The sequence below is a fragment of the Barbus barbus genome, assembly GCF_936440315.1.
Source record: "Barbus barbus genome assembly, chromosome: 42".
Taxonomy (NCBI): domain Eukaryota; kingdom Metazoa; phylum Chordata; class Actinopteri; order Cypriniformes; family Cyprinidae; genus Barbus; species Barbus barbus.
Window position 1 is genome coordinate 20,793,365 of NC_136720.1, and position 144,179 is coordinate 20,937,543.

General features: G+C 37.8%; 2 protein-coding genes across 5 annotated transcripts; both read left to right on the top strand.

Annotated features, from left to right (window-relative positions):
• Nucleotides 1-746: 746 nt before the first annotated feature.
• LOC306861546 (signal peptide, CUB and EGF-like domain-containing protein 1) lies at nucleotides 747-73,723 on the top strand. 4 transcript variants are annotated; one of them, XM_079403870.1, is made up of 23 exons: nucleotides 747-878; nucleotides 2,455-2,577; nucleotides 10,065-10,190; nucleotides 18,254-18,388; nucleotides 36,266-36,391; nucleotides 37,909-38,025; nucleotides 43,982-44,071; nucleotides 48,231-48,347; nucleotides 59,307-59,429; nucleotides 61,745-61,861; nucleotides 61,957-62,079; nucleotides 62,163-62,282; nucleotides 64,181-64,291; nucleotides 66,370-66,486; nucleotides 67,412-67,573; nucleotides 67,685-67,888; nucleotides 67,994-68,155; nucleotides 69,435-69,602; nucleotides 69,696-69,857; nucleotides 69,940-70,137; nucleotides 70,221-70,373; nucleotides 71,157-71,236; nucleotides 71,324-73,723. In XM_079403870.1, exons 1-23 carry the CDS (start codon nucleotides 791-793, stop codon nucleotides 71,474-71,476), a joined length of 3,075 nt encoding a protein of 1,024 aa, XP_079259996.1. In that variant the 5' UTR covers nucleotides 747-790; the 3' UTR covers nucleotides 71,477-73,723. The 4 variants fall into 4 exon arrangements, with proteins under 4 accessions (XP_079259996.1, XP_079259997.1, XP_079259998.1 ...); XM_079403871.1 differs by having other exon boundaries at nucleotides 67,415-67,573; XM_079403872.1 differs by lacking the exon at nucleotides 43,982-44,071.
• Nucleotides 73,724-74,319: 596 nt separating this feature from the next.
• LOC306861192 (metallophosphoesterase domain-containing protein 1) lies at nucleotides 74,320-116,801 on the top strand. Its single transcript, XM_079403332.1, has 7 exons — nucleotides 74,320-74,840; nucleotides 75,863-76,217; nucleotides 77,174-77,355; nucleotides 88,899-89,124; nucleotides 112,203-112,318; nucleotides 113,520-113,633; nucleotides 114,999-116,801. Exons 2-7 carry the CDS (start codon nucleotides 76,051-76,053, stop codon nucleotides 115,115-115,117), a joined length of 924 nt encoding a protein of 307 aa, XP_079259458.1. The 5' UTR covers nucleotides 74,320-74,840; nucleotides 75,863-76,050; the 3' UTR covers nucleotides 115,118-116,801.
• The last annotated feature ends 27,378 nt before the right edge of the window (nucleotides 116,802-144,179 follow it).

A 144,179-nucleotide genomic window follows, 5' to 3' on the forward strand; every position in this document is an offset into this window, starting at 1 on the left:
TTTTGGAACGTTGTCCCTCCATATCTCCGGGAGAGGGCAGTATAACCTCTCTAGTGTTTGGTATTTTATTGATTAACATGACTTTTAACAAGTCGCTGCTTTTAGAGAAGCAAAGTTGGAAGAATCCAAAATTGGGAGGGCTAAAAACTACAACTTTTGTCATGCTGTGATGATTAGATTAATCCAAACTGAAAAGCACTTCCAGTTTTTTAAAATGCCAATTTAACATTTTATTGCAAACGATTACTGATGAATGCTATAGATATCAGGAACGTTTGTATTTACTGTTACACATTATTGGTTCACTCAGTTTTACAGCAAGCTGTCAGTCACAGATGCGCAATTTAATAATTTTTGTGAATTATTGCAAAATCTAGATTTTATATAATGACATAATGTGTGTATAAAGTAATGCATTTCCTTAATATAGACTACTCATTTATGTTTTTAACCCTTTTTATTGCTTAATGTTTATTGTTCTTTTTTCGATACTCTCTATCTATCTATCTATCTATCTATCTATCTATCTATCTATCTATCTATCTATCTATCTATCTATCTATCTATCTATCTATCTATCTATCTATCTATCTAGGCACTCTCTCTCTCTCTCTCTCTCTCTCTCTGCCCCCTTCCTTCCACCTCCCATCTCCTTCTCAAATGTGCGCAAACCAATCAGCAGGCGTCTAGAGGCTCGAGCTCTCGTGCTCTTTCTGCCAGCAGCAGCAGAAACGCTTCTTATCAAAGAAACGCACAACTGGAGAAGTCCATTCACTCACAGCCTCTAACCATGGGTCCTGCCTGCTTCTCCTGGGACGTCTGTTTGTTTTTCCTTCTCATAAATACTTTAGATGTCATGGGAAATGTTGGAGTCGCAGGTAAGTGTTCCTCTGTTTTTTTCCCCCCCTGTAACTTTCACATAATTTATTTGGTGAAACATTTAACACCTGATATTGGCTATAAGTCAGTGGTTGCATGATTTTGCACATGATTTCCATGTAATTGCATTACATTCTGTAGCCTATTATTAAACCTGAAATTGCATTAATCTAGAATATTAATTTAGTCATACTTTGTTTAAAATTTTGCCCTCTCATTACTGACAGGTATATGCGTATTTGAACGCGTCCGTCTTGTTTTACGCGTGATATTCCTTAAGGCGAGCGTTTGCCGGGGTCTCTTCGGTCTCCCTTGGGGTCTATAGGAACATGAGCCGCCCTGATGGGGTCGGTTCGGGGGGCTTATCGACCCCTCACTCCTCCACTATACGCATTGTGTCTCTCCATAATGAATGCATGGAAAAGTCAATAATGAGACAAACAACAAAAACAGATTGTCGGTTGTTTTTAACCACGACGACACTACTGGCGATTTAATGGTGTTTTATATTTTCATCTGTGGGTTTTAGGTCGAAATCGTGCTTTTTCTAAAAAACAGAGAGATTAATAGCCTAACTCATCTCCAAATGAGTTTGACGATTGCGCATAGTCGACTTGTGGCTTTTATTGTTTTGAAGATTTTCAAATAGATAAAACAGTACTCTGATTTTCTTTCTCCATGTGTATTTATGGTTTGGATGTTAGATGAAAAGAGCGCACCGTTGCGCAAAAGTTCTCCGTTTTCATAAAGTTTAAAGAAACACTCGATTTAGATCTTACAAATGATAAAAAGCCAGAGGAGAGGTTAAGGGGCCAGTGGAGTGGCACTGGTGAGGCTACACATCAATATCCAACCAAACCACCTCATTTACCTCTCAAAAGGACACCATTTCTCCTATATGAGCTTTCCAGGAGTCTGCTTATTCATTCATTTATTTATTTATTTATTTATTCACTTCTGTATTTGGAGCATGAATGAGCATCATTTCTGCTTTTTAGGTGAATCAATATATCACTTTATTGGACACTCTATTGGTTTTTCTTGGCTGAAAATGAAAAGCTAAACGTCTTCTTTCCAGACTGCTTTGTCTGAGTAGATTTGGTCATTTTTGTTCTGTACTGTTTCGTTCAGTTCAGCTTCACCTGTCTAAACCAGCAATACTATCCTTATAAGAAAAAGCAAAAGCAAACTGCTCTCAGCTCAGTGACAAAGAGTAAAGTACCACACCCAAACCCCCCTGTCAGAGACACGTAAAAACATAGATTTTTTGTGAAAGACAATGTTTATTTAATTAAATTTGAATAGTTTGTCTTTAGGTACATTGATGTGCAACACTTGGATGGATTTAGGTGTTTCTAGAACTCATTCTTGCTCTTCTGCTTAAATGTATTCGGTTTGTAAAAGATAGCAATGAACAAAAAATTTTAAAAGCTTATTGCATTTAAATTGAAAGGTTGTAATGATTTTAGAAACGGACATTTAGCTCAAATCTTTCTTACTCACTCAGCTGGCTGGAAATTTATGGATGTGTAACAAGCATTTAACTGCATCTTTGTCCATGTGATTACTCCACAGATGCCGACGAGTGCTCCGAATCCACAGACGATTGTCACATCGATGCTCTCTGCCAAAACAGTCCAAAGTCCTTCAAGTGCATCTGCAAGACTGGTTATAAGGGAGATGGCAAGCACTGTGAAGGTGAGGCAGACAGATCTCTCTCCCTCTGTTTTGTTTATTCTGTCCCTGTCCGCCCGTCTCTCACACACACACTCCCAGTCAGGTCATCCAGCTGTTCTCTTGCTCCTGCTGTGGGTCCTAATTAGTGAGGAGGAAGTGCAATGTGAGGGTGAGAGGTGCTGGGAGGGCAAAACCTGCTCCAGTCTTTACACTTCCCTCTCCCGTTCTGCTTGAGAGCACAGCACAGCTGGAGCCAACATACACACGATCAGAGCGGATCACACTCACACACTCGCTGAAACACGCACAGGCAAATGATTCACATCACATCACTTCTTTATACACTCACATAGATCTATTAAGCAGGTAGTGAACATGCATACTCTGATAAATGTTGGAAGAAGGTGCTGAAAAGATCACCTGTGCTCATATTTGCCAAGATGCCGATCTCAGCTATGTTTTCTTTATGTATGACCATAGTCTCAGATACTAAAACACCTTAATTGCAGAACTATATTGACTATAAATTAGAAATGAAAATCACAAATAAAATCTCCTTAACACAATTGTTCATGCAAACATAAAAAATTGCTGAGAATGTACTTACAAAGAATGATGTACAGTATGTATATTTCTAATAAAAAAAATTTCATTAGAAATTGTAGATTGCATTATGTTACAAAAATCGATACACAATATGCATTTTTCTAATTTAATATTTTTCTTTAAAAATTATAGATTGGTGTTATTGAATAAAAAGTTGACATGCAATATGTGGTTTCTCTAAATTAATATTTTTGTCATTGTATTACTACAATTGAAACAATATTCATTCAGTTATGTATTGGTGGTATGTTACATGTCTTTTTCATTACATATGATATATTGTCATTATATTAAAAGTTATATAAATATGCATTTTTCTAAAATAATATTTTTCATTTCGAAATGTATTATCAGCATAAATTTAATGAAAATGATATTTAACCATTATTTAAAAAATTATTTTAAACTCAATTATACAAAATATTATTCAATGTAAATAATTATATTTTATACTTTATTGCATAATTTAGTACTCATAAGTTTCCTTACTGAGCAGGTGCATGAATAATAATTATTGATAATTGCTAGAAAAATTGCATAAGTGATGTAATTTTTCTATTTCAATAATATTTCATTACCCAAATCAGAAGTTGTTTATAGACCCAGGTTAAGTGAACCCAGGAAGAATTTGTATTCATCCAGTTGTCCAAACATACACACACTTCCCTGACTTACAGCTGGTGTGATTGATGATACGACCTACATGGGCGTAAACGAGTTTGAGTATCAGAGAGGTGGACTGAACCTGATGGACACTTTTACAGCAGACACACATTCATGTTGCTCTCTCTCTCTGCTGTTTCCTATTGTACTCTGCATTCTTCATCTGTGGATTCTAGATTGTTCATTTTGCATCTCTCTCCCTGTTTCACCCACATGTGTGGAGCTTGTGTTTCAGGAAAAGCATGAAATGAGCTCTCTACCTATTATGACACCCGACACCCATTCTCAATTGCATTAATGAATTAGGTGGATGTAAAATGGCATTACACCAGACTGCTGCTCAGTTAGCGCTTAAAACTCCTGTGTGAGGCCAGACAGTGTGGGCTAGAACAACATCTTTTTATTTCTCTAAGGAAACATGGGGAATGTTCTGGACTTTACAGAAGCCTTTTCCTCCCACCTTTAAACTGCAGTCTACGGTCGCAGGGCAATAAGGCTGTCAGTTACGCTGAATCCAGCCGGGCCGCTTTGCTCTTAGCATGTTAACTATGCGTGCATGTGTGCGTCTCCTCTCTTTTTTGGCTCTTATGCTGTCTGAGCAGACATTCCGTCCACAGTGTAATGTGGTGTATTGTGGGAAGTGGGGGGGGCTGTTTTTTCTGAAGCAAAAAGCCCATTAACACCCCCCATGCTCACCCTTTAATTAAAGCCCTGCATGTTTGGCTTTGAAGAAAATTAAGAAAACACTTGCTAACACTCTAATGTAGTCATGTTGTCTGTCTACACATCAGTGCGTTTGTAGCTAGTAAAGTCTGTTGAGCACGAGGAGGTTCATCCATTAAAAAAAATGTGTAATTAAATTATGAAAATATTAATGATCACATCTGAATATTTTCCTTAAAAAGCTTGAATATGTTTAATAATATTAATATATTTTTATTAATATTAATAATTTGTTGCTTTGCCTGTTTTTTATGTGCATGATGCCTCCTAAAGGCCTTTTAGTAAAGCTGTGCTATTCTGATGCTTTTGATTGGTTCTCGTTTGGATTTGCAATGCACCACGTCTGTCAATTACATCAATCCACATTGCTGCTGAAAGCTTTAGGCTACAACCTGCCTGAGAGTTGAGTAACTGATTAACAGTTGAAAACATCCATTAGAAATGTAGAAAAGTAATCAAATGTAATCAGTTGCATTACTTTAATAAAGTAATTGAAATAGTTACACTACTTATTACATTTTCAATAGGGTAACTTGTGATATGTAACCTATTACATTTCCAAAGTAACCTTCCCAACACTGTTCATGACCCATCATTTTAATATCTTGTAAGTTTCTTGTATACAACAAAGAGGCTAAATGGAGACTTTTAGCTGAAGTCTCCTGCTTTTTAGATGTTTCTCCTAAGAAATGATCATAGCAGTCCATCATGTCAAGGAAAATATCTCAGCCTGTGCTCATATTTACCAAGATGCAACCCAGAGTAAATTTGTATTGCTTAGAGGCTGCTCTTTCAAAGCTGATCTCAGCTACATTTAATTTATGTATGACTATTGTCTCGGATGTTTCTCCTAAAACACCTTAATTGCAGACAGTTCGTCAGAAAAAAGAAAAATCACAATTAATATATCCTTAAAGGAATTGTTTACCTAAAGTTTGCTGAAAATTTACGCACTCAAAACGGTTTAAATATGGATTTGTTTCTTAAAGCTTTTGACTTAATCTGTTAATTGATGGACTGGAGTCATATGGATTATTTGTGGATTAATGTGATGTTTTTATCAGATGTTTGGACTCTCATTCTGACGGCACCCATTCACTGCAGAGGATCCATTGGTGAGCAAGTGGTGTAATGCTAAATTTCTCCAAATCTGTTCCGATGGACAAACAAATTGTGTAAATTTTTGGATGAACTAATGCAGGGCTGTCCAAACACAGTCCTGGAGGGCCGGTGTCCTGCAGAGTTTAGCTCCAACTTGCCTCAACACACCTGCATGGAAGTTTCTAGTATGCCTAGTAAGAGCTTGATTCGCTGCTTCAGGTGTGTTTGATTAGGGTTGGAGCTAAACTCTGCAGGACATTGGCCCTCCAGGACCGAGTTTGGACAACCCTGAACTAATGATTAGCATCTCAGTTGTTTCTTCTCTACACCAATGTGAATCAGATGTAGTCTCCTGATTGACAATAAGATTAATCTTTATCACTGTTTTTAGTAATTCCAAATAAATATGGCTTTAGATGGCGAGAAGTTATGCGTGGACAACAAAACAGGTTTTTGAGTTGTTTCGAGGTGCATCTGCTTGTAATTGAGAATTTGTAACTGCAACTTCTCTGTATTAACATGAATGATGCCATGGCTGTCACTGCTGAAAGATTTGCATTCGAATTGTGCCAGAAACAAAGCCGATGAAACAGAAAAATGTGTGAGCCGATGAAACGGGAACAGAGGAATGTGTATTTGCTTGTTTCTGTCAGTGTAAAGTCAAGCGATATGTGAGATGTGATTTGTAAACCTGCTTTACATTATGTAGCTGATGTTTTTTGAGGGCTGGTGGACATAATTTAAACGCAGATGCCATAATGCAATTAAAATGCTCTTACAGCAGAAGTATGTCTTTTTAAGTGTATCTGTCCATCTGAATATGTAGCTATGAAACTATAAGTAAGCCATTGGTAGGTTGATTCCCCTGAAAAATGTAAACACTGTGGCTCTGTGGTGCTATCGAAACATTGCTCTGTTTGTTTGAGCATCCTAACCGGCATGACACAGCAACATTGGCTCAACCAATGGCACAAGTTGGGGGCGGGACTATCAGAAATGAAATGCATTACATGCTTTAAAGCCAAAAGGGAGAATTATATAACATGCAATGACGTAGTTGTGAGATAGCGCTTCATTCCTTACCCTTTTGGGTTTTATTGATTATGCAAATTGATTAATTGATGAGATTCATCAGTGGGGGAGCTCATAAGGGGATCCACACAGATCACAAATCCCCCATGATGCAAGGGTTTATTTGCAGGGGTGGAGAGATTAAACAAAGCCTTAACATGACTCAGCATCAGGTCAGTGAGTTTACCTGGGAGAGAATTGTCTTGTCTGCCTTGTTCTTTTTTCTTGTTCCCTCTATTCCTTTTTTTATCTCTGTCTGTGAAAGAGGTCAGGTAATTTTTGCCACTGAAGAAGTGCCCTAGTCTCTGAGTCGGAGTGTGTGTGTAGTTGTGTCTCTAAGTGTGTGTTCATATGTTTCAATGAGAAAACGTTAGAAAAGGGAATGGGGGGTGGAGAGGAGGAGACAGATAAATGGAATGAGAGATGGAGGTGTCGACCCATTACTAGGCCATTGTCTGCCTGGTGTCTGCGGACTCGTCACAGAGCTGTCGATGCTCTGATTGGCTGTCTTGAGTGTGCCCACCTTCATCCCTGACCCTCCCCTCACAGGACACTTCAGTCTCTTTCTGCTTAATGTGCCACCACACACTAAAACTCTTAAAATCATCATGTAGTTGACGTGAAATTTCAAGCATTTAAAGCTTTTTTTGAACAGCATTTTAAATTCTTTTGTAAGTATTATTATACTCTACAGTTTGGTCAGTATCATATTTTAAAGAAATTCATACTTTTTTTCAGCAAGGATTCATTAAACTAACAGTAAAGACAATTATAATGTTACAAAACATTTCTGTTCTTTTGTTCAAAATGCTGTTCTTTTGAACTTTATAAAATAATCCTGAAAAAACTAATTGTATCATAGTTTCCACAAAAATATTAAGCAGCACAGCTGTTTTCAACATTAATAATTATAAGAGATGTTTCTTGAGCAGCAAATCAGCATATTAAAATGATTTCTGAAGGATCATGTGACACTGAAGACTGGAGTAATGATGCTGAAAATTCAGCTTTGCCAACAGGAATAAAATACATATTAAAATATATTAAAATAGAAAACAGTTGGAATAATTTGACAATATTACTGTTTTTACTATATTTTTGAGCAAGACTCATTTCAAAAACATTAAATATATTAACAAACACAAATGCTTGGTCAGTGGTGAACATGCACTTTTTATGGTTTTGTACAGTTACAGGACCTGAGAGAAACACTTCCTCTTATGCAGTACATATGAAGAGTTAAACCTAATATGAGTTAAATCTAAATGTTGAAAAAAGTAGATGCAACTCTTTTCTTCTCTTGAATGGATTGACTGAGTGTTTGATAACTCTGTTAAGACCAGCACTTTTTTTATTTATTTATAATAAGGTGCAAATTCATTATGAATCAATGCAATGTGGTTCCAAAAATCTAAGAGGGCACATGCTTCAGTTTGTATAAGTTTTAAGGTCATTGAGTCCAAAATTTGTGTCCGAAATTTTTGCACAATAAAAAATAAATACGACCTCATGTTGTATCAATCACCTTTACACACTGCCTCCAAAACTTTCGTTTGTCATAAAAAATTTGGATCAGGTTCAACAAAAAAAAAAACGAAAAAACGCATACGAAAATTTCGGACTCAGTGTAATGACCTTTACACTTCATTACTGATTTCTGCTCGCTTACCTGTACTAAACACTAGAAGTGGTAACTTTACAGAAACACACATTAGCAAGGCGTCATCGTTTGTCCTAGTCAATCAAAAAGTGCTTTTTTGCAGAACCCCCTCTTTCTTTGCCCTCTGCATGGCAAGTTTTTCAGTAGTTAGGATTTGGACATGTGTTGGACCATAGGGGTGTTGAGGTGTTGCCTTCCACGGGCGGGCTCCACCCCTGCTGATGTGTTAGCGGAGGTGCTTAATCTGCTTGATGGGATGTTGAGCGTAAACACTTCTCCTTTGATTAGAGACATGTGCGTGTTGACAGCAGAAACCGGCCCAAACTGTCGGCTCACTGCCGGGTCATATCAACAACAGCTCCGAGGCAGGAAGTATGTCAGCTTGAAGCTAACTAGCCGTCCACCTCTTTAACAAGCCCGTCCCCCTCACACCTTCACTGGCACTATACACTTTGTTAGCCTTGCAAACGGCCGCAACTCACACACACAGACACCTAAAAACATTATCACCTCAAATCACACTCGGTTTCTTACTGTTCTGGATGTTTTGCCTTTATAATGCTACTGACAGACACAGTGAGTCTCAATCACTTATAATTGTGTGGATTATTAAAAAAACATGTATGAGACTCCCTGTGTGGCTTTCAAATAGTGAGATCTAAACTTTAACCTTTGAATCTGTCATTTTTTCATCTCGTTTACCTTCAGGGGTCTCCCTCCATCCATCTTTTTTTCGCTTTTCTCTCATTTTTCCCTCTTCCTGTAGATGCAATGCTCTTCGGGAGCATGTTCACTAGATAAAACGGTAGTGAAACATGAACTTTTTGTTTGCTCCAGAGTGTTTATAGATGTTTTCATGATGAGTTGGCTCCATGGTTGTCTACTGTGATGGTCCTGTTCTTCACAATAAGCCAAAACTGACACTCTTTGAAAGAAAAAAGAAACAAACAACGAATAAAATACTAGTGAAGTATTTATGGCTCTATAATTCTGGTGTATATCTGCATGTGTGTGTGATTTGTGTTTGTGGCATGAGTATGTGTTACTGTACACTCAATATTTTACTGTCGGGATAGATTTTCGGTTTTGAGTAGAAAAAGAAAAAGAAAACATTCTTAAACACAGTTGTCAATGTCCTCATAGCCTTAGTTGCACAATGTGGGTTGTGAGTGTTTTTTTTTGTTTGTAGGAAATAACGTGGATATTTTTAGTTTGTGCTGTATGTCTCCATGAGCACAAGCCAGGTTTATTAAATCACACACTCCTATGTAGCGCAAAACACAAAGCAGATACCCGCGATCATCATCTGGCAGTGAACAGACACTTGCTGTCTATCTGATTTCAATGCATTCAAGTGTGTGTGAGTGAAAGAGAGAAATATTGTGTTTATTTTAGTGTCCCTACTTACGTCTGTCTCCTGTACAAACTCATAGCAGCAATGAAAGCTTGTTTCATAAGCTAGCTCTTCTTAAACCTCCTTATTTAACCTCTGCTTAGTATCAATAACAGGATTCGAATTTTTGGTAGTCTTTTGGTATTAGAACAACCCTTAACTTGTGTATTAAACTTCAATGTGTAACTCATCCATACCGTTTGTGCAAAAAAAAAGATTGCTGGATTTTATATTTGGGTGTATTTGTCTGATCTGTACAGACTCAATGGTTCATTATGTTGTCTTTTTCAGATATGGACGAGTGTGAAAACGACTACAATGGTGGATGTGTTCACGACTGCATCAATATCCCGGGGAACTACAGGTGCACATGCTACGACGGATTCATGCTGGCAGATGATGGGCACAACTGTCTTGGTAAGATGCTAGAAAGAAATATACGCACTCAGTTGCCTCTCCTGACGGACTTACAGATGAGCTAGTCCGTCGTCATCTCTTTGCCCGGTTAATGACCTCTGTAATGACCCCCCTTCGCAAACGTAAACAAATCTGCCTCAGCGATCTCCACACAGTGCCTCGGAAAAGGCCAGCCGAGCCACGTCTAGCACCAGTATTCCATCCCCGTTGTGACAGGAGCGCGCCAACAGGAACCTCGCGATTATTTTCATGTCTTTAAAATGTCACCCAAATGTCACCAGTGGCGCAATCGTGTCCAATTCCCAGAAATCGGCAGTCAGGTCCTATGTTTATGTTAGCGGTTAAAAATGGAAGTAGGGGAAGAAAAGGCTGAGAGAAAATTAATAACTTTTCCATCTCGTATTTATTGAAATAGTTCAAAGATGAAATTCCATGACCCAGAGAGTTAGGGCCGGGTCTCATGGTTTTGCTGGATTGCTGTGGGGATTCAGGAATTCGTTAAAAAGTGTGTTTTTTTGTAGCGAGTCTGTCTGTGTTACCCCTCTAATTGAGTGCAGATGTGTCCTTGGTCGAAAGCGACTTATCAACCTGAAGTGTGGTGGCTTTATGGTGTCATGGTGACTACGTATTACAGTCCAAACATCAATGTCGCAAGAGATAAAGAGAGAGAGGACAGCACTGGTGTGCGTCTGAGCAGCTGGATGAAGAACTTGAGCTGCTCTCATCTCATCTCCTCTCTGCTCTCATAATCCAAAGCAAATATGTACGCCGAGCCGAGATTCAGGATGCTGAGGTCATCATTTTTCATTAGCCACTGTAATGATGATGGATCCCAGAGCAGGACATCAGGGCTCAGACCTTTAGAGACTTTTAGCACCTCCTCCATCTTGCTACATCAACTTGCACAATTCCTTTATATAGTTTTTCCTAATTTGTGTCTCTTTCAAAACAACTGAGGCGGTACAATGGTGACATCAGATAATAGTAATACCATGGTAATTACTTACTACTTAGATATCACAAAGTACTTAAAGGTGAAGTGTGTCATTTCCAATCCAATCTTGGGAAAATTTGTAAACACTGCACTAGTTGGAAATTCCAAAGAATTTGTACGATCTGACTGGTCACCCCTAGTTGGCGATTTTGTGTGAATTTGTGCGATCTGACTGTACGATTTGTAGGTAAACCAAGACCCCATTCCTATAGCAGGCAATTTACTATGGATTTGTACAATCCAAGTGGTATAAAAACATAAGATTTGTAAATAAATTTGATGGTCCACTCATAACCCTACCCATAGTTGGAGTTAATTTGTATGAATTTGCACGATCTGACTGGTATGAAAACGTACAATTTGCTGGTAAATTTTCACAGTGAAGATCCCCCCAAACGCCACCCCTAACTGACGATTTCATCTAATTTTATATGGTCTGATTGGCACAAAAACATACAATTTGCAGGTAAAACATCACCATAAAGGTCCACCCCTAACCCCACCTCTAATTGGCAATATCATATGAATCTGTACGATCTGACTGGTATGAAAACATTAAATTTGTAGGTAAAATGTCACCATAAAGGTCCAACCCTAACCCCACTTGTAGTTGCCAATATCAAATCAACTTTTATGATCTGACTGGTACGAAAGTGTACAATTTGTAATTGAATGAATGTCCACCCCTAACCCCACCTAGTGTAGCTTGTGAAATCAGTGAAATGTCAAATGAAGGTCCACCCCAAGACATAGCCCTTTAGAGGGATGAGAGCAGATCATATATAACATATGAATGAGATACAAATTAATAACAATAATCACAACCAATTTACTGAAATACTTACAAATAATCATGAGACTGTTGGTCATTTCTGTACCACTGGAAGCACCAAACAACTGAGAAAGTAATGAATGTTTGCACTACCTCCATTGCTGGACCAAACAAACAGTCCTGCCCCTAAATCGCGCCATTGGTTGAGACAATGTTGCGAACATTTGCTCTTAATTTTATCGCAGTAGCGCTAATAAAATCAGTCTTTGTTAAGCAATTTAATGCATCCATGTTATTCTGATTAAAACCACTTGTTGAACTAAATGCTTTCATAGATAGAAACTTCCCTCTATTGAACTATTGGGCCTAAAACAAGCAAGGTGCTCTTAAGTTATTTCTTTGAATACTATGGCACAACCATGTAATGGAACCATGCCTATAAAACCAAGGTATTACTACAATACAGTGTCTAAAAACTGATAATACTGAATGGTAATCTATCGCTATATTTCTTTCTTTCGAAATCAGCCCTTCCATTTTTCACTTTCTCGAACTTTTCTTTTTCTCCCTCTCCTTAAAATCTCTCTCTTTCTCCCGTCCTGTCTTTGCACTCTCCCTCTCTCTGTATTTTCTTGGTTATCTTGGCTGTGGGTCTCTTTGGAGGAACTCCAGGCTGTTTCCCTAGAGGCGATAGACTTGCCTTCTATTTGACATCTTTATTGTGGAATGTCTCAAATACAAGTCTAAATGATGGCTCTGGGAACTAAGACAAGGCCGTAGAGGGCCATCAGCAGCACTGAGGGGGCTCTCCTGTTCGAAACCCCCTCCCTCTGCTGCTCTTGTTATGTCTTTCCCTCCGCTTCAAGTTTTCTGTGCCTGACTCACTAAATTTCTTTTCATTTCTTTCCGTTGTCTTCTCTCCTGGATTTAATCTGGTTCTGCCTGTCTTTGTCTCAGCCCTCTCCACCATCTCTACCTAGAAATAGATTGACACAGAAAAAGCCAATCATTTTAGAGATTTTTCTCTCCCTGTCCTCTTCTTTGCCTTGCATGCTGTCTTTTTTTTTTGAGTCACTTTAATCTTCATTCGAGAGGTTCAATATAGCATTTGTGGCATAAAGTTTATTACCACATAAAATGATTCCAGTAAGTCTCTGTTTTTATACAAGGACTAAAATTGTCTTTCGGTAGATGAAACACTTCCTTGGTAAAAGAAATGTCGTCATATGGCGCTTCGTCATGTTTCCTGTTACTCTCTCCTGTCTGCTTAATGCTGATGCTTCTCATTCACACACCATCTGAGTGTGTGTTTGTTTGCTCTTTCGAAACCTTATTCATTCTCATTGACGCTTTAACATCATATGATGTGTTCTCATAGCACCCTCATTGGCATCTGTGCACATTATGGCAAGTTCAATAGGAAGTGAACTATTGACTTTCTTGAAAGGTTAAATGAATCATGTTTATGATGACCTTTTCCTGTAATCTCTTATTTGTGCTTTTGACATTCTCTTTCTATTTCATTTTCTCCTTGTATGTATTGCTTAACCTTTTCCAAGATAGTTAATGACTTCTTTTAACTAGATTTTTTACATTTTCTGATGGAAATGTGATTGGTTCATGCAAAAATCTTCATCACATGGTTGTTTTGGGTGATTGCAAAAATATTGCTTGTTAGCATGTTGCAAGCATGAAACATAAGTTTAAATATATTAAATTATTTATAATAAAGTCATAATTACGTAAGCTGCATTTGAGAAGTTTATTTTTTTTTCATGTTGATATGTAAATGGTCTTCCATAAATCATATCCATTTAAAATGTCATTGTTTATAGGGCTAAGCATCATATTTAAGCAACAAATTATCAGAAATTGTCTGGCTTGTATTCACTGTACTTAGGCTTTGTTTTATGTTCTCGGCTACCAATAAAAGTAGTATTCAGCTCAGATTTAAATCCATTCCACCGATACCCAACCCACCCAAGCAAGAGTAACGGGATGAGCAATAGCAATAGTGATGCTTGCCTTAGTGTGGCTTGTTCTGATTATGTTCTGCATAAACACACACACGCACACACTCACAGAGTGTGTTCAAACAAACCTACTGAGCGCTAACCAAACCGCGAGCTCTTTGAAACGGTACGGAAATCAGTGCTGTGGCTTGTTTGCCCGGCTGTTCTTGTGTAGGAAGTCGTTTTAGATCTCCACATGTTAACAAGTTAAAGCTTTAATTGATTTAAGATTGGCTAATGGGGAGCTGATTAAAGAGCAATTTACTGCAGTTCCTCTGTCTTTTTCATTTCCATTCTTATTTGTTTTTTCTCTCTGTGCAGGCAGCTGGACTCAATGTGTTGATCATTTGGCTCTTTTTTTTTTTTTATGAATGCCTGCGCTGCTGCTGCTGTTTATTTATCTTTTGGCTGCTTTTCCCTTCTCGCTCCAACATCAGAATAGGAGGAGAAGACTGATGTAGTTACAATTACAACAGGGGCGATGTTGTAACCGAGGTCACTTTAAACAAGAGACATCTCAGTACCGTTCTGTTGTGTTTAATTCAATTCACATCATTTCAGTTAAATTCAGTTTAACTCTTCTCTTCTCTTCTCTTCTCTTCTCTTCTCTTCTCTTCTCGTCTCGTCTCGTCTCGTCTCGTCTCGTCTCGTCTCGTCTCGTCTCGTCTCGTCTCGTCTCGTCTCTTCTCTTCTCTTCTCTTCTCTTCTCTTCTCTTCTCTTCTCTTCTCTTCTCGTCTCGTCTCGTCTCGTCTCGTCTCGTCTCTTCTCTTCTCGAGTTTATTTCACGTCTATTTTGTTCTATTCTGTTTGCTTTACTTTGCTTTACTTCTGTTCTGTTGAATTGATTTCACTTTACTTCTATTTTATTCAGTTTGTCACTTTGTTTGTTCACATGATTTTGTTCTGTTCTGTTTGATCCGTTCTTCAATTCTTCTCTTCTGTTAGCTTCTTTTGGGTTCATTTAACTTTTTTGTTCTGTTCACTTCACTTCTGTTGAATTATTTCTCTTCGCTTCTGTTTTGGTCTGTTCTGTTTGTGTCGCTTTTTTTTTCTGTTCTTCACTTCTTCATTTCCATTCTCTTCTGGTCACTTTTAAGTTCATTTCACCTTTTTTTGCTTTACTTTGCTTTTCTTTGCTTCACTTCTGTTCTAATGTCACTTTTGTTTACTTCACGTTGCTTCTTTTCTCTTAGGTTTCTGTTCACTTCACTTCTATTCTGTTCTTCATCTGTTGAGTTCTTTTCACTCCTGTCCAGTTCTTTTCGGTTCTGTTCAGTTGTCGGTTCACTTGACTCTTTTTTTTTTTTTTTTTTCAGTTCACCTTTGCTCCCTTTAATTCTATTCACTTCACTTTAGCCCCTTTCACACAGTTTTGATCCCAGAAAATTGCCAAAAAATTGCTAGAGTGCCTTCTGTGTGAACACAAACACATCCTGGGATTGATCCTGGGATGGCGACCTAGTAACATTGCCTCCGCCTGAGATTACTTCACTTTTTTCTGTTCCCTTCTGTTCTTATCTTTTCTGTTCCGTTTTGTATAGTCCTGTTTAATGCTGAACTTCTGTTGTTTTTGTTCTGTTCCATTCAGTTTATTTCCCTTCAACTCACTTCAGTTCAGTCCTCTCCTCTTAGTCTTTGATTTTGACAACCTACAAAATAGCAACATGGCATTTATTTTGGAAGGCTCAAGGTATAAACTACAATGTTTCATTAATTCTTTAAACACTGTGTTGATCGCAAATTATTTAGAATGTGCTTGGGGTAAAAATGTAATTAAGAAAAGTTTGTGTATTTAGGGTGTTACATGGCTACACTTTCCCAAAGGAAAATTTTATTGCTCAAAGTTTGCTCTTTTATAGATTAGGAGACGTGGAGTTTTTGATTGTTTCGGTTATCATTTTTATAATTATTATTTGGTGTGTCTTCTCCTGAAAATCCTTTGGAAATGCAGACACAAATTACACAGGGGTCAACATACACCAACTGTTGAAAAGTTTGGGGTCAGTAAGGAATTAATACTTTTATTCTGTAAGGATGCATTAAAATTGACCAAAAAGTGACAGTAAAGACGTATAATATTGCAAAAGATTTCTGTTTCAAATAAATGCAGTTCTTTTAAACTTTTAAACACAGAAATATTAAGCAGCGCAACTGTTTTGAACACTCATGATGATAAATGTTTCTTGATTATCAAATCAGCATTTTAGAATGTTTTCTTAAGTATAAGACTGGAGTAATTGCTAAATTAAATGTTTAAATATATTAAAATATAAAACAGCTATTTTAATTAGTAATATTTCACAATATTACTGTTTTAACTCTATTCTTGACCAAATAAATGCAGTATCGGTGAAATTAAAAATCTTACTGACTAAATTTTAGAATGGCAGTGTAGGTTATAACATAATAAATATACTTTGAATTACATATTAATTTGAATTGCGTATTTGATGACAGATATTTCAATATCTGACTTTGAGATTCTTTTAAAACTTTTTATGTTAAATCAATGCAAAGTAGAAGCATTTTCACAAGTAATCTCAGACTTTTAAACCGCGTAGTACAAAAAGCTTTCGGTTCCTGGGGCAGACAGGGATGCCTCTGTGGACAAGGGCATAAAGACCCCCTCTCTCGATGGGTACAGTAGTTAATAGGACAGTAAAGGCCTTGCTGTCTTGGCTGCATTAACGAGACGCCCTGCGGATGCTAAAATAAGAGTTATGTCTCCAGGTAAAGCCAGGAGCCACAAAATAAAACACTGTGACCAAATTAAACTGTGGTTGTGTCTGCATGTTGTGGATGAGATTTCTTGTATGTGTATGTCCTACATTCATACATGTCTTTCAGCTGATGCGTATTATCGTAATTTATTCAAAGAAAATAGAGAATAAATAGCAAGTCCAGACTTCAGCAAAGAAGTTAGCCCAAATAAAGTGTACAAACCAACAAGATCCACTCAGGACACAAAAGCCCTAGTTTATTAGACAGTTAGTCTCCTTTAGCCCAGTAGTCTTAGCTCATAAGCTAGACGGGAGATGATAGTGAAGTCATTGGGCCGAATAGTGTGCTTTTGTGCTGCCACACACAGGCGCTAACGGCTGTAAAGGTCTTTACGCACACAAATAAAGAGCTTGTAAAACTTGCTGCCTCTCAACGCACTCCAAACAGACAGGGCAGTAAACATAAACTTTGGACTTTGTTTTGGGGGTTTGATTTGGGTTTGTTTTAGTTTTAGTTTGATTTTGTTTGGGGATTTTTTTTTTTTTTTTTGGTTTCATTTGGTTTTTGCCTTTTTGTTTGTTTTGTTTTTGCTTTTTGTTTAATTAGGTTTTGCTTGATTTTTGTTTGGGTTTGTTTTGCCTTGTTTGTTTTGCTGCAGTTGGTTTTGTTTGGTTTCATTTCGTGTTTTGCTTTGTTTGGGTTTTGTTTGTTTTTTTTAATTTAATTTTTGTTTTGTTTGGTTTGGTTTCATTTGGTCTTTGCTTTTTGTTGTTGTTTTTTTTTTTTGGGGGGGGGGGGTGATTTGGTTTTGTTGTTTAATTTGGTTTTGTTTGCTTTTGTTTGGGTTTTTACTTCTTTTTGTTTTGCTTTGCTTTGCTTTGTTTTGTTTAACAAAATACTGGAGTAATACAACCAGCATGTGCATGTTGTCTATTCAAATTACAGCTATGTGAATTCCAAGCATGATCCCCTTTAGTGGTCTTCAAGTGTCTATGGTGAAGACCTGTAACCTCTAGCCTGAGGAGGGAAAATATGTTGTCATGAGCATTCAGCAGTGACGAGTGACAGAAGAGTGGCAGTGGTGTTACTCCGAGACATAATAGCACCCCTGAGAGAGAGTTATGGGCTGCCGACTCCACAGAGGCAGGTTGCTGTGTTAAAGCTGCATAAAACTCACCCATGTGTGTTACTGGTCTCCAGTGTCACGCTGTCACTCAAACCAACATACCCACAATGCCATTTATAGAGCTGTCAAAGACAAAGCCATGGGCAAACACACATACAGATTGGACTTACAAGATACTGTCATCCAAACAGATTTTAGTTTAGCCAGAGTATTTAAGTAACGATTTGGCCACTACTGAGGGTCTGGATGTCGGATATTGCTTTAAATTTCTTATTTAAGACCGCTTTTTCCGAATAAACAAACACTCTTGCAAATACCTGAGCTGAGCCGGCTTTGGTTATGCAGAGAGACAAACCATGGTGGTTTTGCCCAGATCCTTGTGCTTGAATGACTGTGTTTGTGTGCTTTGTAATGATCGTATGTTTGTGTCTCTTTAGATGTGGATGAATGTCTGGACAACAACGGCGGCTGTCAGCAGATCTGTGTGAACACCATGGGCAGCTACGAGTGCCAGTGCAAAGATGGCTTCTTCCTGAGTGACAACCAGCACACCTGCATCCACCGATCAGATGGTAAGTCTCATCCTGTTAATACTATATTTTTGTCCTACTTAGATGAGCCAGTCATTTCATTGTTAGCTTGTTTTTTTAAGTTTTGCCATGTTGGTCTTAATTCCCACTCTATTATGTAATTAAATTTGTGCCAAAATTATTGAATGTAACTTTTAGAGTACTGATCGAATTATATTATATTATATTATTAAGTTTTAAGCTGCAAGTTTAGGTATAAATGCATAAAAATCCAACTGCATATTAATCAATTTGTGTCATTTACTGAATTTAAAGAATGAAAAGACGATAACAAAAAAGAAAGTTAACTTATGATGTTGATCTCTCATTATCATTCAAATGTTATTATTATTATTATTTAAATAATTGTAATAATTTAAAATATAATTAAAAATAAAATAAATTAATTAACTTATTTAAAAAATGAAATTATACAGGCTTTAAGATATGCATAATAAAACTTTTTCAAGGTATATTGTTGGTTTATTTAGGGCTGGGCGGTATATCTATATATTCTTTATAAGCGATACGGTATGAGGTAATACCGTTTATATCGATATACAGTAGTTTGATACGAGCGCATCTGAAAAATATAGCATAGGACACAGACTGAGCTGCTGCGGAGAAATGCATAATCCAATTTGTTCTAAACACATGACAAGCTTTATATTAAGGCCTTTAAAAACTGGTAAGATACAATATAGTTTATAGTTTTGCATAGTTTAAGCGGCTCGCCGTCAGATGCTTGGACAGAAAAGATGCGTGTGCCGCTGACAGAGACATAGGCTACTCGCGCTGTTTAATGTGTTTGAGACGTGCTGTTTCCCTTTATGCATAACTTACATTTCACAGGTATGTCCTCCGTCTGTAAAATGGAAATATTTCCATTTTGCTGTCAGAAGTGCACAAGCCTTTTGCTTTGCGATTCTCCGCTAAACTTCAGTGAACGAGGGCCGCGTGCGCATGCGCGCCAAACAGACAATGAAATAGGAGCGCAATAATTCTGACTAAAATATACATTTCGCTGAAATATTTGTAGTTGGACAATAAATGTGACATGTAGAATTTTAAACCTACAAGTGTTTGTTTATGATAGCACTGACTGTAAAGTGACTGTAATGGTATAATCAAAATAGCCTAACACAACTCTGTGCTTTTGTTCTTATTTATTTTCATTTTTAGTTTAGTGAATTTAACTTCCGCTTTAAAAGCCTGATTTTTGTTTTTAGATTGCAATGTTACAATGTTAGAATGAAATGTGATTTTAACCCTTTTTTGCACATAATATCAAGGCTTACAGGGTTACATTCACTTTATTTGTTTTCATAGCCTTTAATATGTAGCTATGTTTTGTTGGACAACATTAGGCAATAAGTGAAATATATATATTAAATACGGAGTTTAAAAAAAATACGAAAATACAGATATATACCATATATCACAAATCGGCCAAAAAATACCGAGATATGAATTTTTGCCCATATCGCCCAGCCCTAGGTATATTATATTATCATGCATTTTAAGATGTGCAGTTCAGTGTTTCATTATTATAATAAACACTATTTTTGGACTGTTTGTGACATCTGCATGAAAAGTAATGTCCATTGCTTGTGGCACAAATGTAATTCCATACTAAACATGAAAGTTGTGATAGTCTGTTAGTTTCACTGTTATTGATAATATTACTCGCTGGTGAAAGATTGTCGTGTCCTATTGGGCTATTTTCTTATTCTTTTCATGTGTCCATGTGTGCTCTATAATTCTCACTGTGGCTTCAGAACAGCCAATTCAGCGACATCTCACTTCTCTACTTGTCTTGAACCCTGGACAGAGCTGAAGGTCAGAGGTCGAAGTTGAAGGCATGAATGCGCAGGCGACCAGTGGGCATGTCTTTGTGTGTGCATGGTGCATTCGGTTCAAATGCTTGGTAAAGTCAGTTGTGACGTGTGACTTCATGACGTGTACATGTGCAGATCATGCGACCCTCTTGTGCTTTCTCATTCCGCCTGTCAGATTTAACTAATGATGCTTCTCCACGTCGAGGCGGATGCATTCCCACACACTACGCAAATCTAAACAATTCGCACACATAGTCATGAATGAGAGTGGGTTGCTTCGTAATCGCATCTTTGATGTCTCTCACAATCATGTGTGGAATGTGGAGAGGAGTGTACGACCCCCTTCTTTTCATCCTCTCCTAATTTTAAGGCTTTGTTCAGAATATATATATATATATGGGAGAAGATTGGAGAGGGAGGAGAATGATAGAGCCAGTAAGGAGCTGGGCAGAAAAATATACAATATAAGAAGTAGTAGTGTGTGTGTGTGTGTTTTTTATGTGAGTGCGTGGTACATTTGTGTACTTGTCTGTAAACAAGTTAAAGGATTGTTTTTGTGGATAGCTAACTGATGTGCTGTGGCAGTCCTGGATGTCTCTGCACGCTACACACACACACAGACACAGCTCTATCCACTGTAAACAGAAGAGGAATCAGAAACTCTCCACTGGAAAGACTGGGCATCTTTTACATTTATTAATTGTACGAGGAATACAGTTTTGCTCAAAGTCGACAAGAACCTTAAAATAAATAAATAAATAAAATAAAAAGAGCCAATGATTATCCTTGAAATCCATGCTTTTTAATTACTTTTTTTTTTAAAGATTTTATTTTATAAATTTTTTATTTATTTATTATTTTGTTTTGGTGTTATTTAAATATAAGATATTTGACATACAAATCTTTAAATAATTTACAGAAGACAATAATCCTACAATAATAAAAAAAGTCGAGGTACTTGCACACAATCACAAAAGGCTGTAAACTGTAAAGGCATAAAGTCAGCCAATCAGATTAGACGTTATCAGATCAAGAAAATATGCAGACAATATCCAAGTTTCCACCTACATATTGTTAGGCAAATTTTGTGATATAGCAGAAACGGAATGGAAACACCAAGATTTATTATTATTATTATTATTTATAATAATTTGTTAATAATTTTACATTATTTAAAAACAATATAAAATGACATAAAATGATTATTTAAATTGCATAACAAAAATTAATTAATAATATAATAATTTCAAATTGAGTTTATAATGTTGAATAGAAACAACAGCTTTCATCCATCGTTTGCACTTTCGTTTGGTGCCGTTAGTGGTACAGAAATAACACACTGCACCTTTAAGCCCGCGTACAGTCTTCCTCATCTGCCTTGGTCTCACAGTCAGACACACTGATTACAAACAGGCAAGCTTTCACACGTTTAATCTCACCCTAAATGAACCTCTCACCTTCCTTCATCACCCTCACTCATCAATAGTGTGTGTTTGGGAATCTGTGTGTGTGAATGTGTGTATGTTTCTTGTTTACAGTTTGTCTGTCACCAGTATGGCCCATTGGCTCGTGTCTAAGACTTATGCATATGTGTGTGAGAGTGTGTGAGAGAGAGATGTGTGGTGTTGTGTGTTTACAATTCTTCACTCACCAGTGCGTCCTACTGGCCTGAGTCTAGCGCAGTGTTATATGAGTGTGTGTGTGTGTGTGTGTGTGTATGTGTGTTTGTGTGACATTGGCGCCGTCTGTCTGCTGTGGAAAACTAGAGCTCTATAAGAGGCCATGTTCTTTTGACTAAGGCTTCTGTCAGTTCTATTGACCTGTGTGGGTCACCGTTTTACTGTATGTCCACTTCTACAACACCTCACATAGTTTATGAAAGAATGTTGTTTAAAGCAGTTGTTGTGGTCTATTTATGAATATGCATACATGAATAATCATATGCAATAAGCACATGCTATCTATCTTATCTGTCTGGCTATCTGTCTGTCTGTCTGTCTGTCTGTCTTAAGTGATGGATAGACAGACAGAGGTGGAAAGACAGGTTGAGGGATGAAAAGATAGATAGATTGAGTGATGGATGGATAGACAAATGGATGAACAGAAAGACAGATAGACAAATGAATAGACAAATTGAGGGATGGTCAGTGTTGTGAGTAACGCGTTACAAAAGTAATGTATTACAGTAACGGATTACTTTTTGCTGTAACGCAGTAGTGTAAGGCATTACTAATCAATTTTCAGTAATATTTTACTTAGTACATATTCAGCAATGCTTGCGTTACAACACAATTTTAGCCCAAAATAATAAAAAAATACTAATAATAATTTAAAGTCGGGCTCCGACTTTTTTTACGTCCCTAGGGCCGGGCTTCGGGCCAATATTCACGTCATTGTTCAGACGCGGGCCTGTTTTAGGCTTCTCTTTATCTTTATATTTTAGACATCCATCAATTATTGATATAATAAAATTGCCACGCTGGTGGAAACGACATGAGTCCGTGCTGCCGCGACTGTCAAGAGCGGCTCGACGGTGTTTAGTGTCCCGCAGCAGCAGCGAGCCGTCAGCACAGCTGAAGAGTTCTGCCTTCAAATAAAAGCTTGCCGTAAAGCCCCAGCAAAAGTAATTACCATGAATGTGTCCAGGGGAAATAGTAAGGATTCGTCATCTCCTCATTAGATGAGCCTTTAGAGAGAAGTGCATCTTCACGGATAATGATTATAGTACGTTTTTATTTATATTGTTAAGTAGTAATTTAAAGCTTTCTATAGATATATTTATCATGTCTGTGAGGCATGTATTCGCTGTATTTCGGTTCATTTTTGTGAAGCGCTCCTGTTCAAGATAAAAAGCACGTTTTGTTTAACGTTTTGTTAATATTGTGAGTGCACACAAATAAAAGTAGACCCTTTACAGTTACGAATGATGTATTACTGTTACCTTAATGATCAAAAATTATGGCGATCCATTGAAAAACAATTGTAATTGATTGCGCTGGTGCCTCCATGTCCTGAGCTTTAGCTTCCACTCTCCGCACAAACTACTGGATGCAGCGCACATTTATAGGTTTAACGTTTTAACATTGTTATAAGCTTGAACTATTTTAGTATATCTATAGATTTTATTTTAGGCAAGTCATGATGATTTGCTAAATTGCTAAATTGATCAAACATAAGTTATGATTAGCCTGCCGGACTGCCGCTGGCCGCTTGGTTGTTACCATAAGAAAGAAAAAAAATATTTAATGAACAAAAAATGCTCCAAACATTTTTCTAAATGAACTTAATAAAAAAACTAAACTAAATATAAACACTTTGCCATTACATACAAAACTGAACTATTTGAAAAAAAAAAAAAAAACGTTTGGGAGAAGGGGGGGGAAAAAAGACCAGTAATTCTGATAAGCTGTCGGACACGGGCCGGGCTAGGGCCTAAATTTGAGGCCCGCAGGGCTGTAGTACATTTTGTCATTTTAGAATGTTAAGTTCTACTTCTGTAGTTATTTTGGTGAAAGTAACTCAAAAGTAATACAGGAGTCATGTAATGCATTACAATTCTGAGACAGTAATATTGTAAGGTAAGGAATTACTTTTAAATAACAGTAACAAGTAATCTATAATGTATTACAGTTTGGAAGTAACTTGCACAACACTGGGGATGATAGATATAGAAGCGGACAGGCAGACTGAAGGATGAATAGAAAGAAGATAGACAGACTGAGGGATGAATAGACAGATGGATAGACGGGCGGATTGATAGATGGATAGATGGACAGAATGAGGGATAGATTCTATCTATCTATCTATCTATCTATCTATCTATCTATCTATCTATCTATCTATCTATCTATCTATCTATCTATCTGTCTGTCTGTCTGTCTGTCTGTCTGTCTGTCTGTCTGTCTGTCTGTCTGTCTGTCTGTCTGTCTGTCTGTCTGTCTATCTGTCTGTGTATATCGATCTATCCATCATCAATCTGTCTATCCATCTGTGTATCGCAGCGAGTTGAAATAGTAAGACACATGTACACAAGTACACACACAGAAGGAAACGATAAAGCCTGATAGCTGTGAGTTGTCAGAGACGTGTTTCCATTATTGTTTTTTTTCTTTCATTATTCTTTTTTATAGTTGTGTCTTAAACATTCCAGAGAAAGGGTGACTATTGTTTTTCTGGATCCCTCTAGTTTACACAGTTATAAACTGAGTTTCTGCTCCAGATGGCCTAGTGCCACTGATGAAGGAGTCAGAACAACCTAACCTAGTGAATGTAAACCCTTCACTTTCTGTCGTCTCTATACCTGCTCTGGATAGAAACAGATATATATATATATATATATATATATATATATATATATATATATATATATTATTACTATTTGTTCTTTTTCAGTACTTTGTTCAATACCATTTTGGACCTAGTCAAACTTTATCTGACTTTACGTGAATTTCCTTAAGATCTGATCATGCTGCTGTTACGTGTTCTGCTGACCCGAGCGGTCCAGTTTGAAAATGAATCCCTGGCTCCTAATGGGATTTTAAATATGGCACAAGATGTCCCCACATGTTGTGAAAATAATAACCTTGTAAATTCTTCTCAACCGCTGAAATCCTGGCACTCCTGGTGGGTTGTAAATTAGGACTTTACTTTTTTTTGTGCCCTGCCAACAGCCCGTCGGTTTCATCGGACTCGGAATGGTAAAGGAAAACCAATTGGTTTGGTAGTGTAGTGTGAATAAATCAGAACCTTTCCTAAATATTTAAAGGAATATTTTACCTAAAAATTAAAATCCTGCCATTATTTACTTGCCCCCGTGTCATTCCAAACATGCATTCTGTTATTTTTCATCTGAAACAAGAAGAGAAATTTTAAAACTGACCTGTATATATAGTGGCCACATCTGTCAAGCTCCCAAATTGACAAAAAAAGCTCTATACATACAATGCATACACATAAGTGATGCATTATATGACATGACAAGCTTCAGGTCTATCTACGTGTCTCTCTTTTTCTCTCTGACTGAAAAAAATCATTAATGCGTTGGCTCACCCCAGCGCCACCCCTACTGTTCAGACGCTGGCGGAGAAATGCAGGCTGATGATTTATGAGCATATGAGAGGAATACGACCCAAACACACACACACACACACACACTGCAGTCCTTTTCACACCTTCCATACCCTGAAAGAGAAATTATCCCATCTGCATATAAACATTAGATTATTGCAAAATCTTTCTTAAAGTGGACATTTCACATTTCCTACACTTGTTCTACATAAAACTAGGAACCATCTCATTTAGATGGGCATTGGAAGGTGCTGGAAATGTCTAAGTTAAAACCCTTGCAGATAGACTATATATTAGCTGTTTGGTGTCAGTAAAATGCATATTTAAAAAAATAATTATTATTCAGCAAGAATGCATTAAATTGATCAAAAGAGATAATGTCACAAAATAAATAGTCCTTTTGAACCTTCTCTTCATTAAAAAAGCCTGAAAATAAAAAATGTATCACGGTTACCACAAAGATATTAAAGGGGTCAAGACATGAAAAACCAAATTTCCCTTTATTTTTAATAGGATAATACTTCTAATTGGATCGTTTATTTTTAATGGCATCCCGGATCATGTCAGAGGATTGTTCGGAGCGTTTTGTTTTGTAAACGAGGCACAGTGTCACGGAGAATTCACAAAGAAATAGTTATTGAAAGATGAAGCATTACGAGATCTGACTGCAGCTGCCTCATAAACCATAAGTAAATGATTTAATAATGCTTTGTCTGAAAATGACCGTTTTATTTTGATCATGTTGTCAAAACACTCACATGCAATAGTGAGGGGGCATTAATACAGTTTCCTATGCAATAACATTAGCCAATCATTACAGTGCCTGATTACTGACAAGCCCCTTAAAACAGGCCGCTTTAGACAAAGGGCCAGAATGTTTAAAAATAGTCATTTTTCCCGCATATTTATCTGTTTTGTTTTTTTAAACCTAAAAAAAAATCCATGTCATGACCGCTTTAAGCAACACAGCTGTGTTCAACATAAGATATACTATTAAAATAGAAAACAGTCATTTTAAATTGTAATTATATTTCACAATGAATGTATTTTTGATCTCATAATTGAAACATTTCGAAAAATCAATCACAAATCTATCAAAAATATCACCTTTCTCTTTTCACCCTCTTTTCTTTTTATTCTCTCCCTTTCTTATTCTCAGTCCTGAGGAGGATACAATCAGAAAAGGTGGGATGTGGAGTGGGATGAAACGTTAGGATAAACAGTAGAAGGCAATGTGTTTATTTGGAGTGTGTGAGGAGAGGAAGTGGGCAAAATGAAGCCACTGTTAGCGCACACACACACACACACACAGAAAAATGTTCAGAAATATTAGATTTTATGCTGTTTTCATTAAAATACTAGCATTAAAATGGAATGGTCTTGGGAAGAAAGCTGTTGAGTGTGTGTGTGTGTGTGTGTGTGTGTGTGCATGTAAGTGTTTTAAACCTTTCACTCAAACACTGCCACCCGCTCTTGTCCCGAGTCGCCAGCAAACATCCTGCTCTGATGGTGGAATCCTGCAGGGTCACGGCCGAGGTCAAAGGGCACGAGCATAGTTGTGCTTGTAGTCCTAGTGATGTTTTTTTTTTTTGACATGAAATGGTGAATTATTTAGGACTCTTTAAGTGAAGTGTTTTGAGTGGTGTGTTGAGAACTATTTCAGTCCTTTCAGTCGAAACTTGGGCCATATTTAGGGTGGAAGAACTTTGATTGAACTGTACCAAACAGGTGCTGACAGCGAGTGGGCACTGAAGGTCTTGCCCACCGTCTTCCGCTGGCTATAAATACTGTGATTAAATATTAGCTTTTGAGGTGAAGTAACCTTCATAAGCTTCGGCATTTCCTCTTTTGCTCTTTTTATAGTTTTCTCTCTGTCTTTTCCCTAACAGTTTTTTGCAGAGCGATGCACTTTGACTGTTGCAGGTGGAGTCATGTTGGTAGGAGGGATGGACTGGCTATAAGGAGCATCGGAACTTTTCCCTTGACTTGAAGGCCAGCTGTTGAAACCTGTTTAAATATACAAAGCAAATATACTTAGATTTAAAGGAAGAAAATATTCTCAGGCTGGTTCACTTAAAGGGACTTCTCACCCCAAAAGGAGAATTCTGTCAGATTTTAAATTTTTTCAAATTTTGTCTTCAAAAAAAATGGAAAGCACCTTAAAAGTACACTCTAAGTCTTATAAAGTCATATGATAGCTTTGGGTACAGACTTCACTTACAATCCACTGCAACTGAAGCTCGAGTTCAGTACAAGAAATTCAGACTGGTTTTCAGTATGAACAGGTTTATTACAGTTAACTGGAAGTTCTGTATAAATATATAATATAAATATATCACTGATTCTTGAAATAAGGGACAAAACATGTCCCCCATCAAAATGTTACAATTTGCCTTAAAAAACAATAAATTGTTTAATTTAAAAAGGCTTTAAACGTTGGATATGAAAGACTTGTGTATGTTTAGATCCTTAGTTTTGTATATATTTATATTATTTCATAGTAATTTTATAAAATACCGGCACTGTACTATGAAAGCCCATGCAAATGAACTCGTCCTCTGTAGAGGTCACAGTATCAAACTGCAAAAAAAAGGGTTTTAAAATGCACAAAATGCACAAATATGAATATGAGGTTAATTGGATGGCTTAATAAAATATCACAAAATACTTAAAGTGAACATTGCATTATTTTATACATTAACAACAGCCTTTCAAAATCTGTCATCAATTCATGTCAACTCCGTCAGATATTTTTCAAATTTGAAATAAATCAGGCATATTTTGGTCAGCTTTAACCCTGAGGACCCCCTTTGACTTCTTTCTGTTGATGGATGCAGCAGTCCAACACATGGTCTCGTATGTTTTAAATTTTTTAAAATATTCAGCAAACAAGTTGAAATCCCTGTGGTCACAGCTTTTATGTGTCAACACTGTCTTCAAAGTAGGGATGATTTTAATCAAGAATTTTGAAATAAAAGTTGGTATTTTGGTTTAGTTTAGTGGCAGCTGGCAACTGAGGAAAATCAAAATGGCTACCATCTATTAGACATGATTAAGTTGAAAAAACATGTTGTTTTGTCAACTCCGTCAGACGTCAACTCCGTGAGATATTTTGTCTGACGGTGTTGACCTGTAAGCTGACGGAGTGGAAAAGTGCTCCAAAATACTCATTAAGTAATGTATAGCAACTACATAACATGATAATATGATCTAAGTATACATGTTGATTGACTTAAAATATCTTAATATATTTAAAATATATTAAGATATTTAAAAGATCTTAATATATTTTATCTGTACTGTAGGCAGACATGGCTAGACCAAAACTGTCAGTGGAGGAGCAAAGAAAAAGAAACAGAGAGTACCAGAGAAAAATGAGAGAAAGAATTAACAGTGACCCAGAAAGCAGAAGAGACCAGTTAGAAAAGGAGAGACAGAGATGGAAGGACAGGGTCCAAAACAAAACAGTAAAACAAATAGGAGAATTAGGACCAAGAGCAAAGAGGCACCGCAGAAAGTATTGGAGGAAAGCAAAGAAAAGGTCGAGAGCTATGCAGAATAGATGGCTAAATTAAATAGACACCCCACCAGAAAGTCCTCTGGACCAGTCACATAAAAACTCCTTTTTTCCTCTTCACTGAAGCCTTTTCAATCACGCATTGAAACTACACGTCCATTGGTTCGTGCAGTGCGATAAAAACAAACCAGTGGCACAGTGGCGGCGATGAGCAAGCCTATGGCTATGCAGCCCACCAAAATGGGGGGGCTTCTGGCTATATAAGCGGCCGCTTCACCGCCGCAACTCAGATTTCTTCGAAAGAAGCGACTGAGGCGTGCAGCTCATAGCACGGCCAAGAATGCAGTACTTGTTCCCATATCTCAGGGAACTGAGGTTACATTAGTAAACGAGTGTGTTCCCTGTCGATATTTCACTCGTACTGCGTCGTAAGACGCTGTATGGGAACCAATACAATCCCGCCGTGCTATGATGGGGAACGACTCAAACATGACTCCCATGGGAGGGCCCAGGGGAGTTAAAATTACACCAAGCACAGGCTGAGCCACCGGGTCAACCATGGCCTGGGTGTCGTCCCGAAGTAGACACTTAGTGCCCATAATATGGATCTTCCAAGAGAAGGAGGGCCTTGAGCAGAAATGGTCAAGGAATCCCAGAGATAGCTTATCTAGTCGGAACGGCGAATTTTAAGCAGAAAGGACCCTGGCCTGCAAGGCGGGGGACGTCCAGGTTGTAAAACCTCATAAATGTGGATGGCGAGGACCAGCCGGCCGCCTCACAAATTTCTGAAATGGACACCCCGCTGGACCATGCCCAGGAAGAGGCGATGCCTCTGGTGGAATGGGCTCTGACTCCAATGGGGCACTGCAAGCCCATGGAGGAGTATGCTAGGGTGATAGCATCCACTATCCACCTGGAGATACTTTGCTTCGTAACAGGGTGACCTTTAGCGCGGTTACCGAAGCTGACAAAAAGCTGTTCTGATCTTCTGAACGAGGCAGAACGCTCGATGTATACCCTTAGGGCCCTGACGGGGCAGAGCAGGAACGATTCCTGGTCGTCCATCGAGGGGGGGAAGCGCGGAAAGCAATATGACCTGGGCTCTGAACGAAGTGGAGAGCACCTTTGGTACATAACCCAGCCTTGGTTTCAGGACGACCTTGGAGTTGTTAGGCCCGAATTCCAGGCAAGCAGGGTTGACAGAAAGGGCCTGTAAGTCTCCTACCCGCTTAACCGATGCCAGTGCCAACAGCAGAGTGGTTTTAAACGAGAGCGATCTCAGGCTCGCAGATTGCAGTGGTTCAAACGGGGGGCCTCTCAAGGCCCTCAGCACGGTTGGTAAGTCCCAAAGTGGAACTGTACAAGGGCGAGGAGGGTTCAACCTCCTGGCGCCTCGTATAAATTGGACCACCGCACTACTTCTGCCCACCGAACGACCAGCAATAGGGCATGAAAAGCCGCTATGGCTGAAGCGTAAACTTTGATGGTGGATGGGGAACGCTGTTTGTCCAGCAGCCCCTGCAGAAACGAGAGAACCACTGGAACCTCAGAGGTGACCGGATCCAAATCACGGTCTTGTCACCAAGCCGAGAAAATAGACCATTTCAGAGCATAGAGGCGTCTAGTAGACGGGGCTCTAGCTTCTGCCATAGTGCTTAAGACACGCTCTGGGAGGACAAAAGGCTCCCGTTGAGCGGCCACACATGCAGGGCCCATAACTCGGGCCATGGATGCCACAGCATGCTGTTCGCTTGAGAGAGGAGGTCCCGTCTCAAGGGAATGGGCCACGGGGCTGCTTCCAGCAGCTGGAAAAGTTCTGACACCCACGGCTAGTTCCTCCAGAAGGGGGCTATTAGGAGAAGCCTGTGCCGTTGTTCCCTGACTTGTCTGAGTACCTGAGGTAGCAGAGCGATTGGAGGGAACGGGTAGAGCGGAAGACTGGGCATCCGTGCTCCTCATAAAATAGATTGGGCAGTGAGAGTTGTCTTCGGAGGCAAAGAGATAACTGATCGTACTAGAACGTGGTGTCCCCTTATGTCCCGCAGGAAGAATTGACAGGCACGGCACACTGCTAGCATTTCTAGGTAGTTGATGTGCAGACCCGCTTCCTCCTCAGACCAAAGACCGAAGGTCGGTTTGCCGTCTCACAGCACTCCCCAACCCTTGTTGGAAGCGTCTGTCGTGACAACTTTCCTTCTGTGCGCAAAGATCACACCTCGCTTCAGCCAGAAAGGGTCCCTCCAACAGCTCAGGGCTGATACACAGGCCCGAGTCACCGCTATGCGATGGCGACCGTGACGCCAAGCTGAAAATGGAACCCTCTGCTTCATGGGACGCATGTGAAGCAGACCCAAACGAAGCACTGGCGAAGCCGCTGCCATAAGGCCCAGCATTCTCTGGAAAGCCTTGAGCGAGTGGACGGTCCCTTCCTCGAAGGAGACCGCATGGCGCTGAATAGTCATGGCTCGTTCCGCTGAGACAGTTGCTGTCATCTGCACCGAGTCTATCCGTCCCGAACAGGCTGTTGGCTGAAACTGGAGAATCGAGGAAGGGGACCTTATCCGCCTCCTTCATCTCTGTCAGCGTGAGCCACAGATGACGTTCCAATACTACAATGCTGGACATAGACCGCCCAATGTGATTTTCATGTGTGCCTTAAAGATCCTGTCACCAGGTACTCTTTGTTTGAAGTTTGATACCCTTTCCCTTGATACTCTCTCCCTTTTCCATGTTAAAACTAGGTAAATATCTTTATTCAGTTTAATTCTCGATTAGTTTGTCAACACCGTCAATTGTGTGTCAACACCGTTAGTTATGCGTCAACACCGTAAGATGGAGGTTTTTCATTTTTATAAAAAAATGTATGTTTCATTTGTTCAATTGAGTGTGTTCATGCATTTAAACACCAACTTATCTACATTTATCAGTGTCTTGTGTGCACAAAACCATTGATTGTATATATTAAAAATGAAAAAATTTGTAAACTAAATGACGGTAATTTAAAATGGCTAATTCCAAAACAATATTAAATAATATTAAAAGTGTATATAATGCAATTTATCACTTAACCTTGCTAAGGCACACCATTTCTACACACTTAAAGACGTTACAGTGTTGTTGAATTGATCAAACACACAAAATAAAACATTTTCATGTGTCCGACGGAGTTGACAAATGTCAAGTTACTAAGTGAGTAAATGTAATTTTTTTAAAAAAGTGGTTAAATAAAAAACCTGTTCCTTTTCATGGTATGATAGATGAGACTCGTGTTTATGAAGATATCCAATTCAAATGAATGTAGTATGGATTTTTTGTTTGTCACTTTTCAAAAGTACTTTTGTCCCTTATCTCAAGAAACAGTGATATATATATAAATATATATTGTTTTTTATAAAACTAGCTAAAATTTAGATTAAAATGCAAAATATAAAAATAAAAACTGATTCAATATGTTAATAAAAACTATAGTAGTATCTTTATACTAAAATAACACTATTTATGTAATAATATTTAGTCATTTAATTCATTTTAAAACTGGTTATTATTTATTTATTTTAATAGTTTAACAAAATTGTAGTATATAATACAATATATCTAAAATGTGGGTAAAATATAAATGTGTATTTTAAAATGAAGTAAATAAATGTGTATTTTAAAAATGAAATTTTTTTTTTTTTTTTGCTGTCTGACTTTTTCCTCACTGAAGAAAACAGCTGCACCGTGTCAGGATAGAGGCTTAAAGTGTTAGTGTAAGATCACACTAAAGTCACCAGGTCTTTGTAAACCTCAGGTTCAGGAAAATACATAAGGAGAGAGAGAGAATAGAATCACACATAGACACTGGAATACTGTCTCTTTCTCCAGTCACTGTGACATCATTAAGGGTCACTGGGTTAGCCGGGGAACGTTCCAGAAAAAGGTCCACTTTAATGTTAACCGTAATTAATAAGCTTGTGTGTGTGTGAGAGAGAGCGAGAACTTGTGACAGGCTCTTAAGAAAGCTTGTGTTTGAAGAAGAGATTGGGGAGGGTTTTTGGAAAAGGCTGTTTTCAGTTGAAGGACATCAATGGTTGCTGGTGAAAAAAGAGCCTCATTGAAATTCATGGCTTAGTACCTATAGCATTGTGCATTTGGAGAGAGATTGAAAGTCTGACAGATTTCAATTAAAATGGCATTTACAAGAGATGGGAAAAAGGGGGCCTGTGGATATTTTTGTGTATGTGTGTGTGCGCTTGTGTATAGGCAACTGATTTTTAAAGTTAATTTCTTACTTTTAAACATTTATCCCTTCAAACATGATATTAGCCAGGGTTTTACTGTTACTGTGTAAAATGGTTACATCACTTCATGTTAGCCAAGGGGGTCATATTGTAATTTTCATAGTTAGTAATATTAGTTACAATTTTTTGTTGTGTCATAATTACCCTTTTAACCCTTTCTATGATCTTTAGAATTAATCATGTTACTGTGTCTTGAAGATAAAATTGCAATTTTGAGTAAGATCCGCTCCAGTTTACTTCAAAATGTCCCAAACAAACAATTTAGTTATGATTTGTATGATAAAAACAATAAAATTATTAAAAAAATTAAATTTTGTAGATGTTTTGGAAGAATCGGCAGAGCAGTAGGTGCTACACACGGACAGAAACAGCACAAAGTTTAGCAGGTTTTCATATTTGTTTCCTTGTTAGAAAGTTCTGCATTTTTTATTTCTAAAGATTATAGAATTTTATTTTACATAGACACCTTGAATGCATCTAATGAATGCATCACATGGACTCCTAAATATTTCTGTGTTGGCCTCACCTGCTAAAACAAAAGTTGTCCACCCTTATAAAGAGTTGTCGGATGTGGAGGCCCTCTTCGGAGGTCTTTTATTTCAAATTTATCAACATTACATTGATGTTCAGAGCTACAAAGACAGATTCCATCCTATTCTGTCCATCTATGGACATCTGAGACTGTTTCTTCGGGGCAGAGGAAACACTGGGTTAAGCTGTACTGTAATTGGTGTATAAATTATTATATGTTAAAAGGTGGCTTCCCTTTTGACATTGCATTTGGGGCTTTTAGAGCACTTATTTTAAGTGGTGGGTTTATGGGTAACAGAGCTCATGGACACACGGAGAAGTGTATACTGATATTAAACACGTATGTGCATGAGCTGGCTGTCTTTTTCTCTCAAGCACTCACTTAAAATTTCCTGTAATGCCTTTTTTTCTCACATTTTCTTGAGTGCTGCTGTGGATATACACTGATGGAGGAATGACAGTATAAGGGGTCAATATTTAGTTCCTCCCTTCCTCTCTGTGTTCTTGTGACAGCCGTGTGGCATGTTTAAAACTTTAGCTGGGCTGAAGGTCTTATGTGATCTCCAACACTTCCAGTTAAAACACCACCAAACCCAATGAAGTCTCATAGTAGTATTAGTCTGCCAGTCGCAGGCCTAGAGTAATGTTTGATAGTAAAAATGCTTCATAGTAGCACACATTCACACTCTCTTACTCTTGGGTGAAAAATGTGGCAGATCTCTTTGTCGTTTAAAGGTTTGACGACCTCTCCAAAGTCCACGTTAATTGGGCACATCAAGGTGTCCTCCAGAACGCCGACAGAAAAGCAGCCCATTTTAGGCTTTGTCCTGAGAGCACTTAGCGCTTCTGAAGAGGCTACAGAGGGGGCAGAGATGCAAGAACCCACCATGTTTCCACGGAGACTTGCTTTTGTGTACACACACATTCTTTTCTCATTGTTTGGCCTGAAGATGAGGAGGATGTCCATTAGAGAAGCCCAACAGTTCCTCTCTGTCATCCCTTGCCTGTGTCTTTTATTCAGGGCTTTTATGTTATCGTTTTGTTTAGGAAACTAGGAGGATTCGCTCAGGGCGGTGAGATGCTATGTTAGATAACGGGAAGGGAAAGAAAAAGCAAATTGAAATTTCTGTCCTTTTCTGAATTGCAAATTGTTAGTTTGTATATATCTAAACATACACACTGCCGTTCAAAAGTTTAGGATCAGTAAGATTTTTAATGTTTTTAATGTGGAGTCTCTTATTCTCATCAGGGCTGTGTCAAAAATAATGAAAGAACAGTAATATTGTGAAATTGGTTTCCTATTTTAATATACTTTAAAATATTATTAATTTCTGGGATGCAGCACTGAATTGTCATCAGCTATTACTCCAGTCTTCAGTGTCCCATGATCCTTCAGAAATCATTCTTATATGCTGATTAATTATCGTAAGTGTTGAAACTGTTGTGCTGCTAAATATTTTTGGAACCTGTGACCTTTTTTCTTTAATTCTTTGATGAATAAAAAGTTAAAAAGAACAGAATTTATTCAAAATAGTAATCCTTTCTAACAATATAAGTCCTTACTCTCACGTTTTATCCATTTAACACATCCTTGCTGAATAAAAGTATTAATTTCTTTAAAACAAACTGACCCCAAACTTTTGATTAGCAGTGTATATTGTAACACAAAATTTCTATTTTGAATAAACAGTTCTTTATAACTTTTTATTTATCAAAGAATCCTGAAAAAAGTATCACAGGTCCCAAAAAATAGCAGCACAACTGTTTTTAATATTGATTATAGATCAGCATAATTGAATGATTTCTGAAGGATCATGCCTGGAGTAATGATGCTGAAAATTCAGCGTTGCTTCACGGGAATAAATTATTTTTAAACTAAATAAAAATAGAAAACTGTTATTTTAAATTGCAATAATATTTCACAAATTTAGTTTTTTTTCTGTATTTTTGATCAAATAAATGCAGCCTTGATGAGCATCAGAAACTTCTTAAAATCTTACTGATAACAAACTTTTGAACGGCACTGTTTTATTACAAAAAAATACTCTTACAATTTGCATTGAATCAATCAAGAGTTTTCAAGCTTTATAAATTACACAAAAGCACATAAAAAGCTCCAAAAAGCATTATGGCTCCATTTTATTTTTTAAATATTATAATACATAATTTAATAATAAATAAAATTACAAAGCCAATAATGCTTGGAAAAAATCAACCAGTATGTTCTTCGTAATTTCTCTTTTTGTCTTCTCTGGAAGAAATGAAGTCATACGGGTTTGGAACGAAATGATGACAGAATTTTCATTCGTGGGTGAATTATTCCTGTGGGTGAAACAGGAGGAGAGATTTTGCAATCTCACAAGAAAATAGGGAAAAATGAAAGAAGAAAAAAGGAGTGTAGTTGTTTGCTGAGCACGTTGTCCGTGGAGAGAGTCTTTGTGTGTGCTTCCACGGGTCAGCCGGTGTCAGTGTTGTTCTGCGTGTGAAAAAAGGTCCTGTGGCAGAAACATTAAACTAATTTACACCACTCATAAAAATCACACGCTCATCTCCAGGAGCCTGCCAGAGGAGTGTTTGTAATGGGAAGATTACACGAATGTAACTCAGGTTTCTCTCTCTGTCTTTCTCACTGTCTTTCTTTCGGCAGATGGGATGAACTGTATGAATAAGCATCATGGCTGTGCCCATATCTGCAGAGAGACTCCCAAAGGTGGTGTGGCGTGTGAGTGCCGCCCAGGATTTGAGCTAGCCGAAAATCAGCATGACTGCAAATGTATGTATCAACTTACCGAAATTACTTATCTTACAAATATCAATCTGTTCCCTCTCTCAGAATCCTAAAAATGTCATACTTAAATTATGTAATCCCTGGCCAGAATATATATTATTTCAAATAAAAGTATATTTCCACATTTATTCATTTAGCTGACGCTTTTATCCAAAGCGACTTACAATTGCTATATATGTCAGAGGTCGCACGCCTCTGGAGCAACTAGGGGTTAAGTGACTTGCTCAGGGACACATTGGTGTCTCACAGTGGATTCGAACCCGGGTCTCTCACACCAAAGGCATGTGTCTTATCCACTGCGCCATCACCACCCCATATATATTAAATTCAATTGAAAAATTATATATATATGTATATATACAAACACTGTCAAACGATTAATCGCGATTAATCGCGATTAATCACATCCAAAATAAAAGTTTTTGTTTACATAATATATGTATGTGTACTGTGTATATTGTTAATGTATATATAAATACACACACATGCATGCATATATTACAGAAAACTGTTATTTTATGTATTAAATATATTTATTTGTAATATAAATCATATGAATATTAATATAGACGTAAATACATGTAAATATTTTCAAAATATATACATGCATGTGTGTGTATTTATATATACATAATAAATATACACAGAACAGACATATATTATGCAAACAAAAACTTTTATTTTGAAAGCAATTAATCGTTTGACAACACTAATATTGTGTGTATATATTATAATTTATATTTATTTTATAATATAGAATTTTATTGTATTAATTGATAATAGTATTTTTAATTAACCTTTAATAAAAGGGAACAAATATTTGATACTTAATACTTAAAATGACCATGTAATTGTAATTGATGTAGCTACAAATTATAATGTCATCATGTTTGTGTTGATCTCATCCAAGTTAACGACACTTGTTTAGATTCTTTTCAAGTGGTATGAAAAATCCCATCGTTTTTCCTTTTGGCCACAAGTTGGCTTCTCAATATATATTTCAAAGGAAAACGGCTGGTGCATCAAAGCTAAACAACAGGTTTACGGGTTGATTTTAGTATGTCCTCTAATACTGATCTCTCCTTAAACAAACCACCTCAGCCACTGATCTGTCAAGGACATATTAGTTATAGTGCTGTGGCTCTGGCCTGAACATCTGGAGAACTTTCATCTACAATTCGTCATTCTTCTATTTTTAATGCTAGTGGGAAAACCGTGGAACAAAGTCCTTGAAATTCTTGTTCGTCCAAGTATTGCACAATGTATTAGATGTGAAATATCTGGTCAGTCTCTTTGTCCAGCCAAAGCCCTTTGGCATCAACAAAAGATACATATTACTGGACATAAGTTTATTTTTCTATCCTAAATATACAAGATTATGTACATTTTTATTTAGCATTTTTCTCCGTCTGTCCATGACTAAATATGTACTTTGATTAGAAGGGTGTCCATGGCGGTACACTTTCTTTTTAGCCCTCCTCACAGTTCTTGTGTGTTACCAGTGACATGTAACTATGGAAATGGTGGTTGCCAACACACATGCGATGACACCGACATGGGGCCCGTGTGTGGATGTCATCAGAAATATGCCCTGCATTCGGACAGCAAGACCTGCGTTGGTAAGTCACTTTCTCTCATACATACACACACACACACTGCCGTTTAGCTCTTCTAGCAAAGTTCTTCATGGAAACCTTGGCCTCGTCGTATTTACACAATGAGCACAGGGGAGAGAGTGAGGTGAGTGAGCTTTACCAGGGTTATAAGTGCAAGGCTGTTTCTGACAGATTGGACAGAATGTTTGTTGAAGGAGTTTTTGTAGGCCGGCCTAATGGTCCATATCACAGTTTCCGCACTGAGGGTCCCGGTACGCTGCGGTGAGAGAGTGCATAGGGTACGGCTAACACCAAAGACTGGCCTAAAGTCTCAAAGACGAGCACCCCACATCCCAGCCCACGTGGCATCCAGGAACGAACTGCTTCCTTGTGGTTCGAGACTCTATAAACATATGCATTGTAGCGTCCTCCAGTCATAAAGCAAAGGCATAGTTCACCCAAAGATGAAAATTCTGGCACCATTTACTCACCCTCATAATATGCCAAACCCGTATGACTTTTTATCTCCCGTAGAACATGAAAGGAGATTTGTCTCTTTCCATACTGTGAAATGAATGAGCGGAGGCTGTTGAGCTACAAAAGTAATAGAAAAACGCCATAAGAGTTGTCTCAAATCTAGTTTTTGTTCACAAATAAATCTGCTGTGACTTAAATGTACAATGTTTGAATGTGCACAAATGCAAATGGTTTTTGCATATAATTCTATAGTGCTTTTTTGTAGGGATGCATGATAAATGGGATATATTGCTTATTATATTATAAAAATATGCAGCTCATTGCTGCATATTTTTACATTTAGATTGCCTAAAGGTCAAAGTTAAATAAAACATAAATAGTTCATGAATAGTTACATAACACTATTAAATATAATGTTTATTTCAGAAGGACTATTCATTTTTGCACTGTTGATTATAATGCCTAAATTTAATTGTATCATTTACTGTAAAACAACTGAATATTCATATATTAGCAACATATACTTAACCAAATAAATATATTGGCTCATCAGTATCAGACAAAATTTTTATATCAGTGCAGATGTCATATGTACCTTTTTTGTAGCTTCACGGCCCCTGTTTTCATTCACTTTTATAATATATAAGAGAAGTGTAACTATTTTGTCTAATAAAGCTACTAAAGTGACCAAAAACACTTCAAAATCCAATTTAATGTGCATACATTTAAATATGACTCGACAGGTTTGTCGTTAGTAACGATGACGAGAAGAGAAAACTTCGAGATTGACCTCATGTGTTTTGTTTCATTTGCAAATCCCAGCCCATGTGGCATTCAGGAGAGCATCAAATCTGAATGGCAGTGATTTCCAATGCTTGCTTTAGCAGTTAGCAGCTAATTCAATGATGGAAAAGCCCATTAGTTTTGACAATCAGGGAGCGACACTGCTAATTTGGTCATTCATCTTCTTGTCTGGCTTTCATGCTCTCATTGTCTCGCACACACAGCTCTATGCAACTATTAGAGCAGAAAATGAGACTTCTGATGTATTTTTGCTCTAGCGAAAGTACGTAAGGGTGGGTTGGGTGAGAGAGAGATGTGTGTACTTGAGTCGGTTTAGGAAGATGAGCTTGATGATGGAAATTTCATCGCTGAACTCTCTGTGTGCAAAACACATTCATCATCCTGATAATGGTGGAAAAGCCAACCAGTCGGGCCATGGAGTTCTGCCATATTTGCAGAAAAGGAAAACTTTATACGCCATGAGGGTGCGGCTGCATCCAGGGGCAATACTTCAGAAATGAAGAGGAAAAGGGGTTTTCTTTCTTTTGAAATTCAGAAAGACAAATGACCCCGCTGCAGGTAAGTTTAATTTTCATGCTTGTTTTCTTAGGGTGAACCTCATGTCCTCTGATGAACCTCATTGACCGGTTTTTATGACTTCTTGTGCCAGCGTCTGTGCACGAGTTCCAAAAAGCATCTTTTATGTCATTTGACTCTCACAAGTCTTTGCTGTCTCCTCAATGAACTTGCTAAAACTGAAGTCCAGCTACCACATCATTAGCTGATGAAAGTTTCTTCCTGTTACGGGACTATACACCCCAAGTTTAACATTTAGATTAGTCGTTAACATTATTCAAGGTGTGCATAAGCATAAAACCTTCCAGACAGTGTGTGTGCTCATGAGCTGGGACTAAAAGGTTGTAATGAGGAGACTGAGACTTTGTAGTTGGCAGGTGGGTTTAATAGGCTCAAATGGGCTTGTGAGCAAGTGAAGGGTCATCAGTCATCAGAAGCACACAGGAAACACATTTACATGTCTTTTATCGCATCTGATCCTCACACTCAGATATTCCAAGATTTTTAGTGACATTAAAAGTGTATTTAAAGGTGCGCTTTGTTTATGTTGTGCCGCTATGTCAGTTGTCTTGAACTTAGTGGCATGGATGCAAATGCACAAATGCCTTATTTATAATTAGGCTTGATTGAGTTTTCCACAAGCTAAATTGTCCAGTAGCAGGATGGTACAGAGATATAATAAGTTCTATTTGGCTGGTCATGTGATCTCAAAATGGCGACCCTCGTGAGGTGACTAATAAAGTGACTTGTAAAACAGCTTTTATTATGCAATTGTTTTGACTTAATCTCATGTGGTTGGGCATACTTTTCTTCTACTATTTAAGATTTTGTTGTACAAAATATTTTAATGAAAGGAAAATTGTGCACCGTTTAAAGGGATAATTCACCCCAAAATGAAAATGTCATTGCAAACCTGTATGATTTTCTTTCTTCTGTGAAAGACTAAAAGAATATAGTTTAAAGAACTTTTTTGATATAAAAAGTAAATAAGGCCCACTGCTGTTTTGGACCCCTTAAAGGTACATATTAGTACCTTTTACGCCTCAGTGACAGCTATTGTACATTTTTTCTGAGAGTGTGTGGAAAAAAAATCTTTAGTTTCCTGAAGAAAGTAAGTCAGTCATTCAGGTTTGCAATGACATGAGAAAATGACTGAATATTGATTTTTGAGTGATCTATGCTTTAAATAGTTAGCTTTTAGCAATTAATATGAATCTGTTAAGCAGCTACTTTTTTATGGTTGTATACACACACACTTCCATTGGCCACAGGATCATAAGCACAAAATTGTGTTTTGTTGTACCTGCTGATTGCCGTACACTGGATTGGTTCTTCTCTCTCTGGCAGCTTAGAGCCCAGAGCAAGCTCTCTCCCATCATACTCAATCAACTTTTCCTTTCCAGCCTCCACGGAGTGACACCATATGGCCACATTGAACAGAAGAGGAGTGTAGAGACTGCTCCCACTCCATCCCTTTCTCCCTTCTCCTCCTTTCTTCCTCCTCCTCCTCCTCTACCTCTCTCTGTCTCTCTGGACCCTTGCTGTGGTCTGTGTGTTTAGCTATGCTGTGCGGGTCTGGTCTTTGCCTGTGTTTAGCACTCCTTTAGGACCCCCTTTCGCTCCTGTGTGTGCCGTGTCTCATGGGCTCCCTGCTCTTCCTCCTGCCTCTCTGGTGAAAGTTACTGATTGCCTGTCTTGTCTGCAATTTAAAGAGTGATTCTGACTGGAATAAAGAGGTTTATAAGCAAATCTACAAATGAATGCAAGAAACAAAAGGTAAAACAGGTCAAACGCACCTCTCAATTGCAGCCTGATCAACTGTAGCACCCCCACCAATCAGTAAACAACATCCCCTCTGACCAGCCAATCTGTACACCAGTCCCGCCCCCTGCCTGACCCTCTGAAATCAGCCAGCCAATGGCATCTCCTCATCCTTGACCCCCTCCCACAACAAGCATGAACCAACCCCATCTGCAACCTTTAATAAAAAGAGTCACTAAACAATGCAAAACTGGCCTCCACTCCACTTTCATCCGTCACTTTTTTTTCATTTAGAGCGTTTAGAGCTCTCTCCTCCTCATGCCAGCTGCATGTTTTCCTTCTCTCTGCACTCTCGCTTTCTTCTTATCGGCTCACTTCCTGTCCTCTCACACTAACGCACGAGCTGTCATTCGCCTGCATGGTTTTGTCAGTGTAAAATTTCTTTCTATTCTGTTGTTTTCCCTTCTTTATTGGTAAAAAAACATTAATAGTTACCCCTCTGTACTTTTTTATGGTTACTGTAGTCACATTAGAGGTAGTGGATTATTGACAAGTTTGTCTTTGCTTATTTAATTATTTATTTCTGTGACATCGCACTCACTCCAACCTCTGATTGGTGGAGTTCTCTAAATGGGGCCAGTCAGAGCCAAGTCTGTATACACGCAAATCATAAACACACAAATAGTACAGACGGATTTCTATAAACATGCACACCCGCATTATTCTAGTGTCCTCCGGTCTGTGACTGAAGACGGGAGGACAAACAGACTTTCAGTGCCTGATCTTAAAGGGAGTGTTCACCCAAAGACATTTACTCTTCCTCATGTTGTTCCAAACCTTTAATTTCTTCTGTGCAATGCAATAGAAGATGTGGAAAAAAGAGGGAGAATGTTCATGCTGCTTTTCTTTCGTACAATGAAAGTAAATTGGGACAAATGCTGTCAAGCTTCAAAAACAACAAAAAACCACAAAAAAAAATAGTCACTGGTCTCAATTTTTATGCGCCATTTTTTTATTTATGCAAACACAAATAAGATGACTTTCAGCAAATAAAAATTTAAAATTTGGTCCGTTCCTTATACAAAGTTATCATATGGCATCAAAAACTTTGAACTCGTATAATCAAATACGGCATATCAAGACGCATGTCTTTGACATTAAACCTGGCATCTTAATGTACCATATTTGAATCTATGCAAACAAAAATAAGATGATTTTCAGCAAAAAAAAAAAAAACTTAAGTCTTCAGAAGCCTACAAATTATTGTCAGACGGGCTGCATTTATGGTGTGTTTTTTTAGAGCTTGACAGCCTCCGTTCCCTTTCATTTAACAGAAAAGAGCAGTGTGAACATCTACTATTGAGTATCTACTATTGGGTTCTGCCAAAAATAGAAAGTCAGACTGGTTATGGAACAGGAAAATAATGAAAGAACATTTTGGGGTGAACTGTCTCTTTAAGCCAGACGTCCACGTCCTGATTGGCCCTTCTTGCCTCCACCCATTCAGGATTGGCTCCCTGCGGCCCAGAACCCCGCCCCCTTACACTCTAACACCAATCCTGTGCTTGTATCTGCTTGCTCGGAAGCCATTACTGTCCTCACAACACACGCCCGGCCATTCCCTACACTCGGAAAGTGGTTTTCTGCATTGACTCGACTGAGCCAGTTGTAATATGTGTTCCATAGACAAACAGGCAACCAGCGCTGCCCCAGACTCTTTCATTCATCCACCTCTCGGCATGCCCCACCTTCCTCTCATGGATCCCACAATGAGACCTCCATCCTTCTCATGTCATCCTCCTTTCAGCTCCTCCTCTGTCACTGAGTGTGTCTGTTTCTTTCTGTGTCCTGTTTTGTCATCATCTCATGATCATGCAATTTGTCTTTTGACTTGTATCCATCCTTCCCCTTCTGTTCCTGTCTCTCTCTCTCTCTCTCCCTCTTCCACTGCTCGTCCTCTCTGTTGCTGAGGTAAACATGTGGCCGTTTGATATGGAAGACGAACTACAACGGAAACAGCATCTTACTGTCAATCTCAGCCACTCCCATCCAATCCCTGTCCCCCTTTTGTTAAGCTCCTTCCTCATTCCCATGTTCGTTTTTTTCCCCCTCATTTCGGGAGATTTTCTTTTATTTGTTCGTGTGATTAACACTCTAACAGGGATATTTGCGCTTCTTCATGGCTTTACGCCTCTTGGCTTTGGTTTGGGCTCAAACGCCAAGATGGTCAGGCAGCCCGCGTCCCGGCGTCTACGTCCACGTCAGCGAGGACGTGTCGCCAGAGGCGGGTCGGCCTGTTGCAGGGCTGTCTGTGCGGGCGATGGACATTGGGCTTCTCATTAACCTACTCCTCCCTGTTTGTCCCCTGTCACTTGTGTTTTAGAGAAAGATGAGGCTGCAATTGAGAGCTCTGAATTCAATACCACGTCAGTAGCTGATGTGGACAAGCGGGTGAAACGTCGTCTACTTATGGGTAACTCTTTTCTTCCTCTTTCTATGTGTTGCCATGGCGCTTGTGCTTCTACCCCCTCATTTCTTTCTGTCCTTTAGTTTGTTTGAGTTGCTTTGCTTTCCTTTGCCCCTCCCCCGAGGTCACTCGTTCGATATTTCTGTGTTTGACTCTACTACAAATTAGAGAAACGTCCCTTCAAACATGACAAGGTTCCTTTTGCAATCTTCTCAAACTGTCTTCGACGCCATCGCCTCTTCTTTTTGACTAACAACTGACCGCTTCCATCCACTCCCGTTTCCAAAGACGGCAACAAAAAACGACACTGGATTGCTCTACACTGGATAGTAAACCAATCCTCGCTTTTCCAGTTGAACGTTTCACTGTATGACTTCAACATTAGGCCAGTTTTAGACAGTGATTAGTTGAACTGGAGGAACATTTTTGGGCTGAAAACTGAACAAATAATGGCAGGATAATTTTATGGAAGAAGAATGACATGAGGGTTGGTTCAGACCGTTCCACATCATAGGATGCTGTGGGCAGTGGTGAACCACAGCGGAAGATGCCTGACATCATTTTTTACGCTCTATTAATAGTATGTGTTCTTAAAAATTAAACATTGGCATTTATCATCTGCCCGCATTTACCCTCGGTCTTCTGCGCTCCATAAACTTAGTGTCTGTAAATTTGTTCACCATTAAGAATGTTTCTATTCTCCATGCTCTCCCTGTTTTAAAGTCAACATGACATGCCAAACTCATTTTACTTTCATACTTGCGCTTTTCTAATTGAATCGAGCTTCAATTAGAAAAAATGTAGGGTTTGATTTTATCAATTGAGCATTGATTGGTCATGAAAAATGGATGTTAAAAACTAAAATGCACCAATAAATGCAGAATTTTTTGTCATTTATATGAAAAAATGTGTGATACACCTCCACTTCAGATTGGCTGCCAATGGAAAAATTATTTTTACCTGTATAATGGTGTAATTCATGACTCCTTAACAGAAAAAGAAAGTCATACAGCCAAAGCGAGTTATTCTATTGGATGCTTTTTTCTAACAGTAAAACTGTGCATTGATGAATTGCTCACATTAAGACCAAGAACGTATTAAGAAAGTAAATAGGTCAACTTTGGTTTCATGTTGACTGTAATGTGTCTTTAATAGAAGAATGATCGTTTCCAGAACAGAAATGCAGAATAAAGTTTTAGTTTCCAGTCTGCTACAGTTAGCTCTCCTAAGAGAGAGAAGATAACTCACACAGACTCAAACCTCTGAAATATATCAGCCATTTAGCCATTTGTCCTTGAATTCATGAACCAAGGCCAAGATGGTGTCAGACAGACAACAGATCTGCCTTTGTATGGCAGAAAAACTGCTTGTAAAGTATTTGGGAGGACAGACCAGACACCTTTTTTTAACTAGAAGGTAGTAGAGGGCTCATTTGTTTTCTTTTTTTTTTCTTTTTCTTGAGAGTAAAAATATAAGTATAGATTCATCATATAAGTGGAAACTTTTATTATAATGTAAAAATTAAAAAATACAATGATTTAACCAAATTACATTCAGTCCAGTTTTCGGTTCAGACATCTCTCACTACCGATTGGTTTTGACAATTTTAGGTACACCCAGGAACGTGATGATGCAGAAATGTCTTTCTTTCACCCTTTATCACCTTCCTTCTTTCTTTGATAATTTCTGAATTATTGTCTTTGGTTTATGACATTACTTTCTCCTCCATGTACTACTGTAGCTGCACTGAAGAAAGACTAAAGGTTTTTCTTCTCCCTCATTTCCTCATTTTGAGCTGATATTAAATTATTTTCTGCCCTGTAATGTGTTTCTGTTCCTTTTCAAAATCCTGTTATGCTTAGGAATGTTTTATGGATGGCCTGGAGCTTTTTTATTTTCTAAGTTATTTATTATTTTTGTACTTGATTCATTTTGTATATTATATATTACATATTATATTCTAAAAAAATTGTCATTATTTTTAATGCATAGTCGAGAGTTGTGAAAAGGTTGTGAAGAGTTTTGAGAACTTGTCGATAAGTCACATGTGATGTCATCACCGTTCAACTCACTGACCTCATCATTTCGCTCGTCTAAGATCATATTCCAAGTTTCATGATACACAAATGGGCCCATTATGACAGATTCACGCGAATAGCTTGGCTTTGCATGTGAGTGTTTGTGCAAGTGTGTGTGTGTGTATTCTATCACACAGGAGCCACAGGAGAACGCTAGATTTGACACTCGGCGTTCCCGCTTCATCCTGCCCTCCTGTCACAGCGGGGGCCAACAGCACCAGGATGTGACCGATCCTGACAAATTAAACTGGAAAGTCGGTGTCAGAAAGAAAGCTGCTATTGTACCCAGGCATGATGGGAAACCCAGAGACTGGAGAGGAGGAGAAGAAGAGAAAGTGAGACACCGAACACAAAGAGGTGTTTTTAAAAGGTGGTCACTTAACAGCAGGGGGGAATTGAAGGTATTTGATCTAAATAAACTGCCATGTGTCAGGCACATGTGGAAAGGGGCTGATTTTGATGGGTTGTGATCCAAATAAACGTCACACACCTCTGGGCAGCTGTCTCTCGGTGCCAACCGTTCAAGATGGTGTGCAGCCCGGATTTACCACCTCATCTGAAAATTGTTGTAGGCAATGAAGCCCTCGATGTGAGGAAGGCCTGTGTGGTTTCTTCTACCTCCCAAAGAAAGGCTGCTTTTCAGTCAAATTCTCTCCAGTAGTCTGTGGACTTCTAGTTTTATCTGGCCATTCGCCAAAAGGAGCGGCGAACAAGAACATGATGGCTGAGGAATCTTCATCTTTCGTCATGGAGAGATATATATAAACACACAAATTCATCAATCGGAAGACCACACCCATTTAGTTAGCCACACCCCTTTTGGTGCAGACATTCACAGCTAACTTAATCAAACTTTGTTTGCGTGTCCCATGCACATGTCCCTGGGCAAAAGATGGTCCAGCTGTTCTTGGAGCAGTTGAATTTCCCATAGCCTTAGACTCTAATAACAGGGTCTTTTGACATGTTTAATAAATCATTAACAGAAAACTTCATCCACTCCCCCATCCCTCAGAAAAAAAAATAATAAACAAAAAAAACCTCCTGTTTTGGATGGAGATCTTCTACACCTTGAGTCTTTTGTGTCCTCAGCCAAATTTCCTGTGGGTCTTTGTCTTGGACTGTATGGTCAACAAAAGGCAAACATAATGGTTTAAAGCAAAGATCCCAAATGGACATGTTGGCTCTCAACCTGACAATAAATCTTGGAAAACCTGGAAAATCAGACTTCGTTGTAGTTAACCTTGCACCGTGTGCTAACCAGGTGTGATTATGGGCATAAAATCTGGTCCAATCAGAACACATCTGCTGTGTAATGTGGAGTGAGTTTGGACCAATGAGATTTCACAGTGGGTGGAGCTACTGACAAATCTCATGCAAATATGCGGCTGTTTTTTTACATAAAATGATAATGTTTCATATGAACATGATTGTGTGATGACATCACATTATAAGACAAGTTAGCAGCTGGAACCTTAGTTGCATATTAAGATTAATAGATTACATTTCATATACGAGTAAAACGCAATGTTTTTCTCAGTTTAATTGCTTATTTTGACTTTCTCTCCACAGTCATTCATGTGACAAGACTAACCCTCTGCTTTCCACCCTCAACCCAAACGCTGTCCGTTTTCTGATTTCCCTTCTGTTAACTTTAACCTCAGGAAAAAGCACAACTCTTTCCTTTTCTGTTTGTTTTTTATGTCACATTTTGATTGACCAAGTTGCTAAGGAAGTCTTTATCTTTGGCTTTAGGAGGGCTAAGGGACGGTTCTGATTTAATTCATTATGTGTTTTATGTCTGTCACGAACCTTGTCATCTTCTAAGTTCAAGTGCTGTATTAGTTTCTTGTTTCCTAATAAACTACCAGCTGCACCCATTGGGATAAATTTTTTACATGCACCCTTCCAAAAAAAAAAAAAAAAAATAGTTGCAGTCAAGCCTAGCTCTCAACACAACTGCACATCCTCACTTAGTTCTTAGTTAACCATGTCTAATGCTGTCAACAACTGTTGAAAAGTGATTTGTAATTGTGTTTATGCTCCCTTACTTCCTCTGCCTGTCCCATCCTGTGTGTTTGTTTACCCAGAGACCTGTGCGGTGAACAACGGCGGTTGCGATCGCACCTGCAAGGACACGGCCACCGGGGTGCGCTGCAGTTGTCCGGTGGGCTTCACCCTTCAACCCGACGGCAAGACCTGCAAAGGTCAGTGCAGATGCATGTTGTTTGTGCGACTTGTGTTTAAAGTTGCAAGGAGCATGTCCTGATTTCCTCCCTGCGTGTGCTTCTGAATGTCAGGGAACAATTTGAGATTTCCTGTATTTAGACTGCAAGGCTCAGATTAAATTGGAGGCACTTTATTAGATGAATTATTTTGCTCGAAATGGTCAGGTATTGGCGGATGTGTGAGGGTGTGTGATCCCAAGCCAAGACCAACTGGCTTTACGTCCGTTTGTCCTGTCGTGTGGAATGGGTCGGTGATGGCCGTGTTGTTGTTGCTTTGGCTGCGAAGCATTTCTTCTTCCGAAATTCCAGCTTTGACGTCAATGACCAGGGGTTTCAAAGTAAAACTACGGTGGAGCGATCTTGGCATGGGATGATGGTGGGTTCTCTCTAAACAAACACACTCAAGAACTCACTGACCATACTATGGTCCATGAGACCGGCACATTTCAAAATTAATCGCATCCTGTTCTACCTAAATTGGTGATGGCGAATAAGTATCTCTTTACCTGTGGGTCACTTCAGGAGAATGTGTCTGAAATTGGCTGCTTTTTCCTTTTCATTTTCCTGAGTGGTTGCTGTAGTGACGAGGCCTGGTCATGTGACCGTTTCTTCAAGAAGGAAGAGAATGTAGCATGTATGTGTGTAAAACAGCCCCGTCTGCGCCAAACAGTGAGACGCCTCTGCAAACCAACCGCTGTTTGATTAGTGAGGCTGTCATACAAAACTACACACACATATAAACACACAATCATAGCGCCATCCTGAGGTTAGAAGGCCTTTAAAGACCTTTCTTTTGTGTGCTGATATATTTCCTGTGGAAACAGGAAGTTTGGGCGAGACCCTTTTTTGTAAATAATCAAGAGGTTCTAGTTTGCATCACAGTCGCTAGAATAATTTGCTACTGAAAGCTAGTGTTTAATTGAGGGGGGGGGGTGCAAGTGTAAGATGAGGCATCAATATTTTATTGTACAGTTAGAAATACTTTAAATCTAGAAAAATAATGTAAAGAAGTAAAAAAAACAGTAAAATCTAAATATCTGCTGTGAACCCCTAGTTATTCCAGCCTAAACCGGTTTGCATGTTTTTTAAGATGGTTTAGGATGGCTTTTAAGTGGCTGAAACCCTTTAAAACCAGCCAATCATTAAACTGTTTTTATCAACATGAAAAGGTTAATTTTGTCAACTTTTAGGCCTTTAAAGGTATAGTTCACCCAAAAATGAAAATTACCCCATGATTTACTCACCCCCAGGCCATCCTAGTTATGTATGACTTTTTCTTTCAGACAAATACAGTCAGAGTTATATTAAAAAAAGTCCTGGCTCTTCCAAGCTTTATAATGACAGTGAATGGCTGTTAAGTCCAATAAAGTTCACCCATCAACAAGAACCAATTTTTATTAACAGCAAAGGAAAACCGGTCTCCTCTTGTATAATATTGAAATCCTCTGACATTTTTCTTTACAAATGCTCGTTTTGTACTTCTAATATGTGACCCTGGACCACAAAACCAGTTTTAAGTCGCAGGGGTATATTTGTAGCAATAGCCAAAAATACATTGTATGGGTCAAAATGATAGATTTTTCTTTTATACCAAAAATCATTAGGACATTAAGTAAAGATCATGTTCCATGAAGATATTTAGTAAATTTCTTACTGTAAATATATCAAAACTTCATTTTTGATAAGTAATATGCATAGCTGAGAACTTAATTTGGACAAATTTAAAGGCGATTTTCTCAATATTTAGATTTTTTTGCATCCTCAGATTCCAGATTTTCAAATAGTTGTATCTCGACCAAATATTGTCCTATCCTAACAAACCATATATCAGTGGAAAGCTTATTTATTTATTATGTATAAATCTCAATTTCAAAAATTCTTAAGACTGATTCTTAAGACTGGTTTTGTGACCAGTGTTTTGTTTTGCTCTCTCGTCTGTGCTTCCACGTTCATCGCTTCTGTGTTCGTCTACATCATTCGCTGGATGCCACTCTCTCATGAACTCGTGTATGATAGTTAGCACAAGCTAGAGATTATGGAAATTATGGTTTATAAAGTCTGAGATATGGATATTTTTCTTGCACAAATGCATCACTTTGCTTCAGAAGGCCTTTATTAACCCCCCGGAGACATGTGGAGTACTTTTTATGATGGATGGGTGCACTTTATTGGACTTAAAAAAAATAACAGCCATTCACTGCCATTATAAAGGACATTTTTAATATAACTTAGATTGTATTCGTCGGAAAGAAGAAAGTCATATACACCTAGGATGGCTTGACGGTGAGTAAATCATGAGGTAATTTTCATTTTTGGGTAAACTATCTCTTAAAGGTACATAGAACTTAATGCCACAAAACTTCAATTTTATGGGGTCTTTAAAATTTTCCAGCTGTTTTATCTTGTAACATACAATAATGTACTTTTTTTGTGAGTTTTAATAATTGCATTAGTGTATTGTGTTAGCATGCTCTTTGATTGGACAAAAATTTGTCCCTGAGTGCAAGATGAGTTAATATTTTACTGTACAGTAGAAATACTATAAATGTATATATTTATGTAGAAATATATGGTAAAGATACAAATACTGTAAATCTGTATATCTGCTGGGAAAAAACATGCTTTTAAGCTGGTTTAAAATGGTGTCCCAACCTATATATAACCTATATATATGTAAACCTTTCAATACCATCCGACAGACCAGGCTGGGAGACCAGCGTACCATTTTAGGCTGGTTTAAACTTTTTTCAGCATGGATAATTTCATTTTGTCAGCTTTTAGGAGCACGCCACGCCAGCATAACGATGAAGTTATTAGAAATTAACTCATTTTATGAGATGTGTACATAACAATGTGTACTTTTTTGTGAGTTTGAATGTGATGGCATTAGAGAGGTGTATTGTGTTACCGTGAAGTGTTTTGTGTATCTCTGTGTTTGTACTGTAAGATGGATGTTGGTCTGGTTCGGCTGTGACCCACCCTAATAATTAGACCCGCCTGAGGGTCTGCCTTCATAAATCCAGCACAAGGCCTTAGATCTACTCACTGACACACCATTTATCACACACACACTCATGCACTCACACACATGCTTTTGGGTCAGTTATCACAGGTGTGCTGTGCCAGTGACCGCATATTACTGCCTGTTAGTGAACTCTGTAAAAATAGCATGTAATCAAGCTCTTTAGTAAATAAGAACAAGGGCGCAAAAACAGGGCCGAGATCCACCTACAGGATGTTACATTTGACTCTGGCTGTGAATGTTAAATCGGACACTCTTGACGTCTTTGTTCAATTAAGTTGCAACTGATCGTCTATATCAACATATGAGTTGATGCTCTGATGCCTCTGACTTAATATTGAATGGCTGGAAGCATAGGACCCATAATAGGCTCAGAGTTCAATAATGATTGCTCAATTTTATACAGGGCACCCCACATCATTGTGGGCAATTTAGTTGTATTGTTTTATATTTATATATTTTTAATAGAGTTTTAAAAATTGTATCTAATTTATAAAAAAATATTTTGAAAATGATTTAGTAATGTAAACATTTTAAATATAAACTAAAATAAAAATACTTATTGTAATTTATTTAAATGTAATTATTTGTCATATTTTACTTAATTATTTTAAATAATTTAAAATGATAAAGAAATTATTTTATTTTATTAAATATTTTATTAAAATTTTAAAAATATCATATTTTGAAAATGGTCTTTTTAAAAATATTTTTTATATATATTTTTATATTTTATTTCATCTAGAGTGAATCAAGCTGTCTGTGTGTGTTGCCTGAAGGTATTCATGCAGGGATATACAACCATGTATCACATATAATATCCCATGTATTTCCATATATATTATAACAGCAATATAGAGTAAATGACCAAATGTTACATCTTTAACATTTATTTAGCTGATGGTAAGTGGGTTAGATTTAAGTCTGTGGAGTCCGGTACAGATGAAAGCACAACAATGATAGGTGTTCAGCCCTCATATGTAACTGGGATGTAAATGTTGCGCATAACAGAAAAGACACAAGTACCACTTACATAATAACCCAGGCGACTCTTCGCTTATACCAACATTAACCACAGACTAAACAGAAAAGTGCATCACACAGAAATCACACTGCTATAATAAGTGTGTGTGGGTGCATGTAAATGTCTACTAGTGACCTTTCCTTATTTTTCCGCTGTCGTCTTCACTTTATTTCTCTCACACTTTTTTTCCCCTCCTCACTGAGTGGTCTCGCAGGGAGCTGCCCCATCTTGTCTCTGTAACATAATAATTTCAATATAAACTATTTAGGGCATGTTTAAATGCCTGAATTTGATAAAAGGCCTTTGGTTGGCGATGACAGACAGGAGAGCCCAGCCAGTGTGCTGACAGACGCACACTGGATCGCACATGTGAACATAGTGAGTGAGAGGGAGAGCGAGGGAGGAGAGGGAGAGTGATTGAAATGACTGCGAACAGTTTCCAGATGTTTGATTAGAAGGTGTGTGTGTATGGTGTCATCGGGGGAATTGAATTATGGGAACGAACAGTTTGTCTCTTGTGCGTGTGCGTGTCTCATATCTGTGTGTGTTTCCTCGGTCCGGCTGATGGTACCCCAGGCACGTCTCTGCTGGCCTGCATACTTGCGTGTTTGGGGCTGAAATGGTTTGAAAGGAGAGTTTAGCTTTAGTCAACCATGCTGGTTATTGCTGTTCTGCTGCTAGACTAGAAAATAACTGTGCTGGTCTGTCTGAATCTGTCATTGTCATTTATCACTTTAAATTTGAGTCTCATTTAATTGCTCTGTGAACTAGCCAGAGTTTAGACCACAAAAGCAGTCTAAAACAATATCTAAAATGGTTAAAATGCCAAAAATTAACATTACTCTTCTATGTTTCCCAGTTCATATACAGTGCCCTCCAAAAGTATTGGAACAGTAAGGCCAATTCTGGCCAATAATTTTGCTGTAGACTGAAAACATTTGGGTTTGACATCAAAAGATGAATATGAGATGAGAGATTATCATTTCAGCTTTTATTTACAGGTATTTTCATCTGGATCTGATACACAACTTAGAAGATAGCACCTTTTGTTTGAACCCACCCATTTTTCATGTTACCAAAAGTATTGGAACATGTGACTGACAGGTGTGTTTTGTTGCCCTGGTGTGTCCTATTAATTGATTATTCAAACAATAAATAGCACTGAATGTCTGCGCTCAGTTTCAGATCCGTGCAGACTGCATTTATAGTTAGTTAGACGTGTAACCAACATGAAAACCAGAGAGGTGTCTATGGGTGAAAAATGAGCAACTGTGAAGCTGAGAGAAGATGAAAAATCAATCAAACCATTGCACAAACACTGGAAATAGCAAGTACAACCATTTGGAATCTCCTGAGGAAGAAAGAAACCACTGGTGTACTAAGTAACACACCTCAAACGGGTAGATCAAGGAAAACATCTGCAGTTGATGACAGAAACATTGTGACAGCTGTAAAGAAAGACCCTAAAACAACTGTTAGTGACATCAGCAACAACCTCCAGAGGGCAGGAGTGAAGGTATCACAATCTACTGTTCGCAGAAGACTTCATGAACAAAAGTACAGAGGCTACACCAGAAGATGCAAACCACTCATTAGCAAGAAGAATAGGAGACGAGCCTCAAAAATTCTGGGGCAAGGTTTTATGGACTGATTTTATGGACCAAAGTGATGGAAAGGCTAAAGTTTGGAGAAAGAAAGGATCTGCTCATGATCCCAAACATACAAGATCATCTGAAACACAGTGTACACAGGTGTACATTATAGTACACATTACACAAGTAATGTAATGGCTTGGGCTTTCATCGCTTCTTCTGGGACAGGCTCATTAATATTCATTAATAATGTAACACATGATGGCAGCAGCAAAATTAACTCAGAAGTCTACAGAAATATTTTGTCTGACAATTTACAGAAAGATGCAACCACACTGATTGTGAGATCCTTCATCATGCAGCAAGATAATGACCCAAAACATAGTGCCAAAACAACAAAGGAGTTCATCAGGGGCAAGAAATGGAAGGTTTTAGACTGGCCAAGTCAATCTCCACACTTAAACCCTGTAGAGTATGCATTTTACCTGCTAAAGAAGAGACTGAAGAGAGTAACCAACCAAAACCGAAAGAGGCTGCGGTGAAAGCCTGCAAAAGCATCAAAAGAAGAATGCAAAAGTTTGGTGATGTCAATGGGTCACAGGCTTGATGCAGTTATTGAAAGCAAAGGATTTGCAACTAAATATGAAGTCTTTTTCACTTTAATCTGTTAATTCTGTCTGTTCCAATACTTTTGGTAACATGAAAAATGGGTGGGTTCAAACAAAAGCTGCTATCTTCTAAATTGTGGATCAGATCCAGATGAAAATACCTGTAAATAAAAGCTGAAATGTTAATCTCTCATCTCATATTCATCTTTTGATGTCAAACCCAAATGTTTTCAGTCTACAGCAAAGATAAAGGAATCGGCCTTACTGTTTCAATACTTTTGAAGGGACTGTAGTTATGATATATGTGATGTCGGTCAAAATGGTTTCAGTCTTTTCAGACGTGTTATTCACTTATTTCCAGATTAAGATTATTACAAAGATTATTTTCCCCCTTAGAATAATGTAGACTGATTTGTGAGCAATAAAATATAAACTTTTAAATATATTAGTTTTTGAATGACACTATATATTATTATTACATGTAAAATAATACTAATAATAATCATGCAATAAGTATAATAATTAATATAGTAATGACAATAGCAATATTAATCATTATTATATTTTTAATCATTATTATATTTATTAATAAAACATATTTCATTTTTAATCATATTAATAATACAATATTATTATATAATAAAATGTATAATGATTAATATAATAATAATAATAATAATAATAACAACAAAATATTTTGGTATATTATTATTATTATTGTGAGTAGAAGTAGTAGTACTAGTAATAGTGTTACTATTATTTGTAATATTATTATTATTATTATTATTATAAAATGTAAATTAATAAACTAATAAAGTGTTTAATTTTACACAAATATTTGGAAAATGTAGTTTGGTTTTTACCTGGACTATAATTATTTAATTTTAAGTTGTCCAGGTTAGTAGAATTTAAATAGGCGTTCAGAATTAAAAAGATACTCGTTTTGTTTGAGGAACTCAGAAACAAATGAATTAGATAGCCTTCCTGTGAGCAGGAAATATAATAACTGAATATTTTAAATATTAAACTGTCTGTTCTTTTTACTTTTAAATTGCCTGAAAACTCACAAATATAAATTAAATTATAAAAAATAAAATAAAATAATAGAATAAAATATTAAATTAAATCAAATTAAATTAAATGCCCAAATTTAGCTATTTTTCTGTATTTTCTGAACACCCTTTTGCAAAGATGCTGGTCTGTTATTATGATCTGCGATTGATGTCCTCCTGTCTAAGTAAGTGATTTTTGATACATACAGTATGCAGTGTTGTTCTGACCAGATCTTATGCTGTTGGGGTCTTTTCAGAAAGCTCACCTGTCCTCACACTCACCAATCAGCAATGTGTAAAGACTAGAGCTGGTAAGGGTCATAGCAAGCCTGTTTTCTCCATCAGTTCTCCGGTTCTCTCTCTAACTGTGACAGTGAGCTCTGGCACAGAGGATCCATTTGTATTAATACACGCCAAGCTCAGTAATCCGCACAATAGCATCCAGTCGGCATCACCTTGGATGACACCGGCCCCGACGGACCCCCGCGGGCTCCGAAGAGTTTTAGTGTCGGGGGCAAAATCACGCTGGTTTTTCCTGGCGGCTCTAGACAAGCAGCGCCTGTGTTATTACATGGCAAAATCCCTTTATGAACAAAGCAAATAAAACAGGCCATTTAAATCTCCAAAAAATACACTGGCGTGCTCAACGGCGCATTTCTCAGAGATTAGCTAGCCTGAGGTGAGTAGACTGAAAACGATCTGCAAAAACGCTCCTTTTGTTGAAAACTCTGTCCCAACTTATTTGTAGAGGTTCATGTTTCCACAAATGTATTAATTTTAATTGCTTTTTTTCTCTAAATATTTGGTAAGGCTACACAAATCCCTGAGTACAGATAAGCTCATGGGGATTCCACATTCTTCTTGCAAGCTTGCTTGCTTTTGAATCAGATCAGGTTAGCGTAGCACTTGTTTTTTAAGGAGGTTTCTGAGTGCCGTGTGTGTTTGCTCTCATCGTTTCTGATCGAAAATCGATGTAGATGAATCCTCGCAGCCTCTTGCTCTTCGCCCCTGCAGTTGTTTATCATTTACAGATGTGAAAAATGTCCAATGTTTGCTTAAACTCAAAGCTTATTTAGTCTCATTAAACTTCATTATGTGGAATATCATTAGCCCCCTGCCTGCGCTAAGGAGCCATTGGAATAAAGTGCGTGCATGTGTGTGCGAGTATGTATTAGGAAAGTCTGAATGCTAAATCACTGGTAAATATTCCATTATGTCATTTGCGCTATAATGTTTTTAATCTGTTAATGAATCAGCATGATATTATAATAGTTATCAAGCTCCTAGACGACATCTTTTCAATGTTGAGATTCTGATGATATATTAATACGACTGTAGAATGTCTTAACCTGAACACGTTGGCAGAAAATAGACTGATTAGTCCTGGTTAACTTTTTAATTTAATTTAATTTAATTTAATTTAATTTAATTTAATTTAATTTAATTTAATTTAATTTAATTTAATTTAATTTAATTTAATTTAATTTAATTTTTAATTTTAATTTTAATTTTAATTTAATTTTTAATTTTAATTTTAATTTTAATTTTAATTTTAATTTTATTTTTATTTTAATTTATTATTTTAGCTTTGTGTGTTGCCTAAAGGTTTTTACACATTTATACAAAAATATTCAACCATGCATCACAAGTAATGTGCCATGTATTTCCATGTCTGTGCTCTCCACCAATCTTATAATGGAAATATAGAGCAAATGACTGAACTTTACATCTTTAACTGACAGGTAGACAGGAAATAAGATGACAGAGATGATAAAGCACTTCCTCTAGGTCACAGAGAGCAACTGACCTCATGGCACAGGTTCACACTTGCTTTTATCAGCCAGCTTGAGTCTTCTGATGCTGCCGACATCTGAACCATTGAACCCTGAGGACGTTAAATATGTCAAGACACACAGACTGAGACAAGAAAAGCAGACTGTATTAAGTATTATTTTTAATATTTATATCAATATTAGCTTAACATTAGGAGGCCCTGAGCTGTTTGTCCTCTAATTTCCATCATCTCAACATTTAACACATTAGTCAAAAGACGCAAACTTCTAGTGAGGTTATTCTCCTGTCTTACTGCTCTCTTTCTGTTAATCTGTCTTCTGGAGAAATAGAGCTGTAGAGATGAATGATTCAGGAGTTGTAAAATGGTTAAGATTATGTGGATTTTAAAGCCAGCAGGGTAAATTGTGGTCACAGCTCCAGTTTGAGTGATGGACACTGAAACAGGAAGAATATAATCAGATAAATCAAATGCTGTCTATTTCCAGTTTCTGTGTTTAAAAGAGAGTGATTCATATTTTTTCATTCTAACTGGCACAGTGTAATTTTTAGCACACTGGTGTACAACTATTTGACATTTAATATCAAGGTTACCTGTTTATAAGTCTATTTTGCACAGTGGGATCCAAAATTCTTGAGACCACATTGAACATCTGCTATTTGAATTATAATTTAAACCAGGAAGTATTTGAATTTTGATGAATTTAAAACAATTTTTTTTTTTTCTAAATTCTTTTAAATATCTAAAACGTTTATGCGCTATTTCATTCAGTAAATCAATACAAATTATAAATGTGTTTTAATATAATAGATCATGTTTTTATTGTTAGCAATTATATAATTATTATTGGAAAGTATTATTGGAAATTAGTGTTGTGGGTGAAAAAATGAAAATATGCTAATTAACACCATTTTCACTAGAGATCTCAGACTTCTGCATTACGTTTCAGATTTTTTGTTTATTTATTTATTTTTCTAAATAATTAATTTAAAAGTATGCGACAGGTCTTTGGTTAAACTGTTCAAAAGTGCTCACCAAGGCTGCATTTATTTGACTGAACATACAGTAGCAAACAGTAATATTGTGTAATTTTATTCAAATTTGAAAATAACTTTTGCTCTGTATTTTAATGTATTTTAAAATATATATTTTTGTTATGGCAAAGCTGAATTATTAGCAGCAATTACGAATCATTCTAATATGCTTATTTGTTATTTAAGAAACAGTATTAGTAGAATAATTAGCATTATCAATGTATATCAAGTTTTCACTGTCACATTTGATCAATTTAATGCGTGCTTGCAGTATTTTGCAAAGTATTTATTTCTTTCATTAAAAAAAAAGATTGCACTGATCCCACTTTTAAATGGTAATGTATTTAGTTTAAATGTAATTACTTAATATTAAAATGTGAATCTGAGTAAAATGAAACCATAATGATTAGAAATGTTTGTTGATTTGTGTAAATTGCCCCATGTCCAGTTAGCATGTTTATCTGTGGTCTTTAGCTTGGTGGAAACTTTCTGTCCCACCTCAGTTCAGTTTATATTAGTGCAAACCTGAGCCAGCGTGTGTTTGCTGCAGCTACTGAAATAACTGCAGAGGAAACCCCAAACTCCCCCCCCCCCCACACACACACAGTTTCCTACACATTTGTTGATGGGATTAGCTTTTATTGGGTTTGTGGATGGTGTGCCAGCATTGGCTGATATATTTAAGATGATGTTGTGGAGCTGTGTATGTGGCTGTCTGTTTGGGAAAACTGTTTATATATCCAAAAGTCTGTTTATGAGAATACTTGTACTGTCATAATCTTGTACTATCATAATCCCTCTCTCTTCTTTGCAGACATCGATGAATGTTTGGAGAATAACGGAGGTTGTGATCATTTCTGCCGGAACACAGTGGGCAGTTTTGAGTGCAGCTGTCAGAAAGGACACAAACTCCTGACTAACGAACGCACCTGTCAAGGTGAGTCATTTTTCACACTACATTGTTTCTGCTTCCTGGGTGGATTTACAAATTAATGTTTTAGACGGTCATGGGTCTATGACTATGGCACATTATGATTCGTCTTAAAGGGATTGTTGACTTTCTTCTATGGAAACAAAAAAGGAGATATTTATAAAAATGTTCAGACTGCTCTTATACTTAGTTATACAACTTCAAGCTCAAGTATCAATCAGAAGTATCAGAATAGACATAAATTTAGTTTATTTAGTGATAATCTTCCTCTCCACTGTAGTTTTCTTCTGTTAAGCAAAAAAGGAGATGTCTAACAAAATGTTCAGGTTGCTATTATAAAAACAACTTCTTAAAGCTCCAAAAATAACAATAAACTATCATACAGGACAATTATATAATTTGTATTCATAAATTTATGACAGAACGGACTTAAATGTTGTGTGTGTTTAATTAAAATTTTCCTCTCCACCGTAGTTTTCAATCTCCATGCATGCACAACTACAGTTTTTTTCTTTGGAAATTTTTGATTTTTAATTTTAGGTCATTTAAAGTGACCTAAAATGAAAAATTCTGTTGTGCGGCTTTTTTGTGTTTTTTCTGTGGAACAAAAAGGGAGATGTTTAGCAAAATGTTTAGGCTGCTCTTATGCATACACCAACTTAAAGCTCCAAAATGAACAATATACGTATTAAAGTATCATACTTGTCTAAAAATATATATTTATGATTTATTTATTTATGTAGCTTTTAATTTGCTAAACATCTTCCTTTCCGCTGTAGTTCTCAAATTGCACTTATACTTGTACAACAACAGCTTGACATTTCTTTGAATAACGACTTAAATATCTGTCTGTTTATCCCACAAAGCCATTGTACAACTGAAAGATTTCCAAAGATTTGGAAAGTAGTGCAAGTACAGTTTTGTGGTACATTTTGGTGCTTTTTCCGAATTCAGAGCTGACGCTCACTGTTTACTGCCTGCTGTTTTTGTATGGAAAAGAGCAGCATTAGCTTTCTGCAAAATATCTTCATTTTCATTTGAATTAAAAAATTTTGTGGACTAGTATTTTAAATCTACTGATACCTACATTGGTCGACATGTGGATAAAGAAGCTGTCTACACACACTGTCCCATCAGAAGCACCTCATGGATTGTTTGGTTGGGATGCTGGCAGGCGTTTTGCGTCGTATGAGGTGTGTGTGTTTAGTTGAGTTTACTGGAGGTGAATGGTGGTGGATTCCTGAAAGCATGTCGGAGCACGAGTGGGAGGACAAACAGAAATTATTTTATTAAGCTAAACCAGAACACCACACCACCCTATTCCTGGCTATCAATGTGTGGGGTGTGTATGTGTTTTTATTGAGGGGTGTGTTGGTGAAGCGCTATGTTTTGGCTGTGCCACCCCTACTAAGATGATCTATCTGTCTTTCTTTTTGTTATTCTGATCTCTCTTTGTATACTATCCTTTGCTTAATTTTGTAGCTACACTTTAGTTTTGAATTATTTGCTTTTCAATTCTCTTGATGCCAGACAATCTATCTTCTCAGATAGGTTTCAGGTCTCATTTATTTGTGGAAATAAATCAGATATGAAAATGCATTTGTGTCTGTCATGTAAGCGGACATATTGGGGGGGGGTGGTGATTTGTATTTTCATGCAAAATGTTCTTGTTCACTGTTACTGTAGGTTGTTTTTTGGTTTGTGGGTTAAAGTGATCTCCTCCCCTGGAATGTGATTTCAAGGGAGGAGAGCCCCGACGGAGGAGAAAACTGTAAAAAAAAAAAACATGACTGGGCTAATTTTTGATTAGCAATTGGGCTGGTTTTGTTTCACAGACCTGGCAACCCTGTTCCCCGGTCAGTATGTCTACACTGGGTTGTTTCGCCAAGTGTATAGTGTAAGTACAGATATTGGATATGGGTCAATTTTAAAAGAAGATGTAAGCTGATTGTCAAAAAAACCCCCAAAAATCTGATATACTCCACAAATCGTAATTGAGCATCAAGACCTGCAGTGTCAATGTGGCTTTAGAAAAGTAAAAGTTCACATGAGGTATCAGTCATGATGTGCAATTTATGCATGCCAAAAATGACTTATGTTTGGAATTATAAATGGTTGCGATTGTGGCTTTGAATGTATCCCCCCCCCCAAAAAAGTCAAAAGAGTGGGCTTTTTTTTGTCTTTTAGGACACTGATGGTGAGCATCCAAAGATCCTGATGAAATCCCCATTTTTGGTGGTCATTTTTACTGCAAGCCAGGAAATTATTACACACATGTGATTTGCTTTAATGGTGTTATGTTCTTTGTTTGTTCTCTGCAGATATTGACGAGTGCTCCTTTGAGAGGACATGTGACCACATCTGCATCAACTACCCGGGAAGCTTTGAGTGTGTGTGTCACAAAGGTTACAGTCTGTATGGCTTCACGCACTGCGGTGGTGAGTTCACAATCTCAAAACCAGCCAATGGTTCTCACTCTTTTAAATATGAAAAATCACAGTCTGATATGCAAACTGACATCTGTGTGTGACAGATATTGACGAGTGCAGCATTAATAATGGGAGCTGTGAATACGGCTGCGTTAACACACCGAGCAGTTACGAGTGTGTGTGTCCTCCTGGTCAAAAGCTCCATTGGAACAAGAAAGACTGTGTTGGTGAGTCCTTCCTTCGTTCCTCGTCTCAAAATATCCCATAATCTTTGCCATTTCCATGGTAACGCACCTCGCTTTTCCATCAGAGGCAGTAAAATGCCTCCCGAATGGAAAGCCGATACCTCGTGCTCAGCTCAGCTGCACCAAGACAGGTGGAGGGGAGGTGTGTTCGCTGTCCTGTCCGTCAAACGCACTTTTCCTGGCAGGTTAGTACCTCACTTTTTGGGAGTTCTGTGGAAGTTAGTTTTCGGATACATTAAGTGCAGTTTGATTTGTTAAACATGAAAAATGCAAATGTCGTACATCTGAAAGGAAATTATTTATTTGGATTAAGCACTCCATTTATGATTATGGCGCAAACAGTCGTTGCCCTCTGCTGCCCTCTAGGGGTTCAAACCTTATATCACATGTGCCATAGGGTCAATCTTTGTTTCAACCATAATTCATATTTAATGCACTAAACAAAGCAAATCTGAATCATTAATGAAGGATGATAAAGAGTGTGATGGAATGAGCAAAAACTAGCTGTATGAGAATTAAGCTTGCTACAACTTGTAAAGACACTGAACTGTCATAACTATAAATGTTAGATGACCAAACAAACCATAAAGGGCAAAATGCGTACAGCTGGCTTGGCCAGAGGACTCATGTGAATGTGGTTTTTGACTTTCTAAGAAAGTGACTAGAAAGGAATGTTGCGGCAATATTTCATTAGTACATCTATCATCTCAGTGGACTGATTTGGTAAAGGTATTAAGGTGTTAGATGCCCAAAACGTGTCTCTGACTAATTTTATGCAAGGACCATCAGTTTCGAGGAATGTGCATAAACATATTAACACCCAGAAGTACCTTTCAGACAAGTCCTGATTCATTAAACTGTGATTCATCTCTGCAGCTCTTACACAAGGGGTACATTCTCACCCGCTACAATCTAAAAAAACCTCCAGTTTGCACTACAAAATATGTATTCAAAATATATCTAAACATCCTTTAAGTAAATTAGTTTCAGAAAATGTTGTTTTTTTTTTTCTTGTTTGTTCGAAGCTCAAATACTTAAAACAAGAAAAAAGAAGAAAAGAAAAATAATTTGCTATTGGAAAAAATACATTTGATTCTAATTTTGTTTAATGAATTTCAACCCTTTTTTAGTAGAAAACAAGAACAAATTAGTGTGCATTATAACAGCTAACTATAAACCATGTTATAAAATAAGTATTCAAAATATTCTAACAATCTTCATAAAAATATTCATTTTTCTTTTAACCCTATTGGTAAATTTCTTTCTTTCTTTCTTTCTTTCTTTCTTTCTTTCTTTCTTTCTTTCTTTCTTTCTTTTTACAGCACTGATCTACTGAATTTTATGCTTAAAAAAAAAGCAATGAAATCTAGTATGCACCACAAAAATAAATATTCAAAATAGCTTCCATAAAATAAATTTACAGAGAATGTTTAATAATTTAAGTCCTACCCCCATTGGTAAAATGTGTTTTTCTTGTTATTAGCATAAAATCACTCAAAATAAAATGAAATGTATAATTGTATGATAAAAATGTAATGTTGAAATCAACAATGCAGTACATGCATATGGAAAGTAGTGTACATTATAAAAGCTAATATGCACCACAAAAATAAATATGCACTAATCTGAAGTGTGTCCTAATAGTATGTATTAGAATAAATCAAATGAATAAAATCTCAATTTGATCTTTAAATAAGATCCATGTGAATCTGAGTGTATGAGTATTAATCTTTGTGAGTGTATGTGTGTTTATGACTTTCTGTACGTGTGTGTTAATGATCTCACCGGGTTCACACAGTGAGCATTAAAGCTGTATAAAACCTCTTTTAATCCTGTTCACCCGGGGTCTGTAACCTCACGCCAACAGAAATATTCAGCCTGCCATTGGACGATTTGTGGCAAGGCCAAAGTCAGGCCAATGACTCTCTAGACAACTTCCCAGTACTCTGTCATCCTGACAGCCTACCCTCTCCACACACACACATACATCATACACACACACACTACAAAACATTACTCAGGTGCATGCAGCACCTGGACCTTGAGCGTCTGTTTAAAAGCGTTTACTCATTGTGTGATTTAGACTCTGAGAACAGTTACACTCTGAGCTGCGGTGTACCTGTCCAGCCAGGTAAAGTTCCAGTGAAGAGGAACGTCACTACTTCCAGCAGTAGCTCCCTGCAAACCTGCACAGGTACATCTTACATCTGTCTACATCCTGTACTCATTTGTTAAACTGTGGTTTATCTGCTCAGCTCTGAGACAAAGGCTACATTCTCTCTCATAAACATGCATGTACAGTACTACAGTCGAGTATGCACTACAAACAGTAGTCTAGCATGCATTACAAATCTAGCATGCACTGTAAAGTATAGTATGTCCTGCAAAATATATAGTGCACTACGTCATTCGATTCATAGAAACACTCATAAGACCAAACACATGCTTTTCATGTTTCCTTCCATTCTTTTTTCTCTTTGATCTCCTTTTCTTTCTCTTATTTATTTGACCATTTAATTTCTTCCCGATTCTTTTTTTCTATTTCCTTTTTTTTTCCTAGTCTCTTATCTTTCCTCTTGTTTTCTTCTGCTGCTGCCGATTGTTTCCTTTATTTTTTCTGTTCTTGCTTGCTGTTTCTTTCCATTACATTCCTTTCCTTATCATTTTTTCTTTAAATCCTGTCTACTCCATTTTCTTGTTTCCTTTCCAAAATTTCCATTTCTCTTGTTCTTTTTCCTGTTTCTTTTCCCATTTCTGTTTTTTCCTTTTTCTTTTTCTTCCCTTTTCTTTCATTTTTCTTTCTGATCTTTTTCTCTTTTGCTTTTTTCTCTTTCCTTTTTTCCTCTTCTCTATTTTCTTGTTTCCATTTCCTGTTTCTTTTCCTTTCGTTCCCTTCATCTTTCCTTTTCCTTTTTCTTTCATTTCCTCTCCCCTTTCCTTTATCTCATTAATTTCCTCATTTCCTCTTTTCCACTTTCCTTTCCCATCTCCTCTACTTTTTCTTGTTTCCTTTTCCTTATCTCTTACCCCATTTCCTGTTTCCTTTGCTTAATCTCTTCTTTTTCCTTTTTTCTTTCTTTTTTGTCCTATTTCCTTTCTTTTCCAGTTCCTTTATTTTTCTTTATCTCTTCTCCAGTTTCCTTTCCTTTCCTTTCCTTTCCTTTCCTTTCCTTTCCTTTCCTTTCCTTTCCTTTCCTTTCCTTTTTCTAAGAGGCTCTGGTCTTTCTCTTTTCTTTCATCTCCTCTTCATCTTATCTCCTCTCTTTTTTCTCGTTTCTTTTCCGTTTCATTCCTTTCCATGCGCCGTAATTTTAATGTGCCTTACATCTCAGCCTCTCTGCTCACTCAGTACAATGGCAGTGCAGAGGTTCACATGCCTTTGTCTTGTCCCAGAATACCTATCTGGCGTTTTTGGCTTCTCCAGCAGAGATCTGACAGGACAACTGTAAACAAGTCATGTGGCATGACCTGTTCCACTCCATTACATTGCATGACAGGCACTGGATCAATAAAAAAGGGCTCAAATGCAGATCTGCGAGGAGAATTAGGACAGGTCCTATCATTCAACCCTGCTGAGGTCACAAACACGCTACTATTATCTCCACAACTCTCCCAGCTCTCAGAATACGACATTCCCCATGTGGTTCGTTGTGTAGATTTTGGACAGCAAAGCAAGGTACAGACAGACAGACAGACTGCTTAGAAATACTCTCGCATACACACACACACACACGCCATTTCTTGTTTTGGACGGCATACATAGGAATGCTGTGAACCTGAGTAAATGACTCTGTGCTGGCTGCACATCATGCTGACAGATTTGAAATACACAGACGGGATTCTACCACAGCGGCTCCTGAGGGCCTCTACACACGGGGCCCGGGGAGAACGAGTAAACAGACGGATCACGCTCGATTCACACATTCTAGAAAAAAAACATTGCTTAAAGGTTCACTACCAAACTCCTACCGCCACGTCCAAAACCACCACACGCTCGATGTGATTCTAGAAGACCAGCTGAAGTCCTCAACCGCAGTGTGTTCTCACTTCAACTCCTGACCCTTCATCTCCCTTCATTCTCTCACTGACTTTGGACTTGTTGTGCTAAACTAGATACTCACATTTTTAATACTTTGGAATGGGCCGCTCAGCCCACAGGACAGATTTAGTGTGTCTGAATGTTGGATTTCTAAAAGGCCTCATATTTTGTTGTTTTCCATGATTATTATCCAAACCTTGAAAGTGAGACTTTGCCGATTTCCTGTCCATCAGAGATGCTGGCCCAGCCTGTGAAGCAGAAAGCACGCTTCAAGATCAAAGACGCCAAGTGCCACCTGAGACCCCGCAATAAGGAGAAACACAGGGATATGGGAAAGCAGGGCCTGCAGGGTGAGAAATAACATGTCAAACACTGCACATTTAAAAATTGTTTTCATAAAATGATAAATACTGAATGCATTCTCTCTATTCTCATTTGTCCTGTTTCCTTTCCTTTTTCTTCTTCTTTTCTTTTACATTTTCCTTTTTCTTCTTGTTTCCTGTTTTCTTTACGTTTTCCTCCTCTTGGCTTTCTGTTTCTTTTCTTTTTTGATATTCCTATTCCCTTCTCATTTCCTTTCTCCTGTTTTCTTTCCCTTTTCTCTTGTTCTTTGTCCTATTTCCTTTCCTTCAATTTTCCTGTTTTATGTATTTTTTGTCTTCTCTTTTTTTCCTTCTTTTCCTGTTTCCTTTACATTTTCTTTTCACGTCGTCTCTTCCTTTTCCTTTTCCTTTCCCATTTTTGTTTTCTGATTCTTACTTTCTTGATTCTCTCCTTTTTTCCTCTTCGACATTGTCCTTTATCTTTTCCTTACATTTGTACTGCTTCATTTACATCTTTTTTCTTTTCTGCCTTTTCCTGTTTCTTTTCCTATACATTTTCTTCTCCTTTTTTCCTATTTTTCTTCTTCCTTGTTTCTCACTCCCTTTTTCTCTTCATGTTCCCATTACCTATTATCTTCTCCTTTTCAACTTTTACCTTTCTCTTCTCTGTTTCTTTAACTTTTTTTCCTATTTCCTCTTCCTGTTTACCATCTGTTTACTTTTTTCTTCTCCATTTCATAATTGATTTTTCTCTTCAACCTTTTCCCTTCTCTTCTTTTTTCATTCCCTTTTCTCTTTTTCTTTCACGTTTTTACCCATTTCCATTTTTTGTCTATTTTTTTCCTACCCCACATCCTCTCTTCCTTTTTTCGGTTTCATTGACTTTTTTTGCTTCTCCTTTTCTTGATTCCTTTTCATTTTTCTTCTTCTTTTATCTTTTCTTTTCTTTCAGCAGCTGGTCAGTTCCCCTGCACAGATGACTGTCAGGTGACATTTGTGAATCTGAAGTGCGACTCGTCCAAAAAGCGCCGTCGTGGCCGCAAGTCTCCATCCAAGGAAGTCTCCCACATCACAGCGGAGTTTGAGATGGAAATGAAAGAAGACGAAGCCTCAGGTAACATTGCCTTCATGTGTGTACAGAAGTTCTTTCTGTGTTCACAATTTCCATGTGATACCATCTGTGATTTTCGATTTTTGAGTGTTTTCATCTTTATATATGTGTCAGAATCATGTAATGTGGACTGTGTGCGTGAGAAGACCAAACAGAGGCTGCAGAATGCCATGCGCACACTAAGGAAGTCCATCAGTAAGCAGCAGTTCTACATTCAGTTCTCCGGCACGGCGTACGAGGTGGCCCAGCGTGCCGTGCGGCAGACAGAGGGAGAGGAGACCTGCAGTATAGGACATGTCCTCACCGACGGGAAGTGTGGTGAGAATTCTGGGAAACGCTTTGGTTTTCTGATCTGGTGTACTGAAGACAGTTTCATAAGTCTGTGTGTCTGAGTGTGCTTCTGTGTGTTCATGTGTCTCCCAGTCAGCTGCGGTGTGGGAACGTTCTACAGCGGAGAACAGGAACAGTGCGTGTTATGTCCACCAGGAACCTATCAGGACAGAGAGGGCCAGCTGTCCTGCGAGCCCTGCCCCAGCACCGAGGGACAGGGCATCGCAGGGGCCAAGAATGTCTCTGAGTGCGGAGGTGTGTGTGTGGATACGTTATCAAAACCCAATCAATGAATAGCTTTGTGATGGTAATGAAACACCTATTGATTATTGAAACTGATTGATGCGAGACCACCCCCTTTTTTTAAATTAATCAATACATTTAGAAATTCGGGGTCAATATAGCCTGAATTGAAATCCCAGAATTGCTCATTATCATGCAAATGTGAGATTTGAAGGACTGAGGAAAGTATGGATCAGTTGGTAGAAGCTCAATTTGACCATTTGAGCTGCTCAAGCACAACCACATCTCAATTCTAATCCATTTTTAGGTTATTCTCATACGTGCTGCAGTGCACATAATGCTCAAAATACTTCAGTACTTCAGTTCAATTGACTATATTGATTGAGGTTGATTGAGGTCTCTTTGCTTTTAGCTCCCCCTTGTGGAATTAAAATTCTATGATGCATAACTGATGAACATCATGAACCACTTTTCCGTGTATCTACTTATTTAGTTAAACGAAGAGTTCATTTTCAAAAATCATTTTTTTCATTGTACATTCCAATGAATCTAAATCAAACTGCCGTTGGGTTATTTTGATTAGGTGAAAAATAACAAAAAAATACAGCTAACTAATACAATAAAACACAATAAAAACTTGATAACATAATAAAGTTATCTGTTTTTGCAAATAAACTCTTCAAATATCCAGGCTGTGCATTTCTATGCAGTGGTAGTGAATAGGAACAGGATCTGTGAAGCTGTGAAAAGTGACCAAAAAGCACCATAAAAGTAGTCTAGACAGCTTGTTTTCTATATTCTTTAAGTTTTGTAAAGTCAGTTTGATAATTTTTTAGCAATTACCAGACTGAAATGTATGTTGTTTTCCTTGGTTGAATTGGTCCCCTATTTTTATATATTTTTACATTATTTATTTATTTATTTTTAAGAAAAAACTTGTATTCAGCAGGGGGGCATCAAAGAATCCTGAAAAAAAAGTATGACAGTTTTCACAAAAAAAATAATCAGCACAACAGTTTTCAACATTGATTATAATGAGAAATTTTCTTTGAGCAGCAAATCAGCATATTAGAATGATTTCTGAAGGATCATGTGACAGACTGGAGTATGATACTGAAACTTTAGCTTTGCATCGCAGGAATAAATTGCATTTTAAAATTGAAAACACTATTTCAGTTATAATGCTGTATCACAAACATTTTTTAAAAACCCCTATCAACTTTTGAACAGTAAGTACTGTTTTTATTTTTTAAATGTTTAAAATGTTACTTAATTCTTTCTCTGGTTGTAGGCCAGTGTCCTGCCGGTCAGTTCTCTGCTGATGGTTTCCGTCCATGTCAGCCTTGCCCGCTGGGAACCTTCCAGCCTGAGCCGGGCCGTGTGTTGTGTTTCCCTTGTGGAGGAGGACTCATGACTAAACACACAGGCAGCACGTCCTTTAGAGACTGTGAAGCCAAAGGTATGCTGGGAAACACAGTGACTCTTGGTTAACACTTAAGCGTGCTTATTTCTTACATATTTTGCATTTTCTCTTCTTCTCCCATATTTCCAGTTCACTGTGCTCTCGGGCATTATTATAATGCCACCACGCACCGGTGCATCCGGTGTCCGGCTGGTACCTACCAGTCTGAGTCGGGACAGAACTACTGCATCACCTGCCCTGGAAACACCACTACAGATTTTGACGGCGCTAACAATGTATCTCACTGCAAAAGTAAGTTAGATACTTGCAAATCCACTCACAGATGACATAACGAGCAGTGAATTCAAGGCTCTGTCTGTTTTATCCCTTGCAGATCAGCTATGTGGTGGTGAGCTGGGAGATTTCATGGGCTACATAGAATCTCCCAACTATCCTGGCGACTATCCGTCTAATGTGAACTGTGTCTGGACCATTAACCCTCCGAACAAGAGGCGCATCCTTATTGTTGTACCAGAAATCTTCCTCCCTATTGAGGATGAGTGTGGGGATGTTCTTGTCATGAGGAAGAGTGGTATGGTATACCTGTCGTTTTGGATGCTGGTTAATTATTGCAGCAAGAATCCACGTTATTGAGCTCCTCCCCTCTCTTTTTAGCCCAGCCCACTTCCATTACAACTTATGAGACATGCCAAACTTATGAGCGACCAATCGCCTTCACCTCCCGCTCACGCAAGCTGTGGATCCAGTTCAAATCTAATGAGGGAAACAGTGGAAAGGGATTTCAGGTTCCGTATGTCACTTACGATGGTAAGATAAAGTCTGAACACAACAATATACATTTAGGACCATACATTCACATACAGTAAGGTTAGATTAGAAGTGAACGGTACAGTAGATTTAGTCCGTGTTTATAATTAATGCACAATTCCAAAGATTGAGGTCAGATAAAAAAATAAAAATAATAATAATAATACTTTTATTCAGTAAGAATGCATTGAATTGCTCAAAAGTTACATTTAAGACATTTATAATGTTACAAAAGATTTCTATTTCAAATAAATGCTTAATTTATTTATTTTATTTAGTTTTCTCTTGGATTCCTGGGGGAAAAATTTATCAAGGTGTCCACAAAAATATTAAGCAGCACAACTTCATTTCAACAATGATGATGATCAGAAATGTTTATTGAGCAGTAAATCAGTATATTAGAATGATTTCTGAAGGATCATGTGACACAGAAGACTGGAGTCATGATGCTGAAAATTCAGCTTTACCATCACAGGAATAAATTACATAAAAATAATTTTAAATATATTTTTAAATAAATACATTTTTTATTATTTTAAAATATATTAAAATAGAAAAGAGTTATTTTAAACTTTAAAAATATTTCACAATATTACTGTTTTTACTGTATTTTTATTAAACATTAATAAATATTGCCAAAATTGTTATATGGTACAAAATTGATTTGAAAATCAGTAGAGACTGTAAATTGTAAAAAAAACACGTAAAACAAAAATACATAAATAATAAATACTACATACTTCAGTTTTTGTTGATGAAAGCAATGTATGTTTGTCATTACAGAAGACTACCAGCAACTTATAGAGGACATTGTTCGAGATGGTCGACTTTACGCCTCAGAAAACCACCAGGAGATATTAAAAGTGAGCATATGTTTTCACTACAGCAAGCAACTGTGGACAAACTTAACGTTATCTACCACTTTTAATTCTCTGTTTCTGTGTTTTCAGGATAAGAAGCTGATTAAAGCTCTGTTTGATGTGCTGGCTCACCCTCATAACTACTTTAAATACACCGTGCAGGAATCAAAGGAGATGTTCCCACGTTCCTTTATCAAACTGCTACGCTCCAAAGTCTCTAGGTTTCTACGGCCATATAAATAGAAACCCAAACATTTCTTCCACGACCCCGGCTCTATCCCCATCTCTCTTCCTGTCTTTTCTCCACTAGCTCCCAGAAGGCCTCACTACTGCAAGAAGATAAAGACGTTTGGCCTTCTTCCTGTCTGAGACTTGTCCCTTTTTGTCTTTGTTTTTTGTTTGCTAATATTTATGTGCTTGATTTTGCAAAAGCCCTCTTTGGATGTTTGATATCTACAGTATATATTTGTATATGTATGTATGTATATATATGTGTGTGTGTGTGTGTGTGTGTGTGTGCGCGGACAAATAATTATGTGCAAGCTTATGGCTTATTGGGACACATACAGACACACATATATTCTTGTTTTGAACAGGTTATTTTCATGCCCCTAATGTGCACAAGGGGTTTTAATATCCTAGTGCACTTAAAGTTTTCTTTTCAAACTGTATGAGAAAGGAATCACTTTCTGCTCTGACCACAACATGAAAGACAAAGCCAGATAAATGAAAGAAAAAGAAAAAAAAAACAAGATAAAAGACAAAGACTACCTGCCGGTACGAGAGTTAGAGTTATGCGTACGTTGTTTAACTAGTATTTGGAGCTTCAATTGCACTTGAATTTTATATTGTAGAGAATAAGGAATCTAAGTTTTTCTTAATGTTTTTGTTATATAGAGATGTTTTACTTTGGTTGTAGAAACATGAAATATCCAAACTTCCCCTCTACAGGATGCAGAAAGATATTCTAACCCATCTCTCTCCTAAAAACAGAAACAGATTTCATAAATAATCATCTCATAATAAGGTTTTTTGCAGTTTAATATAAAACAAAGTGTTGAAGTACCATAATGTTTCATTGGGTCTGTACCTAGCCTGACAATTATAAGATTGCTTCTATCATGTGTTTTAATTTCACACGATGCAATGAGTTTGTCATTAACCTGGCTGTTATTTTGCATGGAACATTTGGAGAAATTGTAAATATGGTGATTTTTGGCAAGTCAGATTTTAGTTTGAGCTGGTTGTGTCATAAAGTCATGGAAATGGGCGAGTTATGATTCAGAACAACAAAGAATTCCATTTGAATTAAGTCTTATGATCTATTACATAGTTATAATACATCTATTACATAGTAATAACATATCACCTTTGTGCTGTGCACAAAGACAACATTATTTTGCTCTTCTTGTTGAACTGTGGATGGAAATCAGAGACTGTTTGTTGAACAGATGACATACCTTAAGTATGTGAATGTTGGCTGGCTGAAAAAAAATCCAGAGATCAGATCATTTCCCCTCATAAATCAGCAGTGTGTCAGAGTGTCTATATATGTAGTTCTGGTACAGTCTTATTTAATATTATTTGCCCATTTTGTGAAAACTGATATAGTGATCTTTTTTGCTAGTCTATGGACTGTAGAGGAGTGAGAGAAGAGGCAGAAAAATCAAACCACAAACATCTAAATGTGCCATAAAGTCATACAGATAATATTAACTGTCATTTTACAGTATTCTGTGTTGTTTTGCATATATTCCAGGTTGGGAGGGATTGAGTGATCATTGTAAAGCTGCTTTGTTATATGAGCACTTATTCATGCTTGTATTTCTAATATCTACATATGGATAGGGAAACACATTCACTCTTGCATCGGGCATAAATAAACATACCTTCATGCATGCACAGCACACACAAATCCATTACCTAATCCGTATTATTATGCTATCACAGTAATTCATGATTTGTGAGATAACCGCAGGTTGTCTTTGATTTATTTTATTTTTTGTTAATCACGTGTTATAGACTCATTTGATTACTAAAACAAAGGCATGTGGTTATTTGAGGAACTGTTGCCATTAGAAAAGAAGACGACGAATGTTTGACGTGTAACATTAACTAATACACACACCTCCGTGGCTTCACACACAGATATAAGTACTTTGCCCCTCAGATGGAGAGAGTGACTCAAGACTGCTGCTGGTGTGAATTGTAAGCTTTATGAATACAGATGTGTAAATGATGTACAAATGTTATGTTTTTTAAGTTAATATTTACAGTAGAAGGAAACAATATACTGGGGAAGGTGACCGTCTAACATGTACAGGACTGTTCTGGAAGGCTGTGTTTGATAGCACGCTTCCCATCATGATAAATGACCGCATTACAGAAGAATGAACAGTTCTGCTGTGTGAAATCACCCCCAGAAGATGTGTAAAAGAGAATGGGAACTATTGTTAAGACCTCACTTTATTAATAAATCATTCAAATCTTATGCTGTGTGTCTTGTGTTGACCTTTCATTTGAAACATTTGTTGATTATATACTAATTATTAGTATATTAGTTCAAATGAATTAAGTGGAAGTTAAGAAAAATGACCCTAATGTCACCTAACAGCATTGTGAATGATTTGTCTCCTCCTTGTGTTAATATATATCCTAAAATATAATGCAGATGTCTCCCCACAAAGGGGCAGTGTGCACCAAGATTTCGCAAGCACTTTCGAATTATTTTTTTTTTACTGATTTTCTGTTTGCTTTTTCAGAATATTTGAACTCATTTGTAAAGTAAAAAGGTTGATATTCATATTTTCATCACTACCAGACAGGTCAAGACTTTATCTATGATTAAGATTTAAAAAGCTACCGCTACTTACATGCAAGTCAAGGTCAGACAAAAATACCATCTTCAATTAGACAGCACAGATAAGTTATAGATACACATGACACATATATAAAATATTAAGCCATCCTCTCTGACTGAAACAACTAACTATTAACACATCCTACTACGGGAAAGGATTGTCTCATGAATATTAATTACGTACGTGACGTTGACACAGTAGACGCCCAGCTGATTGGTTGAATGGGAGACGTTGGTTCTGATTCCGCTGAGGAAAGATTTCTGTTTGAGCGCCCTTTAACGTTTAAGGTGCATAAAACGATATAAAACGTCCAAAAGTATAATTAATGGTATACAGAGCTATCAAATAACATAATAACGTGACATTTGGGAAATTAATATAGATTATTATCGAATATTATATCATAATGCGTCGCGAATGGCGCAAATGATTTATATCTCTATGAATACAGTAAGTTACATCCGCAACAGCGCGAGGCTTTTTTATGATTATTAATGAAGCTACATGACTGCAAGCTCTTGGCCATAGTAGGATTCGCAAGAGGAGGAGAGAAAGCTCCAGAGCAGCCGAGGGGGAGTGTCTCTGACCGCGAGAAACACACACATACCGGGGCACCACGCGACTTCAGTTCAAACAAACCAGCGCGAGCCTCTGCAAACAACGGAGCTCTTCCCGGCTGTTTATTAGACGTCGTTACCTGCACGTCTCCGAAAACATATCGGCGTCAGACTCTTGAGTTTGAATAGGTAAGTATATTTCTGGTATGTAAATCAGCACCGCATATCTTTTAAATATGCATGAATATGTATAAGAGTGCGCTTTTATAAATGATGCTCGTCTGTTTGGAAAGCGGAGACAGTTGCCATAGATACAGTCAATCCCTGAACGCTTGTTAAACGCGCTTGATTGATTTATTTTATTGATGGGTTTATTTCTTGAGATATAAACAAATTCCTTAACGGCATACAGTGTTTATGTGGCGAAGGACAAAAATTAGACTTGAAAAGTGAAAATCAAGTTATCATATGGTCAAGCCAATTAAACTAATAGTTTATGAACCATGTTATACTCACAAAAATGCCAGCAAGTACATGATATAATACCATCTTTTTTGACATAGTATGTTGATACCATGATATTCTTCATCGACCATTTAAGTAAAATGCAAAATACTACACATGGTTTGTATCATTCTTATAACATCTAGATTCCTATAGTTTACCATGGGATTACCACATTACTTTTTTGTAGAGTAATGTATGTTATTTTTGTTTAGTTTTCAGTACTGCTATTATTATTCAAAGCTTCTGTCCCACATAATTTTACTTAGTTTGCTTAGTCATCATCCATTTTTTATGTAGGAAAAAAAATCATATCACAATTTTTTTTAGGTGTTTCTAAATGGTTTGAGCACTCGTGTATTTCTCAAGGAATGGAGTAGAAAGCTTTCAGCTTCTTCCCTCCTTGTTATTTCAGTTCAGAATAACATTTTAGCTCCCCTTTCTTTTAGAGGGCTTTTGTGTCCTCAATTGTCTCTGTTGCGTCGCATCTCTTTTTTTGCCGTCTTGAAAGTGCAGGGAACTCTATTGTTAGACATAGAAATCGTGACAGAATGGTTACCATGGCTTTGTGTAAGATCTCGGCACTAACACACAGGAGAGTGGGACATACCGCCATCAACCACACGTCTGATTGTGGGTTTTGATAATACACCGCTGTCACTGCACACATCTCCCTTTATCTTGTATCTCGTACATTTTTTGCTCAGGTGTATTGAGGGGAAGCATGCAGGCTCACAGTCCCAGCAACGGAGCTGTACGGTGGGCCAACCACTGAATACGGTCCTGGACCGTCCCACTTGCACAAGACCATCTCACCGCAGTAGAGGCCCTTTAAACAAGCACCGCCGGACAAGTGCGTGTGTGTGAGAGATAAAGCGATAGTGTGTGTGTTGCCATGGCTTTCACACTTTCCGAAATCATGGCAGCCCGACGACAGCAGCAACAGTCTCAGAGAAGCGGAAGAGGAGTGGTTGAGGTGGATGAATACAGCGCTAACCCGACTCAAGCCTTCACCTTCTACAACATCAACCAGGGTCGCTTCCAACCACCCCACGTCCACATGTAAGAAATTCACACATGCACAATTTGTATGGATCATATATGGTTGACTAGTTGTAGACTGTCTTGTGCTTTTTTTTTTTTTTCCAATTTAGATTTTTAGCGGCAGCAGCACTTTAATTTGCATTCTTACAGCATGCTTTGCTTTAGCTGACAGTTTGCATGTTAAAATTCTCTCAGAGGATGTTCATCACCTTTAAAACACTGTTTCTACAGCCATGAACATTTAGATGGGTATGTTTGGTTATTGCGTCAAAATTGATGCTGTTTTTTATGCATCTTACGCGATGAGCATTGCGATTTTAAAATACTGTAAAAACTCCCTATGAAACCACCCAATTGGGTTCAGGTGAGATAAAGGTTTTTTAATGATTCAGGGCTTCTTTAAAAGAGATTTTTTTTGACTGATGACTAGCTGAATAATGACACTATTGTCTTTTCTAGAGCGGCTTTACAACATAATTTGAATTTGTCTCATATTTGAAGAAATTTGCATCATTGTTTCTTTTGCATCTTTATATATAAATAAAAGTGACCTGACTTGACCAAGTGTTCAGGAAACTAACTAATCACTTTTGAAAATGTGTGATTTTTCACATGCTGTTGTCCATGATTGGATTTTCCCCCCTAATGGGCCATGTTTCATTGTTTCTCTTATTTATTTATTTATTTGTTTATTTTTATTCATGCTGATTTACAAAGGAAAACAGGTCACAACTATATATTTGCAAATGTGTATGTGTGTATGAATGTCTGTTAGTTTGTACCTGTGTGTGTGTCGTCGGTAGAGTCTGTGTGGTCGACCCAGTAGGAGATGCTCTAAAGTGGGCCATTCTTATTCAAAACTCTGCCATGTCCCTCAGAGACCCGTTTCTGCAAATACAACTGCGAAGCCGTGAGAGACGATATATAACCTTATATATTCTCACACCGCTTTCTCTCCCTCTGTCTCTCCACAGGGTAGATCCGTTACCCCATGACACCCCTAAGCCCCCGGGTTACACGCGGTTTGTCTGTATCTCTGACACACACTCGCGCACTGACACTATTCAGATGCCGTACGGTGACGTCTTACTGCACACTGGAGACTTCACAGAGCTTGGCCTGCCCAGCGAAGTCAAGAAGTTTAACGACTGGCTTGGTGAGATTTTTATTTATTTTTTCTCTGCCTTAAGAAGCTTTTGTCAGCAACTTAAATTAAGATCAGATCAAAAATTTTACACTATACATTTATGGGATCATTGCATCTCTAAAAAGTGTCATAGGGCTAAATCTGCATACTTTTTAAAGCATTTTCTGCACTGATTTTTTGGATTTAAATGTGATAAAACATAGTAAACAGAGCCGAGAGAGCTGCAGTCTTATTCATAACAAAAAGCATAATCATATTAGCCAAAGTATTAAATAAATGAACATGCAAGAAATGTGGGATGTGTGTAGATCTGTGAATGTTGCATGTTCAAAATATTGCATGTTCAGAATGTTGCATGTTGAAATAATGAATTATGTACTATGAAAACATACAGCACCAGTCCAAAAAAGACAATTTATTGTAACTGAGATGCATGACAGCTCATTCTGAACCTTCATAGCTTTTTGATGTCAGCTACAGTAGATATGTTTACATGTCAATGATATTGTTTATAAACCTGCCTAATGTATAAACTCAAACCTTTTTTTTATATAATTTTTTTTTGTTATTTTTATTATTTAATATCTTGATAGGCAATAAAACACAGAGATCTTTTATCTGAAATCGTCGACTTCATTTTGCTTGCGTCGACTGACTGGCAATATACCGGAAGTGGCGCATTTCACGGACGAGAATCCATAAAACTCATTATTAGACTGTTTCCCAAGGCAGCATGATAAATTAAACCCATTTAAAAATCATAATTAAGCATAATTGTGAATTCACAAATGCTACGATTTAATTAAATAATTATATGCGATGCAGTTCTAACATTGTATATGCGCTTTAGTTATTTACATGCGTGTAGGTTACGTACGCGCGTCACAGTAGTTCCACAGAAACTGTTATTTACATGTGTGGAGCATCTCAAACTCCATCTCTGCATATTGTTGTGAGTTTGGGTTTATTATAACGTTCATAACGTTCAACAAGGATTAGATCGCACAGTAATGTGTAAAAACAATCGCCAGGACTTTGGCGCCCCCTGCAGGCCTTTGTTGTATTGCGTAATGAACATTAGCTCTATTGTTTATATAAGGGAGGGAACTGAAAGAAGGGTAGGCTGTCCAAATTCACAAACACCGACTTCCGGGTTTTGCGGACTTCGGAGGATCCCTCCTCCTTCAACCGGGTAGGAAGGATCCTAAGGAGGATGCAGACCCTGAATTTGGACACAGCCATAGTGTGTTTACATCTTACAGAACATTTGTATTGTTCAGTATTAACGTTTAGTGCAGCCCTTAGTGGCTTACTATCTGTCTGACATGAAAAACACTTCAAGGACAACACGAACCTTCATATAAGTGTATTTCTAATGATTCCTCACTCCAAACGTATCCCTGAAGCAGCATTTATTCTCATATCTATTTCTTTACCTAGAAAGTCCATTTGAAATTTTCGCAATTTCTCAACTTCCGGTCGAAGCAAAATGGACATATAGGACACATACCCCTCGTAAAGCATACGATTCTGATCCAGTGTTAATTTTGACAAAACTAATTTTTATTTAGTTTTAGTCATAGTCTTTTGACTAAAATGCCATTTTAGTTTTAGTTATATTTTAGTCATCTGAATTGTTTTAGTCTAGTTTTAGTCAACGAAATACAATAAGATTTTAGTCGACTAAATGTAAAATTGAATGGGTTTGGATAAATTGTAATGCATTAATTTAGAATTTCTCAAAAATTTCCAAACCCATTATATACTCCCAGAGAAAACATTTATTAATTAACCTGTTAATATGAATCACTTTTAAAGCTTGAACATGCAATACAGATACAGATTTAACTGCAGTGAGATAAAAAGTTTTCACAGACGAAAATGAGACGATAACTAAATAAAAAACAGCTTTAAATGACGACAACTATGAGGACAATTTAGTGACAGTTTCGTCAATGACAAAAAAATGTCGTTGATGAAAATAATGACGAAAATTACAGTGTCAATGAAATTAACACTGTTCTGAGCATAAAAAAAAAGTAATTCTCTAACGTTACCCCATTCCTGTGAGGAGTTATGGTCGTTTAAAGGAACCACAGAAATGAGCTAAAACGGCTAAAGCTAGCTAAGTAGAGAATAAATGCTGCTACTACAGGGATACATTTGGGATGAGGAATCATCAGAAATATACTTGTTTGAAAACTGGCGTGGTCCTTTCAGTTAATTACTATTAAAATATCCATATTACCATTCTTTTCCCAAAACGCTGGGGCAGACCTACCGGTATTCACTGAAGTCACTGTCACTTACCACAGACAATGATGAGCAGCTTCGAAGTCCGTTGGTAACCATTGGTTACCGTTGGTTAGTTGTTCCAGACAAACTCATTCAAATTACTAAGATCATGTGTGTGTGCGTAAGTGTGCCATGATGTTAAATATCCAGCATGTTTTACAGAATTTTGAGAGCAGCCTAAAATTCTATTGAGGTTCTGAGCCTGCTGATCAACTATTAGTGAAATCATCACAGATCCATTGATTTTGGTTGGATTTTTATGATTTTTTCTGTGGAATGAGTATACTGTTTGGTGAAAAGAATGACATATTGACTGATGTCATAACTTGGGGGAATAGTTGATTGCCAGTGAAGTAAAGATGAAAATATTGGAAAAAAGTGAGAAAACACCTAATTGTTTGGCATTAAATTAATGCAAAATCATGTAGAAATGTGTTTTAAGAGTTATTTTTTCAGTGGATGTTGTCAGAACATGTGTTCGGTGTACCTGGAATGCATTTATTGACAGCCTACCAAACCCACTGAGGATTTGAGGAAAAAAATATTTTTTCACATTTTTCTAATAAAAAATAAAGGGTGTATACACTAAAATGGCCACAATTTTTTTTCGCAATATTTCCGGCAGAGCAGACCCTCCAATTATTGGTTCATAGGGTCAAAATTAACAGAAAAAACACAAATAAAAAGTATGACAGACCATGTCAGGTTCAACCCATTTTTGAGACTTTGGCTCCCCAACTAATAATACTTTCCCCCGGTTTCACAGACAAGGCCTAAACCTAATCCCAGACTAAAATCTAAATCTGAGCTGTTTCAACTCAGATAAGTTGAAACAGTTTCAACTGTTAAAAGAAACGTGCTCTGACTGAAACGTGCTTATTTTGTCTCAAAATGCACACCAATAATGTTTTTTCTAAGGCACGTTTATAAAAATGACTTAAATGTCCTAATTGAACTATGTTCTAATCCTGGTTTAGTCTAAACCCTGTCTGTGAAGCCAGGTCATGGTGTATTTTGACAAATTATTATCAGAACTAACTATTATTGCCTCATTGCTATTATATATGTATTTTAAGTCATTTTAAAGGCTATTGTTCACTTACATCTATTTTTATTACCACAAAAAATAAATAATTATAGGGCCCTATGAAATCCGTTTTATTTCCAAATTCAGTTTTTTCCATTTTCATTTTTCTATACTCTGTTTTAATGGTTAAATTAAATTTTATTAATCAAAAAGCCTGTCTAGTTAATTTGAGTTTTACAGTTTTATCTTCACCAAATTCTGTTTTCCATCATTTTATGGATTCCATTTTCATGGTTCCATTAAATTTTAATAATCAAAAGCATCTCCAATTAATTGATTTTATTGGGAAAAAATTAAAATAATTTTTTTTTTCTTTTTTTTTTCAGAAATACTGCACATTTAAATTTTTCTCCTAAAAAAAATCTGGTAAATAATATTTCTGGTAAATACTCCTTTAAAAATAGTTTTTTGATTATAATATTATTATTAGTAGACTAGAACACGTGGATATGTTGTCATTCTTACACTATAATACTGAACTGTGATTTCAGTGATTTGGACTATGAGATGGACACTTGCTTCTTGCACTCTATGTTGCACTTTACTTTTGCTTTAAAAAAGGATTTCATAGAAATTTGGATTTCATTTGGTTTAATAAAATATTCTTAAGTAAAATTGTAAAAAAAAAAAATGTTTAGATTAATCGATAAATTAGTCGACAAAATAAAAATAGTCGTTAGTGGCAGCTCTAATATGGAGGTTTAAGATGTTTATCTTATAGACCATCAGAAGCATGTAGAGGTCATTGTCATGATACGTTTTATTTATAACTGCTATGTACACATGTGTATGTCCAAAAAGATGAGGATGGCTCAGTAATAAAGAGAATCAGAAGGATGACTGGTGTTGTTTTAAGGAGAGGGAATAGAAAGCAGGAGATCTGGATGGATGGATGGAGGTTAGTCAGCGGGGTGCAGGAGACACCAGTCAGATTAAGACTCCCGCTCGTGTGTCTCATCTTCTTTCCCGCTATTGATTCTCTGCTGCCCTGCCTCTCTCTTTCTTTCTGGCACGCCGTCCCTGTGCCAAAAAGGAAGTTCTCGCTTTTGTTCTCGCGTTTGTCTCTGTATAAATATTTATAACGTGGTTCTTTTTCTCATCTCTGTATCTTTGCTCCTGTGTATCTGAGAGAACTTGCAGCGCACATGCTTCTTTTCTTTATCCAGCAACAATCCTTAGATATATTATTTACTTTTTACCTCACAATACTTTAAAGTGTGTGCAAATACACACAGTCTCACACGGACCTCCTCATATGGTGATGCTCTTAACTCTAACCTAGTCTCATGGCCTTTTTCCTTGTCAGTTATATATTTTTTCCTTTTTACTTCCACACTGTAATGTTTTTGCAAAATCTGTTTCCTCTCTTTTTTTCTGGGTTCTTCGAGACTGCTTGTACTTGTCAGCTTTAATATTTTAGCCAGTTGGGGTTATCACCTTAGACCTCAAAGTAGGCATGGGGAATACAGCGTGCAATAAAGCAACTCGGAGAAGGTCTGGAAGTGCATGAATTTGTGTATTGTAGTGGATAACGTGGATCCAAACTCTAGTTATCAGGTAAGGTAAAACTGGAATAGTTTAGTAAACTGGTGTTATGTGTCATAGTTGTTACTATATTGTGTGTTTTAGCACAGCTGGATGCTATAATAAAATGGCGCTCATGGTGTGAGACACTGGAAATAAACAGTAAGATGCGTCACAGCCAAAGATGTGTGATCTTGTGTGTTTACATACACAAAAATGTGATAGACTTATGATCAGTAATATGGAAATGAATAATTTGTTGTCTTCTAAAGCCACTTGTTGTAATGTCTATGTAATAATTTACTAATCTGCCAAAATAATGTGGCTTCTTTATCTTCAATTATAGGCTTTCCTAAGTAATCATTCATATATATGATTTATTAGATTTATTAATTATATTGTTGTTGCAGCTTTGTGACCTGTAGATGTCCATTCTTAAGTTAGTGGTCATTTAGTACCTTTTTACATAATGTACTTTTTAACTTTTTATTCTTTATGAAAAGAGTGTTTTTGTCTTTTAACAAGATGACAAAAATGCTTATTTTTCACTCATGTGAGAAATGATTACAGCGTTGTCTCATTTGCCGGTTTGTCTGCCCAACCAGTTAATTTGAACTAGACAGAAGAAACCGTTAGGAAGTACAGATGTTCATGAATTAACAGTGCTGCTAATATATGAATGTGTAGCAGAAGTGTCGAAGCGCAGTTAAAGCAAATCTGTATCTTCACCGGTCTCCGTTTGTGTTTATCGGTCTTGAATCATTTGTATTTGCCTGCTCAACAACTGTACTTGTGCAAGAAACCATGTTTGTCTTCCTCTTGTATCCTTCGGGCTTACACTGACCGGAGAGCATGCTGCAGGATCATTTCTTTAAGATAATTTGTGACATAGCTAAGGCTGAATTTTGAGTATGAATCTGTTCTTGCATTGTTTCTCATACACTTTTTCTGTGTGGAAGTCATTATGTGCAGACCAGGGTTAGAGAAGCAGGTTGAAATGGATAATATACTTTTCTTTCTCTCAGGTCAGGAAGGTTCGGTAGTTCTCCTGTCTTGTTCTGTCCTGTCCACATTATGAATAATAGATTAGCCCAATGGTGATGTGACAGCTGCGTGGGCTGTGTGAGATGTGTGTTCGAGTGTGTGGGGTGGAAGAATCTTGGGAGAAAAGTTTACACCTTTCTCACTCCTTTTCTTTTCCCTCTCTCTCCTCTCAACTTTGGAGTTTTCCCTCCATTCTCCCTCTCTGGTCTGTATCTGGAGAGAAAACCGTCATGAAACTTTAATGTGCTCTCCCTTTTTCTCCCTTCAAGCTCTACAGCTCTCTTTTTTTGCGGTTTTTTTTTCCACCCTGCCATGGGTTTACTCAGCTGAAGGTTTAGCTGTGGATTATTAACGAGGAAGCTTGACACTCCTTTACGGTTTTTCTCTTAAAGTGTAAAACAATCTCAGACAAAGATGAAATCTTTGTGTAGTTTTGTGGTTGAATACTTTGTGTCTATGGACTGTGTACAGCATATAATTTGTTTAGTACTGTAACATCTTATCTTTTTCTTAAATGATTTTCTTGCTTTTTACATGGAATATTAATTTAAAAAGTAAGAGAATAGCTAGCTCAAAAATGACATTTCTGTCATTATTTAACTGTGTGCTTTTATTTTTAAACAAAGGAGAAATTTTGAAAGATGTATTTCTCTTTTCCATTAAATAACAATTCAGTTACCATGACCTGTCAGGATTTAAAATAGAAATAAAAGCTCTACAAATGCAGCCCTTACAACTCATTCTTCAGGTGTTTTGTAGTATGATTAGGAGCAGTTTTTCATGTAAAAACAAGAAAAGAGAAACGCACTTTTTTCATAAAGTAAAAGCATTCTGGACAGAAAAAAAAGAGTACTCAAAAAGAAAATTGTCATTTCAATTCTTTCAATCTCTGTTGTTTTATGTACAGTTATATTGAGACATGTAGTTTTATGTACAGATCTAGTTTATGTTCTCACCTTGTGCCCTGCCACCTGTGTGTGAGTTTGTGTTTGAGACTGAATGCTCATGCATGGGTGGATGCTGTGTGTGTGTGTGTTCCTCTTGTAATACTGTATGTTTACATTTCACATGGGCACATGAAGAAACACAAAGAACACCTACACTGTTTGTGTGTTTGTGCACATTGGCAGAAAGATTCTTCACTCCACTTCTTCAAAGCGTCACTGTTTTCTGTTGAGCCGGGATTATGGACTGAAAAAAAGAGGGAATAGGGCGAACCGAAGGGTTGAAACAAGAGAAGCATGTACTAAATAAATCAGATGTCACAAATATGCTTTAAAAGGGGTCATATCATGAGAAATCAAATCTCCCTTGATCTTTTAAAAAAAAAGTGTGTGATGCACTATGAAAACATGAACTCTGTTTTTCAGAACTCAGTCCAAAAAGCCCATCTATTGAAACTAAGCTGAAAAAGAAAAAACCTTTTCATTCTGTTCTTCCTTAACTTCAGATATATAAGCACATGGGCACCCACATTTGAACTTTACACTTCGAGTGGCACATTTCACGGATTGTTTTATGAATCTGTTGATACTTTGCAAAGTAGCTGTTATTGAAGTATGGGATGGTACAAACCAAAAAACCTACAGCTCACACAGCAAAGCATTGCTACCCATTTCACATGTGAAGAGGGTGTTTACATAGACATAGACATCTTAAAAGCATGTTAATAGCTAAAAAGGGTCAGAGAGAGGGTTAAAATGATGGGCCTCTGGTAAAACAAAATTATATTTAAAAATATACATGATAAGACTATTTAATAGGCTTGAATAGGCTATTTCTATCCCAAACTCTCTAAATATAAAGGGAAATTCTATGCAATTTGGCCACTTGTAGTCAGAAAGCTGTATTCATTTAAAATCAACGAATCAGCACCGCCACAGTCACAGTTTTTGATTCTGATTATCTATAGTTTGTTCTTTCGTTATAAAAATTAGGATTAGGATAAACAAACTAAACAAAACATTTAATCAATCACCACAATTGTCTTCACTTTTGGATGTTTAGGAAGTTTAAAAAATCTGTTAAAAACTCAAAATATGAATATCAAATGAAAGCTGTAATAAACAGAAACTTGATAAAGAGAGGCAGGTATTTTCATATTTTCCTTTTGATGTATTGTAGTGACATGAATTATTTATCTAAAGTGAATGCACTGCAAATGCAACATGACAGCATGACTGAAACTGTAATGTTTTTTTTTGTCTTTTGCCTAAATATGACAAAATCTTTTAATGTCATGTACTCTCAAGCTCTGTGATTTTCCATTTATTTTTCACAATATGCCATGATTAAATTTCACTTGTGGCATATGTGCTAAATGCACAGTTATGTTGTTGGCTGATACTTTCTCAGCCAGCCAACTTACAAGAAAGTGCACGTATCACGTAGGTGGCAAACGTCTCGCGGAATGTCTGCAGCATCACACACACACAGCTCGAGACAGCACCATAATCCTCTTAAATGAGCTCTGAATTTTGGAGGTTGGAGGATTTGCTCCATCAAAGTCCAAAGACCACCCACCAGAACAGAAATGACAATAGCACTCAAATCCAGACACTTCCTCTGGGCTTATACACCTCTAAAACCCTGATTCTAATGGTCCACACACACACACACACACACACACACACAAATGTCATTGTTGCAGCTCACAAGACATGTTTAAGAATGAGAAGTTTTGTATGACAAGTGCTTGTGTGTGTGAGTTGTTGAACATGCTATTCTCACTGCATGTATGTGTCTGTGTGAACACGCACGGGCCTGCATTCATTCGCTTTAATTGCGCTCTTTTTGAAGTGAAAAGAACAGAAGCTGTCTGTCAGATTCAGAGTGAAATTTAAGCTATTGCTGCCTTGAAAGTGCTTTTGAAATCAAAGACAAAGGGCCCAAGAAAATAGAAACTAATAACAACAAGCAGCACACACTCATCCGTGTGTCCGGATTAGGTGTTTTGGACTGAAATCGGCATGCTTTTTTCTTTTCCGTTTCCCGCTCCTTCTCATCACAAAAGCTTTGGGCTCGTCTTTTCCATCCTCCCTCTTGCTGGCGTTTTGTATTTGTGTGATTGATTGCTTCCAAAGACTTTTTGCTTTGTGTTTCTAAGAGAATGACTCCATTGTAAAATAGTGATTCTCTCCGTAATTCTGCCTTTGAAGGAGTCGGGCCATTTGTGGAATCTATATGAGAGAGAAAGAGAGCACAAGGAGAGAAAAGAAAGGCAATGAGTGCATGGAGATGAACATATGCACCGGGAGATTTTCACACTTTTGCAGTGCCTACACATGTATGTGAAACCGATGGTGCACAACATAAACACAATATGGAATACTTATCTCTTTTTGGATGCGAAGATGCACGTTAACAAATGACTTTATGTGGTGAGAATATTGATGAGCAGAAGGAGAACTGGTGGGTCGAGATCCCAAAAAACAGGGTTGTGGATGGCAGGGAAAAGCAATGCTAAATGAAAATAATACTGCACAATGCAAAGGATATAAGAGTGCATAATTAAGGCTTATCAACTTTTAAAATCCCATCGTTGTGTCTATTTGTTGACAGGCTGTGCATCTAATTAACCACTATTTTATTTTTTTATTTAATTTAATTAATTTTTTTATTATTTTAATAAAAATAAAAAATAAAATATATATATTTTTACATGCTAGATCATTTTGAATATAATGTCATAATGAATATAATGGATTTTAAACCAAAATCAGTTGAGAACCATTGAGGTAAAGTGCAATGTATTGTCACAAAATAACCCCTGACAGTGCGATCGGGACCCTGAAGTAAAGGATCTAGTGTGACTGTGAAGGGATTTCTTTTGCAAAAATAAACAGCTAACTACATTGTTCCACTTTTCACATGGATATTTGCCTAATATATATTAAATATTTATTATACTAGCAGAAACAGACTGCATAGTGATACGAGAAATATAAAACTAAGACAGCATGTAGGAAATCTGTTGCCTGGTGCAACAACATGCTTAAACCAATCAGAATGGAGTATTCTATAGAGATGTGCAATATAGAGGGTGTATTGACAGCTGTCTGAGAAACTGATGTTGAATTATGGATTTGACATGCATTAGAAGAAATTAACTCTCTCTCTTCTTGCTTGGAAATCAAATCATATCATGGTAAAGCAAACGATTGAGCTGGAAGGTAGTTCTTTATTACGTGTATTACAAAAGTGTTGAGCAACCATAAAAGATATCAGAGCTTTGCCTCTGGAAGGTGCTGATTCTTGTGAAGCATCTGCCATACACACATAAAACTCTCAAATTTTGCCCATGTCTTACTTTTACGATCATCTCCCAGTGATGGTAAAATTGTGCTTATGGCCGCAGATTTTTAGAGGTGCCGTGGAGTATTGTGCGTGTGTTAAGTGTCAGGCAAATTGCTGTTAAGTCACACGTTTTGAGCATAAGCATGTGTGAGGGACTGTGTGTGTGTGTGTGCGCTCTGTCATTTTTTTTTTTGTAGGTCCTCAAAACCAGCACCCCCCACATCCTTCCCGCCCACAATTTAATTGCCGCTTTTCAGGGACGCGCTTGGCTGCGTAATTGTCAAAACACAGGCTGACTGAACTCTCCGTCACACCTCAAACCTTACACTTTCTGACGCATCTCATCTCTTTTATGACACTTTTCAAATAAAGGGAACATTTCCAGATGTTTGGCGTAATTTCGCCTCGGATCCGCAGGGCTGCGGGGAGAGCGATTTGGAGAGAGGAGATTTGTGGGGACAGACTGTCTTTGTGTTTGTCAGGCGTGGACAGGTTCGCTCCCCGGTGCGGTGAAAATTTTATAGAACCGTGAAAAAATGGAGACGGAGATGGAATGAGGAGTAATAATATTTGTGTGTTTATTGATGTCAGAATTATGAAGTGCCATATTAATTTCCATTGTTTCAGAGAAAAGCTGAAAACAAGTCCTGATTTATTGCAAGCCGAAAAACACAAACTCAACCAACTTAATACCTCAAGGAGAATGGTGTAGCCCACCTTATTGGCAGGCCCACTCGGCATCTGTGCCTGCAGAAAGCAGCGCAGATTTCCACAATATTCATCCGCCTGTCATTCACATCCCACTTCCCCTTATGTGTTCATTTAATAAATATTTTGGTTAATTTGATTATGCTTTCAGCTACCATTTAAAATGGAAGAGTCTCTAAGCTCTGTTTAACACTTTTGGTTAAACAGGTATTGATTGAACAAGTTTTTTTGCAGATTTTTCCTCAAAATTCAGTGTAGAAAATGCAAAAAGTCTGCAGATTTTGTCTCATTGGTGCAAAATGGTTCAAAGCTGGTATGGTTGCATTTTTTAACCATACACGGAGTAATAAAATCTATAACGTTATGGTGACAGCTACGTATATTGAAATATCTTGCTATTCTCATAGCTTTTTTGATTGCATTGTCTATAAAATGATTCATAAATGTCCTTATCACCACAAATGACTTGGAAAGTTAGTTTGTTAGTAAAAGTGTGTGAGACGTGCATTTACTTAACATGGCAACATTATGAAAAATAACCAATGATACTCGTTTAATCGAGGCACTTTATCATGATAGCTATTTTCTCTTTCCTCAGGTACTCTACCTTACGAGATAAAAATCGTTATAGCCGGGAACCACGAGCTGACGTTCGATCAGGAGTTTATGGCGGACCTGATAAAGCAGGATTTTTACTACTTTCCTTCGGCCTCTAAACTCAAGCCGGAGAACTATGAGAACGTTCAGTCCCTGCTCACCAACTGCATCTACCTGCAGGACTCTGATGTTACCGTCAGGGGCTTCCGCATATACGGCTCACCGTGGTGAGTCTCTCTCTCTCGCACGCTTTCTCAAGTCTTCCTGTCACCGTGTTTGTCACCATATGTTGTTGTGTTGTCCCTTCCCCCTCAAGTCTTCCTCATTTTTTGCTCCTTCTTCCCTCATTCTGTCTTTCTCTTTTGTTAACACTTCTTTTGCCACCCCTCCATGTCCTGCGATTTACCAGTGTGTCCAGAAGTCCCAGTGTGTGTTAATAAGTGTGGGTGTTTGTGTGACTTGTAGACCCTGAGTTCTATGTATAAACACAGATGTTTTGTAACTGCATGCCAGGTAATTATTTTCTAAATGAATTTGGCCTGCACAACAGCGTGTGTGGGTGTATTTTTTAAACTTGTAGGAGCAAAAAAATGTCCTTAAGAGAATAGTAAAATGCAATGAAACCACACGGAGGAATCGCTAAAATGAAAAACTAATTCATAATGGGTCTAAATTATGTTTTCTTTTATAACTAAAAGTGTGTCTTTAGTAATTATATTTTAACATGTTTATATTAAAATCAATAAATGTGAAAGATAATTAATCACAAATAGATATTTTAATAATAATTAGAAAGAATACTAATAATAATTATTATAAATATTAAGAATTTATTATTATTTATTATCACTGATTATTTTTATTAATAATATTTTATAATAATTATTCATATTATTATTGTTATTTATAATAAATAAATTAATAGTATTTATTATGTTATTAATTTATTAGTTTTTTACTTAAGTTTATTTATTTTTTGAGGTAGTGTAGTGTTTTCAAATGATTAAATGATTACGTTTATTATTATTATTTTAAATTAGCTTTTTGGGGTTAGGGTTTGGTTTGGTAGTGAACAACCAACAATAGAAGTCGATATTCTCATTTTATAGCTATGTGTGAGAGGTGTGAAGTGTGTGTGTGTGTGTGTGTGTGTGTGTGTGTGTGTGTGTGGAGCCCATCTAAGGTGTATTCACTGTCAGGCAGCTTCTTCAAATATCGCAGTAAGCTCTTACAACATCAAAGTTGATAAATAAGCGTTTATTTATGTGTGTGTGGCTTGTCAAGCTGATGGTGTTTACAACAGTCATGAACTCGTGAGCTAGATTAAAACCATCTAGTATTAATCCACTCCGATATGTCCTGACAGAAATCCTCATCTCGTGCCAGCGTGCTTGTGTGTATGTGTGTTTACACCATATGGACCTAATAAACCGCTGAGATCTGGTAATAGCATTCCGCCATCGGGGAAGACAGACAGAAAGTGCGTCTGTGAGCTTCTCCCTGTGTTTTATCATCATCTCCCTCTGTGTCAGTCCATCTAGTGCTACATTCATTTCTGTCCTCCTGTCACCGAAGACGTTCCACCACACGGGCAGAGTGGCAAAACTCTCATCTCCATGGAGATTTTAAGTCGCTGGATTTATGGGCCGAGTTCTGTGTTGCTGCGGGCGATGGCTGTCTGTGATCTGTGCAGCACTGCATCGCTCAGTAGAGTCGTCCATCTCCTTATTACTTCATCTCCAACTTTTCGGCTTCTTCATTTATTGTTCTGTTCCCAGTGCTGTCTATTGAGGCTGTATTTTAAGATACATAAAGTCTCAAGGCTGTTCCAAATAGTTGGCAACTTATTTGATACCTTGGTTTGGCCAGATTCTCATCATCACACGTATCTTTGACAGCGAAAACAATCCCAGAATAAATTGAAAAAATTCTAAGGTATTCCTTATAAATATTCCAAGTCAGTCACTTATGAGGTTCCATTTCAGTTAACATGTCATCTAGGCAACTGCCTATATAGGCAGAAGTTAGAAGGCAGTAGGTTTTGGAGCAGTGCTTACAGTATGTTGTTCATCCAACTACTCAGAAGTTCAGTAGAGACCATAGCAACATCAATTCATCTCTCTCTTATCTTCTGGCTCAAGTTCTTTTTTGCCTTTCAATTTACCTGTATTTTCAGAAAAAATTTGTAAAATTTTAACCTTAGGAGTACAAAAGCTGGTCACTGGGACAGTACACATTTTGTACTTTATCTCTCACTAAAGGGTGCATATTGGTACTAATATACATCCTTTAGTGGTACATAATGTACAAATGTTGACCTTTTGAGGGTACTGCCTCAGTTACAAGCTTTTGTTACCCTAATTGTACAATACTTGCAGATTTTTAATGGTATAAGTACATTTTTGCACACTGTTTCTGACAGTGGGCTTGTAGAGTCGAAAGCAGTTCAAACACAGTATTTTGGACGCATGCTTGAGTTCAAAAACAACTTTGGTACAACTGAATGAAAACTGACCATGCCCATTTGTACCTACTCTGATTTATTTAGAAAAAAGGAAATTGTGGTAATTTTTTTTATTCTTTTTATTTGGCCTGCACAACAGTGTGTGTCGGTGCATTTTCTAAACTTGTAGGAGCAAAAACAAAAAACAGTAAAACGCAGTGAAACCACATGGAGATATTACTAAAAAACAGTTAATAAATGGGCTAAATAATTAGTTTTTTCATAACTGAAAGTGTTTTAGGATCTGTCTCTATTTTGTAATTTGTTCATATTAAAAGTAATAAATGTAAAAAAATTATTAGTCATCACAAAGATATATTTTAATATAATTTATAAATAAATTTATTTATTTGAAAAAGTGCAAAAAGTTTATTTTAGAGGTAGGGTAATACTAATAATATTTATTATTACATTATTATTATTATTATTATTTTTACTTGCTGTAGTAATTTATTTATAATAAATAAATCAATATATTTATTTATTTATTTACTTGCTTATTTAAATTTTGCTTTTAAAAGTGGGTTTTAAAAGCTTTACAATCAACAAAAAAGCTGCCAATAGACTATCTTGCCATACACTTGTTTAAAACAAAGGTGCTTTTCATTTAAGCTCATCTAGGTAACAAAAGTGACCAGGAAAGCCACTTGTTGGTTTTAAAATATAAATACTTGACACACTATCTTAAAAACAGCGCTCATGGCGCAAGATGTTAAAAAACAACATGAGTCTTGACTGCAATGGCCAAAGATGTCCATCTGCATATATATATATATATATATGGCTGTAGCAGCAGTGTATTAAACCCAGGGTTGTACCCTACAGATGAAATGCTAAATTAAATACCTCTACTAAAATAGAAAAAGAATAATAATAAATAAGAAAACGTCTGAGACTAGTTGACCTCTCTAATCAACTAGCCGGTTGTTGGACCCATCCTTACTCGTAATCTGCGTGCTTTCATGCACACTCGCTCTCTCTGCCGGGCTGAATGAGATCTTGGCACGTTGCATTCTTTCCTAAATCCTGACTATTTGTCATGCGGTGATTCTGGAATGAAAAGAACTGCATGGGGGAAACATGTGGCGTGTTTTTCTGTTCTGCTGACGCTAATGCAAGTTTACAAGTCATTTGTCATCCGCAGATCTGCAAATGCAGAGACACGTGGTGCGTTTGTGCCTATTTGTGTGCGTGTGTATGTGTGAGCCGGTGTGGGTGGATGAAGTATTAAGGATGGCTGTCCCTTTCAGAGAGCGTGAAACACAAACAATGTGTAGGACCCACAGCACATATCGCTCTGAGCTAAACACACTCATGCACACACAGCTTAAACTTTCCCACATCTCCTGCGTATGCGCTCATATGGACAGTTACTCACCGACACAGTGACAAGTCACGATGATGCTTGGTGAACACAAACACATCCTGTGTGCCCTGCGGGGGGGTTACCATCAGTGGAAAGCTGCTAGCTGAATGTTTATGCACCGGCAGTAAAAGAGCAGGTAGAAGGTAATTGGGAAAAGCAGATTAAAATGAAGTTGCATTGAAATTAAAAGACTTTTGGTGGTAAATACGATTGTGATGGTTTTCCTTTATATATGCACAGTGTGCAAAGACAAAAGTGGCATTTTTGGACTTTTTGCTCTTTTATTTAGGTAGATGACATGGCACGCTATACTATTTTTCTTTTTTTAAAGGGAAGTGGTGTGTGACCAAGTATGGTGACCCATACTCAGAATTTGTGCTCTGCATTTAATCCATCCAAGTGTACACTCACACACACACACAGTAGTGAACATACACCCGGAGCAGTGGGCAGCCATTTATGCTGTGGCGCCCGGGGAGCAGTTGGGGGTTTGGTGCCTTGCTCAAGGGTCTCACCTCAGTCATGGTATTGAAGGTGGAGAGAGTGCTGGTTATTCACTCCCCACCTACAATCCCTGCCGGACCTGAGCCTCGAACCCACGACCTTCAGGTTACAAGTCCAACTCTCTGTCCATTAGGCCACGACTGCCCCTATTTTTTTTTTTTTTATTTTTTTATTTTTTTTATTATTTCTTATTTTGAACAACATTTATTGTTGCATGCATTTTTGGGATGCATATTCATTTAAAAATGACATTTATTTATTAATTTAGCAGACGCTTTTATCCAAGTGATTCATCTTAAGGAGGCAAGCAATAACACGAAAAGTTCTAGCAATACAAAGTTTCAAACATCGTCCAGAATAGTACAAGCTAGAACAGGGAGGGAATGGAATGAAAGTGAATGTGATTGGAATTTAATTCATACTGGAAAATAATTTATACTGTAAAATGAATTTGTTGCACTGCTAGAATACCCACAGGAAAAAAAACTGTAAATGAGCTCTCTTTAAGATTGTGAGTGTAAGACTTATTTCTCCAGAGAAAAAAAGACCATAGCAATCTCATATCTCTTCTAGAGTTCAAACTGATATCTAAACCATGTCACAAATCTGTTCTCTAATTTATAGAAAAAAACTTTTTATATCTATGATTATACCCGCTACCGCTAGTTCGTTGCTTTGCTGTCAGTCTTTCTGAATTGCAGACTACATCATTAAAAGCAAAGGAGATTAAGTATAACATTTTTGTCAATCACTTTCTGTCTGTCTCGTTCTCTTGCTCTGAGGGGCAGCAGGGGGCTTCTTATGCTGTTATATAGCACAGCAGGGTATCCATAAGCAAAGACAGATGATCACCGACAACGGTCTTGAACACCTGGTTGCCAACATATATGTGTGTAGGTTTGCATGACGGCATGTGGCCAGTGCTGTTATTGTAGACATGTTTCAATCATTAGAGATTATGGATTACAAAGTAAGTGTTTAAAATAGCTTTTAGTATTTAATTCAATAGATTTGAGAAAAATAGTGTAATATATGAATTTTGTAGTATATAAACTGTTTATAGTTTTATAAAAAAAAAAAATAATAATTTAAATATAATATATAAAATATAATTTAAAAAATATATTTCTTGACGACTTCATGATATGAAGTTATTTTCGTCATACTGCTCATCCCATATGTTTGTAATGATGTATATGAGATTTAACATGTTTAAGCATTTTTAATGATGTTATTTAAGATCAATGAACAATTGATCAATTAAAACATTTGTCCTGAGAAAGTTGCAAGAGGAGGGGATAAAGCGTAAAGAAGCAAACAGACTTTATTCCCTTGTAAAAGTGAAATGAAAATACTACAACTGTACGCTATCCAGTGACTCCACGAGGAATAATTAATGCCAGAGATGCAAAAGACTCCGTAATTAGATTTTTTAATTATTGAGGATTTGCTTCTCCTCTGTAGTGGCCCAATTAAAGAAGCTCATCAAAACAAAACAAAAAAAGAAAGAAAGTAAAGTGAAAGACAGAGAGAATGTGAGTTTTTCTCTTCTCTTCTGTTTTGGTGTACCTGCCTCCCTTGTGTTTGATGACTCCTCTTTATTGATAAAGGGGGCACGGTGCGAGACGCTAATGAACGGCCCTTCATTTGGACTAAGCGAATGATTAAAAAGGAGTAGAGGAGGAACTGAGCCTAATGATGGAGAGAAAAACGCCAGTGTGGTGGTGGATATATATAAAACAGCGCGTTTAACTGCTTGACCTTGTCGGCAATTCTGTGTGAATTAATTAAAGTGGCGGCTGATGTGGAGAGTGATTTGAGAAGAGAGGAGAGATTAGTACAGTATCATTCGTGTCTCCCCAAAGGGAAAAGAACTCACCGCTTCGGCTATGTAGGGCTGGCCACAGGAGGACCTCCTCAATTAACATCTGAGATGCCTAAGGGAGAGGGGGAGTCGGAGCGGCCTAGTCCTGTCATGTAGACCCCTCACGCTCACACACTTGAGTTAGCTGCTCTAAACACTGAGAAGTTATTCGACCTTGTCTCTTTCCAGCTGGTTGGGATGATCTTGGGTTTTTTAATGCTTTTTCACATGATTCATGTCTTCAGGCATGGGCATTATAGTCTTTTTTGAGGCTGCTTGATTGCAAGATAGTATAGTACAAGAACAGGAAAAAGGTCAAATTTATTTCAGCTTCAAACAGAAAAATAGGCTTGTTTTATTTTCAAGACACAAATGTAATTGTACTTGTCAGTGTCAGAAATTAATTTTAAATTTCTTTAACTTCCATATATTACCTTACTATTTTTTAAGCCCAGTTTGTTGTCCAGTCATGTAATTTAATTGAATCAATTAATTAGAAAGGCTATAGTCCTGGTTGTATTTATTTATTTATTCTATTTATTTATTATTTTATTATTATTATTTTTGGCAACATCATCACCACCAACATAATAGTAATGTTCAATGTCAGAAATTATATATATAATTTGTTTTTCTTATTAAAAATGGACCATATTATTGTTGCACAGAACACTCTTGTTGTACCAAAAAGTTATTTTTTTAATAACTTATGACCTTTATGAGGACTTTTTTTTCTATAATATAAAACTGTTTGTTGTCCATTAGTCTTTATTTATTTAGTAATTTAAATATTTAAAAAATTAAATATTTGCTATAGTGTTAAAACCTGTAATTAGATAGGCCTAGAATGAAATATTATAATAGATTATATCTTTATATATTGTTATAGTCATATATTGATATGTATATGGATCACAGATAAACATAATTACACTTTTTGATCCATATTTTAATTATCTATGGCAGTTTTTAGCACTGTGTCATTCTTGACTCAAAACCTTTTTAATATCTGACCCTGATAACAGCAAATTATGCATAATCATTGGCTATGCTGTAAAACGTCAGCAACAAACTATTTTTTGCAGAAGAAAAAAGAAAAAAAGCTCAACTTTGAGCACTGGTCCAAGGGTTATCTTGTAGCCTAATGCTTTGCTCCATTGGGGAATGTTGACATGAATCAAGGGCCTTCAATGTGCGGACCAAATACTCCAGCACTCCACTCTTTTCAGTCCGATTTCCATGTGTCAGCCATTCTGCTGGGAACATGATAGAAAAATAAACTTTTTTATTAAAAGCACCTGACTGTGGGGCTTCATGTCTTGGCTGGATGTTACCTGTAAATTGGTCTCCAAGGCGAAACTCCTCTCTCACACCGCGCTTGAGTATTCACACATATGTGAGTGTGTGCAGCTCCGGGGAATTTCTTTACATTCTCATAAACGCTGAATCTGTTTACCTGCAAAACAGACAAGATAATTCAGCTTATCTCTGTCCTTCTCCATAACGTCACCCACTTTATCAGTCGTGTTCTGCATCCGACTGTGACATAAATTGAAAAACAAAGATGATCCAGAGAATAAATTATACACCGTATTAAGCAAAAGACGGACCATACAATGGTTGGTACCATCCTGCATTCATCTTGTCCTCCCTCTCTCGTGTCTTTTTCCGGCTGCTGCCTCTTCAGTGCTGGCTGTGGCGTGTGGTCGGGCGTCAGAATTAGCTGCCCCACAGCGATGGCTAATCAACACACTTTCACACTTCCTGAGGAGGAGGATATGTAACCCTCTCCCTCCCTTTTCCTCTTTTTCTCTCCTTCCCTCGCCACTCCTTTCTTTTCCGCGCTCCTCTTTTCTTCTCCGTCTCCCTCCTCCCGGAGAACTTGGAAATAATTTGAGTCTCCTGGGTTTTTACACATTCTAATTTCCAACTAAATGGGACATCTGTTTGAGAAAAGGAAGATTTGCCACGGTTGCTACGGCAACTATCACTCTGTGGGAAAGAGAGGGAGGAGGGAGAAAAAAAATGTCCAGCAGTTACACAGGCGGAATTAGCCGCTGATTTGTAGTGGCACCGTCACAATCCCAGACAAGCACTTCTGCGCTTCCTCTGCTACGCTACCTCACTTTCTACATGTTAACTCCCTCTCCTGCTCATTACACCTCTCTTGCTCTCGATTCTGAACTGGATATTTATTTTCTCCGCACAGCTGTGGAGGAATGAAATGCGGTACCATGTGGCAAAACTTGTGTGGCTAGTATTTTTGCCACCAATTAGAGATGGAGACATTTTATTCCCTTACTCAGATGCACATTCGCACAAATATGATTATCTGGGGTAAAAGGGTGCCTACAAAACCATTTATTTTTTATGATACTCATTTAAAAACTAAATGCATTGCTGTTGTATTAGGAAAAAAATCATTTTTGATAAAAGTAATGGTATTGTCCAGTGTCAGAAATGGAGTTCTCTCTTTCGTTCTTTCTTTCTTTCTTTCTTACTACTTTTTTTTTTTTAGGGCATTTTTTTCTACAAAACTGTTTGCTGTCCATTTGTGTTTATTTAGCAAGTACTGTAAATTATATGAATTTATAAATAAAAATGGTCACTTTGTATTGGCCAGTCTCAGGCTTTTTTTATTTGTTTATTTTTATATATATATATGTATGTGTGTGTGTGTGTGTGTGTGTGTGTGTGTGTGTGTGTATATTTTATGCTGGAATTTTTCTTCAATATATTTTCTTCAACAGTTTATTAATTGAGATTACATACTATATACTATACTATACTCTATACTATACTAGAAAGGCCTAAAATACAATATTTTAATATATTTTATAAATTATATATTTTTATATCCATAATATAATGACATGTATATGGATTAAGTATAATTAAAAAAAATGTATTCTAAATATCTAGGGCAATTTGTGTGTGTGTATGTGCATTGCATTGCATTGCACTGCAGTTGTATTAAAACCGTTTTTATAAATAACATTTTTTAAAAATGGATTGCATTTGTATAGAAAAAAGCTAAGATGCCACTGAAAGTTTCAGATGGGCAAGCTGAGACAGAAAATAGAGTTGAAATTGCATCAATGTGTAAACTGCGTCTCTCAGCTGAGCTGAAAGGCCATGCTGGTAAGCCAACACAAAGCGCATTAACACAGCAGGAGTAAGGTTCTATGACCTGACCAGTTCACCTTGTGTGTGTGTGTTCATTATCCAGAAGGCAATAGCTTTGCATTGCTCCAACCCGCTCCATATGACAGTCTCATCTCCAACACACACACTCACGGCCATTGACACACATTCACACTCATTTACACACACACACACATACACACACACTGGTGCTGCTGTCCTGCACCTGCTCCTCACAGTTCAGACTAGAGGGGTCTGGCGACAGCTCATCTCTCTCTCTCTCAAACACACACACACACACACACAGCCTTGATATTTCCCTGTTAACTCAGTCATTCTTTTTCAAACTCTCTCCATTTCTATCCTGCTCTTTCCTCTCTGTCCACTCCGACACCATGTTCAAACTGCTAACACACAACCGAACGTATTGCCAACGCAATTATAACGTATGACAGAGCGTTTGAGGGCTTCCAGAGGGAGCTCATTAGCGCTGCATGCGTTGTGTCTGTTTGAGTCGCACATATCTCTCAGCGCTCCTAAAATCCTCCCGGAAGAAGAACAAGAGACAAAGCCAAGGGACCCGACGGTAGAAACAGAAGTAATCGTTCAGTGAAGTATCTCTAGACACCATGTTCTTTGTAGTTTAAAGGCATACTGCGCAAATATTCAGATTTATTTATTTTTTTGCTCTAGGATAGTTTTGTCAAAAACTTCAGTTAAGATGTTTGCAATGCTTTTAAAAAGGTTATTCTGTTTAATAATGATTTTTATTCTTGTCACTATCATTTACATATTAAAATTTAATAAAATGGCAACAATAAAAACAACTAACTAGTTTAACTTATTACTTTAAAAGTCCATAGATATCATCATTAATTAATACGGCTGTTAACACTTTCTCCTACAAGCAGATGCGATGAGACTTGTTTTCCAGGTTTGGTCAGGTGACATTCGACATATACCCAATATTTATGCATCTGTGAAATATTACAGATTTCCTCTGATAAATTCTTCCCTAGTATTTAGAATGAATAAAACTCGCTTATAATTGAAGCTGAAATGTTGAAGGCAAGTGTTCAGGAATGTGATGATGCATTTTTGCTTAGAATTATTTTATTTTTTTTAAACCGATCAAAAGTACAAATACAGAAAAAACATATTTATTACTTTTTTTTTTTTTTTTTTATGACAGAAGAATATCACCTTATAGAGAGGAGGGCCTTCACATATTGTCATATAGTCACACATTGTTTAGGGAGATCGTAAAGGTTTAGAATTACATTATCCCACTTACTACATAGCTACTTGTTAAATAGATAAATAAATCTGGTGAAGTATTGATTTAAGTTGAATTTATTAAAATATATGAGCATATATTGATCACAGAGTGATGCGAGAGACATGAGAGACTAGTATAGCTTTGTGGGAAGAATGTAATCAGTTTAGCGGCTCTTAGAACAATTTTTGATAGAAGAATACTGAAACTGACCAATCACAATCAAGTATTCCAAAGAGCAGATTAATAAATTTAAATAAAGATTAGCTACTCAGAAATCCACGATTTCAGCATTTGTGCAGGTACTGATGCAGGTATACAGTATGTCATGAAAGAAAAAGAAAACAATTTATGTTAAGCAGACAAAACTCTTGTGTTTAAGAGAAAAACTACTTTCTTATTCTTCTTTGCTTTTCTTCCTCTCGATTAATTTTTGTCTTCTCTTCGACTCCTCGTTTTTGTTTCTCTCATCTATTCTGCTCTTTTTGATCTTTGTGAAGGGCCACGGGGATTCTTTCAGGAAGTTTGAGACCTCTTGCTTGTTTTTCATGGTATAAGCGAGAAGTTTAATTTAGTATTGCTCACGATTGTTGCATCTTTGTTGCTTCTGCGGACACACATACACCTACACACAGTAGCAAGACGAGAGCTCCTCTGCAGATGTTGTCCATTGATGCTTTTTTTCTTGCAGTAAGCATTTATTAAGCTTGATTTTTCAAAAGGAATACCGAATGTAGCTTTGCAGACGCAGAGGTCTTTATTCATGCAAACATGGACGTTTAAGAACTGCTTTTAAGAATGCTTTAAAGACCTTTTCCTTTAAAGTCAATCCATGCATTCTGTTGTTATTTACTCATCTTCATGTATTTCAAAGCCTGTATGACTTTCTTTCTTCTGTGGAAGACAAAAGGAATTTGTGCTTATTCAAATTTGGCACGTAGTGTCAGATTTGACGTGAATAATGTCAAACTCCATTGGTTCTCATTGTGTGACTCGTAGCCAATTGCGTCGCGCCAAATCAGAATATGCTAATGTGCTAATGAGATTCTCCTTTTATATTCAGCATGCTATAAGAGAGTCCTATGGGTTTGGAACGACATGAGGGTGAGTAAATGATGGCAAAATTGTAGTTTTTGCACGATCCGTTCCTTTAAAGCCCTGCATCAGCTATCAAACACTTCTGTGAGTCCCTGCTCTTGGCTCGTTATGTTAATCAGTGCTGTGAATGTTCCTGTTGATGAGTGTGAGTCCACACAGCTGTTCTGAAGTGTGCTGTGTGCCCAGGCCAGTACGTGTGTGTGTGTGTGTGTGTGTGTATAAGTCTGAGAGACATGTCAGGCTGTGTGGGCAGATGTCTCATTGCACAGATGGGTTTGTTACTGCTGGTTTTCGACTGTCCGGATCGGATGCGGTGGAGCAGAAACATTCACCCAGGGTCCAAATTCATTATCCAACCCTCAATTTATACTTAAGACTATCATTAATGCTTAATTGTCGGCAGAAACCGTGGCCTGGTGTTATCACTCATGCTCTGACACATTGAGCTGTGGTGTTCATGTCCGTTTTTATTATCTCCTGCTAGGGCTGGGCGATAATTCGATAACGATAATTATCGCGATATAACTTTCCTCGATAAAACGATATGAAGAGTTCGATAAATGTTCGATATAATGTTTATGCGCCAAAAGTGGAACGAAACAGCACGCCTCATTTGAAGCGCGCCACACGGACCGTTTATCCGCTCGGATCAAAGTTCAAACTGCTGCGCGGCGCGAGCTCTCTAGAGCAGATGCGCTGACTCGGTCACATGAGCACTAGTCTCGCGTAGCCAGACCTTCAGACTGACGGCTGAAGATCTAGAATAGATGTCCGCTTTCATTGGCTAAGGCCCGCCCATGAGGCCATTTGACCGACATGTCAAAAAACGAACCATAGTTCATTTCGTTTAGCGTCACGTTTCGGGGCGTGGAAATGTTGCCACAATAGCAGACCAGTGTGTGAAACTCTCGGATGTATTTTAAAGATTCTATACCACGAACTTTAAATATTTCTCATACTTTTGAAAATCCAGCGTTTAGTTGACCCTGATAAGCGTTCGTCGTCACAGTTGTAAACATGACAGCTTTCTTCTTTCGTGAGGGGGTTTGGCGTCACGGCATCTTTGTTTCCCGGGGGACGGAAAATAAACGCGACACTCGCGTCTCCCAAAAATCCGGTTTAATTCAACCAGTCGGACGAGGACTTCGACATTCCTGAAGTGTTTCCAGAAAAGTGTGCCATATGCACTAGACGTTTAGCCAACATTCCGTGGGCTTGACGTCTGAGGCTGAGACTACACGAGCACTAAACAGCACTGTGAGATCCAGTGTGAAGCGCTTGAATTCAGTGATGAACACAAATGACTACGTGATTTAAACTAGTTTAGAGCCAAACAGGAGAAACACTGTGTGCAACGAGACATTCAGAAGGCTTTTCAATCTACACAGCCATCATTTACCTTGGATTTACTGTAGTAACACTCACTGCACCATGGTAGTATGACAGAAATGTGGGATATTCACATTGCATTTTATTACAGGAGTAATGGTGTATAATTATAGTGTATGTATTTGTGATTAAGCTATAGCATGTGTGCATTTATACAGAATGTTTTTAGACTACTGTTTTTCATACAAATAGGCTACCTAAAAACCATATAGTTATATTTTTACCATCTATTGAGGTGCTATGTGTGGTCTTAATTGTGTTTATCATGATTTCAGTGTAGGGGAGATCATAAGCTTAATTTAAAAACATTTTTGGTCAGAATAAATTTAACCATATAAAACTGAGGTTGGTACATTTTTTACAGATGTTACTGATTTTAAAAATTAACAAAAATTTGCCTCTGCATCCTAACTCAAGCTACTATCAAATGTGCATTTCTAAGAGACAAAAAGGGATATTATTATTAATATTATCAGGCATCCCAAACCTGTTTCTTGATTTGAAACAATATAACTCATTAGAACATGCAGAAACTAAGAAATTAATTTTTCTATTTAGATATATATTTTGTTAAGGAAAATTAGCAAATGGAGCAAAATTCTGGCTTTAAACTTGAAAGAAATAAAGATTTGACATTTATTGTGATAATTATCGATATCGACTGATAAGAAAAAAATGATCGTGATCATTTTTTTTGCCATATCGCCCAGCCCTATCTCCTGCTCTTTTTCGTCTGTCAGTAATATTACTATAATTCTGTCATTTATTTTAGGTTTATTCATTGGTATTATTATTAAGTTAAAATATTAATTAAGTTAATATATTTAATATTTAATAAAATAATATAAAATATTTAATGTCGGCATGACATTTAAAATTGACTTTATTTCCTAATGCAAGTGACAATTGTAATGAATTCATCCATGCATTTATTTATTTTTAAATTCATTTTATTTTATTTTTATTTTTTTATTCTATTCAACAACCTTTTTTTCTTAAAGGTGTGGATTTCTTTGTTTCTGATTCGCTATGATAAAACGAGAGTTACAAATGTAACTGCGGTTCTATGAGTTCTGGATGACCGGGGGCTGTCTGTACTGTAAGTGAGATGGTGGAACTCTTCTCAGATCCGCAAACTGTTGTCTGGTCTGATTCGCCTATACACTGCGTCTCTAGTGTCTGTTGTGCAGCTGGGCCAAAGAGCTGTCCAGGGACTACCGGAAGGTCCCTCAGCGTTTTCCTACAGGCCTCAGACAGGGGTGATTGTGCGAGCCAGACTTGTCTGAGTGCCTGTGTGAGCGTTGACATAAGCCTGGTCAATTCTCTTGTCATGAATGCTATTGATTGCAATGTAGCATCACTTAAGTCCTGGGTTGGTGCATCGCATCCCTGAAGACTGAAGAGACTGGGACAACGCCAACATAAGATGGGAGAGAGAATTGCCAATGCGACCCATACGCGCTGCCGTGTTATATGCCTGTATGAGAAGATCATCTGTAATCCGACATTGAAGCCGAGGGCAACAGACATTAGACCTTTTCTAGAGAGAGAATAAAAGAGGCGGTAATTGGATCAACCTTAGGCATCTGACCCAGGCCAAAAGTGTCTGCATCTTGCATCGCAGCCAAAGCTCTGCCTGCACTAGTGTGGTGTGTAAGTGACTTTGGGTTGGCCCAACACTTCTGCAATTCATCAATATAATCTTTTGATGGTGGATGAAAGATGGTTGAACTGAACCTCTAAAAAAAGCACTAGTAGAGGTTGCTACTGCCGGGGCTGTATCAAGACCTAGACAAGCCAATGCAGCCCGAAGAGCCCGCTTCACCACTTCCTGCTCTGACTGTGGACCCTCTGCAGATCCCCTACTAGTATCCTGGGATTCATCATAAGAGACTTGGGACTGAATCTCTGATATAACCTCCCTTCCTTCTTCGTCATAGAACTGAGTGTGAGAAGCAGCCATCGACATGACATCTCCTCAGAAATGGCTGACTCCAGAGTGGGGGCTTCGACTGAAGAAACTAGTTACTCGCCCGCTTGCAAATTCATAAGCAAGGCCTTAATCTGAGAAAACTCAGCAGTTAACACATCCACCTTCTTAACTAAGGGGTCTTCCTTAGATCGTTTTCCAGCTGAAGCACCCGTTGCTTCGGTATGTTTACATTTAGTTGCCGATTTACGTGGTGGTGGTGTTGGTAGCGACTCACTCAAGAGTCCCTCCACCATAGCTATTCTTGAAATCTTCCTCTCCCAAGACATAACTCTGCAGTTCATGCAGGCATCCTCTGTGAGGCCTTGTTTCAAACAGGAAGGGCAACATCATCCTTTTGCAGAGTGGCCATGCACAATGTGCAGGCATGAGATACTTTTTCCATCTTAGCCCAGATTAAATTTCTGTAAGCCGAGCGAAAACACTCTGACCGTCCCCAGATATATATAATATTATACACAAACAGCGTGAATAGTAACACTATAATATATGTGTAATGTTAAATGTATACAATATATATACTTATTATATAATATATATATAAAATTGTATGCAATAACGAAGTCTACAGGCACCCAGCAGTATCAACTACTATTGCCGCTAGATACACACGGATACCGCACTTAACAGAGTGCACCCACTCTTAATGCGGTCTCGTACAGCTGTGAGATACTACAATACTATCCGGCAGCGCCACAGAGCAAAAACACTCTATCTAGCTACCAAACAATGCAGGGGAAGATGAAAATGAACCCTGAGCATAAATGTAACAACTCACCACACTGTATCCTTAATGAATTCAACTGAACCCGATGCAGCCTCTGGAGGACGTGTAGTCGCGAAACACCAACAGCTGATCTGTTGCGAAGCTGAAAAACGGATTCCAAGTGTCTTCCTTTAATATTCTCCGACCTGTAATACATGCACGCGAGAAGATTATAGGGACAGTCTGCAGGAAGTCACAGGGTTAAATAGGGGAGGACCCCAAGTCATCCTGGTCACGAGGGACTTTGTTTGTATTAGACTCGACCTGTGCATCTGCGATGAGATAACATTCAGTGTGAAGCACTGCCTCTGGCGGTCAGTAAGAACGAAATAGAACAAAAACACATTAAGTGGTAATTTATTTATTTATATATATTTTTTATATGCTAATCAACCATTTTAACAATTTTATTTCAATTTCAATTTTATAACAATTTTTGATTTCTATATTCTATATCTTTTTTTGTCTATAATAAATTAATAATACATTTTGTCTATGTATAAATAAATACATTAATTGGTAATACTTTTTTTTTTTTTTTTTTTTATTCAACAGCTGACCTCGATTGTTTTTCTTATGGATATATATTTCTTTGTTCTTTTTTTTTGGGGGGGGGGGGGTGTCTTTATGATCAAATATATATATTTTATTTTGCAAATTCTGCATTATTAATTACTGAATGTAAACACACTCCACTGTGTGTATCTGTAGATTCATGTGTGTTTCTGAACGTGTGTGTGTGTGTGTGGCCAGTAGTCTTAGTTTCACTTGTACATGCTGAGTGTTGCATAAGTCATGCTGGGGACCAAATGTCCCATATTTACCACGTTTTAACCCAGAGCCAGACAGAGACAGAGTGGGGGACTCAGGCAAACAGTGAAGTTGTGCAGAGCATGTGCAGCTATGTCTGACACAAACATAAACAGACCCACACACTCCTATCGGCTCAAGCCTGGTCTAATCCCTTTATTGTCAGAGACTGATATACTCTTCCTTCCAGGGTTTCTCTCTCTCTCTTTCTCTGGTTTTGTGGAGTGTGTCTCTCCTGCTGTGCTGCTCGGACTGGAGCCCCGTGTGAATGGACCGCTTGCTTCTCTCAGATTAAACATCAAAGTCCAGCTGGCCCTGCAGTTCAGCACAATACAGCACAGCACAGAACACTGTGCTAAATATACAACACGGCCTGAAAAATAACTGTGCTGAATATGCAACACTGCCCAAATACACAACACAGTGCCAAATATACAACACTGGCTTAAATCTTAAGAATGGGTCACAATGTAGTTTAGTTGATAGTTGATTAGTGAGGCTAACTAGTTTCAAATATTTCCCTATACAGTGCTTTTTGTTCAATAGTTGTATGTATCGACAGTGTGCTGTGCTTTAACCCTCTTGTAAAAGTTGAATCTATAAATTCATGAAAGTTTCTTACTGTCAACAGTTCATATGCTTGTATTATATAATTTTATTGACTCATGTATTTTGGGTTCTCCATGGTATAATCACTTAAGATATTACTATTTTATTTTATTTTATTCAACAACTGACTCTAAGATAAAATAAAATGAACACAGTAAATAAAAACACATTAATTGGTAATACTTTTAGTATTTTATTTTATTTTTATTAACAACTAATGGATAAAGTCCCAACCTGCATGTTTTTTTTGTGTGTAGTAATTTGAGATATTACCAATTAATGTTTTTGTTTTCTTTTTATTTACTTTTTCTTGTTTAACAAGCCATTTCATTCAGAAATAGCATGTTTTCATGTCAGGTAAAGTTTTATTATACTTCATTCATAGTACAAGTGTGTAAGTGAGCACTTGTGTGATGTTGATCTTATGTGCTGCTAAATCTCAGTGGACTGTTGTGACCCGCAAGCTATTAATTGAAGCAGGCTCTCTTAATGAGGTTATGTGTGTGTGTGCACGGTAAAGAGGCTGTCTGATATTGCCTCTTAACTCTTCAGAGATGTAACGGCTTATCCCTGTAGATTCCCAACCTCCTCTTCTCCATACAAACATCTGGGTCAGTGTCAGAAATGTCACATTTCTAATTATTCACTTGCATACCTGCTAGTGTGCCATGCACATACACTAAATAGGCACACACAGAACAATGTGTATACCTCCTCTGTAATTAGGGTCAGGATACCACCAACATCTGTAATTACAGCAGCCACAGGTGAGGATGTTGAACAAAAGCTCTCTTCATTTGCAGTTAGCTTGTGTGTGTTTGTGTGTATATGTGTAGGTATGCATTGCAATGTTCCAAAATCTAGTGAGCTGCCTATGAAGGCAGCATTTTAAGGCATCGTGAAAACTGTTTCACAAAGTGGACATCTTAAGGGGATAGTTCACCCAAAAATGAAAACTCTGTCATCATATACGTGTACTGTACAAGTTCTCAAGTTGTTCCATTGTATGAATTTCTTCTGCGGAACATAAAAGAATATGTTTTGAAGAATGTTGTAGAATTTACAATGTTGATAACCAAATTAGTCTCCATTGACCTCCACAGTGTTTTTTTTTCCATACTATGGAAGTCAATGGACTTGGTTACTTGGTTACCAACATTCTTCAAAATATCTTTATTTTTTTTATTCAACAGAAGAAAAACAACTTAAGGGTGATTAAATGATTACAGAATTTAAATTTTTGGATGAAGTATCCCTTTAAGAAAGATATACCTCAGTCCCAGAATGCATTGCAGCTACATGTATGTCCACATTAATAAAAAAAATTCCCTCTGTTTTGGGCTTTCATCCACACTGAGACGTTTTTTGTCCAGTGATAACAGAGCTTTTTGAAGACGCTTTCCCGTCTTCAGGTGGGTAAATTAGTTTCAATAGACTATGAAAAATGGAGGTATTTGAAAATGATAAAATTTTTAGTCATGTGATGCATATTAATTGTACACATATATACTTATTAGGGATGGACGATATTATCGGACAGATATCGGAAACGGCCGATAATGGCTTTAAATGTAAATATTTTTAAAAATCACATCGTTTTATACATATTTTGGACTATGGGGAACGCCCTTGTTCTGATTACGTAAAATGGTTGCACTCGGTGAGCTACTAGCGCTACCTGTTGCTATTTTTTACCACAACACATGTTTACATCCTAACAGATGGCATCTAGCGTTTCTTGTCTCAGCTGTTTGTAAGCTCTTTCAGTAGCTGTGGTCTACTAAAAGGCTCAAAGGCATCAATTAGAGAAAAAACTGGAGAGAGAAAAGAAGCGGGTCTTTAGGAAGTTTTATTCGTCCACAGGCATATCTTCCCATTCTTTTCTCCTCCTATTATCGCTAGGAAAGCATTGAAGTCTTACATTGCTTCTCTTGTTGCCCTTCGACTGAAAATTACCACCAAAAGCCACACAATGTGGTATCGTATCAGTATTTTATTTTCTGAGCTGTGTATTCTGAGTTGTGTTGCGGTAAAAAGCGCCAGTAGCTCACCGAGTGCAACCATTTGACGTCACCGATGCAGAATGTACCGTGCACATAAAATAATGGCGCCCCCCTTAGCCCAAAAACGCAGATTTTTTTTAAAAATAACATACATTTTCATGGGTTTTCTACTACATATTTAAATCAGAGACATCATTTAAGTTATATTAAACTATACATGTCTTAATACCCGGGGATCCCTTTAAAATAAAATGTTAGGGTTAACACTGCATCTTTCTGGCGGGGGGGGGGCTTAATTCTAACAAATATGTTCTTGTTAAAAGCTAACCAAAATTAAAAATATTTTATATATTTCTGCACAGGAGAGACTTGGTGTTGTTTCCAAACAAAAGGAAATATATCGGTATCGGCCAAAATGAGATGAAAAATATTGACATATCGGATATCGGCAAAAATCCAATATCGTGCATCCCTAATATTTATGCTTGTACTTGTGTTGATGTGATGGAATATTATGTCTGTATGTGTCTCTCAGTTTATGATGTTTTATGCACAAGCAACAAGTTTAAACATTGTCAGACTTTTCAGTGTGGATGAGCAACTTTTGAAAAACGTATTTAAAACGCTTAAAAACTTAAATATGCTAGTATTGTGGCAAACTTTTTAAAATATATCCGGATTAATGTGGACGTAGCCTGCGACAAGTTAAGTGGATGCAGTAAGGGAAATGTTTATTACTAAAATCATATTTCAGTTGGCTTTGAAAAGTATTGATAAAAATAGACTATTTTTATTATTACATTTTCTTTTTTTTATTTTGATAATTGTATGAACTTAGCAATATGCCAACAGCAAACTCTATTGAAATCAGTGGTGCATTTAGTATTTTGCGGAGTTACTTCCTGTGGAGAAACAGTTCCCACAGTCCTGGAAAGCCTTTCAAAAGTATTTTCAGGCTTGAAAAAGTCATGAAAATTAATAAAATCTTAAAAGGTCATGGAAAAGTTGTTGGAATTATATTGTCAATACATTTTTTTCTAGTTATGCTCAGTTCAGAAGAATTTCTTCATTAGAATGCATCTTTGTGTATGCGCTTGATGTAAGCAGGTCTGAATTTACTGATCCGTCAGTGACATTTTTCATATTTCTACTCCATGTTCTCTGCTTATTTCTCCCCAATTCTCATACACATTTTATCTTTCCACTCAAAGTGCACCACCTTACCAGCGGCAAGAATTGATTTAGATTTAACATTTCTGTGAATCATTAATGCATTCTTTAAAAAAAATCTAGATTTTCTTATAACTCCCATCTTCTCTTCCTTTAAAATCCTTGAAGTTAACCAATGAGATGAAATATTGAAGCACAGTCGCCCCACAGCCTTTTCCCCCCAGCCATGCATTTAAAGATTTATGGCAAAACTGCACTGATATCATTTGGCCAAGAGAGGTTTTGCATGCACTCACTGATTTGACCCAAACCATTCTTTACCCCTACTTTAAATAGACTGTTTTAAAGCCAGTGGTGACCAAAAGACCATGGCATTTCTAGTCCAACTATCCAGTTAGGTTTGCATTTTATTAGTGGTTCCTGTTAAAACAAGATCTTGCTCTTTTTGAATTGGAAACACTCTAGCCTTACGATATAGACAGCACCTTAGCAATGTGTTGATGAGTTTTGCGTGAGCAAACACCCTTTACATTTGCTTCAGAAATTGAAAAATGTAGTTTGCAAAGTAATTTTTTTTTCCTTTTGTGCTGATGTGGCATCATGGGAGTAAAGGCATGAAAGCAAACAGCTGTCTTTGCTTTCTATTCACCTTGACAAATGAAAAAACATCTGAACTGATAAATACACAGATGGTTTAGTACATCAAGTACACTAGTCATTCCTTGTCCCATTTGAAGGAATTACACATTATTCTGATCTTCTGGCTTAATAAAATCTCCATTAAACTAAATCAGAATTCCTGAATTACATAATTACTTGTATTTTTAAGACATTTATTGCCGTTTTCACAGCGTCTCCCTTTCTGTCTCTGTTCACACACAACCCTCTCTCTCATTTTCTTTCTGTTTATTAACCTCTCTTTGCTCAGTTGGAAAAATCTCCTTTCTAGATCCAATGTAATTGAGACGTCCGTGTTAAGATGAAAATGAATATTTAAATAGCACCATCAATATGCAAAGGGCATTTTAAATGTTTTAAGATTAGAGGTGCGAATTAATCCGACTGTGTCCGTGGCCCTTCAGATGTTTGATCATAAATGTTTAGACTCTGATGATAGAACTGATTTGAATAATAATCAGATGAAATCGAATGAAAATAGCATTTGCTTTCCCATGAGTCCCTTCTTTCCTCTTGACCTTCTTGAGATGATGGAACCCAGGGCCGATCTGGATCGCTCCTCAAAGGCTGTGTGTGCGTGTGCGTGTGTGTGTGTGTGTGTTTGTGTGTGTGTGTGTGTGTGTGTGTAGCACAGGACACTGATGCGTCAGCCAACTATAAAAGTAAACGTTTCAAGTGACTGCTCTCTATAAATTACAAAATCCACGTAGAGGCAAGGGAACCTTCATGTGTAAATTGACACACACACACACTCAGAGTCTTTCAACATATTCACACACATAAATGTGCAAATCCGCCACAGCAGAGGAAGATGGATCTTGGGACAGATTGTTAGTGACATGTTAATTTCTATACCGTCACTCAAGCTTGGTGCATCTGCAATCAAAGTGATGGGGCATGGGCAAAAACATCAACCCCCTCTCTATCCTTACATACTGTCTGTCTCTACCTGTTTCTTTCCCTTTCTTCTTGTTTTCTGTTCCTCCCCCGTTTCTCTTTTTCTATCCACCTTCCCTATATATATTTGATAAAAATGTGATAAAATATAAGTTACATTTTAGATGAGGAAACACATATTCACTATTAAGTAAGAGTTTTCCCTCAATAAACTTATTTGCTGTTTATTAATAGTAAGTAAGGTAGTTGTTATAGTTATGTTTAGGTTTTGGGTGTGGTCAAGGGATCTAAAATATGGTCATTCACTGATATGTGCTTTATAAGTACTAATAAACAGTCTGAGTCAATATGTTAGTAATATGCATACTAAAAAGCAACTAGTTAATAGTGAATAGTTTTCCCTAATCTAAAGTGTTACTAATATAACAAAATAAAATATATTCATATTTATTATAAAATAATATCATTACATAAACTTTATGGTTTAGAAATTTATATATATATATATATATATATATATATATACACATACATACATACACACATACATATTTATTTACTCTACAATATTTATTTTAATGAATTTGATATTAACATTTGTAATATTTTATTATGTTTTTAATGATTGATAAACTAAATTAATAACAAAGTACAAATCTGTGCCAATCGATTCCATGTGCCATGGATTGAACAAATGCACAATTGGTAATCCTCCTATGTGTTTTGCGCCCACTTACCAGCCTTTACACTCAGTTTGGACTACTGGGCAAACATTACATCACCTGATTAATATTCATGAGCCAAGCTTTTCAAATCATCTTTACGCCCCTGCTTTTTTGGACAGTGATGTAGAAGGATGACAGTAAATGATGGGAGGTGGGGAACGAAAAAGACACAATTTAAGCCGGCCTTAAACCTGTCACTTTTTCATTCCTATTTAAACTTTTTTTCTGTTACATTTTATAAAAGATATGAGAAAGATGTCAGATCAAAGCGATTGCTATTTGTGATTTGGGGATTTTTTTATTTTTTTTTTGTTATTTTATAATCATAGACCCAAGATCTCTCACAGATATTCCATATACAGATCCTAATGGAAATGTCATCTTGTTTTCATCAGTGGTAGAGCAGTCTGGGTAAAAGATCAGTGAAGCACAGGGGAAGATATTGGCAGTAATGTTCATGGTCATATCAGTAGGCCTTAACTGTGTTTTTTCCTCCTTTATGTATGTTTTCAGGCAGCCATGGTACTACGGCTGGGGTTTTAATCTACCACGAGGACAAGCACTGCTGGACAAGTGGAATCAGATCCCAGATTCCACTGATATTCTTCTCACACACTGCCCTCCTCTGGGTGAGACCTAAATCACACACACACAAAGCATGCAGTAATGGTTATTCTCCATTATGTTGTCTTCATCCTCACACACACGCACACTCTTTTGCTCTGAGGCTTTGGCAGATGGAGTTGCTACAGCAGGCTGCTAAAGCATGCAACACTGAGACGCTGTTCGCAGTGCAGCAAATCCCTTCACACATAATAAAACCTTCACACACACAGTCATATGCACCGAGAATGGAAGTTTGTGCATAAAAGCAGCTGCGTTATAAAACACTAAGCTTTTGGGCTTTGAGATTGTGACAATGTGTAATTCTCATGGTAAAGACTTGTCCCTCTATACATTTGTGCAAATGTGAGTGTTTATCATAGTGTGGCAAATGAATGCCAAATGATGTCTCTGAAGATTCACAGCGAGTCTGCATTATGTATGTGTTGACATCAGACTACAATTGTAAAATCAACGTAATGATCATTTTGGATTCAGTTAGTTCTTATATAACAGTAAGTCTTTTAACAAGTCAATTTTCATTTGAATATAAAAATAATAAAAAAAAACAGTGCAGATGGATATAAGAACATGTCCTGTGTAAACCGCACTTTACTGAGATCTTGAAATCATTGTACTTGCTCTATACTTAATGTAGGTTTGGAAATCAAGAACTGATTTGAAATCTGGAACCAAACTTCTGGATGTGTAAACATTTTTAGACTCACGCAAATTAATTTTGAAAGGAAAATCAAAATCCAGGATGTGAATTACTAATCCTACTATGGCTAAGGCTTGGCACTTGAATATTAATTAGTTGACTCATAAGTTGCTTGGTAACCTCCCTAGAGCGTCCAATCACATCATCTAGTTAAAATTCAGTGAGTCAAGACTTCACCCTCGTTGGGTTCCTAAATTAGCACCTCGGACATGCAAGATGTCAAGATGTTGTGTTATGGTGACTTTGTAAAAAAAATATATATTTCTTCATTAAAATTACTAAAACATGATTCAGAATATGAAACACTAAGTGGAATCAGAACTACAGTCTTTAAATTTATTACAAATCTCTTCCCTAGCTTGGTACGTCTGGCATTTGTTCAGCTTGTAACTCTAAAAACATAAATTAACCAAACTGTCTGTTCTATCATATATTTATGCATATTCTGCGTCTATTTTTCTTTGCCTTGTGATGTTCATATTAGTCATTATACTATTTTTTTGTAGGTTTTTTGGACTGGGTGCCTAGGAAGATGCAGCGTGTTGGCTGTATGGAGCTATTGAACACTGTCCAGAGGAGAGTTCAGCCCAAACTACATGTATTTGGACACATTCATGAAGGTAATCACATGAAATGATAACTTTCGCAATTGTTTATAAATCACATGCATGAAATGCACACAGCTCTGTGATCTCAAACATATTTTTTCATGCTGCCACGTCAATCTGCCTGTTTTGGGGTTAGCAGGGCAGAGTCTGTCCCATGCTGCTTTGCCTTCTGACAGCTTTATAGCAAAAACTAGATCACATTCATATTCACAGTTTATTTAGCACACACACTCAAAATGTTTTAATAAAGGATTCTTATCTTAGTCGGTGATTTGATTGCATTTTACATGTGTGCAAGCTTGTGTTTTGTGCTTTGCATGTCTGTGTTTGACTCTGTGCCATGTTTATGTTATGGCACAGAAATGTGCAAGAACATACACATAGCAAAAATTGCAGCCGTTTGCTTGCTGTTATTTGTCATTTTTGCTGTTTGCAATTTCGTAGCAGATAAAATCTTAAAAATATTCATCCCTCATACACACTGCATGATTATTTGTACTTATCATTTAGCTTTTAACACCTTAAAACTTATTTTTTGACCTCATTAAAGGAAAAAAATTGCTGAAAATGTATTCACCCTCAAGTCATCCAAAATGTGAGTTTGTTACTTCATCAGAAGAGATTTAGAGAAATGTAACATTACACCACCTGCTCACCAAAGGATCCTCTGCAGAGAATGGGTGCCGTCAGAATCCACAATTAATCCATTCGAATCCAGACCATCAATTAACACCTTGTGAAGTGAAAAGCTTTGTGTTTGAAAGAAACAAATCCATCATTAAGGTGTTTAAACTTTAAAAACTTTAAACTTTAAAGCCAAAATGCTAGTCCGTAATCCATAATAACACTTTCTCCAGTGAAAAAGTTGTCTTGTCTGAATCAGGAGAGAAATATGCACAGATCAAGCACCGTTTACATGCAAATAGAGTGCAAAAGAGTTCTAAACTAACAGGCCTCTGTCTGTGGATTTTGATGTCAGAGGACAACAAGGGATGGACTTTTTCACTGGAGGAAGCATTATTATGGATTATGAACACTGGATTATGTTATTTTGCCCAGAATTAACGGTTGAAAGTTAAAACACGCAGCTTTTCTCTTCACAACGCCATCATTCTGATGGCATCCATTCACTGACGAAGATTCATTAATGAACAAGTGATGTAATGCTAAAGTTCTCCAAATCTATTCCAATGAAGAAACAAACCCATCTACTTGGATGGCCTGAAAAATGTTCATGTTTGGGTGAACTATTCCTTTCATTCCATTTTTGTATCGTGTTCACCTTTTAAAAGCATGTCAACGCATTTTCACAAAAATATCACGTGCATGACTTTTTTACTTAACCAGTCGTAATATCTTTGTGTTTGTGTGAGCTAGGTTACGGTATGATGAACGATGGAACCACCACGTTCGTTAATGCTTCGGCGTGCACGGTGAACTTCCAGCCTATGAACCTGCCCATCGTTTTCGACTTGCCCAATCCCAGGAGCTCATGATTGAACTGGGACCTGCCCACTGCCCCCTTCTTTCAATCAGGGTCCCTTTTTGAGTGTGTGCGGATGCTGCGTAGTGTATATAGAGCAGACGAGAGATGTTAATTTGGATACTCCCATGGATATTTCCATCCATTTTTGTGACATGTGACACTCTCAGACACAAAACAGTGGCATTCTGCCTCACTGACACGGATGTTTGAACTGCTTTCTAAATTTGACTCTTGCGTTGCACTTGAATCAGCGTGACAATCGCGTGTACTTAGTCATGAAAGCCAATCAGTGCTCGAGATGAAGGAAAGGCAAGCTTTCTTCTCATTAGCTGGCACTTATTTAAGGAACTTTGTAACCTTGTAGCCTCAATGGACATCTGACTTGGAAAAAACTTTTTTCTTTTGCTCTGGATCCACTCTTGAAAGTTACAGGATATGCCCAGAGGAAACACTGCGCTATGGTGCAAACAAGTTTGTTCAGGGTTTACTATTTCTATCTTTCTCTCTCTCTCTCTCTCGCTCTCTCTCTTTCTCTGGGTCTCAGTCTCTCATCCTACTTTTTCCTATCTGCTCTGTTGTTATATTTTGCTCTTTTGAACTTGGGGCCATGTTGGGTTTCACTGGGAGATGAAATGGGCCCTAAACAGGAATGTAAGATTTAAAAAATATTGATGTGAAAAAGAAACAAAAATATTTTCCAGTGTTCTCCACATTTTCATGCCTTCTTTATTGTTCGATTTACTGTAAATGTGTAAAACTGTGAGTGTGTTTTCAAGCAAACGGTCCTTTACTAAAGCAGTGTGGACTTTTACAGTAGTTTGAAGTGTTTGTTTAAGGTCAAATATTTAAAAGTTCTTCTAAAGCGCCGCCGTTAACGTCCCTTCTCCTAATATCAAAGACTCGCCATGCACGCAAAGTGCGCTTTTGCATAACAAGAATATGTTGCACTTTGATCCACATGCTCCCCACTATAATTTATTAACATTCCTCCTGGCGATAATTTATTCCCATGTGTTTTACAGCTCTTCAGCATAAACTGTGTGTGGCATTAGGCCTAATATGACGGTTCTGTTAGATGTGCAGAGGGTTTTCATCTCCTCCATATAAATGGATGAATAAAAATGAACAAATCGAACAAATTATCACTCTGCGTGTGTGTGCATGCGTCTGTGGGCTCCTGTGTGTACGAACGCGATCAATTGTTCCTCTTTCATAGCCCGAGGAAAAGAACGAATCAGAGCACTGAGAGATCGAAGAGATAAAAAGAAAAATATTGGAAACGCCAACTAGGAATGATGAGCTGATGTCTGGGAGACGGATTTCTGTCTCATCTTTCTTTCTTTATTTTTTTTAAGGGTTTTTCTTGCTGTTTGTACACTTGTTTGCATTCGGTCAGAGGTGCTTCGCATTCTCTTGTGGCTTTCCTCTTTTTTTCTTTCTTCATTCATTCATGCCCATATGAGGCCTTTTCTTTGAAGACGTTGTCGTCAGGTTTACTGCTGTGTTCCAGTTGTTTTTTTCCCCAGCATGCTGTTCTGAATTTCCAAACAAATTCTGTGCGTTGTTAATTCAGTGTGTTGTGAAATTTCAATGATAAAGATACAATTTGGGAGATTCTTTTGTTTTTCGTCACTTAATTTCACCATCTAAAGAGTTATGGTGTTGAATAAATTCTAGCAGAGATAAATTCTGTCAAAACTGCTTCTTTTTTGTTCTGGAAGAGATCATTTACAGATGAAAAAAAGAGTAAATATCTACACACTAATATTAAAGGTGCAATAGGAGATCTCGGAAAATGCTAACTTTAGCCTGATAGCACTGAAAGCGAACGTCCCACCCTCCCTGCAATCGCTGTCCAAAGCCACACAATGGCACAGTTAGTAAAATACTACAATACCAGGAAGGAAGATCGGGTTATTGATGTTTGTCTGCCATTCTCGCTCTGTCTGTACAGCGTGTGCGAACGCGCTGATGACATATCGTGTCTGCGCGAACAGGGTGCGCAGAGGTATGCAAATACATACGTTGACAGGCAGGTAGGAAAGCCAATTAAAACGCTCGGACCGAACGTTTTGATTGGACGAACATTTCTTGGTCCTACACCTTGCACAGAATATATAATACAGATAAATACATTTAGACCACTTAACTTAATGATTGCTATAGGGATGTGAAGAGAAATTTCTGAAAACAATCACCTATTGCACCTTTAATGCTTCAATATTGTATTGAACAACTTCAACGTTTCAGCTTCAGCGCCTTCAATGTGAAATAAACCGATATAGACAGGTAATGACATCATCGTATTATCTGCCCACTGGAAGTTACATGATTTATAAACATAAATAAAGAAAATGGGGTTATTTTTCAACATCAATATTATTTAATACCAGTAAAAATCCACATACTATTTTATATATTCCAAGAGACATAAATTAGGAATACACTGAAAATAAAATTTTGACCAATCAGTCAAAGTTTCGATAATTATGTTCTTGTCATGGCCAATGACTTATAAATGGCTAATATTGAAATTATGGACTATTTTGTATATATAAATTAAAACACTTACAGAAAAATAAGTTATTTTAAAAGACACAAGTGAATTTATCACATCATTGTACTGTAGATTATGGAAATTGTGTAAAGAATAACTTTACCTTTGCTAACATCTGACACATGTCAAATGTCAAAATAGGAGAAAAGACAATTACATATATAATATTGATCAATATTGATCAATAGAAAAATTAATTGTTTACCAGTGTGACTTCCTGAACGTAGGTAATCTGATGATGTCATTGCCTGTTGTTTTATAAATAGGGCTTTTCCTGATGATGAATGAATGATGCATTTATATAGCGCTTTATTGTGTATTGCTGTACACCCAAAGCGCTTTACAATCATGTGGGGGGGTCTCTCCTCAACCACCACCAGATGATGATGATCTAGAGCTTAAAACATTGCTGTGTGCAGTGTTCAATTTAGAGCATTGTGTCCTTCATCTGTAACTAACTGGGTGGACATGCACACTTTTTTCTGCGCTTTCTGCAGATCATTCACACAAAATGAAATTTAAACTCCATCAACCTCTTAAATTAAAATTTATCCCCATCACTAGGGTATATCCTCATTCTTCTTCAATCTCCCTTTCACTTCTGTATTTTTTTTCCCTCTATCTGCCTTTGAGATGAGAAGAATCCACATTATTACACTCTCACTTTTTAGTCCTAATCAAAGGACTCGGAATTTCATATCAATTATCTGCACGTGGCTAAAACTTAATTTATGTAGGTAAAAATTGTCCTCAGTCTTGTATCATTTCGGCCTTCCTTCTTCCACACCTCTGCACATCCTAATGAAATCCCTCATTCAAATAATTACATGAGTAATCCTGCGGGATGGAAGGTGATTTATTCTAGGCTGGCTTTTACTATGCCATTAAAGACTGTTCTCTGTTATCCTTCCCATCTCTGGCCACTTTTTACCTACATGTTCCCTATTACCCTCCTTTTTCTTAGATCTTTTTCCCCGCTCTTTACATCTACTCATGTGCCATCCACTACATCCTCTTTAGTACACACCATCAAACATCTGTCTCTCTGTCGACTTGTGTGCTTTACACAACAATGTCCTCTCCTTGCGTCTCTTATAAACTCACAAATACATCTTCGACATGTTCTTGTCAGCCGTTTCAAGCTCTTAAAGCTGAACAAAAGGCCTGGTGTAGTGCATTTTAGCGCTGTTAAACATCCCGGGGCGTGCTGTCTGGCTCGCGCTGAAAATACTCGATGCCAGTCGAAGGAATACGGGTGGAACAAATGCGTATGCAACTGCCGCTGGATAAAAAGAAAACACAAAATAATTAGCCGCAACAATGCATGCTGATTACTGTCATATGCTGCCTATTTATGAACAATGTTTGTTGTGACAAAGATGTTTAATTTTCATCGTCTTTGAATTACTCGTAACCTGAAGCAGAAGTTGGTTGACTTATTCTATAAAGAAACCTTTTAAAATTTGGAAAATGGATGCTGTTATTTGCTACCATGTCATCCTTAATGACTAAAATATCTTTTAGACCTAAATAATTTTGTCTACTTATTACAGTTAAGTAGATGCAGGAGAATATACTGCTTTATAGGGGCGTTTATATACTTTTTAGTGCATGTGGTCGATATCCACTTTTGGGAGGTCCTAAAGTGTAACACATGCTATGCTCTACTGTATATAAAACAATCTTAAAATATTATTCATTTAAATAAAAATGTTTATCACATTCACACCATATGACTATTTAAATGAACTTGCAGTGGTGAAAAACATTAAAAACTTTATTTAAATATTGAATTACGTATTTAATATTAAAACTATTATCTAAAAATACAGAAAATCTTACAGTGAGGTTACAGTGCCTAAAATATTTTCTTTATTATTTTACATTAAAATAAATATGAATCTATAATCTAATATTCATGGACATGTTATGTCTACATTTTTAGACTGAATACTTTTTTATCAACCATATTGATCTATATATTGCTTCAAAAAAAGAGGTATTTCCCTTGAAGTGAGACTGTAGGAGACCATCCGTTGTGTAATGAATATTTATGTGTGTATATTTAATATTTAGATCCAGCACTACGTCTTAAACCTCATGGACTATGAAGTATGCTGCACCTTTCTGAAGTTATGGATTCCCTTAGTTTCATTACACTTGAATCACACTCTTTCCAAAATGAGAGAGATAGCACTCTGCTTCTTTGATCTCAGCTGGATTGCATAAAAAAAAAATCTCTGAACATGCTTCTAATATTTTTGTCTATATAAATCTGACCATAACTTTAAGCTTCATTGAGCTTCATGATGTAAAGAACGTAATACATTTATTCAGCAAGGATGCATGAAATTGATCAAAAGTAACAGTGAAGACATTTATAATATTACAAAAGATTTCTATTTAACAAACATCCAGTTCTTTTGAACTTTCTATTCATCAAAGAATCCTAAAAAACTAAATTATCACCATTTACACAAAAATATTAGGCCGCATAACTGTTTTTAACTGATAATAATGAGAAATTGTTCTTGAGCACTGAATCAGCATATTAGAACCTAACCATCACAGGATAAATTGCATTTTAAAATATATTAGAAAACAATTATTTAACTTGTAATATTATTTCACAACATTGTTGTTTTCACAGACTTTAAAAAATAGCATTACTAACCCTAAACTTTGAACGTTAGTGTATTTTTTTTCTTTTTCTTTTTCTTTTTAACTGTAACATATGAACATATGAAACATCATCACCACAAACACCTCAGGGGGCATTGATATGGACGAAGAACAATAGTAGCCATTTTATACAAAAGGCTAACTCTTGGAATAAATAAGTCTTATTTATCTTTTGTAACTTACAACAACGTTTAGTCATTTGGTCATAATGCACAACAATGCAGCACAAATAGGCTAAGAAATGTTTAGATGCCAAATTTAGCTTGGGTTGCCAGGTTTAGCCTCTCGTTGCCACTTTTAGTATGGCTTAGGGCGTCAAGAACTTACTCCGTGGGGAGTCACGCAAAACCAGCACACCCCCTCACTCTTTTGTTCTGCGATGGTTCTTTCTCCATGCCAAAAATGACGAAAACTCCTAATTCTGTCATCAGGAAAATGTCGGAATAGAGCCTCGGGGTGGGCGGTCTCTGCTGAGTTCTTACCCAATCTGGTGCCCGCTCTCTTTTCTTACCAACATACAGGGCATTTGCACCATTATCAACAGACAAGAAACACCATTAAACTAATGCTGTTTTGATGATGTCCAAAGTGTCCTGTACCGAAGTCACCTCTTGATGTTGGATGTTACCCGTATCAAGGCCTCTGTTTGAGTCTATGGCATTACATATTTTTAGAATTACATTTTCTTCATTATATTAGGTGGGCACAATGACACAAAGCAGAGAATAATGAAGATAGATAGATGCATGTATAATTTTGGCTTGATTACACTGCACCCTGTACTGAGTTTTTGCTGATCTGGTCTCCAAAGAAAAAAAAATGTTGTAGAAACAATTTTCACTCAGAAATTGCAAGTGAATTTCATGAATAATTACAAAGAAATGCGCAGAATTTCTTTGTAATTTCTTTGGCAGTGGGCGGAATCACACAGACCAAAAAAAAAAGAGACATTCCGACATGGAACACGTTTCACACTAGAATAACTGGCTGTAGCGTTGTTTTTCAGAGAAACATGTTTCCTAAATAACTGCAAATATATTATAGTATTTTTATGTTTTATGCACCAAAGTCCAAAAAAAATTACATACAGTATATTTAAACACACTCCAATTTTTTTTTTTTTACAACTTCAAACAGACATTTTTTTACAGTCTAGCAAGAACAAAGTGACCTAGAAGATGAATAAAAGTCAGTCAGCGTTCATTCCTCTCTTCAAACATTTTTTCCACTGACTCACTGTCTCTTTATAATGCTATTGAGAGATTTGACAATGTCTGTAAAATGGGAGACAGTTATTTGGCTTTCTCTCCAAGGTCTCATAGTCTAGGATGAAAAGAATGAATAGATGTATCTGAACTATTCAAAAAATGAATCTGAAATGTAAAGTACTATAATCCTTTTACAGGTGCACAGGGGTCCTTGATCTACTAAGTAACAATATGAATTGTTCGTAATTTATTCATTTTATTCTATGCCCTGGACTGCTGAATCGCATGCCTCTGGTTAGAGAGAAACTGATGACATCATGCCTGTAGGACGAGGTCATAGTAATGATGATTTAGTATGACATTATCCATTATCCATAGATTTTACAATTCATGAATACCTTGAACTTGAACTGCCTAGTAAGTAAGGATTTCATTACTCATTCTTTATTATTTACCTTCTAAAACATTATCCGTTTCTCTAAAGTGCAGGTAAATGGACTGAATCACAGAATTGGAATGCAGTGACCAGGTTTCTCACCATTTCATTTCCTGCAGCACAACCACAACTCTATAGAAAGATCTATTCTCAACGTCTGGAAGGGTTTGTAATACAGTGAGTGAATTCTTTTCAAAAACATATGCATGGATAATTACTTATTGCCAGTATAATTTAATTAGAGCTCAGTAACATAATGAAAATGAACACAGCTCTTGCTGAAGATTTATCTAAGTTCCCTTCCAGGAACTTCGAGCTGCGTCGAAAACGCATATGGGAACGCCTTCAGCGTGACCAGGCTCTGAATATGATGTGTAATCAGTCAAACAAGGGCGAGGCGTCACGGGCGGGGTGACGTCACGACCAGGAAGCATATAAGCACGTGCGGCGGAGCCGGCTTCAGCTTTTTGTCATTCAGCGAAGCGCTCTGTGTGTGTCAGTCTTATTTACTGTTGTTTGTCCTAGTTTTAAGTGGAAAGCATTCAGTATCATGCCAAAGCCAAGGGCAAGCTCAGGGGTGAAGCTTTCAGACCATGTTTTGAGTCGTGTGTGCATCCTTGCCCTCGCTATATCATGAGCGAGGACACACACGATTTGCGCGTGGTCTACCTGGGTGCGGAGCACGCAAAATCGGTCTCCGCACCCGGAGGGCTCTCTTCGAGAAGGGAGCCTTCGCGAGCTCCCCACGCGGTGCCGGTCCCGCTGCTGCCGAGGCAGAGCGGCGGCTGCACTCGTGGGGCTCGTAGGCTGATCTGGCTGGCGAGTGTGAGACGGGCATGTCCCTATCTCCTCCCGTATCAGCCAGATCTGGCGCCCCGTCTCTCGGTGTGGAAGCTGTCTCTTCCCCGAGACGAGGGCTCAATGCTTCGTCTCTCTTCCTCTGAGGAGGTTGATGTGACAAGCGTTCACGAGGTTTCGCCGCCTCTGTCACCCCAATTTGATATAACTATGAAAGCTTTGTAAGCTGCAGTGTTTGCACAAGCATAAAATGAATAAGGCCGGTCCCGCTTCTGCCTTTAAATCAGAAAAAAAGGCAGAGCGGCGGCTGCGCTCGCGGGGCTTGCGGAGAGAAAAAAGAAAAAAAGAGAAAAAGGCTGATCTGGCTGGCGAGAGTCAGACGGGCATGTCCCTATCTCCTCCCGCGCCTGATCTGGCGCCCCGTCTCTCGGTTCGGAAGCGGTCTCTTCCCCCGAGACGAGGGCTTGACGCTGCGTCCTCCGAGGAGGTTGATGTGACGAGCGTTGACGAGGTTTCGCCGCCTCTCTCGCCCCAGAGAGCTACTTCTACACAGGAGCCTTCCGTTTTCCCCGATCTCCTCACCGAGGTGTCGAGATCGCGGGTGAATTTTTTTCGTCCCGGCCAGTCGTTCCCGCGGGAACTGAATGAGCGCGGGTATGCGGCGATGATGCCGCGGGTTGAACAGACGCTTGCGAGCTATCTGTCTCCCTCCACGGCATCGCCTTTGAAGGCTCCTGCTCTGCTTACAACATCTTTGGTGGGCAGAGGGTATGCACGCTCTCTAAACTCAGGTGGCTGCTGGGCGGGCGCAGCCTCCTCCGCATACCAGCTCCTCGCGCAAAAGGTCCTGACGGGCGAGCCCCAGGACCGCGGAGGGCGACCCCTACTGGGGTGGAGTGGCTTGCACCGCCGCACTCGGTGACCACTTCACCTCGGTGCCCTCCAGGGACTTGTCTGCTGACCCTGCCGCTGTTCCAGGGCACGGCCGGTCCCAGCGAGTATATTTCTCAGGTTTGTCCGCCCGGCAGCGCGGAGCCGAGAAACTCGCCTCAGCCGCCAGATTACGCGTCTCATTCCGGTGCGCCGCATCGAGACAGCGGTCTGGCCGCTTCTCTGAACCCAGAGGTCAGTCTCGAGAGACTGATTCCCTTAGAAGATCATTGGGCAGCGAGCTGCCGAATGTGTCTCTTTGGGTCCTGCCTTGCAGGGTCTGGTTCGTTCAGAGGTCCTGACGGGTGAGCCCCAGGACTACGGAGGACGACCCCTACCGGGGTGGAGCGGCTTACACCGCGGCACACGGTGACCGTCTCCCCTCGGTGCCCTCCAGGGACTTGTCTGCTGACCCTGCCGCTGTTCCAGGGCACAGCCGGTCCCAGCGAGTATATTTCTCAGGTTTGTCCGCCCGGCAGCGCGGAGCCGAGAAACTCGCCTCAGCCGCCAGATTACGCGTCTCCTGCCGGTGCGCCGCTTCAAGACAGCGGTCTGGCTGCACCAGAGGTCAGTCTCGAGAGACTGATTCCCTTAGTAGAGCATTTGACAGCCTGGCAGCGGCTGCCGAATGTGTCTCCTTGGGTCCTGCAGACCGTAGCGAAAGGCTATCGTATTCAGTTCGGCGGGCCACCCCCGCCGTTCTGCGGGGTTGTTATGACTGCGGTCCGCCCCGGGCAGGCTCTGGTTGTGGAACAGGAAGTTGGTACTCTGCTGAGGAAGGAAGCCATCGAGTTGGTTCCTCCTCACGAGACCCAGTCCGGTTTCTACAGCCGGTACTTCATTGTTCCGAAGAAGGATGGAGGGCTGAGGCCCATACTGGATCTGCGTCTACTGAACCGCTCAGTCAGAAAGCTGAAGTTCAGGATGCTTACTATCAAGCAGGTCGTGACTCAAATCAGGTCCGAGGACTGGTTTGTCACGATAGATCTCAAAGACGCATATTTCCATGTTTCCATCCTTCCTTCTCACAGGAAGTTCCTGAGGTTCGCCTTTGGGGGGAAAGCGTACCAATATCGGGTTCTTCCCTTCGGCCTAGCACTTTCACCCCGCACTTTCACCAAGTGTGTGGATGCGGCACTGGCCCCGTTGCGGCTTCAGGGCATCCGCATACTCAGTTATATCGACGATTGGTTGATCCTCGCTCAATCAGAGCGGTTGGCGGTTCGGCATCGAGATGTCGTTCTCGCCCACATGAAAGAACTGTGGTTGAGACTGAACGCCAAGGAAAGTGTGCTTTCTCCGGTTCTGAGAATCACTTATCTAGGCGTGGTGTGGGATTCGACCACGATGCAGGCACGATTGTCCCCTGCTCGGATCGAGTCGATCCTTACTACAGTCAGGAGAGTGCGAGAAGGCCAGTCACTCACTGTCAAGCAGTTTCAGAGACTGCTGGGGCTCATGGCAGCTGCGTCCAGCGTGATACCTTCTGGCCTGCTGTACATGAGACCCCTACAGTGGTGGCTCAAGACCAAGGGGGTCTCCCTGAGGGGAAACTCACTCCGCGCTGTCAAAGTGTCACGCCGTTGTGTCCGTGCCTTCGACATGTGGAGGAATCCTTGGTTCTTGTCCCAGGGCCCGGTGTTGGGAGCTCCTTGTCGCCGCGTCTCGCTAGCGACGGACGCTTCCCTCACCGGTTGGGGTGCGGTCATGAGTGGCCACCCTGCCCGCGGTCTGTGGAGAGGTTGCCACCTGACGTGGCATATCAATCGGCTAGAGATGTTAGCGGTGCTCCGAGCACTCAAGCACTTCCTCCCAGACCTGAGAGATCACCACGTGCTGGTGCGCACCGACAGCACGACAGTGGTCTCTTACATCAACCACCAAGGAGGTCTGCGGTCGCGCCCCTTGTACAAGCTGGCACACCAGATCCTTGTGTGGTCCCAGGGCAAGCTCTTATCTCTGAGAGCTATGCACATACCTGGGCATCTCAATGTGGGAGCAGACATCCTGTCGAGGCAGGGGCTGAGGCCCGGGGAATGGAGGCTTCACCCCGAGGTGGTGAAGCAGATTTGGGGTATTTTCGGCCAGGCCCAGGTGGACCTCTTTGCGACTCAAGAGTCAGCACAATGTCCTCTCTGGTTCTCGCTGACCCCTCCAGCTCCTCTGGGACTGGACGCTATGGTACAGACGTGGCCGAGGCTCCGTCTGTACGCCTTCCCCCCGATCGCTCTGCTCCCTGGAGTTCTGGCGAGAGTGCGCCGGGACGAGGTCAGTCTACTGTTAGTAGCACCGTTCTGGCCGGGCTGAGTATGGTTCTCGGACCTGATATCTCTCCTCGACGGCACTCCGTGGGAAGTGCCCGTCAGGAGGGACCTCCTCTCACAGGCCGGGGGCACCGAGGTGCACCCTCGCCCGGAGTGATGGAAGCTGTTGGTGTGACGCCCTGAGGGGGCACAGCTCATAGCTTCCGGTCTGTCAACCGAGGTTGTCGAGACCATCCTCCAATCCAGAGCTCCCTCTACGAGGAAACTGTACGCCTTGAAGTGGAGGCTCTTCACTTCTTGGTGCGGGGACCGCCAGCTCGACCCAGTCAACTGCCCCGTTGGTGCAGTACTGGAGTTCCTGCAGGCCCGTTTCTCCGCAGGGGTAACCCATTACACTGTTAAGGTGTACGTGGCAGCTATTTCGTCATACCACGCCCTTACCGGTGGCCAGTCAGTGGGTAGACACCCCCTGGTTACACGTTTCCTCCGCGGTGCGCTGAGGCCTCCGGTACGATCTCGTCCCTACGTGGGATCTGGCTGTGGTTCTGGAGGCTCTGTGCAATGCACCTTTCGAGCCCATTCAAGAGATAACTGAGAGACTCCTCACTATCAAGACCGTTTTCTTATTGGCTATCACCTCTCTGAGGAGGGTGAGTGACCTTCAGGCCCTGACTACGGCCTCTATTCACTTTGCGCCCGGTTCGGCGAAAGTATTCCTCTACCCCCGCGTGGGGTATGTTCCGAAGGTCCCATCGGTCGTTCCACAGCCGGTCGTACTGCAGGCCTTCTGTCCTCCTCCCTTCGGGGAGCCAGACCAGGAGAAGCACAACCGTATGTGTCCAGTGCGAGCACTAGACGCATACATCCACAGGTCCTCCCTGTGGAGAAAGCGGACCAGCTGCCCATGTGGTATGGTCCGCCTAAGAGGGGTCTTCCTGCTACGAAGCCCTCCTCTTAGTAGGTGGATTGTGGGTGCCATGGCTTTGGCATACGAGGCCTCTGAGCTCCCCCCGCCGGTGGGAGTCAGAACGCACTCAACCCGAGGTGTGGCGGCCTCCGAGGCCTTCTGGGCAGGTGTTCCATGCAGGACATCTGCAACGCAGCTGGGTGGTCCACGCCCCTGACTTTCGTTAGGTTCTATGACCTCGACATCCGAGCCACTCCCGGCTCCTCTGTCCTTTCGTCCTGACACCAGGCAGGGACTTGTCAGTCTGGCGGCGTTGGTATCTCGTTCCCATATGCGTTTTCGACGCAGCTCGAAGTTCCTGGAAGGGAACGTCTCAGGTTACGTATGTAACCATGGTTCCCTGAAGGGAACGAGACGCTGCGTCGCGTTGCCACACTTCCGGCATCCCTGCCAGCGCTTGCTTCATGACTTGAAGCTGAAGCCGGCTCCGCCGCACGTGCTTATATGCTTCCTGGTCGTGACGTCACCCCGCCCGTGACGACTCGCCCTTGTTTGACTGATTACACATCATATTCAGAGCCTGGTCACGCTGAAGGCGTTCCCATATGCGTTTTCGACGCAGCGTCTCGTTCCCTTCAGGGAACCATGGTTACATACGTAACCTGAGATGGTTTATGGTTTCTAATCATAAAGGAGAAGATCTGATCCTGTCAACTGATGTACTCATTAGAGTAAGAAGACACAATCATTGTCCTCTCAGACAGCTTTGAACATATACATATTGAATATATATATATATATATATATATATATATATATATATATATATATATATATATATATATATATATATACAGTGGTGTGAAAAAGTGTTGGCCCCCTTCCTGATTTATAATTTTTTTGCATGTTTGTCACACTTTAATGTTTGAGATCATCAAACAAATTTAAATATTAATCAAACAAATTTAAATATTAATCAAAGATAACACATTGGAGGGATTTCGAGCATGAACCGCCTTTTTAAGGTCATGCCACAGCATCTCAATAGGATTCAGGTCAGGACTTTGACTAGGCCACTCCAAAGTCTTCATTTTGTTTTTCTTCAGCCATTCAGAGGTGGATTTGCTGGTGTGTTTTGGATCATTGTCCTGCTGCAGAACCCAAGTTCGCTTCAGCTTGAGGTCACGAACAGATGGCCGGACATAGTCCTTCAGGATTTTTTGGTAGACAGCTGAATTCATGGTTCCATTCATCACAGCAAGTCTTCCAGGTCCTGAAGCAGCAAAACAGCCCCAGACCATCACACTACCACCACCATATTTTACTGTTGGTATGATGTTCTTTTTCTGAAATGCTGTGTTACTTTTACACCAGATGTAATGGGACACACACCTTCCAAAAAGTTCAACTTTTGTCTCGTCAGTCCACAGAGTATTTTCCCAAAAGTCTTGGGGATCATCAAGATGTTTTCTGGCAAAACTGAGACGAGCCTTTATGTTCTTTTTGCTCAGCAGCGGTTTTCGTCTTGGAACTCTGCCATGCAGGCCATATTTGCCCAGTCTCTTTCTTATGGTGGAGTCATGAACACTGACCTTAACTGAGGCAAGTGAGGCCTGCAGTTCTTTAGATGTTGTTGTGGGGTCTTTTGTGACCTTTTGGATGAGTCACTTTTTCACACAGGGCCATGTGGGTTTGGATTTTGTTTTCCCATCATAAAAAAAAACCTTCATTCAAAAGCTGCATGTTGTGTTTACTTGTGTTATCTTTGATTAATATTTAAATTAGTTTGATGATCTGAAACTTTAAAGTGTGGCAAACATGCAAAAAAAAAAAAAATCAGGAAGGGGGCCAACACTTTTTCACACCACTGTGTGTATATATATATATATATATATATATATATATATATATATATATATATATATGCAGTCAAACCAAAATTTATTCAGACACATTCAACATTTCTCACATTATCATAGTTCGCTGTAGTTTAGAAAATGGTAATAAAATATGACAAGAACTCAGAGTTAAACTGTGTCAGAACAAATTTATCATGATAATGTCAAATAACGTTAATAGAAAGGTATGTAATAAATTAGGTTGAATAGTTGTCAGCTGTTAAATTTAAGTAATTATATAATACCAATTGAATGTAGGTCAACCGATTACCAAGCAATGCTTGATTTTCTTCAGTCTGTAGTGTAAAAAGGTCACATTAGCAATTAAATAAAAACACTTTAGCAAAACATGATCAGGTCAAAGTGTCTAAATAATTTTTGATCACAAATTTTTATCAGTTTTACTGGTGGTCCACTGTGTGAAGAATGTTTGGGTATAATATGTTACAGTTTTCTTTATTTTGCTATCCTCACTTACAGAAATGAACTATAGTGTCCTGCACCCACTAGTAAAAAGATATCTAAAATTATATCTGGTGTCTGAATAATTTTTGGTTTGACTGTGTAGATATGTATGTGGTGTCAGTCAGTAAGCCATGAAAAACATGTTTTTCAAGTCATTTATCACAATGACATCAAACCTATCTGCATTATTATATCATGATCATGATGTAATAAATCTGTGGAGAGACTGAGAATCTAATAGCAATGAAAGTACGGTTATGAAGACGTTTGCATATTTGCATACTGAGAAGTGCTACTACAGGCGTACTGATGACAGAATATGAAGGAAAGCAGACAGACCTTGGACATGTCAAGCAATCTGTTCTGAGATTCTGAAATGAGATATTGATGTAACAAGTTTGATACACGCTCAGGGAAAACTTATTGTATGAATGAGTCCGAATGAGTCTATTTGACATTTACACTTTATCTTCGTACTTCATCCATTGCTCTTCTAAACAGCACATGTATTTTTTTAGACGCAATATATCTTCCTGTCGTGCCATAGGATTGGCTAATGTTATTGTGTAGATGTTGGTGCCAGGTTTGAATTCCAGCAGGTGCTGTGCATTGGTTTCCTTGGTGACAAACTTCAAACTGTCTTACAAATCTTGTTCAGATTCTCTGTCTGTGAAGTGGAAAGCAGTGAAGATGGTCTGCCAAAATTCATCACATTCTCCAACATGTAATCCATCATCAGATTAGCATGCAGAGAGATTGACAAAATGCATGACTCTAAACACGTTCTGGTCGAATTGATGTGTGTGTGTGTGCGTGCGTGCTGGGTTTTGGTCTGGTTTGGTTCTCCTCCACTTTGAATATGAGATCTGATCTCCCACCATCACCAGACACACAGCTTCCAGTTGCACAGATGAACATTAATATGAATATTTGCGTGGAAGACACATTTCTTTGCATGTTTTTATAACTCTGCATATCAAAGATACCTTCAGCTCGGTGTCAAGAATGTCACGCTAAATTCCATGGTGATATTAAAAGGCTGATAAGTCCTGTTTTAAATGATGAAAGAAATATTCATTTTAGATATGAGGACTTGGAATGATCCCAAAAATGGTAAGATTATTTTCCTCATTTAGATCATTGGTTATCATCTGGTTTTGTTTCAGGACCCAGATTTTACATTGGACATCAAATACCAAAACTGAATCAATTTCTGTCTGTCTGTCTGTCTGTCTGTCTCTATCTATCTATCTATCTATCTATCTATCTATCTATCTATCTATCTATCTATCTATCTATCTATCTATCTATCTATCTGTCTATCTGTCTGTCTGTCTGTCTGTCTGTCTGTCTGTCTGTCTGTCTGTCTGTCTGTCTGTCTGTCTGTCTCTATCTATCTGTCTGTCTGTCTGTCTATCTATCTATCTATCTGTCTATCTATCTATCTATCTGTCTGTCTGTCTGTCCATTGATTTGTTTATGCTGTTCATTTAGTCTGTCTATCGATTATTTATTTACTCTATCTATTTATTGAGTGTTTGTTAATTTATTCTGTCTATCTAGCGATTGATTTTTCTGTCCATCTATTGATCGTTCTGTCATTCTACCTGCATTAACAGCCAATAATTCACTGCACAAAACGTTCAGCACCAACCAAGTTTGTTTGTATTTTATTTTACAAGCAAATGTTATGTTTTTGTTACTGGTTTTCAGTGATGAGGGCATGTCAGAACAGACCGGACTCTCATTTTTGGATCATGACCCATCGTTGTAGTATTTTTATTAACTGAGAGCTTGAAAGGGCCTTTAATGAATCGCTCCAAGAATTCATGTTTGTTAGTCAGTACTGTAGCCCACGCAGAGTAATGCCTACAGTGATTCCTCTGAATATATTATCTCTGAATATCTCACATATTACATTTAAAATATAACCAATATTTACTTTGCGTATTGCTGTAATAGGTTTGTTTACAAAGCGAGAGCAGCAAATTTAAGGATGCACTTCTAAAGGGGAGTTCTGTTTGTGTTTGGCTTTTGAATACAACAGATGATATAAAAACTAGTACTGCTGCCCACCTTACATTTAATTACCTTGCTTCACTTTTCCAATCTGGAAAATAAAAAAAACAAGTGCTGTGAACATAGCAAACTTTTTGGCTAGCTTCCTTTTAATAGGGTTTTTAGAGGATACAAATTAAAACGATGTCCTGCTGCTTGCAGGCAGCCTCCAAAGAATATAATTAGCTGGAACATCTAGAAATCAAAATTATTCAGTGTTTCTGTTCTTTTGTTTGCTCTAATGAGATACGAAGAACATGTAAGCTATATTTGTGCAGCGAATAATTTCTCCAATGACTCATGAAGCAAGAAATGGGATGCTGTTCAGGATGTGTGTGCGCTCTCCAGAGAGCCTAGCACATTATAGAGGCAAAATGAGTGCCCTGAATGTTGATATTAGGCTATTCACACCTGCATAGCTCTGCAGGAAGATAGCATTGGGAGGTTTAGCCACCTCTGAATCCCAGTGCACAAGATTGACACAGCTTTTTTCCCCTTCTCTCCTGATCCTGCAGTTAACCTTATGTATATATATATTATACTATTGTGTACTTTCATTCAAACTGCATCTGATTGGGTGTTGCAAGTTGTGCAGCATTAATTTTGCTCTTTGCCTTTTCTGTGGAAGTAGCATTGGCGTCTTTGTTGTTGGATTTTGGTCAGCATCTCTTTCAAAATTTATCTTTTGACAAATGTGCAACAGTATAAACAGACAAAGAAAGACAAAATACATTTTTGGAGATAGTTTACAAAAAAATTTTTTTTTTCAAAATATCAGGTTTTTGTATTCCGTAGAAGAAAAAGTCACACTGGTTTGGATTGACTTGTGGTTGAGTGAATGATGACATAATCCTTTTTTTTTTCTTTAATTCCTTTTGACAGTTTTGCTTTTTATGTAAATGCATAATGGTATTTAAATATTTCTACTGAAAAAAAGTGAAGATGAGTTATTTATTTATTTTGCAGTGCAGAGATGTCCAGAAATTTCACAAATGGTGAAATGCTTCTTAAGCCAATAATGTACTACTTTAGAAATCAAAATTCTCCATTAGCCACACATCCCCTTGGAGATGCATTTATGATTTCCCAGAGACACTGAACACAGCCTATAAAAGCTAATAACTGGGGCTCAAATCCAGACGTTTTCTGTCCTGTATTAATGCACTTAAAAAGAAAAACATCTGCCAATAAATCCAAGCATACACTTTGCCTCACCCTTTAAAGCTCTTTGAAGATTTTAAGTTCCATTAATGTACCTTCCTGTGATTCAGAGACACTTTCAGGTGGTGATTGTCTGAGGACAAACCTCTTCGGAGGACCCCACCCTCCATTTTTGTGTCGCTGAGCTTTTGCGTCTTACAGAGTGACTTCATCAGTACGTGAGGAAAAACATCACCCACTGACACTTATTGGTGAGCATTTTGTTGGTGTAAGTACATAAATTGAGGTTGTTTGTAGATTCTTTTTTCATTGAGAGTGGGTGGAGAGATTGACTGAAGTTTTATGTGGTATAAAACTTAACTAGCCTAGAATGACCAACTCAGTCAACCAAATTAAATGGAGATTTCACACAAAAAGGAAAATTTAGTCCTTTACTTACCCTTAAGTTTTTCCAAACCGGTACGAGTTTTCATTTCTTCTGCTGAACAAAAATAGAAGGTATTTTGAAGAATCTAGATAACCAAACAGGTTCTGTTCCCCATTGACTGACCATAGTATTTTTTTCCATGATGGAATCCATTTTCTTCCACTATGGAAGTCAATGAGGACCATCAACTTTTGGAAACTCAAACTAGATAGGAACAACATGAGGGTGAGTAAATTATGACAGAATTTAAATTTTTGGGTGAACTGTCCCTTTAATTAGACAAAAAAAACATGCTGAACAACCTGCTTTCAAGCTTCTACTTTCATTCTGAAAAAGTCACAATAGGTAGTTTTTGTCAAGCTGGTAAACCAGCAAACCCAAGCTATTCATAAAATCTGGTCAAGCAGCACATCTTTACTGATTTACTGGCTTGACCATTACCAAACCAGCATAAAGCACATCACATGACTTCGTGTTGACAATTGCAATTTTAATCTCTGCGGCTTTATTTTTCAGAATTGCTCTCAAAATGATTTTATATCTCACAATCGACTTTTTATATGATGGTCTTAGAGAAGGAAGTGATATCAAACACAATCTATATAATATTTTATATAGAAATATAATGCCAAAAATGATGCCTACTAAATGTCCTTTAGACCACCTGTGTTGAAATCTCTTTGCCTCTGATGACCCCCGTGTCTGTATCTATATGATGAATAAGCACAACTCTCTGTCTTTAACTCGTAACTATGCAGATCTCTCATGCACCATAGTTAGGAACGGCTTGTAAATTTTACACACACACACACACACACACAGAGGCAGGAGTATCAGGAATCGGAGCACGTCTTAGCGCCCTGCGCTCTTCTCCCCAGTGTTTGCATGCGGCTCTGTCTGACTCCAGACCTGCCGCCGAGGTTCATTACGATCTGCTGTAACACCAAACCGCTGTTTGATCTGCAGCTCACTGGCTTTATAAGTAAGACAAGACACTTCCCCCCCTCTTTCCTTTACAGACCATAAAGACAGAAAGAGCGCCTGCCCGCGATAGAGGACTCTCTGAGAAAGGCGGTGCATGCGTTTTAAAACATTTTTGATTATTTCATAAAAGCGAGGAAACATCAAACCATTGAATAAATATTTGAGGTGCTTTGGAGAAAGGGGTTGTGGATTTCCGTTTGGATTTCTGCTTTTAAGACAGAGAAATGAAAGATTAGGAGAAAGACTCTGAGTCGATGTACCGCAGACAACAGACAAACAGATGTCGTAGATTTATCATTTTATCTTTTTAGATGCTTTAGTTTTCAGTGAAATGGCTTCTAGTTATATTTTGCAGCAAGTTTGACCTCTAAATGTCACTCATGTAGAAGAAGATGGAAAGTCTCCTGTTGTTTGTGTGGCATAGGAGTTTAATAAGATCTCTCACCTACCCTCATCAAATGTATGTTGGCTGTATGTCACTTCACTTCACTTCAAATCTGATTCTCACTGTACCCACCTCAGAGTAAAAAAAAATAATTTTGACTTTTTCTTCTAGCCATAACTATTTCTCATAATTTAGCTTTTTTTTCTCAAAATGATGACTCAATGTGACTATTTTAATTGTGACTTTATATGTTGTGTCCTCCTCTTATGATTGCAACTTTCTCATAATTTCACTTTTTTCTGCCATTTACAATTTTACAGTATGTCTTATAATTGTGAAGTTTGTTTAGCAATGCAACTTTAACTATTATTTTCACAATTACCTGTTTTATTTTTTACTCTGTATTCAAATCTATCACTCACATCCAAACAAGGTACATTTAAGATAGTTCAGGCTATATGTTTTAGCCTTCTTTTTTTCTTCTTTTGTTTCACAAACATTTTCTACACTCATATGGTAATTTTAGTCATTTCTAATTATTACAATTGCAGTTTTTTCACAATTACAGCATTTATTTTTTACATGGTGACTTTTCCTATTAATTGCAGTGTCATAATGTCCTTGTCTCATAATTGCAACTTTATTTTGAAAAAATTGTGACTTTCAATGTTTCAATTGCATGATTGTGATTTTGTTTATTTTAATTAGTCAGTCAGTAAAGTGCATTTGATGGATTATACTGTAGTTTAACACACAAACTTCACTAACGGCTGCACTAACATGTTATGTGATGAATTTATTAGGTGACCTCAACCTCAGAATTAAGGGGCATTCACACTGACAGCAATTACTTTGTGAGAGATTTCCAGTTCACACTTCTTTTGGTGGCTGGTAAATGTTCTTATTCGACTATATTATATCAGGCGACTCCAACTCTGATTGATAATGAATGACTTTCGGTTGCTTTCTTGTAAATTGCTGGCCCAAACATATTCAAAAGGTGCATTAGAGAGCACAGAGTCAATTGTCTACTGGTTCATGGAAAAGAAAAATGTTTAACTAGATTGTATGCCTTCCACATAAACTAAAACCATCAAAGGCCAGCGGTGTTCTCCACATGTCTCCGCAGGATGCGACGCAAGGCTCCATAAACCACATAACATATTCACCAGCAGACGTCTGAGTTCAGCGAGCGTGAATTCATATTTCAGCTTCTAATCAGCATTTACCTCCTCTAATTCTCCTCTATTAATTTCTCCTTTGATAATGCACTGATGTGTACGTGTGTATACAAGCACACATATGGACAGTGTGTGTGTATATGAGTGTATGTTTGTGTTGCGTTATAGCCCACCTGGGATTTCACATCAGGGTTTGAGAGTCAGTGCGCTGCAGTAAAGGCAATGACCCAATTATCAACAAAGTCACATCACCGGGTGGCCAAACAAGCTGCTTCAGCGAGGAACAAAAGGAGGAGGAGAGACGCCCCACTTCCGTTTGAGGGGGGATAAAACGACGTCCGTGCGCGTTTCCATGGTGAACACCCCCACACACCGTGCGTTTTGCGTGTGCTACCTTTGCAAGCATTAGTCATAATTAACAAGGCTACTCGGGAGATTATTTTCTGGGCAAACATAATTAAAATTGTTCCCTCTGTTGCGTGCATGCCATCTCTTCACTTAGTGCCAATTTCCACCCCTCTGTCCTCTAAAAGCAGGGGCCGCGGCAAGGGGGGGCCCCAGATGGTGGTTAACGGCGGGAACGGAGTAATCGAGTGGGGTAAAAAAAAAAAAAAAAAAGGAAATGAAATGAAATGAATAAACAGTGTGTTTTGTCTAATGAGATTCTGTCGTGGCCCACACAATAAACTCTGTTGCCCTCGGACAACTCTGAGTTCCCTGAAGCAATGTTTGACACCCCTCCCCTGAACAGTGTTTGCAGAGTTTGGGTGAACATCTGAAGACATTGCATTTAGACTTTATGGCATCCTGTAGTTGAGGAAATAGAAAGGCAGAATTAAGAATTGCATTCAAGAAGATAAATACTCTAAATAATAATATAATTTAAAAATAATTAATACTTTACATTTAATCATTCGGCAGATGCTTTTATCCATACAAATTAGGAACAACACAAGCAGTTTGTCAAAAGATACACCAATATTCTTAGTACCCAAAGACAAGTTTGAACTAAGTGTATTTCTTTTTAAATTATGATTTTTCTGAAATATTTTCTGAGCACTTTCAGGGAAAAAAACAGTTTCTGTCATTACTTTTACCTTATGTTTTTCTGTTTAAGAGTGCATGTGCAAAAACAGTCTATGATTGTTTAGGAGCAAACAAAACAATTTGCCACTTTTTTTATTTCTAAAATAGCACATATTTCTGATCAGAACTGGATATATATTCAATGGGGAAATTTTTTATTTATCCATTGGGAGTAGATGTGATCGGGGCTGAAAAATAGAACCAGGGAGAAACAGAACATTAATTGAAAAAAATATTTCAGATTAGAATAATATGCACCAAATACTCATTCATTATAAGACCAGGAGTGTCCATAAAAAAAAATTTTTTTGCATCTTACAATCATTTTGATTTCATAATGATTGTAAGATGCAGAGACAGAGGATGATGATTGTTTAAATGTATAAATGTAGTTTGTCTAATTCAACAAGCCATAAGCCCCAGATCCATGATTGTTAAAAACTCATTTTGTGACAGTCTGCTTTTTTAAAAGGAATGCATGTGCTGAATCTTGTTTTAAACTCCTAAGACACCATTTTTTATGACTGAAGTCTATATGAAGAAACTCACACAGTCAGTTATTTAGTGAGTCTGGGTGAAGACATTATCTGACTTCCCATCTTGGAGTCTTTCCTCTCCGTTAGTCATATTCAGGTTCATCTCGCTGAATTATATCACCCGTCACTCAAGCAGAAGCTCTGCCTTCTTTTGCTCTTATCGCTGACATATCCTTTTATTTCACTGCTGCCTTTCACAGCAGAACTTCCCTTTGTCTCAAATATAGTTCAGTCTAAAGGTTTAGTCAGTTCAGGTCGCAATACTTACTGAAACCTACTGCAAAGAGGACATAATTAAGTAGAAAATGGGTCAGGGAGAAAATGCTAAATGGAAAAATAAGTAATCCTATCAACTTTTAAAAGAGAACAGCTCTTTGTATGTTTTGTTGTTGATGTCAAAGACTGTGTGTCCAATAAAACTATGATGTTTTGCCACAAATAAATGTGGCAATGTGGATAATGATACTAGTACAATATTTGGCATTCATTTTTGGCATGGTTAATTTAGCCTATTTTTAAGCGAGACATAAATATATTCAAATGTATATAAATAAAATATATGCATATTATACAAAACATTTATGCTAATTTGCATATTGTTAGACCTATGCAATAAATAAATATTAAATATATTTATCTATAATAAATATAAAATATATACAAAAATTACATCTATAATTTATTTTATACATTATATAAAAAAAGTGATATTCTGTGTAAAATCTGCATCCTTGAAATGACCCAAAAATAAAAGTTATATCCTTTGTGTACTATTTTTTTCAGTATAATAATAGTGAATTTGAAGTTTTAAAATCCATTCATTGTAATTCCACAGGATAAATGACCAGTACAATCATTCAAAATTTTTCCTTTCATATTACATATGGATTTTGGAATAAAATGAGGGTGAGTTAGCTGATGACAGAATTGTCCTTTTTGTGTAAACCATCTCATAATCAACTAGTTGATTGCCACATCACATGCACTATTATAGCTTTAACATACTTATCCATAGCTACTCTTACACAAAATAGTGTTTTGCGGTAAACTAAATATTTGAGCTAAAGGAGTTCAAAATATGAGTGGCGCGGTATCATTTTTACTAGTCTGGTAGGGTGTGAAGCAGGCTGCTTGGGTTTACTGTATGTGTGCTAAATGCACACTAATGAGGGACCTGGCTGAGCGAAAGCTGAAAGCAATTAGATGCTGTAGAAATGAACCTGTCACTGCGTATGCCCATGAGTCTCATCAAAAACCTGATGAGGAAATTTGACTGCCAGGCACAAAGTTTGGGGGGAAAAAGTCCTTGATAGAAAGGAGGATTTTTCTTTCACTTCCCATTTTCTGTCATAATCACCCTAGTGCCTGATCTCTGATTGGTCGCAATCAAGTTGTGATCGCTTCCTAATGCCTGGACCTGCAGAACATAAATATAAGAGCTGCTGGATTCATTAGCCTATAATGCTCACATTTCTCCCTCTGTTTCTTTCTCTTCCTCTCATCTACCTCTCAAACCTGCCGCTGCTCTCTTTAAACAGCGATTCCCTATTCTCCTCAGCAGCTCGCGCTGAAGGACGTGTCCGTATTTGTTCTAGGTGAACGGGCAGAGTCAGAGAGCCCCGTTCACTGCCTTTAGGTTAGCTGCAAAGTTAAAAAGCCACATGGGCGGGAGCTCGTGAAACTGCCTCGAGCCAGCTGAACTTCTGCACCCGTACCCTGCCTTTCATCTCACAGCTATACACTGCAATTGATGTGTACGCCTTGATATTACTGAGTCGAGTCTGTTCCCCAAAGCACCATGAACGAGCAGGATAAACACGGACATGAGTATAACTCTATCATAGAAATACTTACTAGGGTGGAGAGATGGATACAGGGAAGGTAAACGTGCTAAACTGAATATTATTTGAAAGAGTCGCTTATATGTATGATCGTGGCGGCAATAATTAAAGATCTAATAGAGAACTAACTGACTAAATACTGTACAGACACTGAAGACTAAGCTCAACCTACTGTTCTGAACAACATGAGTATATAAGAGTATATATAACAAATAGATATTTTGCACCATTGTTTACATAATTCTTGTAGTACAAACTTTATGATGCAAAGGACTCCCAAAAATGGTGATCTATTTATATATTAAAGGAGCTATATATTTTGACACCCAAAGGCTCATTTATATTGTGTAAAAAATGACTAAGCAAGGTATTATGTTCAGAATGTTGCTTCCAAAACTGAATAGTTGGCTTTTATATTGTCATTTTACTTTTAGCCAAAATGAATTGTTGAAATAATCATATAATATTAATAGGAATTCATCAATATAATATTAAATGTATTATAATATATTTATTTAATTATAATATTAATAAAAATAAATATAGTTGTGTGTATCAGTGTTATTTTAGTATCATTAAGATATACTGTTATAGATTCTATTAATATTAAATCTGTTTTTATTTTCAGTAATTTTGTTGTTTTTTTATCATTTAAGTTTTATTCATTTTCATTTTAGTTGTAGTTTTAGTTGTTTTTTGTTTTAGTTCAACTAAATTAAAGTGAATGCCTTGGCATTGAAAAAATGTTGAAAACTAGATGAAATAAGGTGGTTTTTATATTTTAGTTTATTATAGTTAATGTTTATTTTTTAAGTAATAAAAATGTTTTTTTATGGTTTCAGTGTTAGTTTTAGTTAACTAATGTATCTCTGTGTATCTATCTGTCTGTCTGTCTCTCTCTCTGTGTGTGTGTGTGTGTGTGTGTGTGTGTGTGTTAAAAACGATTACAATAGCCAATAATACAATAAACTTTTTGCAGACACTGTATCACCCCATTCTGTCCCCCCAGAGGTCACAGAAAAACTAGTGAACTGTTCTAAAACAAGTAAATGAAGTGATGCTAACAGAAGCTATCTGTTCATTCTTAGTGAAGAATAATGACGATGCATTAGCTCGACACCTGCAGTTGGACTGTGAAACCTGGCAGCTTTTTAGCGGAGTGCACAGAGTCAGTCATAATGCCTCGTGCAAATGGACCTCCCTCATCATCCCTCAGGTCCTGGCACGAGAAAGAGGAACAGCTACTATATATACCTCACTGACTCCTGGGTAATCACATCCTGCTGTCGCCCAAAGAACTTCTGCTTTAATTGAACTCTTATTAGGTCTGCTGCCAAATCAAGCTCTCAAAACGAGAGTCTCCTCCCAGATGTGCTTTCAGCTGCCACTAACCACCCAAACTCCTGGTTAGCAGCTCAGATTGTGCGATCGAATGACTGCGTTATCACTCGGTTTCACCTCTACACAGACTTTGCCTGAGGAAGATCTCTTGTACTGTCTTGTATTTCTTTTGTTTTCACTATGGCTTTTTGAATACAAACTTCTGTAATTAGATGCAAAACAGCTTGAAAAGTTGGGGAAAAAACTTTTTTTGTAATAAAAGCTGTTTTTATATCCGACAAGCAGAACAATTACAACTACATTAAGTTAGCTTTACGATTCAGTCTGGGGTGAGGAAACATGAGACTGCAGCCAGTTTAGAAAGAGAGATAAAAAAGATCAAATGAGGAGGAATTTCTTAGATAGATAGATAGATAGATAGATAGATAGATAGATAGATAGATAGATAGATAGATAGATAGATAGATAGATTCACAAGGCTTAAACTTCCCGAATTTGGAGCTAATTAAAAGTGTGTTAGAATCACAAAGGAGAAAGGAGCGGATCTTAAACAATTAATGAGCTGAAAGATAGATATCTCATTTCTATTAATCTATCTTATTTTATCCTCTTGTCGTTCCCGTTGCGTGTTCCCTCTAGCTTTCTCCCTCTCGCTTGTTCCCTTCCAGCTTTCCATTAAGTAGTCGTCCACTGACTGGCTTCATTTTGAGCCTGGCATCTGGCCATGCTTACGGCATTTGTGTGTGTGTGTGTGTGTGTGTGTGTGTGTGTGTGTGTGTGTGTGTGTGTGTGTGTGTGTGTGTGTGAATGTGCGAGTGCGCATGTGAATGGCCAGAGGACCACCAGACCTCAAAACATTTTCATGAGTGTTATTGCCAATGTCACCATGTGCCAATTAGACGTCCATAATTAAACAGGAACTAGGGTACAGGGCATCTGTGACAAAATGTGTGTATTTGCAGCCTGCACCACCTCTAATAGATCATCACTTTCTTTTTCCTTGTCTATTTCTTCTAACATCCACCAGGGTGTTTTTTTTTTTTTTTTTTTTGTCCACAAGCATCTAAGACACAAAACAAAAGGCTTGTTGTTTTATCTGTAAACACTGGGTCCCACAACTCAACGGAGAGCTGAAGAGACACTGTGTAACCTCTACTGTCACAATAAATTATACAAGCAATGATGCTTGGTTGGTCGGTCGGTCTGTTTATGTTATGTTATGCTTTATTTTTTATGCTATGTTTTGTTGTTAAACTGTATGTTATGGTATGTTATGTTGTTGTTAAGCTGTATGTTACGTTTTTATGTTATGTCGTGGTTTGTTATGTTTTCTGTTGTTTTTATGTTTTGTTGTTGTTAAGCTGGGTGTTATGTAATGTTGGTTTGTGTTATGTGTTATGTTGTTGTTATGATGTTGATATGTTTTGTTGTAAAACTGTATTTTATGTAATGTTAATGTCTTTTGGGCAGTATTGTACACTTGATATTTTACTTGCCTAGGGTATGAAAGGTTTGAAAAATAAATGTAGGTAAATGACATTAAATTCAGTGTACCCTGGGTAAAAATCTGTATTAAACTGCATTCACAAATTGTTCTTCTGCTATGCTACTAATTTCCAGAGTGAAATATTTAATATTCAGTGAGGGAAAAAAAGGTGGGACTTGATGTCTCTCTTGGTTTGATTGGATGGTGAAAAGTGGTCTTTATATGAGGAGGAGGGGTTGACTTGGTGACGAAAAAAGGAAAGAAAAGGAATGAAAGTTGTTTCAGAAGCATTGTAAACAAACTTGTTCACAACAGGAAAGTAAATGGGGTAAATTTTATGTTGACTTTGAACAGTTTGAAGTGTGAAAAGCCCAGAAGAGCCAGAGGAGGGAAATCAGAGAACGAGAACAGCTGTAGTGGGTGTTTGACACACAGTATGGATATCATACAACTATAGTGTACTGTGCTGATGTAACTCTGTCTCTGAGGTGGAGGACTGCAGTCCTAATAGAATATTGATAACGGATGCCAGCGTGAAGGAGGAAGCATCTGTGACAAAGTGCTGCATCACTTGAGTGTGTGTATGTGTTTAAGCACATCAGTCATTAGCCTGAACAGCTGTTCTAAGCATCACACCTCTTCTTCTAACAATAATCACCACATATCTGATCTGTGCATGTTTTTTCTAATTCTTTGGGATTTTTGGTAGACAACAAAGGTAACTTGCATGGACTTTGGGGATTTAAAAAAAATGAGCACAATATAATATTTCATTTCATTTAATAAAATATAGATTTTAACATTTATAGCATGATTTTTAATCGAAAGCTATGTTTAGATAATACAATAAAAGTCTAATAGCTTTAAATAAATACAATAAAGGTCTACTGAATATCCCCATTTAGTTATCCATCTAAATGTATATGTGCAATTGTCTGTTTTATTGCTCATACAGCAAATGTGATGGCGGTGGAGAGGAGATAGGTGTTACAGAGACACAAACTCTGATGAAGAGGGAGGAGGCTGTTTGGAAAGAAATGAAAAAAGAACAAAGAAAGAGAACGAACAAGGGGTTCAAAGAGGGATTGGGAAAAAAGGTGCAAAATTGATAAACAGAGATACAGAACGAGTGTAAGGTGGTGAAAGGGAGAATGAGTGTCTCTGTAGGTCTAATTTGCCTTCTCTGATTTAATTCAGTAAATTCGTCAATTTCATTATGCGGAAAACAAACAACCTTCTTAATATCGGGAACATGAACAAAGCATTAAAAAAAGTAGTTTTTTGTTTTAAACCACCTACGCTTGCTGGCTCACTCTGCCTGATGCAAATTAATACATTTAGCCCTTGAACAAAAATGGCATTTGATAATCAAGTCATGCTCTTTTATTCCAAAATTAATTTGTAATTTGCTGTAAATAATTTTCCCAATTGTACAATTGAACCTTTTCCATGGAGATTAAATTGTTAAAAATGAGACTGTATTGTCACACATTTATATGATATTTATAAACTGTTCTGGAGTCAGAGACAGGTCAGTCAGAATAAAGTAATTATGTTTTTGAATTTGATATTGATCATAAATCTTTTTCCTTAAAGCTACACTTTTTTTCTCATTAAAATGTTACATTTATAAAAATAAATAGTACTTTTGAAAAATTGTAGCCTAAAATAACTTTTATTTTAAAAGGAGCGAGTCGCCTCATTGGAGCCGGCATGTTGAGATCACATGACCAGCTAAATATTCACTTCATCTCAATAACCCCTTTATTATTGGACACTTTCACTCACAGAATAAATAAGTCATGGCTGACTGCAAACAGCGCTTTTCTACAATGTCATTTGCCTGATGCTTCATCCTCGTCGCAAGATATCTGTATGTAAGATGACTGAGTGCACTTTCTTATCTGACTTCTTTTAAAAGCATTTCTTGTTGTGTATTTTGTGCAGTCCTAGAGCTGACAAAAGTAGAAAGGAAGTCAAGGTAACTCCAAAAGCAGCCTCACATGGGAATTCACGTTGGAGGGTCACTCCAGGGACAGGACTTTCAACCTCAAAAACACACACTGCACAGTAAGCAAAGCATGCCACACGCACACAGACACCTATTTCAGTCATGCATAATCAAAGCACAGTCTCCCATGAAGTGCCCTACATCCTGAAAATGCTCTAATCCACCGCACAAAGTCCCTTAAGAGTCAGTCAAAGTGGGTCCTATAATAGAGCGCATAGTTTTTCATTAACACGTATCCTCTGTGTGTGTGTGCGTGTGGCTAATGGAGCCCGGGCTGGGCTCTTAACACTAGTGCATTCACAGAGGACTTCGGCAGATGGCAGTTCTGGCACTGACTGAAGCCTCTCTCCCATTCAATGATGCACCAGGACTGACAAGACAATGCATTAACACTCATTTTACTCTAGTACGCCGCTACTCTACTGGGTTT

Excerpts from the sequence above, each read along its gene's own strand:
- LOC306861546 (XM_079403870.1), top strand. The coding sequence starts at position 791 with ATGGGTCCTGCCTGCTTCTCCTGGGACGTCTGTTTGTTTTTCCTTCTC. Across the intron at positions 879-2,454 it reads GGGAAATGTTGGAGTCGCAG|ATGCCGACGAGTGCTCCGAA; the intron begins GTAAGTGTTCCT and ends ATTACTCCACAG. Across the intron at positions 62,080-62,162 it reads GAACAAGAAAGACTGTGTTG|AGGCAGTAAAATGCCTCCCG; the intron begins GTGAGTCCTTCC and ends CTTTTCCATCAG.
- LOC306861192 (XM_079403332.1), top strand. The coding sequence starts at position 76,051 with ATGGCTTTCACACTTTCCGAAATCATGGCAGCCCGACGACAGCAGCAA. Across the intron at positions 76,218-77,173 it reads CAACCACCCCACGTCCACAT|GGTAGATCCGTTACCCCATG; the intron begins GTAAGAAATTCA and ends GTCTCTCCACAG. Across the intron at positions 113,634-114,998 it reads ATTTGGACACATTCATGAAG|GTTACGGTATGATGAACGAT; the intron begins GTAATCACATGA and ends TGTGTGAGCTAG.